This window comes from Nomascus leucogenys, chromosome 5 (genome assembly GCF_006542625.1).
Source record: "Nomascus leucogenys isolate Asia chromosome 5, Asia_NLE_v1, whole genome shotgun sequence".
Classification (NCBI taxonomy): domain Eukaryota; kingdom Metazoa; phylum Chordata; class Mammalia; order Primates; family Hylobatidae; genus Nomascus; species Nomascus leucogenys.
In genome coordinates, this window is record NC_044385.1 from 23514043 (window position 1) to 23618941 (window position 104899).

The 104899-nt window shown below is 41.4% G+C and overlaps 1 protein-coding gene and 2 pseudogenes across 1 annotated transcript; all 3 read left to right on the plus strand.

Moving 5' to 3' along the window:
- Positions 1 to 15261: 15261 nt before the first annotated feature.
- On the plus strand, positions 15262 to 16403 carry LOC100590128 (annotated as a pseudogene).
- A 6861-nt stretch (positions 16404 to 23264) lies between these two features.
- LOC100589781 lies at positions 23265 to 24074 on the plus strand (annotated as a pseudogene).
- A 10641-nt stretch (positions 24075 to 34715) lies between these two features.
- TP53BP2 (tumor protein p53 binding protein 2) lies at positions 34716 to 101469 on the plus strand. The gene is made up of 18 exons (XM_003275065.4): positions 34716 to 35026; positions 60332 to 60479; positions 65932 to 66045; positions 69791 to 69873; positions 73906 to 74007; positions 76505 to 76679; positions 77407 to 77588; positions 77962 to 78126; positions 78509 to 78737; positions 80053 to 80163; positions 80903 to 81051; positions 82273 to 82735; positions 84424 to 85199; positions 87867 to 88004; positions 88782 to 88915; positions 92127 to 92293; positions 96912 to 97111; positions 100651 to 101469. Exons 1-18 carry the CDS (start codon positions 35000 to 35002, stop codon positions 100690 to 100692), a joined length of 3405 nt encoding a protein of 1134 aa, XP_003275113.1. The 5' UTR covers positions 34716 to 34999; the 3' UTR covers positions 100693 to 101469.
- The last annotated feature ends 3430 nt before the right edge of the window (positions 101470 to 104899 follow it).

Sequence of the window (104899 nt, forward strand, 5' to 3'; positions counted from 1 at the left end):
ATCATGTTGCAGTCAGCAAGAAAATGGGGATGTTGGCTCTGCATCTACAAGGAATTGAATTCTGCCAGCAGCAAGGAAATGGATTCTCCCCTAGAACTTCCAGAAAAGGGTTTGGTGTGCTGACACCTTAATTTTAGTCCAGTGAAACCCATACTGGACTTCTGATCCACAAAACTGCAAAATAATAAGTTTGTGTTGTCTGAAGCCATTAAGTTTATGGATATTTGTTACAGCAGCAAACTAATATACTCAATAAAGCCATTTTTTTTACAATGAATCTATTTTTAAAATAGCACTTCATAGACTGTGTTGCATACTTCTGTCAGGAGGCTTATAAAGTCTGGTTACCTATCTGTGATGTTAGCTGCCATCAATTGCCTAGATTATTGCCTAGAACCGTTAAGTCATCATCACTTCCTAGTGATGACCTCTCAAGGCACGACATTTCCTTCTTGGTTAACTCAAACTTCCTCCTGAGATTTCTACTCATTGAATCTAAGCCCTTTGCTATGCTGTGGCTCCTTAAATATTTGAAGACATGTCCTTACTTTTAAAAATCATTTTATTATGAAAAAATGGAAACACTATATAAAATAGAATAATATAATGAACCCCTTTATGCCCATTTCTCATCTTCGACAATTATCAACTCCAGACCAATCTCATTTCATTTACACCCTCATCTACTTCTTCCATCCTTTGTTATTTTGAAGCAAATCCCAGATCTCATATAATTTTACCCATATATAGTTCTGTATGTATAACTAGAAGAGAACTTAAAAAATAACCACAATATTATTATTACTCTTACATTTACAATAATCTCATAATATCATTAACTATTCAATGACTTACTCCTATTGGTTAAGCATATAATCTTTATTTATTTATTTATTTTTGAGACAGAGTCTCAGGCGGGAGTGTAGTGGTGCCATCTCAGCCCACTGCAGCCTTGACCTCCCAGGCTCAAGTGATCCTCCCACTTCAGCTCCCTGAGTACCTGGGACTACAGGCACCCACCACCATGCCTGGCTAATTTTTGTATTTTTTGTAGAGACGAGGTTTTACCACGTTACCCAGGCTGGTCTCAAACTCCTGGACTCAAGCGATACACCCGCCGTGGCCTCCCAAAGTGCTGGGATTACAGGCTTGAGCTACCACACCCAGCCTCATATGATCTTTTTTTTTGAAACAATTTTCATGAAGAGATCTTTCTGACTTAAAAAAAAAAAAACAGACACTCAGAAGAGGGGTAAATAATTTCACCTCCAAGTTACACGTGGTGACAATTTTTTTTTTATTTTTTTTTATTAATTTTTTTGCACACAAAAACAATAAATATTTTCTAAGAATACATACAAACAAAAAGATGCATATCAAACATATTAGGAAGGTTACACATGGGAAGTCGGGGAATAGAAATGGGGGGTGGGAGTTAAAATAAAGTAGAGAGGGACTTTATGTGGATCAGTGATAATAACTCAATCCTCTATTTGATAAAGAAGAGGGAGAAGGAAGAGGAAGAAAAAGAAAGTGGGATAAAGGATCAGAAAGGGAGGAAAATAGAAAAAATTAGAGTATGACTCCAGGGTAGACCTGTTTTGTTGTCACTGAGTTGGTTGGTTGGTTTGTCTGTTGTATTTTTCATGTTTCGCCAAGTTGGCCAGACTGGTCTCGAACTCCTAGCCCGAAGTGATCAACCCGCCTCGCCCCCCAGAGTGCCGGGACCACAGGCGTGAGCCACCACGTCCATCCCCCACATTGCTTCTGGCCTCCATGGTAGACCTCCCAGACGGAGCGGCCGGGCAGAGGCGCTCCTCACTTCCCAGACGGGGCGGCCAGGCAGAGACGCTCCTCACTTCTTCCCAGACGATAGGTGGCCGGGCAGAGGCGCTCCTCACTTCCCAGACAGTGGGTGGCCGGGCAGAGGCGCTCCTCACTTCCCAGACGATGGGTGGCCAGGCAGAGGCGCTTCTCACTTCCCAGGCGGGGCGGCCGGGCAGAGGCGCTCCTCACTTCCCAGACGGTGGGTGGCCGGGCAGAGGCGCTCCTCACTTCCCCGACGGTGGGTGGCCGGGCAGAGGCGCTCCTCACTTCCCAGACGGTGGGTGGCCGGGCAGAGGCGCTCCTCACTTCCCAGACGGTGGGTGGCCGGGCAGAGGCGCTCCTCACTTCCCAGACGGTGGGTGGCCGGGCAGAGGCGCTCCTCACTTCCCAGACGGTGGGTGGCCGGGCAGAGGCGCTCCTCACTTCCCAGACGGTGGGTGGCCGGGCAGAGGCGTTCCTCACTTCCCAGACGGGGCGGCCGGGCAGAGGCGCTCCTCACTTCCCAGACGGTGGGTGGCCGGGCAGAGGCGCTCCTCACTTCTTCCCAGACAGGGCGGCCGGGCAGAGGCGCTCCTCACTTCCCAGACGGTGGGTGGCCGGGCAGAGGCGCTCCTCACTTCCCAGACGGTGGGTGGCCGGGCAGAGGCGCTCCTCACTTCTTCCCAGACAGGGCAGCCGGGCAGAGGCGCTCCTCACTTCCCAGACGGTGGGTGGCCGGGCAGAGGCGCTCCTCACTTCCCAGACGGTGGGTGGCCGGGCAGAGGCGCTCCTCACTTCCCAGACGGGGCGGCTGGGCAGAGGCGCTCCTCACTTCCCAGACGGTAGGTGGCCGGGCAGAGGCGCTCCTCACTTCCCAGACGGGGCGGCTGGGCAGAGGCGCTCCTCACTTCCCAGACGGGGCGGCCGGGCAGAGGCGCTCCTCACTTCCCAGACGGGGCGGCCGGGCAGAGGCGCTCCTCACCTCCCAGACGATGGGTGGCCGGGCAGAGGTTCTCCTCACCTCCCAGACGGGGCAGCCGGGCAGAGGTGCTCCTCACTTCTTCCCGGACGGGGTGGCCGGGCAGAGGCGCTCCTCACTTCCCAGATGGGACGGCCGGGCAGAGGCGCTCCTCACTTCTTCCCAGACGGGGCGGCCAGGCAGAGGCGCTCCTCACTTCCCAGACGATGGGTGGCCGGACAGAAGCGCTCCTCACCTCCCAGACGATGGGTGGCCGGGCAGAGGCGCTCCTCACCTCCCAGACGATGGGTGGCCGGGCAGAGGCGCTCCTCACCTCCCAGACGATGGGTGGCCGGGCAGAGACGCTCCCCACCTCCCAGACGGGGCGGCGGCCGGGCAGGGGCTGCAATCCCAGCACCCTGGTAGGCCAAGGCAGGCGGCTGGGAGGCGGAGGCTGCCGCGAGCCCAGACCACGCCACCGCACTCCAGCCCGGGCAACACCGAGCACCGGGTGAGCGAGACTCCGTCTGCAGTCCCAGTACCTCGGGAGGCTGAGGCGGGCAGAGCACTCGGCGTCAGGAGCTGGTGAGCAGCGTGGCCAACATGGCGACCGCGCGCCTGCAGCCAAACGAGAAAAAGCAGGTAGCGGTGGCGCGCCGCGGCAGTCCCAGGCAGTCCGCGGCGCGGGCAGCAGCGAGCTGAGTAGATTGCAGCCTGGGCCACAGAGGGAAAGAAAAAGAAAGAAAGAAAGAGAGAGAGAGAGAGAGAGAGAGAGAGAAGGAAGGAAGGAAGGAAGGAAGGACGTGGTGACAATTTTTGTGCACATGATAATGATAGAAACAGGCTCACTGGGAAAGTTGAGTAACCATGTATACTTTGTCATTGGCAAAAACCTTATTCAGATTTATAAAACAATGATGTTAAAATGTAAAAAGTAATGCCTTTATAGAATTCACAATTATAAAAAACATGTCATTTTTTAATCCACTGAAAGTTTATTTTTGCAAATGTTTTGTTATAACTTAATTGTTAATTCAATTTTTCATAACCTTATTGCAACTATATGTATCAATGTATACATTTTGCCGTGTTTGCATATTTGCATATGCAAAACATATCTGCATATGTAGCATATGCAAAAACATATACATATTTCACATATGTAATACCTGAGATGAAATAATAAGTCTGCTATTCCCTGGGGCTGTCTTACAAACTTCCAGTTCCTACACATCCTGACTTGCTTCTTAGCAGCCACTCCATGGGTGCCCTAGTTGCCCCTAGATTATTTCAGTACATCGTGCTGCTACTGCTGCTTGAGGCATCTGGGTGGCATTTTGTTTGCAGTTAGGACACCCACACCCAGAGATTCTACCTGCCCTCTTTGCAGCCCTTCTGTTGTAGAAAGCACCTCTTCTCTGAAGCACACTGAGTGAACAGCTGGATGATCTCATTTCCCAGCCTTCTAGTTAACTGCTTGGGTTCTAGATACAGAGTTGACCACTTGCTATGCACCCTATCTTGGTCTTGGACCATTTTGGTAGTTGGTAGCTAGGTTGTCTTTTCTTTTCCTCTTCCAGTGCTGTGGTGGGTGGCCTGAATTGTGCTCACTTGCTTGCTGTTTCCTGAAAGACACCCTTTTATTATTTTCCAAAATGGTTGACTCAACTCAAGAACCAGCATCTCCCTAGATTCAAAAGGGGTAAAGATTCTTAGTTTGTTTGTGCTGCTGTAACAAAATAGCTGAGACAGACTGAGGAGTTTACAAACAACAGAAATTTATTTCTTATAGTTCTAGAGGCCGGGAAGTCCAAGGTCAAGGCACCGGCATCTCTTCAGATGTTGTTTCTTGAGTTGAGTCAATGATTTTGACTTCAGTCTCCCATTTCTCTGTGAGGTTTCACTTCACCTATATAATAATATCTGATCCCCATAGCAATCCTGTGAAGTAGGAAAAATAGGCATTATTATCCCCACTTAAAGACAAAACTGAGGCTTAGAAAGAGTCATGTAGGGTTTTGAGAAGGCATAGACCTGTGAGGGAATGACTTGAATTAAAAATTCTGGCCAGGCGCTGTGGCTCATGCTTGTAATCCCAGCACTTTGGGAGGCTGAGGCAGGTGGATCACCTGAGGTCAGGGGTTCGAAAACCAGCCTGGCCAACATGATGAAACCCCATCTCTACTAAAAATACAAAAATTAGCTGGGCATGGTAGTGCGTGCCTGTAATCCCAGCTACTTGGAAGGCTGAGGCACAAGAATCACTTAAACCTGGGAAGCAGAGGTTGTGGTAAGTTGAGATTGCACCTCTGCACCCCAGCCTGGGCGACAGAGCGAGACTCCATCTCATAAAGAAAAAAAAAGATTCTTAGTCTGTGCTGCTATAACAAAATACCTGCGACTGAGACTGAGCCTGAGACTGAGTAGTTTATAAACAACAGAAATTTATTTCTCATAGTTCTAGAGGCTGGGAAGTCCAAGATCAAGGCACCGGCAGATTCACTGTTTGGTGAGGACCCAGTCTCTCTGCTTCCAAGATGCCATGTTGCTGCTGCATCCTCTGGAGAGGAGAATCACTGTGTCCTCACAGGGTAGAAAGTAGAAGGGCAAAAGGGGCAAATGCTAGTTCCCACTATCCCTTACATAAGGTCACTGATCCCATTCATGACTTAGTCACCTCTTACAGGCCTCACTTCTTTTCTTTCTTTCTTTTTTTCTTCTTTTTTTTTTTTTTTTTGAGATGGAATTTTGCTCTTGTTGCTGAGACTGGAGTGCAATGGCACCATCTCGGCTCACTGTAACCTCCGCCTCCTGGGTTCAAGCAATTCTCTGGCCTCAGCCTCCTGTGTAGCTGGGATTACAGGCACCCACCTCATGCCCAGATGATTTTTGTATTTTTGTAGAGATGAGGTTTCACCATGTTGGCCAGACTGGTCTTGAACTCCTGACCTCAGGTGATCTGCCTGCCTCAGGTTCCCAAAGTGCTGGGATTATAGGTGTGAGCCACCACACCCAGCCAGGGCCTCACTTAATAGTATCACATTGGCAATTAAGTTTCGACATATAAATTTTTGAGGAACATTCACACCATAGCAGACTGTTTGTGGTAAGACTGGACAGCTACTTTGCTTGGGGAATGAAGAATCTAAAGAATACCATGGAGACCTGGGCTTCACAGCCAAGGGAGATGAGGACTCTGGACAGAGAGATTCAGACTTTCCCAAAGACTTTGCTTTACTAATCAATACCAACAGCAAGTAGTCCTGAGTGGGGAGGGGTCTGACTCTAATACTGTGTAAAAATAGTTGCAGCTACCCCTTATGGAATGCTTACTATGGGCCAGGGTCTTGGCCAAATATTTTACATATACCATCTCCTTTAGTTCTCACAGTAAATGTTTTCCTCATTTTACAGATGAGGAAATAGAGGCTTCCAGAGATTAAATACATTGTCCAATACCACATGGCTATTAAGTGGCAGAGGTGGCTTCCAGTAGGGTTCTGTTTGACACTGCACCCATAATTTTAGCCACTCTATTTCTTTTCAGGGACTGACGTTCTTGAACACCAAGTGGGCTTTATTTCAGGGTCATAGCTAGGTGGACTTACGTTTTCCCTAAAGGAGCTAATTTTCCCCTGCTTGTGTCTAAGAAACATTTGTTAACAGAGACTCAGTAGGTCTTTGATATTTCTCTCTTTTTTTTTTTTTTTGAGACAGGGTCTTTCTCTGTCACCCAGGCTGGAGTGCAGTGGAATGATTATAGCTTACTGCAGCCTTGAACTCCTGGACTTGAGCGATCCTCTTGACTCAGCCTCTCAAGCAGCTGAGACAGTAGGCATGCACCACCATGCCTGGCTAAGTTTTAAAATTTTTTTGTAGAGATGGAGTCTTGCTGTATCGCCTGGTCTGGTCTTGAACTCCTGGCCTCAAGCGATACTCCTGCCTTGGCCCCCCAAAGTATTGGGATTATAGGCATGAACCACCATGCCCTCTTGATGGACCAATCTGTTGCTGTCCTGAAGGTCTTGCTGCCCAAGAACTAACATACTTGGTAGAGGTTTTATTCTAATCTGTTGAAAAATCCTTTTGTTTATTGCCCTGTACTTTCTTTGTTTTTGGAAACTTATTCTCAAGCTTAAATTAAAAAAAAAAAAGATTTAGGCTGCTGGAATTATCTGAAAGGGACCACTTACCTTACCATTGTCCACCAAGATCTGCAAAAACCGCTCACCATTTTTAGGTTCGATCAGTTTTGGGTTCATAGGCTAACTTACCCCCTGATTTAATGTGCAGCTTCAGCACATCTTTAACTCTATAGTCAACATTGTCTTATCTAAACCTACATATATACTCACCGGAAATGACTGTACCAGTTTGTAGCTATGAGGCCTCAGTTCATCTCAACCTTGCCTTCCAGGAGTAGCCAGCCTATTATCCGGTTCAATGAGTTCTGTCAGTTAACCTGAAGCCCAAGAAGATACTATGTATGGTTCCATGTTTGTCCTTGCTAGGATGTTTAGACCTGCGTCACGTATTTGGGCCCTACCTCAAAATCACAAGGGCTGTGATTTACAGCCCTTTTTATGGTTACCTAGAACTTTTGGTAGCCTTGAATTTGGGGAAGAAATCGGATAGTTAGCAAACACCTACGCATTTGTGTTCATATAAAGAAGCAGATAAGCTGACCAAAAGAAACCTCTCCCAGTCCTCATGGAATTCTAAGAGATGATTAAATCCTTCTTGAGAATTTTTAATGCATACCCTATCCCACTTCAGTTTTTGCAGCCTTGAGCATACTAAAAAAAGTGACATGCTTCAGCCTCTACCGGGGAACTCACAAGCTGTAGCTGCTGCTCTTGCTGCTGCTGCTGCTGCTCAGAGTTCCTGCAAGGTTTCATTCAGCTTTAGGAGGCAGTACAACTTATGGTTAGGAGCCAAAGCTGTAACTTCTAATTCTGGTCAAGATGCAATAACTGGCACTGGACTAGCCTTCCTGCCATAAACAAACATAAAACTAGATAAAACATATGAGGCAACTGTTTTCAGGCATTAAACAAGACAGTCCAGGATTGTGATCCTTGAGGAAAAGAAAATGCATGGGGTAAGCCCCATTTGCCCTGGCTCTCTATCTGGGAGCAATTACTAGACTATGACATCACTAGGTAGAGAAAAAAAGAGCATGAGGGGACTCCTCTGACCTGAGGAGGCGGAGATTAGAGATTAGTGCTGCTGATAAGGTTTAAACCTGTGGGACAGGGCACTGAAGAAGAGAGAACGCTTTGTAGGGGAAAGGGGGCATGGATATCGTGAGACATATAAATCAGTGGGACAGGATGGAGAGCCAAGGAACAAACCTGCATGTATACAGTCAATTGGTTTTTGACAAAAGGGCCAAGGATCATCTATGCCACAAATTGTCCTGGGAAAACTGATATCCATATAGAAAAAAAAAGAACTTTGGCTCTTACTTCACAACATTGTATTAGTCTGTTCTCACACTGCTAATAAAGATGTACCCAAGACTGGGTAATTTACAAAGGAAAGAAGTTTAATTGACTCACAGTTCCACATGACTAGGGAGGCCTCACAATCATGGCTGAAGGCGAATGAGGAGCAAAGTCATGGCGACAGGCAAGAGAGCATGTGCAGGGGAATTGCCCTTTACAAAACCATCAGATCTCATGAGACTTATTCACTATTATGAGAACAGCATTGGAAAAACCTGCCCCATGATTCAGTTATCTCCACCTGGTCCCTTCCACGACACCTGGGGATTACGGGAACTATAATTCAAGATGAGATTTGGTTGGGGACACAGTCAACCATACCAGACATACACAAAATAACTAAAAATGGATCATGGACCTAAAATTATAATATAAAAGTGCTAGAAGCAAACATGGGAGAAAATGAAACCTTGGGTTAAGCAAGATTTCTTAGGATGCGAAAAGCACAACACATAAAAGAAAAAATGGTAAATTTAACTTCATCAAAATTCGAATGTCTCCTCTTTGAATGACACTCTTAAGAAAATGAAGGGGAGGAGCCAAGAAGGCCAAACAGAAACAGTTCCAGTCTTCAGCTCCCAGTGAGACCAATGCAGAAGAGGGTGATTTCTGCATTTCCAACTGAGGTACCCAGTTCATCTCACTGGGACTGGTTAGGCAGTGGGTGCAACCCATGGAGAGCGAGCAGAAGCAGGGTGGGGTATTGCTTTACCCAGGAAGTGCAAGGAGCCAGGGGACCTCCCTCCCGCAGCCAAGGGAAGCCATGAGGGACTGTGCTACCCGCCCGGGTACTACACTTTTCTCATGGATTTTGCAATCAGCACATCAGGAGATTTCCTGGTGAGCCTACACCACCAGGGCCCTGGGTTTCAAGCACAAAACTAGGTGGCTGTTTGGGCAGGCACCCAGCTAGCTGCAGGAGTTTTTTCGTACCCTAGTGGCACCTGGAACCCCAGAGAGACAGAACTATTCACTCCCCTGGAAAGGGAGCTGAAGCCAGGGAGCCGAATGGTTTCACTCAGCAGGTCCCACTCCCACAGAGCCCAGCAAGCTAAGAACCACTGGCTTGAAACTCTTGCTGCCAGCGGAGCAGTCTGGTCAATCTAGGACGATTGAGCTTAGGGGGAGGAGGGGCATCGGCCATTACTGATGCTTTAGTAGGCAGTTCTCCCCTGACAGTGCTAAGGAGACTGAGAGGTATGGACTGGGCGGAATTCACCACAGTGCGGCAAAGCGGCTGTGGCCAGAGTGCTTATCTAGATTTCTCCTCACTGGGCAGGGCATCTCTGAAGGAAATGCAGCAGCCCTAGTCAGGGGCTTACAGATAAAATGCTCATCTCCCTGGGACAGAGCACCTGGGGGGAGGGGCTGCTGTGGGCACAGCTTCAGCAGACTTAATCTTTCCTGCCTGCTGGCTCTGAAGACAGCAGCTGATCCTGACAAGGGGGATTGTCCCAGCACAGCACACCGGCTCTGCTAAGGGACAGACTGACTCCTCAAGTGGGCCCCAACCCCAATGCTGACTAGAGAGTTAAAGATGTGCTGAAGCTACACATTAAATCTCCCAACAGGGGTCGACAGACACCTCATACAGGAGAGCTCTGGCTGGCATCAGGCTGGTGCCCCTCTGGGACAAAGCTTCCAGAGGAAGGAGCAGGCAGCAATCTTTGCTGTTCTGCAGCCTTCGCTGGTGATATCCAGGCAAACAGGGTCTGGAGTGGACCTCCAGCAAACTGCAGCAGACCTGCAGAAGGGGGACCTGACTGTTAGAAGAAAAGCTAACAAACAGAAAGCAACAACAACATTAACCAAAAGGACCCCCACACAAAAACCCCATCCAAAGGTCATCAGCCTCAAAGATCGAAGGTAGATAAATCCATGAAGATGAGGAAAAATCAGCACAAAAATGCTGAAAATTCCAAAAACCAGAATGCCTCTCCAGCAAGGGCACAAAACTGGATGGAGAATAAGATTAACAAACTGACAGAGGCAGGCTTCAGAAGGTGGGTGATAACAAACTCCTCTGAGCTAAAGGAGCATGTTCTAACCCAATGCAAGGAAGCTAAGAACCTTAATAAAATGTTACAGGAACTGCTAACTAGAATAACCAGTTTAGACAGGAACATAAATGACCTGATGGAGCTGAAAAAACAAAACAAAACAGCACAATAACTTCAGGAAGCATACAGAAGTATCAATAGCTGAATCAATCAAGTGGAAGAAACGATATCAGAGATTGAAGATCACCATGCTGAAAAAAAGTGTGAAGACAAGATTAGAGAATAAAGAATGAAAAGGAATGAACAAAGCTTTCAAGAAATATGGGACTATGTGAAAAGACCAAACCTACGATTGATTGGTGTACCTGAAAGCGACAGGGAGAATGGAATCAATCATGATATTATCCAGGAGAACTTCCCCAACCTAGTGAGATGTGCCAACATTCAAATTCAGGAAATACAGAGAACACCACTAAAGTACTCCTCGAGAAGATCAACTCCAAGGCACATAATCATCAGATTCTCCAAGGTTGAAATGAAGGAAAAAGTGTTAAGGGCAGCCGGAGAGAAAGGTCAGGTCACCTACAAAGGGAAGCCCATCAGACTAACAGTGGATCTCTCTGCAGAAACCCTACAAGCCAGAAGAGAGTAGGGGCCAAAATTCAATGTTCTTAAAGAATTTTTCAACCCAGAATTTCATATCCAGCCAAACTAAGCTTCAAAAGCAAAGGAGAAATAAAACCCTTTCCAGACAAGCAAATGCTGAGGGATTTTGTCACCACCAGGCCTGCCTTACAAGAGCTCCTGAAGGAAGCACTAAATATGGAAAGGAAAAACTGGTAACAGCCACTGCAAAAACACACCGAAATATAAAACTATTGACACCATGAAGGAACTGCATCTACTAATGTGCAAAATAACCAGTTAGCATCATGATGACAGCATCAAATTCACACATAACAATATTGACCTTAAATGTAAATGGGCTAAATGCCCCAATTAAAAGACACAGACTGGCAAATTGGATAAAAAGTCAACACCCGGCCGGGCGCGGTGGCTCACGCTTGTAATCCCAGCACTTTGGGAGGCCGAGGCGGGCGGATCACGAGGTCAGGAGATCGAGACCACAGTGAAACCCTGTCTCTACTAAAAATATAAAAAAATCAGCCGGGCGTGGTGGCGGGCGCCTGTAGTCCCAGCTACTCAGAGAGGCTGAGGCAGGAGGCGGAGCTTGCAGTGAGCCGAGATCGCACCACTGCACTCCAGCCTGGGCGGCAGAGCGAGACTCCGCCTCAAAAAAAAAAAAAAAAAAAAAAAAGTCAACACCCATCAGTGTGCTGTATTCAAGAGACCCATCTTATGTTCAAAGACACACATAGGCTCAAAATAAAGGGATGAAGGAATATTTACCAAGCAAATGGAAAGCAAAAAAAAGCATTTTTTTTTGGGGTAAATAAAAAAATGAAGGAAGAAAATAAAGAAATTCTTTGAGACCAATGAGAACAAAGGGACAATGTACCAGAATCTCTGGGACACAGCTAAAACAGAGTTTAGAGGGAAATTTATGGCATTAAATGCCCACATCGGGAAGCTGGAAAGATCTGAAATTGACACCCTAACATCACAATTAAAAGAACTAGAGAAGCGGCCAGGCACGGTGGCTCACACCTGTAATCCCAGCAATTTGGGAGGCTGAGGCGGGTGGATCATGAGGTCAGGAGTTCAAGGCCAGCCTGGCCAACATGGTGAAATCCCATCTCTACTAAAAATACAAAAATTAGTTGGGCGTGATGGCGGGTGACTGCAGTCCCAGCTATTCGGGAGGCTGATGCAGGAGAATAGCTTGAACCTGGGAGGCGGAGGTTGCAGTGAGCTGAGATCCCACCATTGCACTCCAGCCTGGGACAGAGTGATACTTTGTCTAAAAAAAAAAAAAGAACTAGAGAAGCAAGAGCAAACAAATTCAAAAGCTAGCAGGAGACAAGAAATAACTAAGATCAGAGCAGAACTGAAGGAGATAGAGACACGAAAAACCCTTCGAAAAATCAGTGAATCCAGGAGCTGGTTTTTTGAAAAAATTAACAAAATAGATAGACTGCTAGCTACACTAATAAAGAAGAAAAGAGAGAAGAATCAAATAGACACAATAAAAAATGATAAAGAGCATATCACCACTGATCCCACAGAAATACAAACCACCATCAGAGAATACTATAAACACCTCTATGCAAATAAACTAGAAAATCTAGAAGAAATAGATAAATTGCTGAACACATACACCCTCCCAAGATTAAACCAGGAAGAAGTTGAATCCCTGAATAGACCAATAACAAGTTCTGAAATTGAGAAAGACATTAATAGCCTACCAACCAAAAAAAGCCCAGGACCAGAAGGATTCATAGCCGAATTCTACCAGAGGTACAAAGAGGAGCTGGTACCATTCCTTCTGAAACTATTCCAAACAATAGAAAAAGAAGGACTTCTCCCTAATTCACTTTATGAGGCCAGCATCATCCTGATACCAAAACCTGGCAGAGACACACCAAAAAAAACTCCACAAAATTTCAGGCCAATATCCCTGATGAACATCGATGTGAAAATCCTCAATAAAATACTGGCAAACCAAATCCAGCAGCACATCCAAAGCTTATCCACCATGATCAAGTTGGCTTCATCCCTGGGATGCAAGGCTGGTTCAACATATGCAAATCAATAAACATAATCCATCACATAAACAGAACCAATGACAAAAACCACATGATTATCTCAATAGATGCAGAAAAGGCCTTCAATAAAATTCAACATGCCTTCATGCAAAAAACTCTCAATAAACTAGGTATTGATGGAACATATCTCAAAATAGTAAGAGCTATTTATAACAAACCCATAGCCAATATCATACCGAGTGGGCAAAAGCTGGAAGCTTTCCCTTTGAAAACTGGCACAAGACAAAGATGCCCTCTCTCACCACACCTATTCAGCATAGTATTAGAAGTTCTGTCCAGGGCAATCAGGCAAGATAAATAAATAAGGGGTATTCAAATAGGAAGAAAGGAAGTCAAATTGTCCCTGTTTGCAGATGGCATAATTGTATATTTAGAAACCCCACTGTCTCAGCCCAAAAACTCCTTAAGCTGATAAGCAACTTCGGCGAAGTCTTAGGATACAAAATCAATGTGCAAAAATCACAAGCATTCCTATACACTAATAATAGACAAGCAGAGAGCCAAATCATGAGTGAACTCCCATTCACAATTGCTACAAAGGAATAAAATACCTAGGAATACAACTTACAAGGGATGTGAAGGACCTCTTCAAGGAGAACTATAAAGCACTGCTCAAGGAAATAAGAGAGGACAAAAACAAATGGAAAAAAAATTCCATGCTCATGGATAGGAAGAATCAATATTGTGAAAATGGCCATACTACCCAAAGTAATTTATAGATTCAATGCTATTACCATCAAGCCACCATTGACTTTCTTCATAGAATTAGAAAAGAAACTACTTTAACTTTCATATGGAACAAAAAAAGAGCCCATATAGCCAAGACAATCCTAAGCAAAAAGAGCGAAGCTGGAGGCATCATGCTACCTGACTTCAAACTATACTACAAGGCTACAGTAACCAAAACAGCATGGTACTAGTACCAAAACAGATATATGGACTAATGGAACAGAATCAAGACCCCAGAAAAACACCACACATCTGTAACCATCTGCTCTTTGATAAACCTGACAAAAACAAGCAATGGGGAAAAGATTCGCTATTTCATAAATGGTGCTGGGAAAACTGGCTAGCCATATGCAGAAAACAGAAACTGGACCCCTTCCTTACACCTTATACAAAGATTAACTCAAGATGGATTAAAGACTTAAATCTAAAACCTGAAACCATAAAAAACCCTAGAAGAAAACCTAGGCAATACCATTTAGGACATAGGCACGGGCAAAGACTTCATGACTAAAACCAAAAAGCAATTGCAACAAAAGTCAAAATTGACAAATAGGATCTAATTGAACTAAAGAGCCTCTGGACAGCAAAAGAAACTATCATCAGAGTGAACAGGCAACCTACAGAATGGGAGAAAATTTTTGCAATCTGCCCATCTGACAAAGTTCTAATATCCAGAATCTACAAGGAACTTAAACAAATTTACAAGAAAAAAACAAACAACCGCATTGAAAAGTGGGCAAAGAATATGAACAGACACTTCTCAAAAGAAGACATTTATGCAGCCAACAAACATATGACAAAAAAAGCTCATCATCACTGATCATTAGAGAAATGCCAATCAAAACCACAATGAGATACCATCTCATGCCAGTTAGAATGGCGATTCTACGTCAGGAAAAAACAGATGTTGGCAAGGCTGTGGAGAAATAGGAACGCTTTTACACTGTTGGTGGGAGTGTAAATTAGTTCAACCATTGTGGAAGACAGTGTGGCAATTCCTCAAGGATCTAAAACCAGAAATACCATTTGACCCAGCAATCCCATTACTGGGCATATACCCAAAGCATTATAACATTCTACTGTAAAGTCACATGCACACGTATGTTTACTGCAGCACTATTTACTAAAGCAAAGACTTGGAACCAACCCAAATGCCCAGCAATGACAGACTGGATAAAGAAAATGTGGCACATATACACCACGGAATACTATGCAGCCTTAAAAAAGAATGAGTTCATGTCCTTTGCAGGGACATGGATGAAGCTGGAAACCATCATTCTCAGCAAACTAACACAGGAACAGAAAACTAAACACTATATGTTCTCACTCATAAGTGGGAGTTGAATAATGAGAACACACGGACACAGAGAGGGGAACATCACACACTGAGGCCTTTCCAGGGTGGGGGTGAAGGGGAGGGAGAGCATTAGGACAAATACCTAATGCATGCGGGGCTTAAAACCTAGATGATGGACCGCCAAGACCATGTCTGCCTGGTGAGCACAGAGCCTTGCCCTCGCTGCTCTGCTGCCTGTCCACACACCCGCCGCCAGCTCACTATGGATGATGATATCGCGGCGCTCGTCATCGACAACAGCTCCGGCATGTGCAAGGCTGGCTTCACGGGCGATGATGCCCCCCGGGCCATCTTCCCTTCTATGGTGGGGCGCCCCAGGCACCAGCGCGTGATGGTGAGCATGAGTCAGAAGGATTCCTATGTGGGTGACGAGGCCCAGAGCAAGAGAGGCATCCTGACCCTGAAGTACCCCATTGAGCACGGCATCGTCACCACCTGAGACGACATGGAGAAGATCTCGCACCACACATTCTACAATGAGCTGTGTGTGGCTCCCTGTGCTGCTGACCAAGGCCCCCTGAACCCCAAGGCCAACCTCAAGAAGATGACCCAGATCATGTTTGAGACCTTTAACACCCCAGCCATGTATGTGACCATCCATGCTGTGCTGCGCCTGTATGCCTCTGGCCGTACCACTGGCATCGTGATGGACTCTGGTGACGGGTCACCCACACTGTGCCCTTCTACGGGGGGTATGCCCTCCCCCACGCCATCCTGTGTCTAGACCTGGCTGACCAGTACCTGACTGACTACCTCATGAAGATCCTTACTGAACGTGGCTACAGCTCCACTACCACGGCTGAGCAGGAAATCGTGCGTGACATCAAGGAGAAGCTGTGCTACATCACCCTGGACTTCGAGCAGGAGATGGCCACAGCGGCCTCCAGCTCCTCCCTGGAGAAGAGCTATGAGCTGCCTGATGGCCAGGTCATCATCAACGGCAATGAGCGGTTCCGCTGCCCTGAGACAGTCTTCCAGCCTTCCTTCCTGGGCATGTAATCATGTGGCATCCATGAAACTACCTTCAACTCCATCATGAAGTGTGACGTGGACATCTGCAAAGACCTGTATGCCATCGCAGTACTGTCTGGCGGCACCACCATGTACCCTGGCCTGCATCGCAGACAGAATGCAGAAGAGATCACCGCCCTGGCCCCCAGCACGATGAAGATCAAGATCATTGCTCCTCCCGAGCGCAAGTACTCCGTGTGGATCTGCACCTCTGTCCTGGCCTCTCTGTCCACCTTCCAGCAGATATGGATCAGCAAGCAGGAGTGTGACGAGTCCAGCCCCTTCGTTGTCCACTGCAAATGCTTCTAGGCGGACTGTGACTTAGTTACATTACACCCTTTCTTGTCAAAACCTAACTTGAGCAGAAAACAATATGAGATTCACATGGCTTTATTTACTTTTTTGTTTCTTTTTTTTTTTGGCTGGACTCAGGATTTAAAAACTGGAACAGTGAAGGTGACAGCAGTCTGTCGGAGCGAGCATCCCCCAGAGTTCTACAATGTGGCCGAGGACATTGATTGTACGTTGTTCTTTTTTTAAAAATAGTCATTCCAAACTGAGATGCATTGTTACAGGAAGTTCCTTGCCCTCCTAAAAGCCACCCCACTTCTCTCTAAGAAGAATGGCCCAGTCCTCTCCCATATCCACACAAGGGAGGTGACAGCATTGCTCTCGTGTAAATTATGTAATGCAAATTTTTAAAAATCTTCGCCTTAACACTTTTTTATTTTGTTTTATTTTGAATGATCAGCCTTTGTGGCCCCCTTTTTTGTCCCCCAACTTGAGATGTATGAAGGCTTTTGGTCTCCCTGGGAGTGGGTGGAGGCAGACAGGGCTTACCTGTACACTGACTTGAGACCAGTTGAATAAAAGTGCACACCTTAAAAAAAAAAAACCTAGATAACGGGTTGATTGGTGCAGCAAACCACCATGGCAAATGTATACCTATGTAACAAACCTGCATGTTCTGCACATGTATCCAAAAACTTAAAGTAAAATTTAAAAAATTGAAAAATAAATAAATTAATTAAAAAAAAGAAAATGAAAGCAATGCACCTTTGGGAGAAAATGTTCTCAATACACGTCTGTTAAAGGACATTTTCCCAGAATCTATAAAAAATTCTTACAACTCAATAATAAATAATTCAATTAAAGATGGGCTTACACTTGAACAGATACTTCACAAAAAAAAAATACAGATGGCCAATAAGCATATGAAAAGATGCTTATCACAAGTTATCAGACAATAGCAAGTGTTCTCAAATATGTGGAGCACCAGAACTCTTTTGTACATTGCTGGTGGGAATGTGAAACAGTACAACTATCTTGGAAAAGTCTGCCAATTTTTAAAATAAAGGTAAACATGCACCCACCAATTCTATTACTAGATATGTATCAAAGAAAAGTGAAAACAGGTTGGGTGCAGTGGCTCCCAGCACTTTGGGAGGCCAAGGTGGGTGGATCAAACACCCGAGGTCAGGAGTTTGAAACCAGCCTGGCCAACATGGTGAAACCCCTGATTCTACCAAAAAATACAAAATTAGCTGGGCCCATACTGGTGGGTGCCTGTAGTCCCAGCTACTGGGGAGGCTGAGGTGGGAGAATAGCTTGAACCTGGGAGGCGGAGGTTGCAGTGAGCTGAGATCATGCCACTACACTCCAGCATGGGCGACAGAGTGAGACCCTGTCTCAAAAAAAAAAAAAAAAGTGAAAACGTGTTCACAGAAAGGCTTGTACATAAATGTTCATAGCAGGTTTATTTATTCACAATAGCCAGAGAAATAGGAAACAACCCAAATATCTCTCTGTAGGTGAATGAGTACAAAAATCGTGGTACATATAAATAGTGGAAAGTTATTTAGCAATAATAGAAATGAATTACTGATATATGCAATAATATGAATGAATCTCAAAAGATTATGCTGACTAGTGAAATTTGCTAAGAGAGTAAGTCTTAAATGTTCTCACCACACATACACAAATGGTAATTATGTGAGGTAATGGGTGTGTTAACTAACTTGATCATGGTAATCAGTTTACCATTTATATGTATGTCAAAGCATCATGTTGTATACCTTAAATATATGTAATTGTATTTGTCAGCTATTCCTCAATAAAGCTTGGGAAAACCCTTACACACTTAAAAAATATAACACAGTAAGAGGTAAACAGATGGCAATTCTGCTTTGTACAATACAAGCAAGGTTTAATCTTATTCATATGACTTTTTATTTTTTATTTATTTATTTATTTATTTTTCTGAGACGGAGTCTCGCTCTGTCACCCAGGCTGGAGTGCAGTGGCGCCATCTTTGCTCACTGCAAGCTCTGCCTCCCGGGTTCAGGCCATTCTCCTGCCTCAGCCTCCCGAGTAGCTGGGACTACAGGTGCCTGCCACAGCGCCTGGCTAATTTTTTGTATTTTTAGTAGAGATTGGGTTTCACCGTGTTAGCCAGGACGGTCTCGATCTCCTGACCTTGTGATCCGCCCTCCTCGGCCTCCCAAAGTGCTGGGATTACAGGCATGAGCCACCGTGCCTGGCCATGACTTTTTAAATGTATATAAAAACGAGACTGAGGCCAGGTGTGGTTGCTCATGCCTGTAATCCCAGCACTTTGGGAGGCTGAGGTGGGCGGATCACCTGAGGTCAGGAGTTCGAGACCAGCCTGGCCAACATGGAGAAACCCCATCTGTACTGAAAATACAAAATTAGCCGGGCGTGGTGGTGCACGCCTGTAATCCCAGCTACTCGGGAGGCTGAGGCAGGAGAATTGCTTCAACCCGGGAGGCGGAGGTTGTGGTGAGCCGAGATTGTGCCATTGCACTCCAGCCTGGGCAACAAGAGCGAAACTCCATCTCAAAAAAATAAAAAATAAAAAAATGAAGAGAGAGAGAGACTCAAAATTGAAATCTCTCTTTGAGAAACAGATACTTATCTGTGTAGGGTACAGGAATTTCAAATTATAATTCCCCCCAAAATACAACAACAACAACAAAAACGTTATGCTGAACAAAAGAAGAGCGACATGAAAGAGTACATATTATTTCATTTTATTCATATGACATTCTGGAACATGGAAAACTACTCTCTGGCATCAGAAAGCAGATCTATGGTTGCCAGTGTAGGGAAGACTAATACAAAGGGGTATAAGGATGAAGGAAATGTTATATAGCTTGATCTGTTTGTATTTGCAAGGGTGTACACATTTGTCAAAACTCAAATAACTATACATTTAAGATACGTGCATTACTTTGTATATAAATTATACCTCAATAAAGTTGATTTAAAAAATGAAGAGCACAGGCTTTTGCATTAGAGTGACCTGTTACTATTTCTCACTTGTACCTCTTGTATAAGTTACTTATCTAAGTTCAAATTTCTTTATCTGTAAACTAGGAATATGAATAGTATCAATTTCATAGGGTTGTTGTGAGATTTTATAAGATATTACATGTTGTATACTTCCAAGATCTGTCACGGAACTTAAAAATCAAAGGTAGTTCCTGTTACTACTACACATGGTTTTTTTCTAATCACATCATGAAAGGATGCGGTTGATAATTCAACCCATTTTTCAGAAGAGCTGCCTTTATAGATCTCAGAGTAGATGTGCACCTTTGCCTACCACCCACAGATCAGGCAGGCAGAACATACAGACCATACTCTGGAAAAACACCTTCTTTAATGCCAACTATCAGCAGGGAAATTGGGCTAAACTTCCTCTCCCAGCTGAGCTAGAGTATGACAATCTGTGTGCCTGGATACAGGGAGGGGCCCAGTCTTTTAATACGAATTGAGATTTCTTTGGAGCAGAGCTACCCAGTTAGCCTGGAGCTACTCCTTTGATTTTTAAGTTCCGTGACAGATCTTGGAAGTATACAACATGTAATATCTTATAAAATCTCACAACAACCCTATGAAATTGATACTATTCATATTCCTAGTTTACAGATAAAGAAATTTGAACTTAGATAAGTAACTTATACAAGAGGTACAAGTGAGAAATAGTAACAGGTCACTCTACAGGAGTAGCTCCAGGCTGACTGGAGTAAAAATGGGCTCATCTGACCCAGCTAGGTGTCAGAACAACAGGAATGTCTTAGATTCATCTGTGGTGTTATGTTTCGCTAAGGTTTTCTGCCCTCCTTGTCTATGACAGCTTGCTTGGCAACTTGAGCCTGCTCTGCCCACAATTTGGTTCTCTGCCACTTACTTTATGATTACTATCTCAGTAACAGCTCCTGTCTGAACTTACCACTCACACACCAGTTTAATCACAGCCTGACTAGCCAGCTCTGCACCACCTCCTGCAGAACTTCATGCCCAGATGGCTGCTGCCTTCTTGCCCAGATGGCTCTTCTCTTGGAGCCATGAGAAGAGTGAACCCTTCAGACTGAAAAACTCTCTGCTGGCACCTGGGAGAAGCAGGAAGAAATTTTTAGATTATGCTTATCTGAACTTCTAATCTGAAGTATCAAAGCTGCATTCCATCACCCCTGCAAGGGATTCCAGTCTAAGATAAGAATTGAGGATGCATAATGGGTAGAGATTAAGACCAGAGTTTAATGAAGTGGGGTTTGATACAGCTCTTGCATACAATGCCTTATTTGTCTTTGTATCTCCTGTTTTAGAGGAAGCCTTTCTGTTTGCAAGAGTTTCCTCTCTTTCGACTTTTGATTCCATATGTTCCCTTGCCTTTGGATATTGCTCAGGTTAACCTAAAAACACAACCAGTGATGACAATGCATAGAACATTCCATTTGTTTCTTTAGGCAATATTACATAGTGGTTTTCACCTTAGGCAGGCATAGATTTGAATCATCTCTGCTATTTATGAGTTGTGTGATTTGGGATGAGGCCCTCTGCTCTAGCCATTCTGGCCTTTCTTCTGCCTCTCCAGCATGCCAGCCTCACTTTTCCAGGGTGTTTGCATTTGCTCGTCTCTCCACCTGAGACCCTTTTCATCCAGGACTTCTGAGGATAGTTTCTTCTTGTCACTCAGATCTCTGTTCAAATGTCATCTCTTTGGATAGAACTTTCCTCATCATTATTTCTAAAATGCCCCACCTTGGTCACTATTGCACCATCTTATTTTAGTGTCTTCGTAGCATTTATCTTATTTGCTTGTTTATCATCTCTCTTCCCCAATTAGAATAAAAACTTCTAAGCTGGGCATGGTGGCCCACGCCTATAATCCTAGCACTTTGGGAGGCTGAGATAGGCGGATAGCTTGAGCTCTGGAGTTTGAGGCCCACCTGGGCAACGTTGCCAAATCCTATCTCTACAAAAAAATGCCAAAATATTAGCTGGGCACGGTACCATGCACTTGTAGTCCCAGCTACTCCGGAGGTTGAGGTGGGAGGATCAACTAAACCAGGGGAGGTTGAGGCTGCAGTGAACTGTGATCATGCCACTGCACTCCAGCCTGGGTGACAGAGCGAGAGCCCCTCTACAAAAAAAAAAAAAAAAGAATAAAAACATCTAGAGAGCAGGGCAGGGCAGGAGGAACTTATCTGTCTTTTTCACCATGGTATCCCTAAAGTTTAGAATTGTACCCAGCACATACATAGCAGGTTTTTAGAAAGTTATCTATTGAATCAGTCAGTAAGTTAGCATGTCTAAGCTTTAGTTTATCTGTAAAATAGAGATAATAGTACTTTCCTATAGGGTTAATGAAGATAATATGAGGAAATGTTTGTAAAGGGCTGAGCATGACTCCTGACATCTAGTAATTGTGCTATAAAGGGTAGGCAGAGTTATTATTATTTCTGCCTCCATTTCCCCTCTCCTGAGTATATAAGCTCCTCTAGAGCATATACAATGTCTTACTTGTATATTTCATATTGCTATGGATATAGTAGACAATAAAACTTAGTTTCAATGAAATAAACATTTTTCCTAGTAAATCAAGGCTTCAAATAAGTGAAATAGAAAATACACCAACTGAACCAACCAAAGACGGTGAGCTCATCTTTTGGACTCAGTTAATTAGCCCTCCTCCCAGTGAGGGCTTTCCTGACTGTCTCATCCTGGGAGGGTCAGGGTATAAGGTGACTACCCCTTGTGTGGACTTCAGCCAGAGCACCAGTGCATTTGATTTCACTCATGTGCTCGTAGGTACGTTTTCCTCTGCTAGACTGCATGTGCTTTGAATTACTTACCTTTGCATCCCCACTGGCTGGCCCCTTGCCTTCTCTCATACTCAGTATAGAAGTACTGAAGAATAGAACAGTGGTAAAGGGACAATAGCACAGGGATTAAGAATGTAGACTCTGAACTCAAAGCTTCTGGATTCAAATCCTAGCTTCTAGCTTCTGCCACTTACCAACTGGGAGGCTTCAGACAAGTTACTTAACTTCTCTGTGTGCCTCAAGTTCCTCATTCATAAAATGAGGAGAACAAAAGTACTAATTTCACGAATATGGCAATGAAAAGATTTCCTACCTGTAGGGTTCTTAAAATAATGCTTTTTTTTTTTTTTTTTTTTTTGAGACAGAATCTTGCCCTGTCGCCCAGGTGATCTCGGCTCACTGCAACCTCTGCCTCCCAGGTTCAAGCAACTCTCCTGCCTCAGCCTCCCAAGTAGCTGACACTACAGGTTTGCACCACCACACCTGGCTAATTTTTGTATTTTTAGTAGAGATGGGGTTTCACCATGTTGGCCAGGCTGGTCTTGAACTCCTGACCTCAGGTGATCCACCCACTGTGGCTTCACAAAGTACTGGGATTACAGGCGTGAGCCACCACGCCTGGCCAAATGCCTTCAATTTTATATGTACTTCATTTCACATAGATGTGCCCCAGACAGTGACTGGATCATAATAGACATTCAGTCATGTTTATTGAATTAAATTGAAAACTTTAATGTAAATTGATATTCAGGGGTAAAGAAAAGCATGTTTATTTATTTATTTTTGTAGCTGGGACTATAGGCGCATGCCGCCATGCTGGGCTAAATGCATATTTAAATGGACAGGGAGAACTTGCCATAGTCGGTTCTTTTGTATGAACATACTTTGATTACTTTTTTCAATTTCATATTTATTCTATTAGATGTAGTAAATGTGAGAAATGTAGTAAATGAAAATAGATTTCAGGGTATGTGTGGTTGGGGAATTCATGTGGAGGTCGGAGTGGAGGCAGGTGTGAGAGGGTCCAGCAGAAGAAAACATGGCTGCCAAAGTGTTTGAGTCCATCAGCAAGTTTGGCCTGGCCTTAGCTGTTGCAGGAGGCGTGGTGAACTCTGCTTTATATAATGTGGATGCTGGGCACAGGGCTGTCGTCTTTGACCGATTTCATGGAGTACAGGACATTGTGGTAGGGGAAGGGACTCACTGTCTCATCCCTTGGGTACGGAAACCAATTATCTTTGACTGCCGTTCTCTACCACGTAAAGTGCCAGTCACCACTGGTAGCAAAGATTTACAGAATGTCAACATCACGCTGCGCATCCTCTTCCGGCCCATTGCTAGCCAGCTTCCTCGCATCTTCACCAGCATCGGAGAGGACTATGATGAGCGTGTGCTTCTGTCCATCACGACCAACATCCTCAAGTCAGCGGTGGCTTGCTTTGATGCTGGAGAACTAATCACCCAGAGAGAGCTGGTCTCCAGGTAGGTAAGCAATGACCTTACGGAGCGAGCAGCCACCTTTGGGCTCATCCTGGACGACGTGTCCTTGACACATCTGACCTTCGGGAAGGAGTTCACAGAAGTGGTGGAAGCCAAACAGGTGGCTCAGCAGGAAGTAGAGAGGGCCAGATTTGTGGTGGAAAAGGCTGAGCAGCAGGAAAAGGTGGCCATCATCTCTGCTGAGGGCGACTCCAAGGCAGCTGAGCTGATTGCCAACTCACTGGCCACCGCAGGGGACGGTCTGATCGAGCAGGAAGCTGCGGAAGACATCACGTACCTCCTCTCACGCTCTTGGAACATCACCTATCTGCCGGTGGGGCAGTCCGTGCTCCTCCAGCTGCCCCAGTGAGGGCCCGCACTGCCTCCACCTCCGCGGGCTGATCGGGCCACAGCCCCGGTGATTCTTGACACAGCCTCCCTTCTGCCCCCATTCTGCCCCCACCCCAGAAATCACTGTGAAATTTCATGATTGACTTAAAGTGAAGGAAATAAAGGTAAAATCACTTCAGATTTCAAAAAAAAAGAAAGAAAATAGATTTCAGAAAACAATTACTTTAGGAAAAAAAATCTTCAATGGTTACAGTTTGAGGACTCATCAGTTTGAAGTGAAAATTCTCTCTAAGCAGCTACTACTCTCCTTTTTCAGTTTTGTAGTCTCCTAAATTTACCTTCTCTGCTGACCTTTTAAAAGCTCCCACTGAGCCTTAACTAGAGGAATAAAAATTGAGCTTGGCCAAGACTTTTACAAATGTTACTCTTGGGAGTCTCTCTGAACCTGTCCTGGGGTTCAGGGGCTGCCTAACAAAATACAAAAAAAGTTATTCTTTCTCAATTAATGTACATTGGGCAACAATACGGGGTGGGGTGAAATATTCTCAACTGTCGACAAACTTACATGTCATACATAACAGTTATTAGAAGTGAGTTATGGATTCCTCATAACTGGGATTTAAATGATGATATAAAATCATAGAGTTAGTTTTTCCTTTTCTCTCCTTTTTTTTTTTTTTTTTTTTTTTTGAGATGAGTGTCATTCTGTCGCCCAGGCTGGATACAGTGGCGTGATCTTGGCTCACTGCAACCTCCACCTCCCGGATTCAAGTGATTACCCTGCCTCAGCCTCCCAAATAGTCGGGATTACAGACGCACACCACCATGCCTGGCTAATTTTTTTTTTTTTTTTTTTTGTATTTTTAGTAGAGACGGGGTTTCACCATGTTGGCCAGACTGTTCTTGAACTCCTGACCTCAGGCAATCTGCCCACCTCAGCCTCCCAAAGTGCTTGGATTACAGGCGTGCGCCACCATGCCCGGCCTAGTTTTTCCTTTTCTAATTATTTATCTTTAGCTATTCAGAGAAAAACTTTTGTGGCAGCAACACAATTACATTCATTTAGTAATCAAGAGTCAAACATTGTGTGCTGGGCTAAAGGGAATATCAAGAACTTTAAGAACTGGTCCTTTCCTCAAAGGAACTTAGGCCACGTAGCTGTAAAATCAGTGTGCTTTTCATAGGTATTCTTGAAAAATACTTGAATAAATCCCAAGTTTAAAAATGATTTAAAAATGGTTAGGATGCAGTTCATTCAGTTCATTCTCATCTAACATTGTGTGTTTAAGAGATGACCAGGAAGAAATACATGTACATTCCTTATAGTAGAATAAAGCCCCTTTGCAAGGGGGAGAATGGAAGCTGCGACAGACATCATTGGTGGCCAATGGGCCTTTGTGAGTTCTTGGCACTTGGAACCCTATTTTCAGTATTTCAGGCTAAAATTCTCTTGCTTGTCAATAGAGAAGCCTTATTTTTTCTTTCTAAAGTCTCATCACATCGATTTTCTTTTTTTTTTTTCTCAAATGCTGCATGATAACATGGTAGTTATAAATATAGTTCTTTTTTTTTTTTTTTTTTTTTTTCTGGGACAGAGTCTCACTCTGTTGCCCAGGCTGGAGTACAGTGGCACCATCTCGGCTCACTGCAGTCTCCACCTTCTGGGTTTAAGTGATTCTCCTGTCTCAGCCACCCAAGTAGCTGAGTTAACAGGTGCTCACCACCACGCCCAGCTAATTTTTGTATTTGTATTTGTATTTTATTTATTTATTTTAAGACAGAGTCACACTTTGTTGCCCACACTGGAGTGCAGTGATGCGATCTCCACTCACTGCAACCTCTGCCTCCCAGGTTCAAGCAATTTCTCCTACCTCAGCCTCCTGAGTAGCTAGGATTATAGGCGGCCACTACCACGCCCGGCTAATTTTTGTATTTTTAGTAAAGACAAGGTTTTGCCATGTTGGCCACGCATGTCATGAACTCTTGATCTCAGGTGATGCACCCGCCTTGGTCTCCCAAAGTGCTGGGATTACAGGAGTGAGCCACCGTGCCCGGCCAGTGTATTTTTAGTAGATATGGGGTTTCGCTATGTTGGCCAGGCTGGTCTCGAACTCCTAACCTCAAGTAATCCACCTGCCTCAGCCTCCCAAAGTACTGGTATTATGAGCCACTGCCCGGCCTCATAAATATAGTTCTTTACAAAAGACACTACCATTGGCCAATCATCAGAAGGGCAAGCACTTTAGGTCTGTATTTCAGCAAGAGGTTTACGTTCCACAGATCCTTTCACTCTCATTCAATCAGAATTTTTGTAGGCATTTATGAGATGGCTATTTGGGGTGACAGATATAATCTATGGCCATAGAACTGGGAAATGTACAAAACACTGACTCGAATCATGTAAGCTACAGACAAATGAATAATTCATTGATTTAGTCACTCTGTAATTAATTAATTAATTAATTCTACTATTATAGACTGAGCACTGTTTTAAGTACTGAAGAATCCATGCTAAACAAGGATGAGTAGAGTCCCTACCTGTGGGTTACAGTATTGTGGGAGAGACTGACATTAATTGACTAACACAAACCAGTGTAATGAATACAATGAATACAGTGGTGACACATGGTGTGAAGGTGAGGTCCTTGGAGCTATGCTACAGCATGTGCTAGAGGAAGCATGAAGGGCAAAAGGGAAACTAAAAAAGATGGTGTGGCTGAGCCTTACAGAAGGAGAGGACCATGGTACCTAGTACCACTGAAGGATGGGCAGAGTCAGGCATTCAAGGGCTTGGAGGCAGGGTTAAGGAAGGACATCAAGCAATGCTATCTTGCTATCAGATTTATGAGAAATGATGGTAGCTTGAATAGCATGGCTGTAGTCAAGGAAGAAAGGGAGTTTGATGAGATATTTAGGAGACAGAATGAATAGAACTTGATGATTGAATAGATCTTAGAGATGAGGGAGAAATAAGGTCAAACATGATTCTCAGATTTGTGGCTTGAGAAAATGGAAGAACACTAGTGGCATACACTGAGACAGGAAGTACTAGATTAGAACCAGAATTGGGAATAAAAACTATCCCTTGGTTTTAGACATGCTGAGTTGAGACATGTTGATATGGAAATCCAGCACTATTCAATAGAGCTTTCTGTGATGATGGAAGTGTTCTGTATCTACACTGCTGAGTATTTTAGCCATTACTCACATGTGGCTATTTACATTTAAACTAAAATAAAAGATTTGGTTTCTCAGTTGCACTAGCCACATTTCAAGTGCCCAACAGCTATATATGGCTAGTGATTTTTGCATTTGACAGTGCAGTTCTAGAGCCTAGAGAAGCAGCCTAGGTTGAAAATATAAAAAATTATCCAGGCATGGTGGCTTATGCCTGTAATTTCAGCACTTTGAGAGGTCAAGCCAGGAGAATTGCTTGAGGCCAGGAATTTGAGACCAGCTTTAACAACACAGTGAGATCCTGCAGCTATGAAAAAAATATGAAAATAGTCTGGGTGCAGTGGCTCATGCCTGTAATCCCAGCACTTTGGGAGGCTGAGGCGGGCAGATCACCTGAGGTCAGGAGTTCGAGACCAGCCTGACCAGCATGGAGAAACCCCATCTCTACTAAAAATACAAAATTAGCCTGGCATAGTGGCGCATGCCTGTAATTCCAGCTACTCGGGAGGCTGAGACAGGAGAATTGCTTGAACCCGGGAGGCGGAGGTTGTGGTGAGCCGAGATCTTGCCATTGTACTTCAGCCTGGGCAACAAGAGTGAAACTCCATCTAAAAAAATAAATACATAACAATCAAAAAATTAAAAAAATTAAATTTAGCCATACATGATGGTGCGTACCTGTAGTTCCAGCTACTCAGGAGGCTGAGGTAGAAGTCTTGCTTGATTCCAGGAGTTTGGGGCTGCAGTGAACTATGATAGCACCACTGCACTCCAGCCCAGGAACAGAGCAAGACTCCCTCTCTTAAAAAAAAAAAAAGAGAGACAGAGATGTGTGTAGATGAGATTTAAGACTGTGAAGACAACTTTCTAAGGAAGAAGCGAAGGTAGTCAGTGAAAAGAGGAAATGACTAGGACTGAGACTAAAGGACCTTCAACTTGTAAAGGCTGGTGAAGAAAAATGAGCCTTCAAAGGATACCAAGAAGTAATCAGGGAGGTAGGAGAAAAACTGTAAGAGCTTTGTCATATAAGTCAAGAGAAAAGGGTGTTTTGAAAGGAATGAGCAACAGCTAAGTGGTTCTAGAAGGTTGAGGAAGACGAGACTGAAGATGTTTATTGGATCAGTGAAACAGAGGCCATTGGTGACTTTGGCAAGAGCTGTTTCAGAGGAGGGATGAGGCTGACAGGCAGACTAAATGAGTGAGGAGGGGGTGAGGTAATGGAGAGAGAACTGACAATAGAAGAAAAGAAATCATGAGCTCCTTGTTCCATGGGCTACCAATAAAACAGGGAATTACTTCAGCCAAATCAAGCTAGAGTCATATATCACAGATGTATGTCTTCAAACATTGAGTTTATCCTACAAAGTTGCCAATTTTGAATCTTTTGTCATGAATATGAGGAGATATACATCTGCTGGGCTTTCTTCCTACTCCAACTACCTTGGAGGGTAGGTATGAAATAGACCATGTGAAGGCTTAGAGGCCATGTTGAAGTATTCTTTATCCTAACAACAATAAAAAGCAACTGGAGGTTTTTCTTTTTTAAGCCATTTTATTATCTAAAATTTAGAGCATACAGAAGAAGAGAGAAAAATGTAACTCATCACTCCCAGGTATTATTCATCACCTGACCCCAGCACCCTTCAGCCTTTAGTCCTGGCCCATCCATACCCCATCTACTTAGACGAGAAGATTTAACCACGGGAGTGACATGATTATACTTGTGTTAAAAAGACCATTCTTGCTGCTGGGTAGGGCAAAAGTCAGCACATTTCCAGATAGTTAATATTTTAGGCTTTGCTGGCCATACAGGCTCTGTTGCAACTATTTAACTCTTGTTGTAGCTTGAAAGCCGCACTAGACAATATGTAAATAAGTAAGTGTGGCTGTGTTCCAATAAAACCTTATTTATGGACACTGAAATTTGAATTTCATATAGTTTTTCATGTCACAAAATATTCTTTATCTTGTTTTGATTTTCCCCCTCACAAGTTAAAAATGTAAAAATGATTTTTGCTCATAGGCAATACAAAAACAGGCAGAGGGCCAAATTTGGGCTGTAGTTTGCTAAGCCCTAGGGTAGAGAATGAATTGCAGCAGGCAAGAGAAGTTGTGGGAAGACTTGCTCAAGGCTATTGCAGGAATCAGGACAAAAATCTCGCTATTCCTGTACCTAGTAAAGAGAAAAGACAGCATAGTAAGCATTTATTAGGTACTATACCACTGAGTATCCATTATGCCCTAGGCACAATGTTAGGGCTAAAGGTATACAAATAAATGAATAAGAAATAGTTTTTGCCATTGCAGCTAGTTAGGGAGACAGATGTGGTTTTTTTCTGTCACGTTGTAAATACCACAACATGGTACTATGGAATATACATGAAATATTGATTAATTCTGTGTGAGAAACATCAAACATGGCCTTAAGAGTGACATTTAGCCAGTGTAGTGGCTCATGCCTGTAAGCCCAACACTTTGGGAGGCTGAGGCAGGAGGATTGCTTGAGGCCAGGAGTTCTAGACCAGCCTGGGCAACACAGTGAGACACTGTCTCTACAAAACATTTAAAAATTAGCCAGGCATGGTGATGCATGCTTGTAATCACAGCTACTTGGGAGGCTGAGGTGGGAAGATGGCTTGAGCTCAGCAGTTTGAGGTTACAGTGAGCTATAATCGTGCCACTGCACTCCAACCTCAGTAACAGTGTAAGACCTTGTTTCTTAAAAAAAAAAAAAAAAAAGACATTTAGACATTTAGGTAGGAACTTGAAAGATGAATAAAAGTTTACCATATAGGGTAAGGTGGAGGGAGGGGAAGGTTTTTAAGGCAGAGGGAAAAGTATAAATGGATGCAAAGAGGCTTGATACACAAGCTTCTGCCCCATTTTTCTTTCAGATTACTGCTAACTTGAGGCGAATGTAGGAGGTAACTGAATAAATCTGTAGGTTAAGGAAACTGTAAAAATGGAGTATCTCCGGTTTCAAGAGGGAGGATAATTGGTGGAATATTAAATGATCTTACATGACCTGGGCACTGGCTACATCTTCCACCTCTCTTACCACTCCTCTCCTTGTTCATTCTGCCTTGGGGACACTGATCTTTTTGACATGTCTTTGAGATGCCAAGCACAAGGTTGCCTCAAGCTCTTTGTCCTTGCTGTTCCCACTGCCTAGAGTCTGATTCCCTCCCTCTCCTCATTCCTCAGAGGCCTTCTCTGGCCAGCCTGTCTAAAACAGGTGCTATTCTCTCAGATTTATCTAGTTGCTTTTTTTTTTTTGTAGCATTTATTATTACCTTATTCATGTGTTTGTTGTCTAGCTCCTCCCAACTAGAATATAAGCTCCATGAAGGCAAGTCTCTTCTCTGTTACCTCTAGAGTCTAGAAGAGTGCCTGGCAAAATACAGCCACACGAGTATTAGTAAAATAGATAAACAAAAGGAGTGGGGAGAGGGTAGAGAAGAACCCAGATGAGTTGGAGGTGAAGGGAATAGGTATTGCAGGAGTGCAAGCTCAATAGTCTCTGTTTTGTTGGCTGAGTAAGATGGGAATTCATCTTCTGAGAGGAGAGAGGGACTCAAAGTTTGGAACATCTGTGGAAGATGAGAAAGAGTAACACAGGGAGAAAGTTGGGAACTTAAACATTTGAATTCAAGCCAAACAGATAATTAATTGTACTGTGCCAAGGGGTGGGGTGACAGCCAAAAGAGAAGACAGCTCCTCCCCACTCAGAATGTGGCAATTTGACTTATCTTTCTTGGAGTTGAATAGAGAATTATAGGGTGGGGAGAACCAAACAGAGGCTCTTGAAAGAATAAGCAGGTGAGGGTGGGAGCGGAGAGAAAGTGAAACTTGGTAGAAAACAACCCATCTGAGAGCCACGTTTGAGTGTCACAGAATCTGAGAGAATGAAACCAAAGCACAGACAAGGGTTCTTTGGTTTCATGCTTCTATGATTAAAAAAAAAAAAAAAGTCCTCAACATACCTGCTCTTTGGCAGCTGGGAATTCTCAATTGGCTAGAAGTGAGTTTCAGGACATATTGCCAATTGCTGTCCCTTTTCTCCTCCCTTCCCTTGGGCAGGGCATTTGTGTAAACAGTTAGTAAAGAAATAGAACTGGACTGTCTTATTCCAATTCTTCTCTCCTTGCTTCCATTTCTATTGTAATTATTTTATTAATAAGCTAGGGCTGCCAACGCTCATACTAAGTATAATTTACTATTGTGTACAACCAGTTTCAGGGTGGTAATGAGACACAGATTTTTGGTGAAAACTGGAAGGTTAGTGACCAATATCCAGAATTCTTTTTCTGGATGACTGTGGATCATAATATCTTCGGCTGTTTTGGGGGCTTGTCTGCAAAAAAATTAAAAAAAAACCAGTGGAATATGAAGGTTTTTTGGTGTAAAATAGTCCCTTTATGAACTGCAGTTTACCAAAAAAGAATTGTTGCTTCCCAGAACTACCATTCAACCCAGGAATCCCGTTATTGAGTGCATACCCAGAGGCATATAAATCATTCTACCGTAAAGACACATGCATGTGAATGTTCATCGCAGCACTATTCACAATAGCAAAGACATTGAGTCAACCTAAATATCCATCAATAACAGATTGGATAAAGAAAATGTGCTACATATACACCATGGAATACTACGCAGCCATAAAAAAATATCAAGATCATGTCTTTTGCGGGAACATGAGTGGAACTGGAGGCTATTATCCTTAGCAAGCTAACGTAGGAACAGACAACCGAATACTGCATGTTCTCACTTAGAAGAGGGAGCTAAATAATGAGAACTCATGAATGCAAAGAAGGGAACAACAGACACTAGGGCCTACTTGAGGGTAGAGGGTGAGAGGAAGGAGTGGAGCAGAAAAGATAACTATTGGGTACTGGGCTTAATACCTGGGTGATGAAATAATCTGTACAACAAACCCATGTGACACGAGTTTGCCTGTGTAACAAACCTGCACATATAGCCCCAAACCTAAAAGTTAAAAAAAAAAAAAATTATTGCTTCCCGCAGATGTGCTAAATTTCAGTATTAGGGTATCTTTTATTATTAAGATTCTGAAAATTAACATGTTCCCAATTGATCTCCTCTTTTCTGTAACTTGGTCCACTCATGGTTTTCTCCATTTTGGTTTGTGGCAACTTTCATCCTTTGGGACAAAAACTTTGGGCTTCTTTCTCTCATACTCCACATCTAATCTGTCAGGAAATTCTGTGGGTTTGGACTTGAAAATATATCCAAAACCTGACCACTATTTGCCATAGCCGCTGTTATCGCCCTTGCGCAAGCCACTTACATCTTTTGCTTGGCTTATTACAAGAGTTTCTTGCCGTTCTCTGTTGACTTTCAGTTTTCCACAGCAGCTCTTAAAATATGTCAGCTGACATCACTCTTTTGTTCAAAATCTTTCCATAACTCCCCATTTCACTCAGAGCAAAGGTAAAGTCCTTAGAATAGCCGACAAGGCCCTCCTTGTCTGGCCCTTCATATCACTCCATCTCATCTCCTCCTACTCTCCCCTCATTGTCTGCTCCAGCTATCTCAGCCTCCTTCATGGTCCCAGAATTTGCCAAGCAGGCTCCCATAACAGGCCTTAGCGTTGGTTGTTCCCTCTGCCTGGAAATCTTCCTTCACATTTGTGGAGTTCACACCCTCATTTCCTTCAAGACTGTGCTCACACACCGCCTTTTCAGGGAGGCCTACCTTGACCACCCTATTTAAAGTTGCACCTGTACACCTTATCCCCTTCCCTTACCTTATTCTACTTTTTTCACAATAACTACACTTGTCTTTTGAACTTTTTGTTCATTAATGTATCCCTAGGACTTAGAAGAATATCTATCATATGGTAGGTATTTAATAAATATTTACTGAATGAGGGATGAATTTATTTTGCTTAACTCAGTATAACCCTCTTAAGAAAACAAGACTATAAACCAGATTTTTTGAGAACGTTACATTCTTTTTTTTTTTTTTTTCAGTTGGAATTTCGCTCTCGTTGCCCAGGCTGAAGTGCAGTGGGGCAATCTCTGCTCACCGCAACCTCCGCTGCCCACGTTCAAGAGATTCTCCTGCCTCAGCCTCCTGAGTAGCTGGGATTACAGGCATGCGCCACCATGCCCGCTAATTTTTATATTTTTAGCAGAGACAAAGGTTTCACTACGTTGGCCAGGCTGGTCTCGAACTCCTGACCTCAGGTGATCTGCCTGCCTCGGCCTCCCAAAGTGCTGGGATTACAGGCGTGAGCCACTGCACCCGGCCGAGAACGTTAAATTCTAGTTGAATTAACCGTAATTTAGTATTTCCAGATACAGTAGCTGGGATGGTGCAATAGGGAGTTCGATGGAGATTCTGGTAAGGGATATGGTGGGCTAAGAAAGAATTGTCTGTTCTTGATACTAGATAAACCCAGGGGCTTTACCCCCCTTCAGGTTCTAGAATCATGTATAAAGGCAGAGAAAAGTGATTCTGAGTGAACTTGCATTGACAACTTACTAGAACAAAGCTTCCTGGAGTTAGGGTTCCCGGAGTCTGTGTCTCCCTGGAAGGTGGAGTAAGAGCCTGAACCTGCTCTGCTACTCTTTGGAAGGCAGCCCTGCCATTTCCCTAGGCCTTGGCCTCCCTCCCTGGAAAAGGATGGTATCCACCGGCTCCCCGTATCGGAGGCTGCTTGCAGGGTGTTCCCAGCACCCCCCAGGGAAGCTCCTTAGAATGCTGCCTGACACATTTTTACGCTTTTTTTAAAATTTATTTTTATTGTGGTAAAACATACACAACATAAAAGTTATCCCTTTATCCAGTTTGCGATGTACGTTAACCTCGCAGCAAGTAACACATGAGTTTTAAATTAGAATTTGGACAACGGCAAAAGAGATGAAAGGCGAACAATCCGAGAGCCGGGTCACCGAGGAGTTCTGGGAACGCGCCGTGAGCTGACCCCACACGGGGAACTCCATTTTGTCGGGACGGGGTCGGTCCTGGCCGCCTCCAGGGAGTCGGGTCCTTTCCGCGGCATGGCCCGGGCCTCCCCCGAAGTCCGCCTGCCTCTCTCCGCCTGGCCTAGCGGCGCGGCCGCTGGAGGACTCTGTCTACGCTCCCAACCTCGGGCGCCCGGTTCTGAAGGCAAGGGGTCCCCTGCCTCGCACGACTCGGAGCCGCCGAGGAGGTGACGGCAGCAGCCCTGGGGCGGCTCGGTGCCATTCACTACCATTCTGTTTTCCTGAGGCGTCGCCTTCCAATTGCCTCGGCTCCGCTAGGAGGCGCGCGCTCCAGCCGCTCCGCCGCGCGGCCCCGACCGCACTTCAGTCCGAGGCGAAGAAAGAAAAGGCGGCCCGCTCCCGCCGCTCTCCGTCCACCTCTCCGGGCCCGCGCAGGCGCGCGCGGCTCCCGTTCCCGCGGCCGCCCCTCCCCCAGGTCGCCAGGCGCGCCGCGGGCGGGGTCGGCGCGGGGGGCGGAGCCGGCGCGGGCTCGGCTGGGGCCCGGCCCGGGATTAGTTGGTTTCGGAGCAGAGGAGGGAACCCCGACCGTCGCGAGCGTCGAAGAGACAAAGCCGCGTCAGGGGGCCCGGCCGGGGCGGGTGGGCCCGGGGCTTGTTGGTGCCCCAGCCCGCGCGGAGGGCCCTTCGGACCCGCGCGCCGCCGCCGCCGCGTCGCAACAGGTCCGGGCGGCCTGGCTCTCCGCTCCCCTCCCCCGCATCCGCGACCCCCGGGGCGCCTCCGCTCGGCCGGGGCCGCAGTCTGGCCACCCGCTTCCATGCGGTTCGGGTCCAAGATGATGCCGGTAAGTGGGCGAGCGGCCGGGGCGTCGGGCCCGGAAGTGTGCGGGGTCGCGTGCCGGGGGCTGGTTCGCGCCCTCGGGCGCGTCGGGGAAGGAGCCCGGGGGCCGCAGCCCGCGCGGAGGGGCCGGGGCTTTCCGAGCTTCGAGCGGGTTTCAGAAGGGGAGGCTCCATTCTCAGGGCTCTGCGCCCACAGCCGTCTTGGGGGCGCGGCGAGACCCTGACCGCGACGTGGGTTCCCCCAGCTGCTCCGGAGTCAGGCGAGCCGCCCGCGAGCCCAGCAGCCACTCAAACTTTTCGTCTTTCACTGGGTCTTGACTTTTTTGCAGTTCTTGAAGGTCAAGAATACGGGAACCGGGGACCTTGTTCTTTGCTGTGTCTTTTTACTTTTTACTGGAGTGAAACATACGTTACTGGAACGGGTACCTTTGCTTTGTTTTTAATTGAATTTCGATCTTGATATCCGCAGTAGCAGCTAAGTCACCTTACCTCTTTGTGGAAACTGGTTTTGGTAAATGCAATCTCGGAAGTTTTAGATTGCAGGAAAGCGTACGTGCCTGGCTCCCTTCGTTTCCCACAGCTTATTTAGCAAAACCTCCGGAGAGGATTAGTGCGTTCTTTAGGAGCTCCGCAGGCTTTTGACACGGCCACCAGGCCACAGGTGAACAGCAGGTTTGAGACATTTCTGAAATGTCTCTGTCATTCAGCGATCGCGGAATGGAGGTTTGCGGTGGGTTGCGATGGCTTCTGCAGACTTCAGTAGCGTGGAAGTTGTACTTGCACCTCTCCCACTGAAGTGGGGACATATTGCAGGCATCCTATGCCTGTGGCTCCATTTGTTCAGACAAAGAAACAAAAAGCTTTTACTTTTATGAAGTCTGTGGAATGGAGTGATGATAAAGTTTGCAGTCACACATACAGAGTATAATATGCTGTTTCCTGGCCCCCCTACTTGTGTCGTGGAGGGCATCCTAAACTCTCACTGGGCCGACTTAACAATTCACTAGAATTAGTAATTGAGTTTAGATGGTTTGGGATATTTTGTCCTGCCAGGATTCAAGGAATTTGAAAGTATTAATAGCATTATGCATCTCATTTTAGTTTAATACCTGGTTATGAAATCAGGTTTGTAGTGTGAATACCCAATATTGAAATCATGGACCATAGATAAGGGTGATGGATTTTGCTGTTAAGATTTTTATTTCCTGGATTTACATTTCTTTGTGTTGAAATAACTTGTACGGATTGTCTGTGAATTTTTTCCTAACAGTAGGAGCAAGAGAAACACGGATCAGTTGCTATATGGTTTCTTCCTTGTTTTTTGTCAAGGTATCCTTTGGAGATACCCTACCAAGGTATCCGTTGTGTAGCCGAATTCATAAAACGTTATGTGGCTCTTGAGACTACATTCAATTTAGCAATATGGTTCTTCTGATTGCCTTTCTGATGTCAGAATAGAATCCTAACACAGACTCAGTGTGATATGATGGCACTTACACCAGCTTTGAAGTCAGACTAACACTTCAGTATTGCTCAGCTACTACCTTTAGTGACGGTAGCCACTTAAAAAAAACTTGTCCCTCAGTTTCATCATCTGTAAAATGGGGATAATAGTACTCAGCTCTTAGGGTGGTTTGAGGATTAGAGTTATGTTTATGAAGGAAGTGTGATTAGTACAGTGTCTAGCTTGCAATAGGCGGTAGATAAAAGCCTCTGAATTTCCAATGTTGGTTAAAGTGGAGATTCTCAGATTTGTGATATATAAAAATAGGAAATAATTTTTCATTTAGTAGACATGTTATATGTGTCTTTATATTGTAATATTTTTGATATTTGAAAATAAAACTATTTTATTAAGTATATTTCTCATCTTTGGCTTTTAATATTCTTGGATTTTTATTCCAACATAAATGTAATTTTGTTACATTACTTTGAAAAATTCTAACCAATTTATCAGGAAAAGCCATTTAATGTAAAAAAATGGATAGTCTCAGAATGTAGACAATTGCCTTGATGTACTTTTATTGTGGTAAAATATACACAAAATAAAATTTATCATTTTAACTATATTTAAGTGTACAGTTCTGTGGCATTAGGTACAACCCTTGATTTGCTTTTAAAGGCATTCTGAAGATAATGGTTTACTATTTAGACTGCATTACATTAAAAATGTGCAAATAGGCCAGGTGCGGTGGCTCATGCCTGTAATCTCAGCACTTTGGGAGGCCGAGGCGGGCGGATCACGAGGTCAAGAGATCGAGACCCTCCTGGCCAACGTGGTGAAACCTTGTCTCTACTAAAAACACAAAAATTAGCTGGGCGTGGTGGCGTGCGCCTGTAGTCCCAGCTACTCGGGAGGCTGAGGCAGAATTGCTTGAACCCCGGAGGTGGAGGTTGCAGTGAGCCGAGATGATGCCACTGTACTCCAGCCTGGTAACTAAGAGTGACTCCATTAAAAAAAAAAAAAAAGTGCAAATAAATTGTGTTCATGTATTTTCTCACCAAATGGTACAGGATCAAGTGGTTTTCTTTTATGTGGGACATGAAGTGATAATTGGATCCAAAACCAAAAGTGGAAGATGTATTTTAGAAGGCTAACTAAAAATAAATAGCGAGCTCTGCAAATCACAGTAGAGAGAACGATAGGGTGCTGCAGAAATGGGAGTGATAATTACTCTCACTTTCAGATACCTGCCATTGTTAGTATCTCTAGTTCTATGATATTTCCACAACTTGCTAAGGAGAAACTGATTATACTTTCATACTTGACATCGTCTTTTTCCTGATGAAAGAAGAGATTATTTGCACTTTGAGAGTTTGACTTTTTAGTGATCCGCATGTTGTATTTGATTTTCAAATAAAGGGAGGCAGTTATCAAAAGCAAAAATTCTTAGTCATTTGAAAATTACATTATATATCTTTTATTCACTACTTTGATTTTGTGAAGTGTTATGCTCAAAACAAAAATGTGTTCTTAAGCAAGAGCTTGGCTAACTCTAAAAGCTACTCTCTGCTCTTTTCAGGTAATAGTTTCATAAAAATTTTTGTTTGTATCTGCTGTTGAAATAATAAATTTTAAAAAATTATTTACAAAACTACACAGTATTTGGTAGTGCCACCTGGAAGACCAGAAGGCTTGAATTTGCCTGTCATTTGGTCGTTGGAGATGCTGTATATTTGGCATGAATGTCCAGCTGTAATGGAAATGCTCTGTATCTGTGCTGTCCAGCATGGCAGTCACCAGCCACATGTGGCTACTGCAGTTCAGATGTGGCCAAGGGAACTGAAGAACTGAACTTCAGAGTTAATTTTAATTATATTTAAATAGCCACATGCCTGGTGGCTACTGTATGACAATGCAGTCAAACGGATGTCATCATATAGCCCTTATACAGATATTTTTAAGAAAATAATAGCTGGGCTGGGCGCGGTGGCTATGCCTGTAATCCCAGCACTTTGGGAGGCCGAGGTGGGTGGATCACGAGGTCAGGAGTTCGAGACCAGCCTGACCAACATGGTGAAAACCCATCTCTACCAAAAACACAAAAATTAGCTGGGCGTGGTGGCGTGTGCCCGTAATCCCAGCTACTCAGGAGGCTGAGGCAGGAGAATTGCTTGAACCCTTGAGGCGGAGGTTGCAGAGCTGAGATTGCGCCGTTGCATTCCAGCCTGGGGGACAGAGCGAGACTGTCTCAAAAAAAAAAAAAAAAAAAGAAAATAATAGCTTATTTTAAAAAGTTCAGTTGAAGTGATCATAGTTTAATTTCTAGGTTTATGGCATTTTATCTTTCAGTGCTGCAGAGGCATAATTATTTCTAGTTGTTTTGTGATGCTGCAAAATAAAATTTGGGCTTCTAATTTTGAGGGTCTAGGAAAAAAATGGGATATTACAGTATCTCCTATAGCAGTTGGACCACCTGATCAGTAGGATTTGTATATTTCTGAGCATAACTGCAAAGTGTGCAGCTCCACAGACCAGTAGCTTAACTTTTGCTTAAATACTTGTATTATTATTTACAAAGGTCTGGTTTTATTTGCACAGATTTGCACAAAACACAACCGAAATTGTGTTTTGAAACTAAAAATCTTTCACGTTATGTATTTGGAACATTATATTTGTATGACTTCAAGTTATGTATTTGGAACATTTTATTTGTATGATTATATCATGTTCTGAAAGAATTCTTTTTGCTTGAGTAATAGTGTAGCAAATTAGCTTAGATCAGGCTTTATTCCAGAATAAAGTTTAGATTAGGTCCCTAAAGAGAGGTTCCTATCTTTATAGAATTACAGTTATCAAAGGCTGTTAAACAAATAATCTATTTTTAGAAATGTGCAAAACATTTCACATTTTATTTATTTATTTATTGAGACGGAGTCTCACCACACTGTAGTCCAGGCTGGAGTGCAGTGGCGCAGTCTCGGCTCACTGCAGCCTCCGCCTCCCGGGTTCAAGCAGTTCTCTGCCTCAGCCTCCCGAGTAGCTGGGATTACAGGCCATGCTCGGCTAATTTTTGTATTTTTTAGTAGAGACGGGGTTTCCCCATATTGGCCAGGCTGGTCTTGAACTCCTGACCTTGTGATCCACTAGCCTTGGCCTCCCAACGTGCTGGGATTACAGGCATGAGCCACCGCACCCAGCAGTATCTCACATTTCATGTGCATTAGTTTTGTTGCCTTGTGACTTCAGCTCTTAAAAGCTGGAAGATGTTTGAAAATTTCTGTTTTTACCTGTTTCAGAGAAACCGGATTTAGACTTTTTTAAAGAAATGTACACAAGCATACACCTGCTTATATTTAACAATTAAGGAGAATGTATTTATCTGGAAGACACATGGAGGGTCATTTATTCGCATACACTACTTCTAGGAAGAACTGTGTTCCCTCCGTCTTTATCCCCACTGCCCCAGCAGACAATAAAACAAAACTTTCTTTTCTGGAGCTTTTAAAGAATACTGTAGACCTTTATCTCTTTTGGTGATCTACCATAGTGTGTGGCACTCTTTAAAAAGTCTTTCTGAAGTTAACACTGAGTATTCTTGAAGCTCATGTTATCTAGCCTCTCCTTAGCTTAAATGGGATGACTGCATACCATACCTCTCACCAGCCTTCTCCACAAGGATCTCACAGAATAGGAAGAATAGGAATTAAGAGTTTAGGAATCCAGAGTGTTCATTTCAGCTCATGCCACTTAAGCCACACATTATTTAAATACTTGTTTTTGATGGTGTGCTGGGTACTGAACAGAACATTCTGTTTAATCAGATGTAATTGAAAAAAGAAAACACAGATGATGTGACTATGTATGAAATGTATAGTTATATTGCAGTGGTAGGTGAGACATTAAAATTCTATGTCTCACTGGGGCAAGCCAAGAAGTTTGGTCATTCGGGGATCCTTTAGGAGCATTAAGTTTTAATAGTCAGTGATTTCTTAAAACACTTTGCATACCATCTTACCAAAATAAATGTGTCTTATTAAAGAAATGCAAATTTTAAACATTATTAGATAATGGGCAGGAAAAGTAGTTTTACAGATTTAGAAACTTTTTTTTCTGCATAAAATATACTCGAAAACAAATTATTTATTTGAATGATAATCGAACCAGATTTTCGATGAATATGTTCATTTGACCAGTAAGTACTGAACTTTAACTTGTTGTTGTTTTTTTTTTAGACAGAGTCTTACTCTATCACCCAGGCTGGAGTGCAGTGGCATGGCGCCATCTCAGCTCACTGCAGCCTCCGCCTCCTGGGCTCAAGTGATTCTCTAGCAGCAGCTTCCCAAGAAGTTGGGATTACAGGAGTGCGCCACCACACTCAGCTAAGTTTTTTTTTTTTGTGTATTTTCAGTAGAGACGGGGTTTCACCATGTTGGCCAGGCTGGTCTCAAACTCCTGACCCCAAGTGATCTGCCTCCCAAAGTGCTGGGATTACAGGCGTGAGCCACCGCACTTGGCCGAACTTTTTCAATTGTTTTTCTGGATACAGATTTATAACTTAATACCACTCTATTTAAATTTCAAATGTATCAACCCAAAATTCCTTAAGGCACAAGCATGGAAAAGTGGTAGAAAATCATAATGAATAAACTATTATAGATTACCAGTTTAAACTACTTGTGGTAACAAAAAATGATTAAGGCAATTTATTGTTCTTCCACAGGGGAGTGAACAATTTATATGTAAAAGCAGGGGGAGTGGAAGCTTCACTCTAACTTCCCTCCCACGGATGAAAAGGAACCCTCTTTCTGTGCCTCACACTGCCTGGTGATTTAGGTTGGTCGTCCCTTCTAATCCCCTTATTACACTCTGAAGTTGATCTTCCCACTCTCCTTCAACAGATCAGGAATTTGAAGCTCAAAGGGCTTAAGTAATTTGTTTCTGGTCACTAGTAGAAATGAGATTTGAACTGTCTGCCTGCAAACATGCTCTGTTGAAGATGGCAAATGCTTGGGTTAGAATATTTTTATATGTTCGACAGGACAAACAATGGTAATGATGTTCTTTTGGCTAATGGTAACTTCAAAAATTGCTTTTCAAAGCATAACCTTACTGTAGTTTTAAAGTAGAAAAGGAAAAATGAAAAAAAAAAGAAAAAAATGGAGACATCTTCCCTTATTTAAATCCATACTGATGAGAAGATTGGCAGATAGTTCTCTTACCAACTTTCAAATGATGTGGAGGTGGTTACCTTCCCCTGGGCATAGGAAACATCTCAATAGCGATTTCTTCCTACCTCTATCTAATACTACCATGGAGATCTCACATCTTCCACATCTGCAGGGAAAGAGAAGGGGTGTGATAATTAGCTTTTGTATGAGGGCTGTTGAATAGTCTTTCTTGAGATGATATCTGTAAATATGGCTTGAAGGTGATGATGTATTAGGTTGGTGCAAAAGTAATTGCGGTTCTTACCATCACCTTTAATGGCAAAACCACAATTACTTTTGGATCACCCTAATAGGAAAGGAGCAGTGTAGGATAGGCATGTTGGGAGAAGTGGAGGACAGGGACATATAGAATGTCTGCTGTGAGATGACCAGTGTCATTCAGCCATTTCCAATTGCTCGAATGGTGCAGCAATGACTTTGAAGTGTCCAGATGGGAGTGGAGTGAGTGTCTCCACGTGCAGCTTCAGGGCTGTCCGTGTAGTAGGGAGCAGTAATTCAATGTAGTCAGATACCTTTGTTGGAAATAGATTAGGGGCTGATTTTGAATGAAATCACATTAAATCATTGCTTTTTGTTCTCCCTCATTAACTATTTAATTGTTTTTGGATGGCCTTTTGGGGATACAATCTGCTCAACAGATATTTAGTTAACATCTTCTGTATTCCAGGCACTGTTGTAAATGCCATGGAGATAGGAAAGGAAGTTTTCAGGGAGCTTAGCTTTCTTTCATAGTGCTTAATGGGAGATTTGGGTGGGAGAGAGAGAAAATAAACAAAAAAGAAAAACATGAGAGTTAAATGGGATTTAAGAAGGGTAATGTGACTGCGATGGCTACTTTAGATTGGATGGTCAGGAAGTGACATTTCAGCTGAGACCTGAATGACAAGAAGGAGCTGGTCCTGTGAAGATTTGCAGGTGGAGCATTTCAAGTGGGCACGATTCCTAGGGACTGGTGCAGAGGCCGGGAGGAGGCACTGGAGGCTGGGGCAGGGGGAGAGGGGGCGGCGGGGGCAGGGCAGGGCTTCGTGGGCAGAGGGCAGAGTGACAAGAGCCGAAGCAAAAGACCTGTCAGCATATAGGTTTTCGTGGGCCAGAGGGAAGGGTGGAGGTGGCATGGGAAGGGACGTGGGAGCCACAGAAGAGGTTTAGTTAGCAAAAGTGACAACCTGATTGATTAGGAAAGCTCACTCTGTTGCTGTGTGGACAGTGGATCTTAGAGGTGCCAGAGTGTAAGACTTGGGCAAGGTTGGAAGAGTAGGAAAGTCTACAGAAAGCTGCCAAAAATAAAGGGTTTTAATTTTATTTATTTTTTATTTTTTACCACACCTAAGGCCCAGCTGACAGTAAGAATTGATTGTGAAGGCACTCAAGAGTTTGTAACTTGCTCTAATAAATTGTTTTAGTGACCCTCAGAAGCCCCAGGGGTGAGAGGAGAAACAGTAGCACTTACCCAGGGTTGGAAGTAAGACAAGACAGGAATGGTGGAAGATCACTTCTGTATCCACAAGCTCCTTCCTGTGGGACTAAAGAGAAACCATACTTTTTATATCACCAGAGAGCTCTGACAGCTACACAGAGCAGTTTAAATTTAGGCTTCAGAAAAAGCCTTCTGTCACCATATTTCTTTACAACTGAGTAGGGTGTATCAGGTTTGTCAGGGAAGCCATAGTCTGTCCTAAAATGCTTTAGGACAACTTTACTTTTGACCACATGACCAGAGTGCTCTGGAAGCTTCTGATGCTTCAACCTAAAAGTTCCTTGACCCCCCCCACCCCCCCCTTTTAAAAAAAATTTTAAAACAATAGTATCTTCATTTTCCTGACATAAAGTAGCGAGTGACCTAGGAAAATCAAGTCAGAGTTAACTTTAATTCTAGAACGGTCTCTTTGTGGCAGTGTTTTCTGCATCACAACAAAATCTAGATAATAACTGCTTAGTTTGTGATATGTGGGTAATTTTCAAAAATTTTGTTAATTTCCTGAAGAGTTTGGGGGGCATCTATTTTGGATAATGCATTTATTTTAAAGGTAGATAGGATCTTTCTCTGGTAGATTTTGCTTGTTGCTTTTAGTAGCCAGGGACCTGGGCTTTCATCCTGCTTCCTTTCCTCTCTTCTGTCTTCTCCTGGAGCTATTGAGTCACCAGGGCACAGAGATCCCTCTTCTCCATTTCCTGGGGCACCTGTTTGGCCTCACCCCTCTCCTGCCTGGACTGTTGTAATGCTCTCCTTATCTGTTTTCTTACCTTTTCTGTTCTCTGCCCCATCAGGCCATTTAACGCACTGCTTCCCTGGTGGTCTTTTGAAACAGCAGTGTGTCTCTTCCCTCTCCAGAATTCAAGTCTGACCTCTGTTCCTTACAGCATAAAATATATAAACTCTTTAGTGAGATAGAAAGTTTTTTTATTGTGTAGCCCAGTGGATTTCAGCCTTTTTGTGTCATTGGTAGATTTCCATTTCAGAATTTTTAGCTGCATAATGGAAATGATTGAAAAACTGAAAACACCAAGTCAGCTGTTAAAACATAGGATCAGCTATGGCACAGTAGTGGGAATGCCTTGTGCTGTGCAGAAGAGCATCCGGTCACCTCCTGGTTCATTCGGCCTTCCTTCGGAATTGTGTTTCCTCTTGCTCACAGCAAGTTGTACTCTTGCAAATTGCTCACCACTCTTGCATATTGCCCTCCATGACTTGCTCCACTCCATCGGACTTTGCCATAACAGCATGTGTATAAAACAAATTTTGTGCATTGAAAGTTTTTGCAGCACATTTGTGGCTTGTGGGTTGAGAATTGACCCATCTCTTCTTATTTGTCCTGCCTTGCCTCCCACCTCTATGCTTCAACAGTTCCAGGACTACAGTTGTGAGGGCATGCCACAGTTTCCTGTGTCTTTATGCACAATGTTTCTCTCCCTAGATGGTCCTCTTCCTGCTTGTCTTATTCATCCTACAGTTCCAGCTTAATAGTACTTCTTTTATGTTAAGCCTTCTTCCACTGCTTGGAGGGGATTGTTTTTTTCTGTTCTCACTGGACTTCAAACGCTTTAAATGTACTTTCACCAGGAAGTTCTCATTTCTCAACATTGCACCCTTTTCATGGTTTGCAGTGCTTCTTCGTTGTTCCATAAGCTCTGTGAGGACGTGGACCATGCCTTTTCATCTTTGTGTTTCTAGCACTTAGCACAGTGTTTGGCACACTGTAGGGATTTAATAAATATTGTTTGAGTTAATGGATGAATGAATATTCTTATTTTGGATTTTCTTTGGTGAGTGTAGTTCTTGCCTCTACTTCCATAGCAAAGTGGGAGGTAGGAAGGAAATAACTAGAAGCAATGGATCGGTTGTAGTTAGATCATCACGGATAGATCTTAAAAATGTAGTGCTTAGTGAGTAAAAGTAAAAAATAGAATGAAATCTGTAACAGTACCTTTACATAAAATAAGACGAATGCCTGGCAAACAACAAGGCTCAGCTTAGAAGGAAGCACACCAACACTAAACTTATCAATAGTTGGAGCAGGGGGCAATTAACTAAATGTATTTGTTCTTTTGCTTTATACGTTGATTGTTTATGACAGATACTGAAGCAGAGTAACCTAAGATGAGTTGCTTTAGAGGATACGTTCAGAATTTGAAACCTATCTAAATTCAGCTTCAGGCATAGTTCAAAGAAAATAAAAGCTTTCTTAATTTTACTTAAAGCAGAATTCTTTGAGACATTGTCTGGCTTTGAAAACATTCACTGTGAAGTAGTAACATTTATAGATAAACATTTCTTGATGTTTCAGTATGTGAACATCCTCTTTGTCATGTTCTGGTTGCCTGTTAACTTTCTCGTCTTCGTGGGACCTTGAATCCCTGCGTCACAGTTTCAGTTCAGTCCAACAAACATGTATTGCATATTTGCTTTGTGTGAGATCTGACAGAGTTTTTTGGGGAGTGAGTTATAATGCAGGAGGAGAAAAACCAGGGAGGAAGCATTTAAGAACCAAAACCTGTGTCCTAAAGAATGTATAGACCAGTAGGACAGGTATAAGACAGGGATACAAACAACCACAGGGTGAATGGTTGTCAGAGAAGCAAAGAGAACATTTACTTCTGGCTGGAGGTGGGTGTATGGGTAGGGATGGATGGATTGGAGGAAATTTTATGGTCTTTGAGTTATTCTGGAAGGGTGGGGATGAACTGACACTACAGGACAGTGTAGGAATCAGGTGAGCTACTCTGGGAAGAGAAGTGAGGAAAAGTGGCAATTTTTAGATTTTTCATTTGGTGACTCGAGGCTGTAACTGTGGAGTAGATAATTTAAAATAAGTTTTAGGTCTTAATATTTCTCGTAATTGAAATGGAATTCCCTGAAATTCAAAATATGCAAATATAAGTACCAGTGTATATGGGTCATAATGTATTGCTATTGTTGCTGGGTTAACTACTGGTATTATAATTAATATATACTACATAGATTAACATACACTGTTGTTATCTGCTAGTGAAACTAATACTCTACATTATTTACGGCAAATTACTCAGAAACCTAGCTTCATGTTACTTCCTGCTCAAAACCCTCTAATGCAGTGGTTCTTAAACTTAAGTGTGAGTACTGGGCCTCTCCTCTGGGGTTTCTGAATCAGGAGATGTGGAGCGGGGCCTGGAACTTTATATTTCTGACAAGTTCCCAGGTGATGCTGATGCTGTTTGTCTGAGAATTGCATGTTGCAAATCACTACTCTAGTGACTCTTCCCTTGCAATAAAGTCCATAGTCCTTATTCTTGACCTACAAGGCCCTGCCTGAGCTAGCCCCTGTTCTCCCTCTGCCCTCATTGGCACAAGTCTGTATTCCTGATGTGGAGTTTTTTTCTGGTCGTGGAATAGTACAAGTTCATTACCACCTCTGGGCCTTTGATGAAATGTCTTCCTTTAGATGTTTCAAGTGGCTGTGGCTTCTTCAGTCTCAGCTCAAAAGTCTCCTTCACCCTGAGGTGTCTTTCCTAATCATGATCAGCCATCCTCCCCTCATCACTTCCATAATTCTTTATCATATCACTTTATATACCATGCTCATTTGAGTACTACCAGCCTCTCTTCTCTGCCCTAAAGAAGGCAAGCTTTTTCATCACTGTGTTCCTTTTGCTTTAACTGTCCTTTCTTAGTAGGTATTTAGTAAGTACTAATGGGTGAATGAGTGAAACTTCTTGTTGAAGTCAGCAAGAAGTTAGGATTGAGGGGAAGGCATAGAACCAGGAGCTTCTTTGGCATGGCTGGCTTTGATAGGATATGACTCCTATAAGTTTCTATGTAGAGGTCCCTGTTACCTGTTTATGTATATGAAGTGGTTCTTTTACCAGACATCTATGACCAGCAGGCTACTTTATGAATTTTTCCTTAATTAAAGTAACCACTTCATATTTGCTGTATCATTTCTTCCAGAATGTTGACTATTTCAGAATATGATTGTGTGCTCCAGATGATATTGAATGGATGGTCAGGATAGTCCATGCATGATTAACGTTTTTAACAGAATATTGTTCAAATTGATATTGAGACTTCACGTTATTGATTTCTGAATTCTACTAACTTGCTGTAAGTGAGCAAAGGAATAGTTTATGAAGTAAAAAAAATCCTTTGAATATGATTTTATGATTTTGCTTTAAATAAACTCAGATGTAACTGATAGGAACTGATGGGTTAATGTAAAAATATGCCATCATAAAAAGTGGTACAGTTAGTGTAGAAGTAGGTTTAATATCATTGAGCCTTAATAGAACATTGGTAGGACATAACTCATGGTAATTGGTGAATATTTTTAAAAGTAGTTTAATGGCTCCAAGAGTAAACTCTAGAGAAACAGCTAAGAAATCATGATAGGCCTTTGTAAGCAGTGATTGTCTGATAACTTTAATAAGGTTGGGACCCATTGTCACGGAGGTAGAGAGTGTCTCTTTGAGGGAAAGGACTCAAATACGTAGTGTCTCTGTGGCTCCTGAGGAAGGTACCACAGAGACCCCTGTAGATTGTCTACCCAGATATTGGGGAGATGAGGAAGGACAGCTCAGGCTGGGGTAGTTGAGCAGCACACTTCTTGCAGAAGACTGGAAGTCTAGCTCACAGCTAGGGTGCAGCATGTCTGAATTAGGGAGCCAAGCTCGAGTGCCCTTGGTGTGCAGTCCCAGCTGGCAGAGTGAGCACTGGAGCAGAGCTCCAGGTCTGTGCTGACAGGCAGAGTACTCTTGAGGACTGGTATGGTCTGCATCTCCTTCCTAAACCCCGCCCAGTGTTAGAAGCCATGGTTGGGCTAAATGGCTGTGTCTGAGTTTGAAAGAAACTTTGGTTATGTCTTAATTTAATCCCCACTCTGTATCACAGGGTTGGGAGAGGTGTTTTTGCTTGACTGGGTTATAGGAAGCCTAGTGGCATCCTCCTTTTACAAGAAATATTTTCGGGCCTGCCTCCATAAGGGGTACAACAAAATATAGAAACTGAAGTAATAGTTTTACATTTGTCTTTCTACAGAGGAATTGTGAAACACAGAAACCATTCAGATTTTCCCCTAATCTCTCTACAAGCATAATTGCCTGGCTGTTCCTGTGGTATTTCTTGTGAGTTGCAAAATTTGGGGAGGATTTGTGTCACTCTTTTAATAGATTGTTCATTTCATAATTTTCTCTTTCTTCCTCTTAGGTAAACTTGAAGGATTTGAGTTTTTATAAATGAAAGCTCTGAAGGTGCTGTTGTAGAGCTTGATTTCCCTTTGGTGACAGGGAACATCTTATACTCTTGGTTCCTTTCTTCTTTCTGTAGAACTTCACATGATTTTCTGAATCAAATGAATAAACGTTAGCCTCTGACTCATCTTGTAAATGCCCTAATCAGTTTTTTTTGTATTTCCTCTTAGAAGTCTTTCAGATTTTGATCTGAAATAATTCTTCTTTAAAATGAGTCATTCTTATGTTGATAGCATAACATCATAGTTACAGTACATACATGCTCTATAAACACAGGACTCTTAAAATAAATCTATGACCCATTGTTTTTAAATGCAAATTATCTGTGACTTTGAATTTTTGGAAGGGCAAATCTTCATTTGGATATGACTGACATGAATTACTATGCAGTGTGCCTGTAGGTGGCCCGGCACAATTTAACAAAGTGTGTTTTTTTTTTACCTTTCCTTCAACTTTCCTTCTCTTGAGATAGATGACTATAGGAGGTAGAAACAAGTTGTAATCACATTTACCATTTTAAATGAAATATTTTCATGTTCTTTTATCCCAGTTTGTATTAAATATACTTTTACATTGTAAATTATTATAAAAATATTGTACTTTTGAGATTTTAAAAATTTAAAAGTGATAGCTGTACTTGCCCCTGGTGTCGCTGATTTTCTGTGTGTTTCATACAGGTCAGTATATATATATATATATATATATATATATTTTAGATGGTACATATATGTGTGCACGTGTACACACAGACACACACACATATTTTTACTTTTTTTTTTTTTTTTTTTGGGAGACAGTGTCTTGCTCTGTTGCCCAAGCTGGAGTGCAGTGGCACGATCATAGCTCACTATAACCTTGAATTCCTGGGGTCAAACGATCCTCTCACCTCAGCCTCTTGAGTAGCTAGGACGGACTACAGGTACATGCTACCACACCCAGCTATTTTTTTTCTTTTAATATAAATGGGGAAATGGGGTCTTACTGTGTTGCCCAGGCTGGCCTCTAGCTCCTGGCCTGAAGTGATCCTCCTGCCTTAGCCTCCCAAAGTTCTGAAATTACAGGCAAGAGCCACCCTGCCTGGCCAAGATGGTGTGTGTATATATATATATATTTTTTTTTTTTTTTTTTTTTTTTTGAGATGGTGTCTCACTCTCTCCCCCCAGGCTGGAGTGCAGTGGCGTGATCTCAGCTCACTGCAAGCTCCACCTCCTGGGTTCCTGCCATTCTCCTGCCCCAGCCTCCCGAGTAGCTGGGACTACAGGCGCCCGCCACCACGCCCGGCTGATTTTTTTGTATTTTTAGTAGAGATGGACTTTCACTGTGTTAGCCAAGATGGTCTGCATCTCCTGACCTTGTGATCCTCCTGCCTCGGCCTCCCAAAGTGCTGGGATTACAGGCGTGAGCCACTGCGCCCAGCTGATGGTACATATATTTTTAAAGTTAAATTTAGTATTGCTCTGTTTTATAACTTTTTCTTAACATTTTCCTAACACTCTATACTTACAGGAGTTGGTGGCTGGACATAGTCCTTCTGTCAAATGATTTTAATTTACTTAACTTTTTCCCTGTTTAAAGACTTTTCCATGTTTTTGGATATTTAGTTTTCCATCTTACTATATGTAGACCTCACACTGTAGTGAAAATCTTCAGGCATTTAGAGTTTTTCTTCATTTCAATTTTTTTTTTTAGGATAAATTTCCAGAAGTAAGGTCATGAGATATACATAATTCTGTGGCTTTTGATACATGGTTTATTTTACTTTCCAAATAGGATTTTTAGTAATTTATAGTACTACCATCGTATCTTTGAGTAAATAACTTTTGTGCAACCTCATCTATGTTGGATCTTGTCTTTAATTGAAGACAATTTAGTACAGGTTGAGCATCCTTAATCCAAAAATCTGAAATCTGAAATGCTCCAAAATTGAAAACTTTCTGAGTACCTACGTGATGCTCAAAGGAAATGCATATTGGTGCATTTTGGATTTTGGATATTTGGATTAGGGGTGCTCAACTGGTTATTCATATATTCTAAAATCTGAAAAAATTCTGAAATACGAGACACTTCTGGTCCCAAGTGTTTCAGATAGGGGATACTCAACCTGTAGCTGTTAAGTGGTACCTCATTGTTTTAATTAATATTTATTTCCCTGCATGTCTTCATATTTGTATTGTCTTGTGGGATCTGTCATTTATATCTTCTGCTCTTAAATATGCTTTAGAGTTTATTGTTTATTGATTAATGTCTTCTCTTTGTGGTTCCTACTATAAAAAATGATGTTCCTGATTTCTAAGTTAAAAGGAAGTTAACATTTTAATGTGTATGTGGTCACCAAGAAGGGCTGATCTAATACACACTTTTTCTACCTGGGGAAGAAAAACTGTACTCTGTTACCAAGTAAGCAAGATGTCACGAGCCTTTTCAGATGTCCCAGCAATTTGCTGTTCTTGTAGTATGGGTAAATCTGTAACAGCTGTTTTTTTTTTTTTTTTTTTTGACCTGATTATTGCTGCACTCTTTATGATGAAAACAATTTACCTCAAAAGTTGGCAGGAACACATTTATAACTTGATTCAATGAGAATAGTCAGATTTCTCACAACAGCTTCCCAGAGGCTTTAACTCTAGGGAACCCTATTTTGCTTGGTGCCTTATGGGAAAGGAGCTAATGAAGTCATCTTACATTCTTGAGAATATGGTATTTAAAGAACATATAGTGTCAGGAGAAGGCATTTTGGAAGTAAAGTTATGAAAGATAATTTAAAAACATTATTTCTTTATGCTTACTGTTAATTTATGCCTGTTTGCTGAAACCTCATCTACCTCAGTTCATAATCATCCTTTTCATTTCTGAATTTCCATTTTACCCACATTCTCATTCATGTAATAGAGTACTAAATTGTTCTCTTTTATATATATATATAGCTTTTGAGACAGGGTCTCACTCTGATGCCCAGACTGGCATGCAGTGATCTCCTGGACTCAGGTGATCCTCCCACCTCAGCTTCCTGGGTAGCTTGGACTATAGGTGTACGCTACCACTCTTGGCTAATTTTTTGTATTTTTTGTAGAGACAGGGTTTTGCCATGTTGCCGCGGATGGTCTGCTCCCAAATTCCTGGGCTCAAGTGATTCCCCTGCCTCTGCCTGCCAAAGTGCTGGGATTATAGGTGTGAGCCACCATGCCCGGCCTGAGATTTTTGTATCTCTCACATACTAAGTATACAGTGGGCTCTTTTTTTTTTTTTTTTAAAGTGATGTATTCACATACCATAAAATTCACCCATATAAAATATACAATTCAGTGGTTTTTAGTATATTCACAAGGTTGTGCTGCTATCACCACTAATTACAGAACATTTTCATCACCCGAGAAAGAAACCCCAGGCCTCTATCAGTCACTCCCTATTCCCCCTTCCTCAGCCCGTGGCAATTATTCATCAACTTTTTGTCTGTGTGGATTTGCATATTCTAGACATTTCATGTAAATGGAATTATATGCTATGTGTCTTTCATGTCTGGCTCCTATCACTTAGCATAATATTTTCAAGATTTATCTGTGTGGTAGAATGTATCAGTACCTCATTCCTTTTGATGGCTGAATAATATTCCATTCTAATATAGTGGACTTTTAAGATGTGCTTCTTAATTGCTTGTTTTTAATCATTCCTGACTAAATTTGAGGCAAGATAGTGACCCAAGAAAAACACTCTGAACAGATATTCGCCTTCCATATCTCACAGTAAGGATCCAGGGAAGGCACAATGTGTATGAATAAAAATGGTATATAGTTATTTTCATTGATTGCTTAAAAAATCAATTTTATTGTGCACGTGGTACATTCTGGCAAATTTAAATGTAGATAAGTTCCTAAAAATTCACTTAGTCATCCCACCACTAGGGCATAACTACTATTAATTTGGTGAATATAGTTTCAGGCTTTTTTCTGTGCCTGTAGATGTGTATGCATAATAGGGTACAGTGAGCACTGTTTTATAACAAAACAAACATGTATAACTGAAATATTTTTAATACAAAGTTTCATTTTTTGTTCATTGCCTTCAAAAATATTTTGGTATCAGATGCAGGAAACTTCTTAGATTTAACAGTTTTATTTTTTATCTTTAAAAATGGTGGATTCTAGGCCAGAATTGTTTTCTGAAGACTTAGTTGATAGAGTAGCCTAAAATTTCTTTTCTAAGTAAAATTTTCAACATGCTGATGAAAACTGCTTCACCAAAATGAAACAGAAGTGAATTCATTTTTTTATTAGACAGAAAATGCAATTACTTTTTGAATAATTCTTTTATCATTTTGTAATACAGTAAATTTGTACAACAAAAATAAAAGGATGGTAGCAATAAAAAGAACACATGTGCCTGCCTGCATTTTCTCATGTTAACATGATAGGTTAGTGAAACCAGCCTCTCTTTCGATTATTTTTCTTATTTTTTTATTCCTCTTCCAGGTAAATGAAGGAAAAGGGAGTTGATACATATTGGAAAAAACAACCTTTATAACTTGAGGATATACTTAGGTCTATAGTTAGTTTCGTATCAACACCATTTTCCCTCTCAACTAGGTCATTCCCATCAATTAAAATGATCTGTAAAAACTCTCATCTTGAGATAAAAACAAAACACTCCTTTTACCCTATGTCTCCTTCCCTAGATGGCTCCATTTTCTCTGCCTTGGGTCAGGGCACAACACACTGGAAGAACTAGTTGTCTGTACTGCGCCTTTGCTTCCTTCCCTCAGGTTCTCTAGCCTGTTCCAGCCAGGCCCTTATCCCCATGACTCAGTGCTGTTCAAGGCAGTCAGCAGCCTCCATCTTGCCAAATCTGATTGTACACTTTTGCATCTTCCTCCCTCACACACTTTCTTTGCTTGGTTTCTGGTGTCCCGCACTCTTCTGAACTTCTTCCTGTCTTTTTTTGGTGGCTCTTTCTCAGGCTTCTCTGCTGGATCCTTGTCCTCCGTGGGACCTCTGGAGGTTGCTTGATTAGCTTAGGACACAGTCCTCAGCGTTGTTTCCTGTCTCTAGCTGGCCCTAGCTGCTCTCATCCAGGCTTAGGCTTTAAATGCCTCTGCATGCTCATCTCTTGCTTTCTCATCTCAGTCAAACTTGCATATTAGATGGCCTCCTCATGCCTCCGTTTGAATGTTCCATAAGTGTCTCATATTTAACATAGAGACCTTATCCCGCGGGCCCTTCCCAACCTGTTCCTCCTTCCTCACTTTGTACCTAGTGCTTAGGTAGCAGATCCAGAGTCACTCTTAATTTCTCTCTACTTTCAAATCCCACATTCTGTCCACCAAGCGAGTCTTACTGGCTCTATCTTCAACTAATAACCCAAATCCAGCCATTTTCACCACCTTTGCTATTAATTTGCAGTCTGTGCTACCATCGTATCTCATTTCGTGTGTAGCATTTACCTCTTAATTGGACTTTCATGCCTGTCCTCCTGTAGTTTGTTCACATAGTGATTTTTTTAAGGGCATAAATAGCTACCCCGTTCAAAATCCTCCAGTAACCTCTTACTTTTAAAAATTGAGGTATGCTTCACATACCATAAAACTAATGATTTTGAAATACGCAATTCAGTGGTATTTAATGTATTCACAATGTTGTGTAACTATCACCACTAATTCCAGAATATTTTCATCACCCCAAAAAGTAGCCCTGTACCTATTAGCAGTCACTTCCCATTTCCCCTTCCTGCAGCTCCTGACACCCACTGATCTACTTTCTGACTTTAACGATTTGCCTCCAGTGGGCTTTTAGATTAAAATCCACAGTCCTTGCCCTCACCTTACACAGTGGTTCTCAGGTCGTGGTTTCTAGACCAGCAGTATCAACATCACCTGAGGGCTTGTTAGAAATGCAGAATTTTCAGTCTCCAACCCAGATCTATTGATTTAGGAATTCGTGGGGTGGAGCCCAGCAATCTGTGTTTAATAACAACCCTCTGTCCACACCAAAGTTTGGGAACCTCCAGCCCGTAAAGACATGCATGATCTGGCTTTTGCTTGCCTCCTTGAATTAACCCTTTCCTCTTGCTCCCTCTGCAGTGACCTTCCTCTTGTGCAAATGTGACAAACTTGTTTCCTTCTCAAGGGCTTTAAATGTGTTGCCTCTGGTTGGCACATTGTTCTCCCAGACCTTAGCTGGGCTGTGTCCTCACTTCCTTTAGATAGTTGCTCGGTTGCCCAAGAGTCCGCTGACTGCATAGTACGGAGAGGAGGGCTCCTGTGCTGAGTGTCTATATTTTTTGCCCCTCTCCATTCACTTTTCACTTTCCTCCACCCTGCTTTGTGCCTTAGGAGGTTGACTTCTTTAAACTGCATCAACCGCTTCCCTTGCCAGCTGGTAGGTAGTTGGGTTTGTCCAGTGGGGAGTAGTGGGTGGACATGAGAGGTAAGGAGCCAGGTTGTGGTGTTTATTTTTTTGACTTCCTCCCAATGGGCTGGCTGTGTCCTTCTCACAGCTTTCTTTCTCTCTCTTTGAATTTTGTACTGTCTGTAGTATTAGCTGTTCAGTAAAGATTATTTCTACATTAGAACAGAGACCATATAGCAGATGATCTGTAAATACTGAATGAATGAAAATAATGTTGAAACAGAAGTAGAATGATGGTAGCAGGATGTAAGCTGAAGATAGGAGAGGACAACACACTCTCTCATTTGAGAGTATATAGCTGTGCTACACGTTACATGCCATACTGTTTAGCAGTACCTGAAACAAAACTGACTGTGAAAATAAATCAGAGGTGAGATGATGGATTGTGGGCAAAATGTTGCTCTAAAAGACGGAACTAGAGAGGTAGTGACACACTTGGCACCGTGTGGTCCAGATTCAGGAGAGTCTTTACCTGTATGCTCTTGAGGAAGGGGCTCAATCTTGGTTTTGCCATTTAATAGCTGTGTGACCTGGGGTGAGTTACTTAAATCCCTGTGTGCTTCAGTGTTTTCATCTGTAAAATGCAATCACATTTGCAGGATTTAATACTTAGTGTGTACTTGTTACATACCAGGCACAGTCCTAGGTGCTGAGTATACAACACTGAACAAAGACAAGACCTTTGACTATGGAGCTTACTTTCTAGTAGGAAAGGCAGATAATAAAAATGAGTTAAATAAATATAACATATGACATGTTAGTGACTGTGCTAAGGAGGGAAATAAAGCAGAAGAATGGGCTAGGGTGTGTGTGTGTGTGTGTGTGTGTGTGTGTGTGTGTGTGTTTGGTGTTGGAATTCTAGGTAGGGTTCCTAGGTAAGGCTTCACTGAGAGGGTGACATCTGAGTAAAGGCGTGACGGAGATGAGGAAGGGAGAGTTACGCTGGCATACAAAGAAGGGCATTCCAAATAGAGGAACAGCAAGTACAGAGCTCCCACGTGGGAACATGCCTGGTGTGTTTGATGAACAGCAAAGAAGACGCTGATAGAGCACAGAGTGAGGGGGGATTAGAAGGAAATGGGGGCCAGATCATGACTACAGCAGACCTTGTAGGCTGCTGTAAAAATGTTGACTTTTACTCTGGTACCTAGTAAAACATAAATAGTAGCTCTTAGGGAACTTTTTTTTAAAAAAATTAATTTTAAGTTCCAGGATACAGGTGCAGGATGTGCAGGTTTGTTACATAGGTAAACGTGTAGCTACTGGGGAACTTAAAGACTCATTTTGAAGATGAGGATGCTGAGTTTCAGAGAGGTGACATTACTTGCCTAAGGTAGTCTAACTAATTATGAAGAAATCTGGAGTTTGAACCAGATCTTCTGCCTGGGAATCGACAAAAATAGCGTGTTGCTGGCCCAGCATCGCGGACTGCAGTACAATTACTAAAATCACAACAGAGCTAATCTCCATACATGACAGGTAGCAATGGGGTCAACTCGTACACTTACTGTTCATACCAGTGTTAAACCTGTGGGAAGAGTAACCATAAATAGAACACATCTGTCATCATTCTTATTTTTAATTATACTTTTAAATAAATGAAGCTGTTGGCTTTCCAGAAAGTAAAAGATCAGATCTCTGTTAAAGTGTGGGTAACTGTGGTTAAATGGAGCATTTCCTAATATTTTCTTTCTATAAAGGACAGCTTAAAGAATAGAGGATAGATCAGAAGAACAGAATTGTATCCTTCTCATTTCAGTAGGCAAATAGATCACTTATCTGAGTCTTTTTCTTCATTTATAAAGAGAAAATAACACCTGCTGTTTATTTGAGAGTTGATGTAAGTTTCTGAGATAATGTGTCTGAAAGATGAGGTTTACAGAGGTAAGGTGCTGTCTCACATAATAGGCTTTTATTTGTTGATAAGGTGTGTGTTTAGCGTATACTCTGTATTTCCAGTATTTCTGTAACTTAACACACCTAAGTCTCATATTTACAATGAAAAGTTACTATTTTTGAAGTGATAAACTTCAAAGCAAGTTTTTGCATCGGCAGGGAGTATGGAGGAGTATTTAATGCTAAAGTGTACATTATTTGTCTTTATCACTGAATATGCTGTATACTTTGGGAGCAGCAGACGAGTGTAATTCTGTGCTTTGTTAATCTTTGTTATTTTTTCAATGATTTAGTCAAGCCTTTATGATTTTTGTGTAATAATTTTGAATGCTGCCTTGTTGGCTAAGTTGAACTCTAGAACTATGTATCTTTATGTAGTCAAAATGTGAAAAACCTGAGATAATTAGCTTGAAAGCTTCTGAGCTCATACTGGGAAAGTCTGCAGTGTTGTTTTTTTTTTTCCATTAAAAAATTGTTTCAACAGTGTTCACTATTTTAATTTTTCTGGATCACCCTCTGTTATACCTGTTCATGTGAGTTAACAGCTTTGGTTGCAGAATGTGGAGGCTTGGACTGGCTTCAGTGCAAGGGTCCACTCTTTCTCTCATGTATATCTCCTCTTTCTCTGACCAAATCTTGAGGCACCGAGTCTGATGTCTTAGTTTCCATCATCATCCCTAATCAGGTGCTGCCTTTTCGCAAACAACATCTTGATGCAGCTTTCTCCATTTGGGGATAATGGGCAGAGACATTTAAGCTGGAAGGGGAGTTGTGTGGCTGTTGGTAGGCCCTCTGATTGCTGTGTGATGTCCTCATGTCATTGCGGTCGTAGGGTATATCCTACTTATCCTGCTTTTTTGCAGTCGTAAAACCCAAACTTCCCAGTGCTTAGCATAGTTTCATTAATGATTTTAAAATTAAAAGACTAAACTTGTCCCTCAAGTTTATGTTCTGTAGGTTATGCATTCTTTCTTTGATTGGAATTATTTTCACAGGATGTATTCTCACTGTGAGGTAACACTTTCAAATTACTGTTTTTTAATCCTGATACATACTGACTTGCATGGAGTTACTCATTGAATTGAATAAACATAGGGCCTTACTAATTTGCATCACCGTCAAAAACTTGTTTCCTGTTTCACTTAGTTTCTTCGGCATTAGAAATTAACAAGATTTTTTTTTGTAATTTAATAGGTGTGAAAACTTTAATTCCTTAGTAGCGGTGTTTCTAAGACACAGTGTCTTTTTTTACTAGGAGAAAGATTGTTAAGATTGTTAGTAAGGTTTTTTTTTTTGAGTCAGGGTCTCACCCAGGCTGGAATGCAGTGGTGCAGTCACTTCTCATTATAGCTCGACCTCCTGGGCTCAAGCAGTCTTCCCCACTCAGCCTTCCAAGTAGCAGGGACCACAGGCATGTGCCACCGTGTCTGGCTGATTTTCTTTTAATTTTTGGTAGAAATGGAGTGTTGCTTTGTTGCCCAGACTGGTCTTAAACTCCTGGACTTTCATGATCTTCCTGCCTTGGCCTCCCAAAGTGTTGGGATTACAGGTGTAGGCCACTACACCCAGCCTATTAGTGAGTTTTAAATGTAAACCTTCTGTTGGTCTCAGTGTTTATATACGAGGTCAGGTAGGTGTTAACATAACAGCTACTCATTTCTACTTATACTTTGTTAATGAAATCTTATACTTCAAAGTAGGTATTTAATTTGCTTAAAACATTTTAGAAGTACAATTTTTTGGCTGGGTGCAGTGGCTCACACCTGTAATCCCAGCACTTTGGGAGGCCGAGGTGGGTGGATCACCTGAAGTCAGGAGTTTGAAACCAGCCTGGCCAACATAATGAAACCCCGTCTCTACTAAAAATACAAAAATTAGCCAGACGTGGCATGGCGTGGCATGGTGTGGCATAGCATGCGCCTGTAATCCCAGCTACTCGGGAGGCTGAGACAGGAGAATCACTTGAACTCGGGAGGTGGATGTTGCAGTGAGCCGAGATCATGCCACTGCACTCCAGCCTGGGAGACGGAGTGAGACTCTGTCTCAAAAAAAAAAAAAAACAGAAGTACAATTTTTTGAATAGGTAATATATGTATATTATATAAAGATTTAAAGATTAGGTTTATACAGAGCTGCCCCACAAGCTCTTTTCCCATCCCCCTCCCACTTCAGAAGCAGCATGTTACGTTCTTATGTGTCCTTCCAAAAAAGAGACTGTGCATACAGCAAAAGAAACTACCATCAGAGTGAACAGGCAACCTACAGAATGGGAGAAAATTTTTGCAACCTACTCATCTGACAAAGGGCTAATATCCAGAATCTACAATGAACTCAAACAAATTTACAAGAAAAAAACAAACAACCCCATCAAAAAGTGGGCAAAGGACATGAACAGACACTTCTCAAAAGAAGACATTTATGCAGCCAAAAAACACATGAAGAAATGCTCATCATCACTGGCCATCAGAGAAATGCAAATCAAAACCACAGTGAGATACCATCTCACACCAGTTAGAATGGCCATCATTAAAAAATCAGGAAACAACAGGTGCTGGAGAGGATGTGGAGAAATAGGAACACTTTTACACTGTTGGTGGGACTGTAAACTAGTTCAACCATTGTGGAAGTCAGTGTGGCGATTCCTCAGGGATCTAGAACTAGAAATACCATTTGACCCAGCCATCCCATTACTGGGTATATACCCAAAGGACTATAAATCATGCTGCTGTAAAGACACATGCACACGTATGTTTATTGCGGCACTATTCACAATAGCAAAGACTTGGAACCAACCCAAATGTCCAACAACGATAGACTGGATTAAGAAAATGTGGCACATATACACCATGGAATACTATGCAGCCATAAAAAATGATGAGTTCATGTCCTTTGTAGGGACATGGATGAAACTGGAAATCATCATTCTCAGTAAACTATCGCAAAGACAAAAAACCAAACACTGCATGTTCTCACTCAGAGATGGGAATTGAACAATGAGAACTCATGGACACAGGAAGGGGAACATCACACTCCGGGGACTGTTGTGGGGTTGGGGGATGGGGGAGGGACAGCATTAGGAGATATACCTAATGCTAAATGACGAGTTAATGGGTGCAGGAAATCAACATGGTACATGGATACATATGTAACAAACCTGCACATTGTGCACATGTACCCTAAAACCTAAAGTATAATAAAAAAAAAAAGTGATGAAAACAAAACAAACAAAAAAAGAGACTGTGCATAAATAAGTATATATGGATGAGGTTGTTGCATCAACCTTTATAGGACTGACAGGAAGATATATTTGTAGTATGGGTCCAGCATATATAAGTATTTGGTAAACAACATGAATAAAACTGGCAAAAACAGATTTAATTTGAACTGATGTGACTGTATTCCAGGGTCACCAAGGGTTCTAGAGCTACTGCCCACGGTAGAGGCTGGGCTCCAGGTCTCCCTCAACCCCCAGTCCACACCTCACCTTTGGCCGGGTGACAGCCAGACTGTTCTGTTGTACATTTGCACTTCCAACTGAGATTTTGTTTGGAGAAAGGAATTTAAGGTGAATACCACATTAGGCAGACAGTACCAGTAACTGTGTGTTTCTCTCTTAATTTTTAGATGTTTCTCACCGTGTATCTCAGTAACAATGAGCAGCACTTCACAGAAGTTCCAGTTACTCCAGAAACAATATGCAGAGACGTGGTGGATCTGTGCAAAGAACCCGGCGAGAGTGATTGTCATTTGGCTGAAGTGTGGTGTGGCTCTGGTGAGAGATGCTGACAGCCTTGTGCTTTAGTTCTTCTGTCTTCTATTAATGTTGGTTTGTAGATGTGGCACTGTGTGAATGCTCATGTTTCTCCAGGGAGAAACTGGAGAATAGCACATCCAGCAGAACATAGTGTTCCTGATCCAGCTTTGGTATGATACATGAAGTCTTTTTGCTGTTTTCTTTTTCTGCAATAAAATGGAGACACCACAATATAAAATATAAAAGGTCATCTGGGATGTTGTGGTCCAGTGGATGGTGCTCAACAGTGTCTTTGTATGTGTAAGCTTTACTTAATTAGAAATTTGAGGCATCCTAATTGGTTTGCCCTCTCTCAATTTCTGTAGGTTTTTAGAGGAAGCTACTCAGTGTTGAGGAACTGTAGTGGCAGACAGCAGTGGTGAATTCGTGGGCATTATTGTAAGCCTTGAAATCAATCCCTCTGTATGGTTCTTTGGAGGTCTAAAATGGCATAGCCTGATTTCTTTTTGGCTCCACAGGAGTTGGTAGATGTGGGGAGTAATTTTTTCATCATTTCTGCCTTGTTCCTACACAGGCTGGGTGAACTCCTGCTGGTTTCCTTTTTCACCTCTGGGGATGCCAGATGTCCCCAGAGCAAGTCACACACTGTGTTAATTGAGTTCATGCCATTCATGATAGCTAACTTCAGCTGAGCCCCCACTTCTTTTCAGGCAAGTCCTTTTATTCATCTTTGGTTGACTTTTCTACAGTTGGATGTTCTAGAAGGTCTTCTGCAGTCTCTCCGAATTACTTTCTTTTCTCTTTACATAGGAACCAGATTAGAACAATCACATGAAGAAGCCCAAGGGATCTTCTGAAAATGAAAATTAGATAATTTCACTTTCCTGCCTAAAACTAGCAACTTCTCCTCCACTTAGAATAAAATCCAAACTTTTAATATTAGATTGTGAAGTTCTGTAGATTATTTGTCTTTGCTCTTATCTGGTACCATTTTCTTCTCTGCTTCTTCCTGCAGCTTTTAAAATATTTCTTGAATATGCTAAGCTCATTCCCACCTTAGAGTCATTGGTGATAGCCATTCCCACTGTTTGTATTGCTCTGTCTCCAGATACTGTCATTGCTGGTTCCTTCTGGATTGCAGCTAAAATGTTAACCTCCTTGGAGAGGCTTTTCCTGAGCACGCTGCCAAAAGTAGCTATGTAGTTCTCAGTTATATCATCCTGATGTAATCCTCTGCAGAAGGCCCGTCACTCTGACTTTGTGTGTGTTTGTTAGTTTATTGCTCCTTTTATCCTGAGAGCCCCAAACATATGCACTAGAATGTAAACTATTTAAGGGTAGAGACCTTGTTTATCTTGTTCACTGCTGTATCCCCAGCTCAAGGGGAGTGCATTGTACCTAGTAGATGCTGTAGAAATATTTACAGAATGAGGAAATGAACTTCTAGCTGCTCCTGGTAACCTCCTTGCATTCAGCAAATTACCTTGCTTTATTCTTTATGGAGATAATTGAAACCATCCATTGTGTGCTTCCTCAGTTTTCTTTTTTTTTTTGAGATTGAGTCTCGCTGTGTCGCCCAGGCTGGAATGCAGTGGCACGATCTTGGCTCACTGAAAGCTCTGCCTCCCAGGTTCACGCCATTCTCCTGCCTCAGCCTCCCGAGTAGCTGGGACTACAGGCACCCACCACCACGCCCGGCTAATTTTTTGTATTTTTAGTAGAGACGGGGTTTCACTGTGTTAGCCAGGATGGTCTCGATCTCCTGACCTCGTGATCCATCCGCCTTAGCCGCCCAAAGTGCTGGGATTACAGCTGTGAGCCACCGCGCCCAGCCCCTCAGTTTTCTTACTCTGTACCTCAGATTCCCTCTGTGTGTCTCCATTTTCTTCTCATTTTCATAGAGGAAGAAGTGTTCTATCTTTGCCAGAGCTGTACTCTGTTCCTTGACACTTTTGATCCCACTTATTCCTCTTGCTCACTTGAATTTAATAACCTTTACTATGTGATGAAGAGATGTAAAGGATTTTCTTTCTTACAACTTTTTTTTTTTTTGAGATGGAGTTTTGCTCTTGTTGCCCAGACTGGAGTGCAATGGAACAATCTCGGCTCACTGCAACCTCCGCCTCCCGGGTTCAAGCAATTCTCCTGCCTCAGCCTCCCGAGTAGCTGGGGATTATAGGCATGCGCCACCACGCCCAGCTAATTTTGTATTTTTAGTAGAGATGGGCTTTCTCCATGTTGGTCAGGCTGGTCTTGAACTCCGTACCTCAGGTGATCCGCCATCTCGGCCTCCCAAAGTGCTGGTATTACAGACATGAGCCACCACGTTATTTTTAAATTATCACATAATTTCCCCCAGTATGCATAAACTATAGTTGAGCTAACAATTGCTTTATTTACAAACATTTAAATAAACAATCTTGTTTTAATAAGGCTGCAGTAAAAATCCTTTTAGGAACCTCTTCTGATCCTATGCAAGCATTTCTCTAGGGGGTGGATGCCAAAAATGGAATTCTTTGGTTAAAAGTTCATACATTTTTTAAATTTTCAAAAAAAATTTTGTTTTTCTTCTTCTTTCCTTCCCTCCCCCTCCTCCTCATGCAGTAATTGACGTGAAATATTTTATTTTTTTATTGAGACAAGGTCTTGCTGTGTCGCCCAGGCCGGAGTGCAGTGTGATGCAGTCTTGGCTTGCTGCAGCCTTGACCTTCTAGGCTCAAGTGATCCTCCCACCTCAGCCTCCTGAGTAGTTGGGACTACAGGAATGTGCCATCACACCCAGCTAATTTTTGTATTTTTTGTAAAGATGGGGTTTTGCTATGTTGCCTAGGCTGGTCTTGAACTCCTGGGCTTAAGTGATCCTCCAGCCTCAGCCTTCCAAAGTGTTGGGATTACAGGCATGAGCCACTGTGCCTGGCCAGGTCACACATTTTTTTTTTTTTTTTTTTTTTTTTATTGTGTATATTTAAGGTATACAACATGATGTTATGGGATACCAATAGGTAGTAAAATGTTACTATCATGAACCACATTAACATAAAGGTTCACACATTTGAAAATGTACTATATGTTGTCAGAGTTTCTTCTGCAAAGGTTATATCAGTTCATACCCTTTCCAGTTATTTCTAGATGTATTCCTCATCAAGTTATAATATTTTAACTTTTACTGAACTGATAGCTGAAAACCTGACTTTTGTTTAAATTTGCATATTTCTGATTTCAAATGTGGTTGCCTGTTTTTTCATTTGTTCATTGGCCATTTGGCTTTTTGGTTTTTGAAATTGTTTCTTTATATCCTTTGCTCGTGTTTACTCTGGCTTTTTCCCTTCCCTCTTGATTTGTAGGCATTTAAAAACCATTCAGGATCTCAGGCCTATTTGTGTGTTCCTAAAAAAAAAAATTCCTTATTCCAGAGGTGTAAATGTATTCCCCTATTACTTAATTCTCTAAGTGTTAAGCCTTTCTTCTCCTCTCCTGTCTTCTCTTCTTTCCTTTTCCATTTCCTCACTACCCACTCGTGTATTTGCTTAGTGAATATTTCTCGGATGCCTGTTATGTGCTAGGGACTGCACTTGATTGAGAGGGATACAGAGATGAAAGTTGCCTCCGGGTGTCTTACGGGGCACAAAGAGAAACAAGTATCCACAGACATTTATAATACAATGTGATAGTTGCAGTAATACATGTGTTTCATCTGCAGGAGAAAAGGGTGCTGGGGGGGGATGATGAATGATAGAAATGGCATGTTCAGAGTCACATAGGCAGGAATGCCCTGTCAAGGAGATACAGTCATGTGTCAATAATGGTGATATGTGCTGAGAAATTTGTCATTAGGTGATTTCGTTGTTGTGTGAGCATCATAGAGTGTACTTACACAAATCTAGATGGTATAGCCTACTACACACCTGGGCTATATGGTATACAGCCTTTTGCTCCTAGGCTACAAACCTGTACAGTATGTTACTGTATTGAATACTGTAGGCAATTGTAACACAGTGGTATGTATTTGTGTATCTGAACATATTTAAACATAGGAAAAGGTACGGTAAAAATATGGCCTTACAATCTTATGGGACTGTCAACATGCAGTGCATGACCGTAGGTGTGGTTGGCACATGAGTGTTAGTAGGGAGCTTTGAGTGCCTTTGAAGTGTCTATTTCAGCTTATGCAGGCCTATGCGTGATCTTTTGCCATCACAGGGCCATCGGGATGTTAGCCTAGAGCTTGTGAGGAAGTCCATATCCTTCTGGGGCAGTCCAGCGTGGACAGCAAGCTACTTTACTTCCTTTGAGTTCTCTCTTTGCTCCTGGAACCTGGAGATTTTACTTGTTTTGAGTACAGCTTGTGTGTGTGTATTTTGTAGGGGTGGGTGGAAGGGCTACTCAGAATTTCTTTTGGAGCGTTTCTCTCTAACTATGGTGTATCTTTTTTTGGGGGGGTCTTAGAATATGTGTGATTTATAAAAGGGGATTATCTGTGTCAACTCAGTATGTTATGTTACTGGAAGTAGAACCAGAACTGCATTTTGTTGCAGCCAAGCAGATTAAGTTCAGGGTTGGTTCACCAAATTGGCTGGTGAATGCCTGCCTGCTCTGTTCTCTGCCCATGTTTATTTAAGGTGTTGAGATAGTGTCCTTGATTACTGATAAATGTGTTGAGTTTTCTTAGGGTATTTCAACATTCTTATATTTAAAAATTATGTTGACATTACTGGAGTTTCATTGATTTTAAGCAATTGCCTCCTCAAACAGTGTGTCTCGTTTTTATATCCAGATCCCCTGAGATTGGAAGATTTTTTTAGGACAGCTTGAGATATATTGTTTCTCCTGAAGCTTCTATTTTTACTGGGTATTTAGGTGTGCCCTTCTTTTTGTTTCCAGAAAAATTCTGACACTGGTATTCTCACTGGAAGAGGGGCAAATATAGATACATTTTACAGCAGTAAATAGACTTTTATTTGGAAATGCATAGGTCTGATTTTTTTAAACACTGTTTGTAAAATTATAATTTAAAAATAGCCTGTATTGAAAACTACGATTTAAAAAAAAGACTAGGCTATTTAGAAAGTTGCTTTTTAATTTTTTCTTTGTATATTCAGAGAATCATGAACATTAGTGTTAGAAGGGACTGTCTGATCTAATATAGATTTTACAGAAACTTATGGAACCAGCGAAGTTAAATGGAGCGCCTGTGGCCAGCGCGGAGCCCACTGGATTTAGACTGCTGAGCTCCCGACAGCTGGCCGAGATGCATTGCCCTTTCTAGTATTCCACCCTGGCTTGACTCTGTGTGTGTGGAAAATCTGTGTTACTTCATTTTCTAAGACGTGTTTTAATGAAAAAAATTTACCTGAGATACTAAGCATTTGCTGTATCCATAATGTATAATTTGCATGAAGGATAGATGATAAATGATATGTTTATCTTTCTTTTACCTGAAAATAATGTGGTTTCTACTCATTTGCTTTAGAACGTCCAGTTGCGGATAATGAGCGAATGTTTGATGTTCTTCAACGATTTGGAAGTCAGAGGAACGAAGTTCGCTTCTTCCTTCGTCATGAACGCCCCCCTGGCAGGGACATTGGTAGGTAGTGCTCTGTGAATTGTGACAGATATTTAAGCTTTTATTTTGTGCTGGAAGTAGTAGGTGGCACATGATGAGAAGCCAGGTAATTTGAGAGGTGAAGGAGAGGTTAGGAAGTGGAAACAGTGGAGATAGGCTGTCGAGGGGAGAAGTTTGACTATAGTTGTTTCATGCAGGTGGGAAGGAGTCATTAGAGCAGGGGGTTGGAACTCTAAGAAAGGAAATACTCGTTAGGGTTAGGGTCCCTGATTAGGTCCTTCCACAGCCCTGAGGCAGAAAGTCCTCTTAGACAAGAGGAAGGATCCCTCTTCCATAATAACAGGACAGAAATAAAACTGTGGCAGATGTGGCTAAATTTGTGCATTTTGTGGGAGTAAGTTGAGGGATTTCTCATCTAAAAACATTTGTTTTCTCTGAGGTAGGAGCGATGATGGAGGTGGGTGGGAAGCTGGAGCTGTTTTGGAGATTAGGAGAGAGGGCTTACTAGGGAAGCCAGACTGCTGGGAACCATTGAGGCCAGTTGAGATTAGAGACCATGAAACCATACATGATTTTTCTCCAGTGGTGGTCTACAGCCCAGGTGGGTTGTAAGAAGAGAAGAAAACAAACGTGTCTAGACACATTCTTTCTAGGCAATTGTCTAGAAAACCCAAGGTTTCTAGACAAATTCAATGGGAGGTCAGTGGGACAGGGGAGAAAAGGGTATTGGCAAGGTGATACCTCAGCTGGGTGGGGAAGAAGTGAAGACAGGAGGGGCTGTGGGGAAAGAGTAGACAGAGTTAAGAGGCTGTGAGTCTCAGTTAGATGAAAGAACAGGTATGAGAGGAAATGACTGAGATGCCTGAGATTGAAAGGAAATAGTGGTCAAAAAACAGAAGGTTTGAATTGAAAATTTCGGAGGTAGAGGGCTTCTAGTGTTGTGGTCCCAGGTGGGGCCCTGAAATGAGGCTGAATTAGAGTGGAGACGAGAAAGCTAGAACTGAGAGGTTAGCATTTGGGCGATAATGTCATCCAGAATGAAGGCAGGACTTGGAGGTAGAGAGAACAAGGGAGTCAATTGGTCACATCGTTAGTGACCAGGGATTGTGACCAGAGTTTATAGATGACTGTAGGGGGAGGGTGGAGAGAGAGTGTGGGTGGGAAGCAGCAGTAGACACTGGGGACACAGCCATCCCTGTGACCCAGCAGTCTTGTAGGATGTGGGAGAACGAGCAGGGTTATTGGACGTTATAAAAGCTCAATTTTGGCTGAGCGTGGTGGCTCATGCCTGTAATCCCAGCACTTTAGGAGGCTGAGGTGGGTGGATCACCTTAGATCAGGAGTTTGAGACCAGCCTGGCCAACATGATGAAACTCTGTCTCTACTAAAAATACAAAAATTAAGCCGGGTACGGTGGCTCATGCCTGTAATCCCAGCACTTTGGGAGGCCGAGGCGGGAGGATCATGAGGTCAGGAGATCGAGACAGACCATCCTGGCCAACATGGTGAAACCCCATCTCTACTAAAAATACAAAAATTAGCTGGGCATGGTGGCACGTGCCTGTGATCCCAGCTACTCGGGAGGCTGAGGCGGGAGAATCGCTTGAATCAGGGAGTTGGAGGTTGCAGTGAGCCGAGATGGCGCCACTGCACTCCAGCCTGGCGACAGAGCAAGACTCATCTGAAAAAATGAAAACACCAACAACAAAAAAAACCAAAAATTAGCTGGGCGTCTGTAATCCCAGCTACTTGGGAGGCTGAAGTGGAGGAATCGCTTGAACCCGGGAGGCGGATATTGCAGTGAACCGAGATCACACCATTTGCACTCCAGCCTGGGCGACAGAGTGAGACTCCGTCTCCAAAAAAAAAGTTCAGTTTTATTAACTAACTGTTGCATTAACACAAGTGTCTATATGGTACCTGACCATTAGGAATGATTACATTTAGAGTATGGGTTAGCTGAGGGGCAGAATCGACTTAGTTTGGCCCCTTCTACCCTACAGATGAGAAATGCTGATACTTAGGGGTTAAGTGACTTGTCAGAGGCCAGACACCTAGAGGCAGAGCCAGGAGTGGAACCTGAATCACCTCAGCCAAGCTACCTGGTTGCCTTTCAGTATCACTGGTGTCTGTAATTTTATTTTAAGTAAACATGTATTTTTTTCCGTAGGCTTTTTTTTTTTTTTTTTTTTTTTTTTTGTAGTTTTATATTGGCATTTACATCTTATTTTGTTTTTTTTTTTGTTCTCTATTTACATCACTTGCACTCTTTTCTAATTAGTTAAATTTTACCCTTTCATCTACCTGTTCAAATATCTTGCTGTATAGTACTGGATAAATTATTAAATAGTCTCTCAATAGTGCAATATGCAGTTTCAGTGTCAGTAATGTGAGAAATATAATCTGAAGATAAAGGAGCTGTTTTCACATTGTCACAAAACACCAGTGCCACATAGTGTTGAAATTGGGATAAAACAGGATTGTTTTTCAGTCCCCTTTATTAAGGTGTTAACTTACTGTTTTTGGTCTAGACCTCTCGATTAAGGATTACGAGACTGTGACCATATTCTTTTTCCAATTCATTTAGGACCTGTGACCCTGAATGTATATGAAATTATGTTTAAGGCTCTTGCTTCTTACTTTAATTAGGTAACTGATTATACAAAGGAGAAACTAGTTAAGTGCTGTCTCTTTGAAACAGCAAAGAAAGCAATTATTCTGAAATTATAGAAGTTTTTTTTCTTACAGAAATATTGTGGCAGATTACCTGAGCTATTTTGTCAGATAATTGAGCTGCATTTTAAAAATAAAAGCTGATTGTATTAGAATTAGGTGTAAGTGTGATACTTGGCTCTGAGTAGACGTGTTTATATATTTGTTTATTAGCAGTGGGAATTTGTGCTAAGATTCCTGACAGTTATAACAGACATTTTACTTAAGTTTCTTGTGAGGTAATTTGATAATTTTTTTAATTTCTGGGAAGTACAGGTATGAGCTTAATTTAATGTATTTTTTAAATTCTCCGTTGGTATTATTTGTTTCTTATAACGTATTAGTTTAAATTAAGACATTTCCTTTTATGATACATTAAGTGGTACTGGAAGACCCATGTATTTTGGCTTTAAAAATTCTTTTTAGCCAGAAAAGCAGAATATATAGTGTTTCTGGATAGTACCTTCACAAAGTTAAACAAATGTTTTGCTTAAATAAATGTGGAAGTACTTCATAGTACTTACAAATTACCACAAAATGTTTGCAATAAATCAAATAATTAAGATACTACTTGTTCCTTTTTTAAGTGCGTTATTCTCATAATAAGTTAAAAATATTGTTAGTGAGTACACGGATGCATTGATGTAATTTTCAACTATTTCAGTGAAGCTTTTCTTGATTTAACTACTGAGTAGCTAAATAGATGACTAGGAAGAGCAACTATAAGCAAATGGTATGAATTACTCATAGTCAGAAGTATATTAAGTTTGTTAATTTTTCCTCCTTTGGTATGTGAATCAGACAGCTTTCCTAATGAATAGGTGGCATGTGATATTTAGTAGTGCTGAGTATTCACTGTTCCATGAAATTAATTTTGCAAAACACACTGAGTAATGAGACCTTAAGTCCATTGCTATTAGAAAATATTTTGTTTTAAGAATACATTCAACTTAAAATATCAAACAACAGTAATGACAGAACTCAGAAATGAACTGGTTCTTAAAATATCTGTCAACTCTAGTGTTAATGCATAGTTTTTGAATTTTGTCCTTAGTGAGTGGACCAAGATCTCAGGATCCAAGTTTAAAAAGAAATGGTGTAAAAGTTCCTGGTGAATATCGAAGAAAGGAGAACGGTGTAAGTTGTTCTTTTTATCCATACTACATATACCACAGTGATACATATTTTTTAACTTTAAATCTTATTCATTATTACTTTGTTATTAAATGGGCTAAGGATGGCCACTTTTTAAAGGTTATTTTAAATTTGTTTCATAGAAACTATTAATTTTAATGATCTCTATATGGCTGACTATTGGGAGAAGTTGTATGTTTAATGTGACACAAATTCAGACAAAATAAATGCTGAGCAAGTTTGAAGAAGTATTTCTTATTTGGTGATTTTATTTGTTACAATCATCACTTTATTAAAAATGCAAAATTGGCCGGGTGTGGTGGCTCACGCCTGTAATCCCAGCACTTTGGGAGGCTGAGGTGGGTGAATCACCTGAGGTCAGGAGTTCAAGACCAGCCTGACCAACGTGGAGAAACCCCATCTCTACTAAAAATACAGAATTAGCCAGGCGTAGTGGTACATGCCTGTAATCCCAGCTACTCAGGAGGCTGAGGCAGGAGAATCTCTTGAACCCAGGAGGCAGAGATTGCGGTGAGCCTAGGTCATGCCATCGCACTCCAGCCTGGGCAACAAGAGTGAAACTCTGTCTCAAAAAAAAAGAAAATTATGTCTTTATACTCTTGCTATTTCATGTGAATTTGAGCATGCATCTTTGGTATATTTTGAAGACATTTCTTTTCAGAGGTCCCTATTTTTAGTGCCATTAGGGATTAGCTAAATTACCTTTTTCCAATCATCAGTACATTTATAGTAGAATTCAGATGATCTTAAGTACCATTTTCTCCTACGGTGTCTTTCTTCAGATTCTTCTTTTCTTTTCTTTGATTTACTTATTTTTATTTTTATTTTATTTTATTGTTTTCTGGGATGAAGTTACATTCTGTTGCCCAGGCTGAAGTGCAGTGGCGTGATCTCAGCTCACTGCAACCTCCACCTCCTGGGTTCAAGCGATTCTCTTGCCTCAGCCTCCCGAGTAGCTGGGATTACAGCTGCTTGCGACCACACCCAGCTAATTTTTGTATTTTTAGTAGAGTCGGGGTTTCACCATGTTGGCCAGGCTGGTTTTGAACTCCTGACCTCAAGTGATTCACCCACCTCTGCCTCCCAAAGTGCTGGGATTACAGACGTGAGCCATGGCGCCTGGGCTTTTCTTTGATTTAATAATTATCTTATAATGATGAAAGGATGATATGCAGATGATAAAAATGATCTTAGCCATTGTTTTAGTGCATATGGACACAATGTATCTCCTCCTCCACCAACTAGAGGCTGAGGCACCCGGATGACTTGAAGCCAGAAATTTGAGACTAGCCTGGGCAACAAAGCGAGACTGTGTCTCTATTAAAGAGATATATTATATCTTTATATATATATATTTAAAGCTGCCAAGTGTTTTCAAAGCGATATTATTTTACATGCCTACCCGAGTTTTATTGTTTCCACATCCTTGCCAAAGTTTGGTATGGTCAGTCTTTTTAATTTTAGCCATTAAAATATATGTGTAGTGGTATCGCATTGTGGTTTTAATTTGTATTTTTCTAATGACTAATGATTTTGGACATCTTTTCATGTGCTTATTTGCTCTCTGTGTTGCTTCTTTGGTGAAATTATTGGTTCAAATCTTTTGCCCAGTTTTTTGCTCTCCTACTGAGTTTGAAAGTTCTAATAGTCTGGATCCAATTTTTTTTTTTTTTAATGGAGCATACTTTTAGTGTTGTATCTAAGAACTCTTTGCCCAACCCAGGGTCATAGAGATTTTTTTTTCCTTTGTTTTCTTTTGGAAGTTTTGTAGTTTTCAGTTTTAACCTCTAAATCTATGATCCCTATTTTTTTTTTTTTTTGAGACAGAGTCTCGCTGTCACCCAGGCTGGAGTGCAGTGGCGCGATCTCGGCTCACTGCAGGCTCCGCCCCCTGGGGTTCACGCCATTCTCCTGCCTCAGCCTCCTGAGTAGCTGGGACTAGAGGCGCCCGCCACCTCGCCCGGCTAATTTTTTGTATTTTTAGTAGAGATGGGGTTTCACTGTGTTAGCCAGGTTGGTCTCGATCTCCTGACCTCGTGATCCGCCCGCCTCGGCCTCCCAAAGTGCTGGGATTACAGGCGTGAGCCACCGCACCCGGCCTATGATCCCTATTGAGTTAATATTTGCATATGGTGTGAGAATCAAAGTTCTTTTTTTTTGAGACAGTGTCTCACTCTGTCGCCTAGGCTGGAGTGCAATGGTGCGATTTCGGCTCATTGCAACCTCCACCTCCTAGATTCAAGTGATTCTCCTGCTTCAGCCTCCCAAGTAGCTGGGATTATGGGCACCCGCCGCCATGCCCAGCTAGTTTTTGTATTTTTAGTAGAGACGGGGTTTCACCATATTGGTCAGACTGGTCTCGAACTCCTGACCTCAGGTGATCCACCCGCCTCGGCCTCCCAAAGTGCTGGGATTACAGGTGTGAGCCACTGTTCCCGGCCCTAAAGTTTATCTTTTTAATATGAGTATCTAATTGTATAAGTGGTATTTATTGGAAAGATTATTCTTTTTCCACTCAGTTGCTTTTGCACCTTTGTCTAAAATCAGTTGCCTCATGTATGTTGGGCTATTTTTGTACTCTCTATTCTGTTTGATTGATCTACTTGTCTATTTTGACGTCAATACCACATGCATTGGTCACTGGAACTTTTATAAGTCTTGAAGTCAGGTAGTGTAGGTTTTCCAGCTTGATTCTTCTCAGAGTTGTTTTGGCTATTCTAGATGCTTTGTACTTCCATATGAATTTTAGAATCAACATCAATTTTTACAAAAATACCTGTTTGGATTTCAGTTGAGATTTTGTTGAATCAATTTGAGAAGAATTGCTGTCTTGACAGTATTGAGCCTCCAATTCATGAACACGGTGTAACTCTCCATTTATTTGGATTTTCTTTCAGCAGTTTTTGAGATTTTAGTATATACATCTTACCTATTTATTAAATTTATCCCTAAGGATTTCGTATTTTTGATACTATAAATGATATTTAAATTTAAAAATTTTAAATTTCTAATTGTTTCTAATTTTTTTTTTTTTTTTTTTTTTTGAGACGGAGTCTCGCTCTGTCGCCCAGGCTGGAGTGCGGTGGCGCAATCTCGGCTCACTGCAAGCTCCGCCTCCCAGGTTCATGCCATTCTCCTGCCTCAGCCTCTCCGAGTAGCTGGGACTACAGGCGCCCGCCACCACGCCCGGCTAATTTTTTTGTATTTTTAGTAGAGACGGGTTTTCACTGTGGTCTCGATCTCCTGACCTCGTGATCCACCAGCCTCGGCCTCCCAAAGTGCTGGGATTACAAGCGTGAGCCACCGCGCCCAGCCTGTTTCTAATATATTGAAATGCACTTGACTTTTGCATATTGATTTTTTTTTTATCCTGCAGTCTTGCTGTGTAACCTATTTATCTGGTAGCTTTTTTGTAGATTCCATAGCATTTTCTTCATAGATGATTATATTGTCTGTGAAGGCAGTTGAACTTCTTTCTTACCAATCTGGATGCTGTTTATTTCTCTTTCTTGTTTTATTGCATTGGCTAGAACCTCTAGGACAATGTTGAATAGATGTTGTGAGAGTGGATGCCCTTGCTTTGTTTCTGATTGTCTTGAATTTTTTAGTGCTAATGTATTTTTAAATGATATTCCAATGACTAAATTCTAGGTTTGCTGCCAGTGCCTCAATACCATGTTTAATATGATCAAACACTTCTGTTGTGATATAAATTACAGAACAAGGTAATTCTGAATTGTTCCATTTATATCCCTGACTGTCGAAACTATTTAATTTTAAACTTACAAATTAAAATAAAAGATTATTGTGTATTAGTATGTTTTACATCTTAAAAAGTCAATGTGGTGAGTATTAATATAAAAATTAATGGTCTGCTTAATATTATGAAAGAAAAATCGCTAAATAATTTTGTCACAGTTGGTTCAGATGAAGCTTTTACATAGACCTTTGAGGGTGGAATCTCTGTGGTAGTTATATAGTAAGCTGGGATTGTGTTTGTGTTTTTACTTGTAGGTTAATAGTCCTAGGATGGATCTGACTCTTGCTGAACTTCAGGAAATGGCATCTCGCCAGCAGCAACAGATTGAAGCCCAGCAACAATTGCTGGCAACTAAGGTAGTATCGTCTTTTTTTTTTGGAGATGAAGTCTCACTCTGTCGCCTAGGCTGGAGTGCAGTGGCACGATGTTGGCTCACTGCAACCTTCGCCTCCTGAGTTCAAGTGATTCTCCTGTCTCAGCCTCCCAAGTAGCTGGGATTACAGGCAAACGCCACCACACCTGGCTAAATTTTGTATGTTTTGTAGAGATGGGGTTTCACCATGTTGGTTAGGCTGGTCTCAAACTCCTGACTTCAGGTGATCCGCCCACTTCGGCCTCCCAAAGTGCTAGGATTACAGGCGTGAGCCCCCGTGCCCAGCTGGTAGTATCTTCTTTTAAAAGACCTAACAGGCCACTATTGTTAATGTATGTTTAAGGCTATTTACATTCTACCCCCATTAAGCCAATTACCTCACAGATATGAGGTGACATTATCAACCCAAAAGCCACCTGCTGTTTGATGCTTTCTTTGTGCTCTCTTTAAGTCCTTACTACAGCATTTTGTAGAAATCTTTATATCATCCTAATTGTTCAAGATCTTTCTGACTCCTGATTCTGATCAAGATTAACCATGCTATGTTGGGTATCAGTCAGACAGGAAAGGCGGAAAGAGCCCTCCATCTTTGCTCCTAGGAACTACTCTGGGCCACAGCAAGAGGAATATTAAAGTTCTAACATGGTATGGTTAATCTTGGATCAGATTAATCTAATACTGTCCCCTTCTGGAGCTTGGCACCAATAATGGGCTGCTTGCCTTTATTTGGGGAACATTCTTTATCTACAAACTAACCGTAGTCCTGGCCTTGAACAAGGAAAATATAAGAAGCCACTCCGTTACCATCAGAACTGCTGCTTCTCCTGCCAGCCATAGGCTTCCAATCTGATCCAAAAGCCAACAGACCTTTCTCTGTAAAGGGCTGCATAGTAAATATTTTGGGCTTTGCAAACTTTGCTGCATCTGTTGCAACTACTCAACTCTGCTGTTATAAGCAGTCATGGATAATAAGTAAACAGATGGTGTGGCTGTGTCCCAGTAAATCTTTGCCTACAAAAACAAGACAGCAAGCTGGATTTGGCCTGCAGGCTATAGTTTGTCAACCCCTGGTCTAAACACCCAGAATCCACAACTAACAGTCCTTTAGTGATTATCAGGTCACTGAAGCAGGGGTAGACAATTGTTGGTTTGTCATGGGCAAAGTTACCCAATAGGGCTTTGAAATAATGGCCAGGAATTCTTCAAGGCAGTTCTCAAACATGCAGTGTGGACTTCCATGTCATACTTCCTAGGGTTCCTGTGCATCCATTTCTGTTTGTAATACCAGACCCCAGTTTTTCCAAAATCATATATGTCATTGCTTCTCAAACTTTAAGATACATACGAATCACCTAGGGATCGTGTTGAAAATGCGTATTCTGATTCAGTAGGTATGAGTTGAGGTTTGAGCTTCTGCATTTCTCACAAGCTTCCAGGTGATGCTGATGGACATTACATTGAGTAGCAAGGATATATAGTCAAATAAAAAGGCTGGTTGTTGAAGAACAAATCTCTAACCTTTTTAGTCTTCACGGACTTAAAAACAAGTCCTTGTGGGTTTTTTTTTTTCTTTTGAGATGAGTTCTCACTGTGTTGCCCAGGCTGGACTTGAATTCCTGGGTTCAAGTGATCCTTCTGCCTTAGCCAGGGTTTTTGTTTTGATTGTTTCCATGTTACTTATATGTTCTAGGCATACTAATCTAAGAAATAGTTTACTTGTGACTACAAATTGTGTGGCTCCGTTACTCAGTTTTAGTTAAAAATTTTAATGTAATAAAAACAAAATTTCTGCTATAACAAAAGTACCTTGGGGCAGGGGAAAGAAACATTTTCAGATTCCATGATTGCAGCTTTCTAAAGGTGTTAAATATATCTTTAGCTCTTTTCAGTGACCATTTATTGAGTATATACTATGTAAAATATCATTCAAAGACATTTACATTTCACATTTCATTTAATCTTCACTGTAGTAACATTGGTAGTTACTATTGATCATCCCTGTTTTATAGATGAAGAAACATAGACTTGCATACTTGGTGAGGTTATGCAATTTGTTCAGGGTCTCATAGCTAATAAGTGGCAGAGCTTGGGTTTGAATCTAAATGTACTCCAAATCTTGTGCATTTAAATACTTTCTTATAATGCTTCCCATTTCTACATGAGCTGCTTTTTAAAATTGTTGCAATAGTTTATGAAAACTAGTTCAAGAATTGCTGCATCCTTGCTGCATAAGAACCACTTGGGTTAAAAATACTGATTCCTGGATCTTATCCCCAGAAGATTCTAGCATGGGCTCAGGAGTATCTGTTTTGAACAGACTTCCAGTGTGATTCTGATGGCAGTGTTTAGGAAGGTGAGACCAGACCAGGGTTACAAGTGTACCTCAATCTCAACATCTTTAAGTGTTGCGGTTAGGCTATTTTGAGCTTACTGGTGTACCTGCCTAAAATGACATACCTAATGATTACTTTTATTTTTAGGAACAGCGCTTAAAGTTTTTGAAACAACAAGATCAGCGACAACAGCAACAAGTTGCTGAGCAGGAGAAGCTTAAAAGGCTAAAAGAAATAGCTGAGAATCAGGAAGCTAAGCTAAAAAAAGTGAGAGCACTTAAAGGCCACGTGGAACAGAAGAGACTAAGCAATGGGAAACTTGGTGAGTTGTTCCTCATAGATTTACTTTTTTATACATTTATTTGTCTGGTTTTTTTTGAGACAGGGTCTTACTATGTTGCCCAGGCTGGTCTTTTGAACCGTGGCCTCAAGTGATCCTCCCACCTCAGCCTCCTGAGTAGCTGGGGTTACAGGTGCAAGCCACTATGGTTGATCTGTAGATAACTTTAAAGGGAATCTTTTGAAAAAATATAATTTACTGCAGTTTTGATGCTGCATCTTCCTCTGAATTGAATTCAGCTGTTGAATGTTTTATACAGGATTTCTAAGATACCTTTGGCAAATGTAGCATTTTTTCCCCTCTTAATATTTTTTGACTGAGAATTTGATGAAGGCGAGGATTTTTATTCATATAATAGCTCCATCTATTACAATACCATTTTAATCAGAATGTTAGTGATTTAATAGATCCACCTAATCTTATAAAATTGAAAGTTCTAAAGAAATTTTCATTGTTTTTAAAATTTGGAGTTTAATGATATTTTTAACGCAAATTCCGATGAAGATACATTGAGATTGAAGCACAGAGATTTAGAGATGTCTCTGTTGATTTCAGTTGCTTCTAAAAGAAGTTGGTTGCTTCTAGGACATTCTGAAAATTTTTTCTACTGTTTATTAGAAAGTTTATTGTAAAGCCCGGTTGCCTGGGAAGTAGTCCATTCTTATTTTTCTTTTCAACTGTTGTTGTTGTTGTTCTCTCTCTCATCTAGTGGAGGAAATTGAACAGATGAATAATTTGTTCCAGCAAAAACAGAGGGAGCTCGTCCTGGCTGTGTCAAAAGTAGAAGAACTGACCAGGCAGCTAGAGATGCTCAAGAACGGCAGGATCGACGGCCACCATGACAATCAGTCTGCAGTGGCTGAGCTTGATCGCCTCTATAAAGAGCTGCAGGTAGACTGTAGCTGTTTGCTAAATGCTGTACAATCTCCTTTCCAGAAACAGAGTTGCTCATATAAGTAGCAAGAGGTGCTAGATTTCAGTTGCCTTTCCTTAAACAGAAGGCAGGTTGTGGGGGGAACCCAAACTCCAGAGAATCCGGAGTAAACTTTATAGTACCCCAGACAGGAAATTTGAGACATTCCTCATAACCACAGCTGGTGGTCTTGCACAGGTGTCACTTAATTTTAAACCATGAGATGATAAATGTGGAGGGGTGGAGGGACCTCATATTTTTAGAAATTATATAATAGTTAACCATGTGATTAACTGTTTGAGACATTTTCTTCCTACTCCTTGGCTACCTTTTTTCCCCTCTTTTATTCAGCTAAGAAACAAATTGAATCAAGAGCAGAATGCCAAGCTACAACAACAGAGGGAGTGTTTGAATAAGCGTAATTCAGAAGTGGCAGTCATGGATAAGCGTGTTAATGAGCTGAGGGACCGGCTGTGGAAGAAGAAGGCAGCTCTACAGCAAAAAGAAAATCTACCAGTAAGTGGGCCGTTTTGTAATGGTTTGGGGGAGGAGGGAAAAAGATGACCAGCCCAGTGAGGTTACTCATAGGCACCTTCTTCAGTATCATTACTCAGTGTGCCCTCAGAAAACAGACGCTGTTTATGGATCCTCAAAAGACAATCCGCCGCTTTTTTACTTTTTAATGTTATTACCTGTGTAGCTCTGTTTGTCTTTCTAATACAATAAAGTGTGGGTGAGAGTTCATTGGGGAGTGTTTATTTTGGAATGTTTTTTGTAGACTCTGTGGCTAGATTCTGAAAGTGCTCATTTTAAAAAGTCAGAAAATGTCACATCTTAGTTTGTAAGTCTGATCACCTGAGATGATTTTTAATACTAAAGGACCTGTGCTTCTTTCCAGGTTTCATCTGATGGAAATCTTCCCCAGCAAGCCGCGTCAGCCCCAAGCCGTGTGGCTGCAGTGGGTCCCTATATCCAGTCGTCTACTATGCCTCGGATGCCCTCAAGGCCTGAATTGCTGGTGAAGCCAGCCCTGCCGGATGGTTCCTTGGTCATGCAGGCTTCAGAGGGGCCGATGAAAATACAGACACTGCCCAACATGAGATCTGGGGCTGCTTCACAAACTAAAGGTAAAAAGTCCTGCACAGCCTAGTTCTTCCCTGTCCCCACTATTCTTTCTCCCAAGTTTGAGTTTAAAAAAAATCTCTCTTTGTATTCATTATTCATGTTTGAATTCTAAAAATCCTTTTGTATTCTTTGCTAGTGTAATGATAAGTTTAAAAAATTAAAATTGATACCATGGTTGTACAAGGATGATTTTTCTTAACCCTAAATAATACAATTCTATTCAGGAAATGAAATAAAATATAATATCTTTATAAACCTGAAAATTGTTTTAAAAAGTTCCTTCTTGTTACTCAGGAAATTTTGATCTGATATTAATAACTTGAGAACTTTTCTTTTTGGGTAAAAACATACGTAAGTGTTGGTGGTGTCATCTGTATAGAATGTGAGGTTCTGAATCTATTATGTTGATGAGTGGTGTTAAATATTCATACCTGCTTACATGTGAGAATTTGCTGATAATTTTTAGAATAACATTAAACATACCAGGAGATTAAAAGTGAAAATAGCAGAGGCTCCTTGTGTTAGTGATCTTTGCATTCTGTGTACTTCTCAGATACATGGAGAGGTACAAGCCATAGTTTCGTAGTGGGAGGAGAAAGTGTGGGGAGAACTGTAGAAAAATTGGGGTAAAGTATCCTTTAATGACCTTACCATTCAGACCCCTGGACAGAAGAAGTAATAGCCAGTATTGTCTCTGTTCTCTAACAATTATCATATGCAAAAAAATAGCTGATTTTCAAATTATTTGTTATTTTACCATAACTACTACTGTGAAGCAATAGTACCATGCAGTCTGGATTTTATTGTGGAAAGAGTTATATTTGCTTTGTTTCTGTAAGGAAAAATGAAAGCAGTGGCTTTTGAAATTTAAGTGTCAGTGTAGAAAAAAACCTGAATATACTGATTTGGGAAAGACTGCAGTTGAAGTCCTGGACTAAGAATCCACATATTTACTTTTGTGTTGTGCATGTATCACTTAAAATATCATTTATAAAATACACCTTAGACCCTTAGGTCTCTTGAATTGGAAATTGTTTTCTGGGTGTGATGGTGATGTTTTCTAATACAGTGAAGAATAATGTGTCTTTGCTGGTTCAAGCAGACTTGCTGTGACTAATTTTAAATTGCTTGAATAAAGTGGAAGAATCTTAAATTAGAAATATAAAATATAATACAGTATTTTCTAAGTAAATTTATTGGGGTATTGTGAGTCTGGAATTTAAAGCTGTTTTTAGAGATTAAAAGTCTTAGCAGTAAAAATCATTAAAAATCTCTTTAGAATGCTGAGTTATTTGTAGCTGCCTTTCTGTATTTTAGGCTCTAAAATCCATCCAATTGGCCCTGATTGGAGTCCTTCAAATGCAGATCTTTTCCCGAGCCAAGGCTCTGCTTCTGCACCTCAAAGCACTGGGAATGCTCTGGATCAAGGTGAGATTTATTTGTGCTACTCCTGAACATTAAATTTTGGTCATCTGAAAGGTGCTGTGTATTCTTTTTGGATAGTCTGTTTTCTCTTTTCTTCTTTCTTTCTTTCTTTCTTTCTTTCTTTCTTTCTTTCTTTCTTTCTTTCTTTCTTTCCTTTCTTTCCTTTCTTTCCTTTCTTTCTTTTCTTTCTTTTTTTTTTATTTTTTAAAGTCAGGATCTCACTCTTGTCACCCAGGCTGGAGTGCAGTGATGCGCTTATGGCTCACTGATGAAGCCTCCACCTCCTGGGCTCAGGTGATCCTCCTACCTCAGCCTCCCTAGTAGCTGGTACTACAGGTGCATGCCACCATGCCTGGCTAATTTCTGTATTTTTTGTAGAGATGGGGTTTCACCACGTTGCCCAGACTGGACTCCTGGGCTCAAGTGATCTACCCGCTTCCACTTCCCAAAGTGCTTGGATTACAGGTGTGAGCCACTGCACCCGGCTGATAAACCATTTTCTAGTGTGTTAACACTAGAAATATTTAACAGTATTTATTTCCAGAACACCTTAATTTAGCTGGAGAACTCAGGTACGATCATTATAGTGCTTGGGTTATCCTTTTATTAATTTAATTAAAAAAATAGGAACGTGCTTTGTGGACACAGATTTTCAGGGAGATTTAGGGGAGAGAAACTTACGAGTGAATGAGATACTTTATTCTAAACAGTTTGAATGTCACTGTGATTTTTTTGTCTTTAGTTGATGATGGAGAGGTTCCGCTGAGGGAGAAAGAGAAGAAAGTGCGTCCGTTCTCAATGTTTGACGCAGTAGACCAGTCCACTGCCCCACCTTCCTTTGGTACTCTGAGGAAGAACCAGAGCAGTGAAGATATCTTGCGGGATGCTCAGGTACCTACGAATATCCTGGTTTTTAAAATTTAATAGTAATTCTATAATGCAGTTTTTAGAAGGGATAAAGTATTATGTGAGGGAGAGCAGAAGACACAGGATGTACCTAGGAGATTAGAAAATACATTAGCATTCTGTTATTTTAATTTCTCTTGCGTGAGTCTGTTTGTGGTCTCACACCCGGTGGGAGAATGGCTGACATGCTTGTTCTGGGTCATATTTCATGTGATTCTCTAAAAAATATAAGTGCATTGAAGAACACTGTATTTGTATTGTTCAGGTATCTTATTTCTTCAAAGTTACAAAATGCTTGTGTGGTGAATTTTCTGTAACTGTTACAGTCTTAATCCTTGATAACCAGGTTATGTGTGAGTGCTCCAAGTTAGGTGTGTTTTATTACAGTTGTCTAGATTGCATGAAATTCCAGTGAACAAGAATGGTTTCCCATTATTGATGCCATCTGAATATGAAAGATGACATTAAAAGTTTTCAAGTGGGCACTTTAAATGTATTAAAATTGCCCAGATAGGAAGTGGAAACAAGGAGGAAGTCATAAAGGAGAGAGATTGTATTGCATTAATGAAGTCCATTATTAAATGTGAGTAAATACAGAAATTTAAAACTAGTTAACAGCCAGGCGTGGTGGCTCACACCTGTAATCCCAGCACTTTGGGAAGCTGAGGTGGGAGGATCACTTGAGACTAGGAGTTCGAGACCAGCCTGGGCAACAAAACGAGACCCTGTCTATATAAAAATAAATAAGTACATAAAACAAAACAAAAGCTAATTAAGAATTAAAAAATATGAGCTTATATGGATATATTTTCCGAGATGGAGTCTTGCTCTGTCGCCCAGGCTGGAATGCAGTGGTGCAATCTTAGCTCACTGCAACCTCCACCTCCCAGTTTCAAGAGATTCTTCTATCTCAGCCTCCCGAGTAGTTGGGACTACAGGCGCCTGCCACCATGCCTGGCTGATTTTTGTATTTTTTAGTAGAGACGGGGTTTCACCATAGTGGCCAGGCTGGTCTCGAACTCCTGACCTCGTGATCCGCCTGCTTCGGCCTCCCAAAATGCTGGGATTACAGATGTGAGCCACTGCACCCGGCCAGAGCTAATATTTTTATAGTGTATACTTACATTTGTGAAATTAGGTTATCTAGAACATCCTATGTACCCAGTTATATAGTATTTTAACTGGCTTTTTATGTGTGTGTTATAGGCTGCAAATAAAAATGTGGCTAAAGTACCACCTCCTGTTCCTACAAAACCAAAACAGATTAATTTGCCTTATTTTGGACAAACTAATCAGCCACCTTCAGACATTAAGCCAGACGGAAGTTCTCAGCAGTTGTCAACAGTTGTTCCGTCCATGGGAACTAAACCAAAACCAGCAGGGCAGCAGCCAAGAGTGCTGCTGTCTCCCAGCGTACCTTCAGTTGGCCAAGACCAGACCCTTTCTCCAGGTTCTAAGCAAGAAAGTCCACCTGCTGCTGCCGTCCGGCCCTTTACTCCCCAGCCTTCCAAAGACACCTTACTTCCACCCTTCAGAAAACCCCAGACAGTGGCAGCAAGTTCAATATATTCTATGTATACACAACAGCAGGCTCCAGGAAAAAACTTCCAGCAGGCTGTGCAGAGCGCGTTGACCAAGACTCATACCAGAGGGCCACACTTTTCAAGTGGTAAGGTTCTTCACGTTCGTAGGTGACGTGCTTAAGTTCTATACCAGAACTTAAGCCATCCCTCAGCAGACAGCAAAATAACTAATCCCTATTTTGACTGACGCTAAGGGTTTTTAACTGTGGCTTCTGTTCTTTACTGGGAGTTTGAAAGAGTGCTTGCTAAAAGTCTGTTCCTACAGTAGTAGGCACTAAAGATAATAGATGAATAAAGTGTGGTCTCAAGTCTGGAGGGGCTTATTGGTGAGGGGGAACCAAATATACATGGGTCATTACAGTGCAGAAGGAAGGTGTGCGTCTTCACTGTAGGTTGACCAGATGTTCTTGTCACATAGAGGACTGGACCACTGCCCGTGTGTGTGTGTGTGTGTGTGTGTGTGTGTGTGTGTGTGTATGTATATATATATATAGAGAGAGAGACATGTACATAGACATGTATATAGAGATACATATATACACACATCACACACATATATGTGTGTGTCTCTGTATATGTATGTCTGTGTCTCTGTATATGTATGTCTGTGTCTATATGTCTTTATATATATTATTATCATTAAAAATATTCTGTACTGTGGACGGGCACAGTGGCTCACGCCTGTAATACCAGCACTTTGGGAGGCAAAGGCAGGTGGGTCACCTGAGGTTGGGAGTTCGAGACCAGCCTGACCAACATGGAGAAACCCCGTCTCTACTAAAAATACAAAATTAGCTGGGCGTGGTGGTACATGCCTGTAATCCCAGCTACTCAGGAGGTTGAGGCAGGAGAATTGCTTGAACCTGGGAGGCGGAGGTTGCAGTGAGCCGAGATGGTGCCATCGCATTCCAGGCTGGGCAACAAGAGTGAAACTCCATCTAAAAAAAAAAAGATACATACATACATATATATGTATATATATTCTCTACTGTATTTTAAGTCATTGTAATGGGGACATAGCCACTAGCTAAATGTAAAAACATAAGGTTAGTTTGTGTTAAACATACAGTTTGGAAATTTGTTGGGTTCTTTCTAAATTATTACATGTTTTAATTGAATGAAAATAGCTTTGTAGTCATGAAATAACCATGTAATTGTGACCTAAGATGCCACAATTAAAATTAGCAAAGAATCAGTATATCTGCTACCTCTTACCCTTTTCTTTTCATGGGTCTTTAGTGAAAATGGAATAATTTGGGAATTAGATAATTTTAATATAATCAGAATGTTAACAGGGAATATCTTTGGTCAAGCTATAAGTGGTTCTTAATAATTTTATAAGCCAAATAGAAGTTCTCACGTTGATTCACTTTTGAAAAGTGAAAGATGGGATAGTACATGTTTAGTTTTAATCTGGACACATGAGGATTATCTGTTTTCATTGATTCTTAACGTTTTTCACATTTTGTTATTTTAAATTTGGATGCTACAGTCAGTGATTTCTTAAAATTGGCAACATTTTCTTATTGTTTCATGAGATATGGTGCATGTTACAATCAGTGGGGATTTTGATTCTGTAATAAGTTTATTATGCAAAGATGGATTCCCTCCTTTGTCATTTGTTATTTTTAAAAATTAATTATATTTGAAGGGGATTATGTAGTAACAACTATGAAATTAAAAGAGGCTTTAGTTATTGTTAGCTGTTTCTGTTTCTTGCCAGTTTTGTTTAATTAATGCTAATCAGGGCTTTTTTTTTTCCTTTTCCAATTAGTATATGGTAAGCCTGTAATTGCTGCTGCCCAGAATCAACAGCAGCACCCAGAGAACATTTATTCCAATAGCCAGGGCAAGCCTGGCAGTCCAGAACCTGAAACAGAGCCTGTTTCTTCAGTTCAGGAGAATCATGAAAACGAAAGAATTCCTCGGCCACTCAGCCCAACTAAATTACTGCCTTTCTTATCTAATCCTTACCGAAACCAGAGTGATGCTGACCTAGAAGCCCTACGAAAGAAACTGTCTAATGCACCAAGGCCACTAAAGAAACGTAGTTCTATTACAGAGCCAGAGGGTCCTAATGGGCCAAATATTCAGAAGCTTTTGTATCAGAGGACCACCATAGCCGCCATGGAGACCATCTCTGTACCATCATACCCATCCAAGTCAGCTTCTGTGACTGCCAGTTCAGAAAGCCCAGTAGAAATCCAGAATCCATATTTACACGTGGAGCCTGAGAAGGAGGTGGTCTCTCTGGTTCCTGAATCATTGTCCCCAGAGGATGTGGGGAGTGCCAGTACAGAGAACAGTGACATGCCAGCTCCTTCTCCAGGCCTTGATTATGAGCCTGAGGGAGTCGCAGACAACATCCCAAATCTCCAGAATAACCCGGAAGAACCAAATCCAGAGGCTCCCCATCTGCTTGATGTGTACCTGGAGGAGTACCCTCCATACCCACCCCCACCATACCCATCTGGGGAGCCTGAAGGGCCCGGAGAAGACTCGGTGAGCATGCGCCCGCCTGAAATCACCGGGCAGGTCTCTCTGCCTCCCGTAAGTAATGTACTATCTCATAGCCTTTTCCGGAGTCCTTTACTTTGTTATGATCTTCTTGGTGGTCACATTCATCTTCTCCAGTTTGCATTTTTATTTTACGATTCCCTTGGCACAGAGTGGATCTTATAAATGTTTTCATAATGCAGTTTATTCAATATAAAGAACATTTTTCAGTTTTAGAGAGAACCCATTTATTTGTGAAAGAAACAGAGTTTTGTTCTTATCCCTATAAACACTGCATTTGCTGCTTCTTCTCTAGCTGATGTCACATATTAGGGAAGCAGCACCCGACTGGGACTCAAAAGACCTGGGTTTGAAACTTTTGATTACTAGCTTAGCTGTGTGAAATCAGGCAGATGGTATAACTTCTCTCACTGATGATGTCAATCTTTTTCAAAATTTTCTAGCAGTGAAATTTTAAAAAATGAAATGTTAGGTGAAACCTCAAACTTAAAACAGTGGTAAAATTGGAAGGGTTCTGGATGAAGTGAGGGCAGGGAGGGGTAACTGGGCTGAGGGGGCCCCTCTTCAGCCTCTTCCTCCCCTTCAACGAAGTCTGAAAATCTCTGGCTAACATGGTGATCCCTAAGATTTGTTTGTACTTTAACATACGAAAGTTATTCTAAAATTTTGTATGTTTTGACTTGAGTGCACCTTCTACACTCCTTCCAAATAGTAAGCTTTTGTTTGAAATTTAAGTTTCCATCCTCTCACTTTGAAATAGGTGAGAGAAAATAAAAATCCCAGAATGTCTGAATGAAGTCTGCTTTTTCTTTTTTTTTTTTTGGAGACAAGAGTCTCGCTCTGTCGCCCAGGCTGGAGTGCAGTGGCGCAATCTCGGCTCACTGTAAGCTCCGCCTCCCGGGTTCACGCCATTCTCCTGCCTCAGCCTCTCCGAGTAGCTGGGACTACAGGCGCCCGCCACCACGCCCGGCTAATTTTTTGTATTTTTTAGTAGAGACGGGGTTTCACCGTGGTCTTGATCTCCTGACCTCGTGATCCGCCCGCCTCGGCCTCCCAAAGTGCTGGGATTACAAGCGTGAGCCACCGCGCCCGGCCTGAAGTCTGCTTTTTCATAGTTTAATTTGAAGCCACTTTGCTTCAGTAAGCACGGAAGGAAGTAGGATGCTGAATGATGAATTTAAATCCTGGTGAAAAGCAAAATAGCATTAAAAGAATTTTTTAAATGTACTTTGCATGTTTGATTCCTTATTATCTTTTAGATATGATAGTATTCAAAGATAATGATTGTCCAGAGTTATTTTTAACAATTGGTTACAGTAAATGTTTGCTTAAAAGTTTTATGTGCTAAATATTTGAAGCTAGAAAAAAAAGTTTTAAAATAGAGGTTAACAGTTTAACAACCCTGTGCCTCCTAAGTTCTGAGGCTTGACTCTCTTTGAGTTTTAAACATAAGAAAAGAAGGAAGTTTTATGCCACATTGGGCAAAACCAATCCATGTTACAGCCACTTGTTATTTTCTGGCCTTTTTGTTGCTGTGTCAAAATAATCCACATTTTCAAGGAGAAAAAAGGAAAACTAGAATTGGTAAAAGTATTATACTTTCTTTTTAAGATTCTGCTGTTCTCTTCCTAGAAAGGTGTCTTACCTTTTCCTTCTGGTTTTAAGTAAAATAGAAGCAACTATCTCGTACATTCTTTAACAGTGGGATTGGCAAGTGTCATTACACTGTACTGCTTATGACTTGTATTAACCACAGTCAGCTAACATTCAAAGAGCAACATTTTAGCCATTGCACGTTGTGAAATATATTGTCACTTAATGTTTTTTAAAACTTGGCAATTTTCCACATCTGAGATAAAAATAAAGTATGTGGAGTACATATATCACACCTCACAACAGTAAACGTCTCTACTTCGTTGGGTGTGTTTAAGAAACCTGTTTTACAGGATACTGGATCTAGTCTTTAAAATTTTGCCTTTTTTTTTTTTAAGCCCGATTCATTAAAAGTTTAAGCTGGTAGGATTTCTCCTTGTTATACCTAAGACAGACTAATAATCTGTATTATTTACCTTAATTATATGCTTTCCCCCGAGGAGGCATTCTGGTGTGAAATGGTTAAGATGGCAGAATTTAAAGAAGCCAGCTTACCTGGATTTGCGTCTCAGCTCTGCCATTTGCCAGCTGTGTGCCTTGGTTTCCTTATCTGTAAATTAGGGATCATAGGGTTTTTGTGAGGGTTAATGAATAATCATTCAATATAGGTTAGCTGTTGTAGTTGTGGGCTGTGCTGTTGCCCACTTTAAGAGAGTGGAGTTTGCTGTAATCTATTAGATAGGCAATCTAAAGACCAGTCTTGGCTAATTCTGATACTTGACAGAACGCTAGCCTATTTGCCACTTCTGATTATACTCTTAGTTTAATTCATACTATAACATATAACCCAAATGTCATTACGTTAGATTTTATAAAGTTATGTTCCTCCAACTTTGCTCCGTGGTATTTACTTTGTAAAAATTCATTATGCTGCATATCAGATTTGTATACTTTTCTGAATAATGTTATACTTCAATAAAATGTGCCAAATCTATATTGTTAAAGTTCCTTTCACTAATTTAGCTGAGAAGTCATTCCTTCCCATTTGCTGCTGCTGTTCTCTTGCATAGACCAGGATCCTAAATTTTCCACCCATTTTCTTTGCAGGGTAAAAGGACAAACTTGCGTAAAACTGGCTCAGAGCGTATTGCTCATGGAATGAGGGTGAAATTCAACCCCCTTGCTTTACTGCTAGATTCGTCTTTGGAGGGAGAATTTGACCTTGTACAGAGAATTATTTATGAGGTATGATTATAATTAGTAAATTTTTTTTTTTTTGAGACAGAGTCTCGCTCTGTCACCCAGCTGGAGTATAATTGATAAATTTTTAAAATATGACCTTGTATTCTGTTTTAAAGCTCTAATTAGAAAGCTACTGTAGAGAAATTGTATTTTAAAATTGTTTTCCTTTTAGGCATTGTGGGGTTGTGTTCAGGAACTCTTGGCCTCGCTTTAGAATAGGCTATGCTATTTTAAAGGTATGACCATAGAATTGTCATCATTTGGAAGTTCAGTTTTCACTTGGAGTCCTCTAGAGTACTTTTCTTTCTTAAGAGAGATCATTACTCCCCTTTAGAAATTGTTCATGTATGGATTTGTACTATACTGTATTAGGTTAGAGATGCAGTCTCTACTTTTAGAAGCCTACTATTTAAAATATTTTTAGTTGACCTTTTTTTTTTGCTTTCCATAGCAAATGCAACTTCTACTTAGAAACTAATTTGTGGTGAGAAGTTGGGAGGATAAATAAACAAAAATGACTATAAGGGTATAGTTTCTGGTACTTCTTTTTTTAAAAAAAACCTTTTTATAGTGACCGCCTACTTAATGTGGTTATTCTGTCTGTCTTATTTCTAGAATTGTTCTTGGTACAATTTTCTTGGCTCCTATAGGTTTTAATTATGATTTTTAAAAGTGTCACAAGAGTCCATTTCTGTCCTCTTGACCCTAAAGGAGCCAATTAGTAGTGACAGTTCAGGTGACAAGAAACTAGAGTGATGCTCACCCTTCTTATTGATATAGGTTGATGACCCAAGCCTGCCCAATGATGAAGGCATCACGGCTCTTCACAATGCTGTGTGTGCAGGCCACACAGAAATCGTTAAGTTCCTGGTACAGTTTGGTGTAAATGTAAATGCTGCTGATAGTGATGGATGGTAAGATTTTCTTTTAAACTCCAGTCAAGCTTCATTTGTGGGAATCGGTTTATAAGCAGTGTCATAGTGCTGTTGGAAGACAAAGAAGTATGTCAGTGTATGTCCTCGAGCTGCTTGTAATCTAGCTGGAGAAATGTGGTATCTATTTTTGAGGAATTAACATGTGTTCATGTAACAGTCATCTCATTCCCATCCTGGAAGTAGGTGGAGTTTTAAAAAGTTTAGTAGTTAATGATAAAAATAAGTGTAACAAAGTAGTACACAGTTCATTAGCATCCTTAAGCAAAGCTTAAGAGAGAAGTGCTGATTTAGGCAAGGTATCCCTAAGCCCCTGAAATGGTTCAGAGTCTTCAATATATTAATGTCCATTCTGTATATCCAAGAGGGGATTATAACTTGCAACATATCCCAAATATATTTGACCATGGAATCCATTTTTCGTGGAACCAGGGTGTACTTAAAACACAAGTGGTACTGCATGTGATGAGTATTGTTTGCAGGATAGGGGAAATGTTAGTCAACATTAAATAATAATAATAAAGGTCCTAATAAGGTCCTGTCACCCCCTAAACTAACAGAATAGATAGCAAGTTTTGTATTTTATTTTTAAAAAAGAAAGTTTTAAGTTATAATATGTTACTTTTGTGGAAGAATACGAACAGTTGACTTTTTTCTTCATAGGATTTTAAAAAGTTGTAATCACACTATATTTACTCCAGTGTTTTAGTTTCACAACTTGTTTTTCTCATAATATGGAAAGTAGTTACGATATAAAATTCTCATGTATGCATATATAAATTGCATACACACATACATACATTTCAGTTAGCTTCATATTACTGTACCACACGACTGTGTACTCATTTATTGTGACGGTCTCCCTTTTATTAGACATTGAGATTGTTTTCCAATTTTTGTTTTAATGCTTGGAGAAGCACTTTGGTTACAATTTTTAAACATTTATATTTTAATGTGTGTGTACTGTGGGAAACATGCAAAATAGAAATAAGAGGAAAACAAGCCATCTGTATCCCCACAGTGTACAGGTAAACACCATTCATATTTTAATGTATTTTCTTTGGGCTCTTTTTTAAAAAAATTTATTTTTTTATTTTTATTTTTGTAGAGACAGGGGCTCACTATGTTGCCCAGGTTGGTCTTGAACTCCTGGACTCAAGTGATCCTCCTGCCCGAGCCTTTCAAAGTGCTGGGTTTATAGGTATGAGCCACCGTACTTGGCCCAAGCTCTTTTTCATATGCTTTTCACAAATGTAGTTAAGCTCCTAATATATATGTAATGTTTTAAGCCTATATTTTTAGTTTAACATTATAGCATAAACAAAACAAATTCTTACTGTGTCGTAATGCCTTTGTTTTCCTAATGTTGGGAGTTTATGTTGTATATAATTTTTCATTATTAAAAAGCATGCAATGAAAAAATCTATAGTAATATTTGCCAAACTATTAATAATAGTGTTCTGGCCAGGCATGGTGGCTAATACCTGTAATCCTAGCACTTTGGGATGCTGAAGCGGAAGATCACTTGAGCCCAGGAGTTTGAGATCAGCCTGGGCAACGTAGAGAGACCCTGTCTCTACAAAAAATTTTTAAAAATTAGCTAGGTGTGCTGGTGTGTGCCTGTAGTCCCAGCTACTGGGGAGGCTGAGGTGGGAGGATCGCTGGAGCCTGGAGGTCAAGACTGCAGTGAGCCAAGATTGCATTGCTGTACTCCAGTCTGGGTGACAGAGCAAGATCCTCAAAAAAAAAAAAAAAAAAAAAGTGATTGGAATGGGGAATTAAAAAAATTTTTTTTTTTTTTTTTTTTTTTGAGTCAGGGTCTTATTCTGTCACCCAGGCTGGAATGCAGTGGCACAATCTTGGCTCACTGTAACTTCTGCCCTCTGGGCTGAAGCAACCTCCCATCTGAGCCTCCCAAGTAGCTAGAACCACAGGTGTGTGCCACCACACCTGGCTATTTTTTTGTATTTTTAGTAGAGACGGGGTTTTGCTGTGTTGCCCAGGCTGGTCTTGAACCCTTGAACTCAAGTGGTCCGCCCTCCGTGGCCTCTCAGAGTGCCAGGATTACAGGTGTGAGTCACTGTGCCTGGCCAAAAAAAAAAAAAATAAAAATTTTTTTGAGACTGTGTCACCCTGGAGTGCACTGGTGTGATCTTGGCTCACTGCAACCTCTGCCTCCTGTTCAGGTGATTCTCATGCCTCAGCCTCCGCAGTAGCTGGGATTACACGCCCGGCTAATTTTTGTATTTTTAGTAGAGTTGGAGTTTTACCATGTTGGCCAGGCTGGTCTCAAACTCCTGACTTCAGGTGATCTGCCCGCCTCGGCCTCCCAAAGTACTGGGAGCCACTGTGCCTGGTCTATGTATTTTTTTTTTTTTTCAAGTCTGTTCTCCAAGGAGAATAAAGAGGAGAGGAAAGAGTAAAGAAACTAAATCTTATGTACTTTAGAGCCTGATTAACATTTTCACACTCAACTTCTGAGTTTGGACCGTGGTACTGGCTCTTCTTATACCTTTACTATTAGTCTAGGGTCATTTATAATCTATTATAAAACATTTGAGATGCTGGAGAGGGTTCTCTTTCATGGTATTAATAAATTCCTGCTGACCAGTTACCTGTAGTAGATTGAAATGTGTGTATTTTACAGTCACTTTTCTGGTCTCAATTGATTTGACAAATTTTTTCAATTAAAATTTATTTTAACTTGGGATTTAAAAAATATAAAAATAGTTCATATATGCAACTTAATTCCTTCAAAATTGATGACGATAAATAGATATTTAAAGGCCAGTGTTTTGAGTGAAAGTGTATAACTTAAGGACTGTTAGGCCTACTACTCTGACAGAAAGAATTAGGCTGGGTACTCCAGGACATAGAACTAAATCCATTTTAATATTGTTTTTCTTAAATGTTTATACACATTTCATTTCTGCTTATTCACATCCTTGATTCTTCTCACCCTTTGCCAAGCTCCCAGCCCCAGTGTGGTCCATGACTCTCTGAAATTTTCATTTGTGGCTGTAATTCTTTGATAGGTTCAATAATCTGTGTTGAACTGGTTTTTAAAAAACTGTTTAAGAGGTTTTCAGAAGAAAACTTGGTAGATGAGAGACTCAAGAACTTTCTTTCCAGATATCAGCAGGTGTCATTCAGTTTAGGAAAACAGTTCTAGCCCTTGTATCTTGCTTCACAGGACTCCATTACATTGTGCTGCCTCATGTAACAACGTCCAAGTGTGTAAGTTTTTGGTGGAGTCGGGAGCCGCTGTGTTTGCCATGACCTACAGTGACATGCAGACTGCTGCAGATAAGTGCGAGGAAATGGAGGAAGGCTACACTCAGTGCTCCCAATTTCTTTATGGTATGTGACAAGTAGAACTAAATGTATTGATTACTGCATTCATTTATTCTGTATCTCCAGGGTATAATTCAATAATTACTTTTGTTTGGAAAAAATCTTGTGTTATCCATAGTCTTGGGCCTTGAAAATACAACAGCCTTGGTCACAGATAATACAGCTTCTGTTTGTATGCTTAGAAACAGCTATTGTCAGGGACTTCTTCAATTACAAAAGACAGTGCTGCAGCATCTGACCTAGTGGTGTTAATGACTTTGACCATCAAAAGATCCTCTATTAAGGCTTTAGTACTTATAGATTGATGGTGTATCCTTGCAAATAAGTAAACAGACCCCCCTCTCCTAACAACATGATCAAGGGAGTGAAGGATCAGTTTAAGAACCCAAATGGTCCAAGTTTTCCTAAAAATCAAACTTGTCGTAAAGTGAAATAAAGGCAACATATACTTTGGAGCTGTCTTTTATTTTTTTCTCTTTTGTTTTCTTGATTTTGAGTTTATGATTCTGGTTGCTAACATCCGATCTGTACCTAGAGGAAAATGGACTTGAAGTTTTAGATAGATATATGTTGATTGGCATTTGTATTTACAAGGAAAATTTTTTTTGTTTACAAGGCTTAGAAGTTGAGGTAAGTTTTCCTCTTTAGTTGGGCTTGAGAGGAATTAAAGAAGGAGGGAAGACAGAGACAAATAAGGAGGTCCCAGAACTCCATACTGCTCAAGTTTTCAGTAACTCCTTTCCCAGTTGATTGGAAGACCCCTAAGGTGCCCTCTCTGCTGAACACTTTTCCCTGTGTCTCTAGGTCTTTTTTCAGGCCCTAGATACGAAGAGAGAGGGGTCAGAGAACCACAAACCTCAAATTCCCTTCTTCATCTCTCTCAGCTGGTAGCTTTTATTGTTGATATTTGTGATTATTTTATTTTTTAGAGGCAAGGTCTCACTCTGTCACCCAGTCTGGAGTGCAGTGGCATGGTCATCACCCACTGTAGCCCCAAACTCCCAGGCTCAGATGACCCTTCTGCCTCAGGCTTTCAAATACCTGGGACCACAGGCACCTGCCATCACACCTGGCTAATTTTTTATTATATTTATTTATTTATTTTTGAGGTAGGATCTTGCTCTGTCACTCAGGTTGGAGTGCAGTGGCACAATCACAACTCACTGCAGCCTTGACTGCCAGGGCTCAGGTGATCCTTCCACCTCAGCCTCCAGAGTAACTGGGACTACAGACATGTACCACCACACCCAGCTAGTTTTTGCATTTTTAGTAGAGATGGATGGGATTTTGCCATGTTGTCCAGGCTGGTCTCAAACTCCTGAGCTTAGCCAGTCTGCCTGTCTTGGCCTCCCAAAGTGCTGGCATTACAGGTGTGAGCCACCATGCCTGACCTTTTAAATTTCGTTTGGAGATGGGGCCTCACTCTGTTGCCCAGGCTAGTCTCAAACTCCTGGCCTCAAAGAATCCTCTTGTCTCAGCCTCCCAGAGCTGAGATTACAGGTATGAGCCACCATGCCCAACCTTTGTTTATGTTTTGAACTCTGGACCATAGAATATTTTGATATAGTAACATGTTTAAAAATTTATATATATAATTATAAATTTTATATATTTATATATGTATTTTGTTTTTGAGACAATCTTGCCCTGTTACTTAGGTTGGAATGCAGTGGTGTGATCATCGCTCACTACAACCCTGAACTCCTAGGCTCAAGCAATCCTCCCACCTTGGCCTTCCAGAGTGCTGAAGTTATGGGCGTTAGTATAATGTGTTGGCCGGGTGTGGTGGCTCATGCCTGTAATCCCAGCACTTTGGGAGGCCGAGGCAGGTGGATCTCTTGAGGTCGAAGTTCGAGATCAGCCTGGCCAACATGGTGGAACTCCATCTGTACTAAAAATACAAAAATTAGCCAGCTGCGGTGGCGGGCATCTGTAGCTACTTGGGAGGTTGAGGCAGGAGAACTGTTTGAACCCGGAGGTGGAGGTTGCAGTGAGCTGAGACCATGCCATTGCACTCCAGCCTGGGCAACAAGAGTGAAACTTTGTCACACAAAAAAAGCCGGGCGCGGCGGCTCACGCTTATAATCCCAGCACTTTGGGAGGCCGAGGCAGGCAGATCACGAGGTCAGGAGATGAGACCATCCTGGCTAACACGGTGAAACTCCGCCTCTACTAAAAATACAAAAAAATTAGACAGGCGTGGTGGCAGGCGCCTGTAGTCCCAGCTACTCGGGAGGCTGAGGCAGGAGAATGGCATGAACCCTGGAGGAGGAACTTGCAGTGAGCTGAGGTTGCGCCACTGCACTCCAGCCTGGGCGACAGAGCGAGACTCCATCTCGGGAGGAAAAAAAAAATACACACACACACACACACACATATATATAAAATGTGTTAATAGGTATTTTGCTGTATTAAATTTATTGACCATCTGACCTATATTTAGATATGGAATATGATTTTTTTTAAACATTAGGGATATTTGGTCAGATTCTTAAAATTTACGAAGTATATCATAGATACCAGGATGTGCTGTTTAAGTAGTAATGATAGTAGATTACACACAGTGAGTAATTGTGTACCCACCTTAGGAAACAGAACATAACCACTGTCTCTGACATCGTTTGGACTCCCCTCCCTGATGTGGCCCCTTCTCACATCTGTAGTGACCACTGCTTTCACGTTTAGCATTCCTTGTTTTGTAAAATAATTACGTCATTTGTATATGAATCCTATAACTAATATTTTCAGTTTTGCTTGTTTTTGCCCTTCATATAAAATCATACTGGTGATTCTGTGGCCTACTTTTCTGATTCAACATTGTTTTTGAGATTCACTCGTGTTGCCTGTAGCTATAGTTTATTTTCACTGTACAACTTATCTTTTTATTCTACTTTCGAAGGACATGTGTGCTGTTTCCCTCCTTCCCTCCTTCCCTCCCTCCTTCCTTTCCTTCCACTATAAACATCCCCGTGAACATTTTGGTACTTGTCTTCTGGTGTTTATCTACAAGTGGACTTGCCAGGTCACAGTGATACACATCTAGCAGAGGGTTCCTTTTACTCCACATTCTCTTTGACTCTTGGATTTGGAGTGATACCTCATTGTAGCTTTAGTTTGCATTTCCCAAGTTACTGGTAACACAGCATGTTTTTAGTCCCCTCAAAAAATTTTTTACAAAGTAATTTACAACTCTTAATCTGATAAATAGCAAAGTAATGAGAATTTTTCTCCATTCCTAATGATTTATTGGAGGCTGGGTGCAGTGGCTCACGCCTGTAATCCCAGCACTTTGGATGCTGAAGTGGGAGGATCTCCTTGAGCCCAGGAATTCTAGACCAGCCTGGGCAAGACCCTGGTCCCTAATTTATTACAAATTGGGACTTGAGCTATTACTTTGAGTATACTAAAATATCCAGAATCTCCTACGTCTTTCTTCATTCCCATCTCAGACACTGTGGCCATTTAAAAAACTTTGTGAAATTACAGTTGTATAAAGTTTGATCACCATGGGAGTGTCATGCTTTGCATGCCATCTTTAAACAAGAAAAGTTGGAAGTTGTCTCTTTAGATTGGCAGAGCCTTCTTTTAGAAAAGAACAATTTCTTGTTTCAGTTTTTCTCAGTGAGAGAAATATACTGTGTGCTATATCATTAGTTGATATAGGAATAATTTCATAATCAATAGTGTAGTGCTCACATAAGCTGAAAAAGCTAACTATTCAAAAGCTAGCAAGTATTTTCCTGGTTTTTAAAAAATTATAAAAGTGAAAATAATAATTCTGAATTGCTGAGAACTTTATTACCTTAATTATTTTCCATCTCCTCTGCTTTTTTCCTATTGCCTGCCAGTTGATGATTGTTATTTCTTACTAGCATTGCCCTTTAGGATAGGAAGGTATAAGTGAAGAAGGGCAAAACTTAAATGTGTAGTTAATTTGCAAATCTGTTACTAACTCTGGTGAAAGGTGGACTTCTGAGGATTTTTCCCTTCCTAGTTTAAGGATTTCGACATCTTTTAAGATTCGGATTCTTACTATATTAGAGTTGATTATATGAAGACTTTGATCATGTCTAAAATGCCATATTTTTGCATTCTAACATATTCTCTCTATATTTTTTCCTCTGTCTTTCCCATTCAGAAATTCATAGAGACCATTGTGCCTCCATCTTTTTTTCTCTGTCTGCTCTGAATTTTGGGTAAAGAATGAAGTAATGTTTCTAGAGTTCCTTAGTCATTACATTTGGGAGTAGGCTGAAATTGGACAGGCATATCGTTCCCTTTTTTAATATCCTAGACTTGAACAGTTCTTTTTTTAGTTCCTAAGCTTGCAAAAGTTTTTGTACTCTGAGTAGCTCCTTTAAGAGATGCTTATAAAGTGCTAGGTTTTAGAGCTGTTTTAGAGATGATAGCATATAGTAATGTGTCCTTCATATGTTCCCTATACACTGTTGCCTTCCACTGCACCCTACCCCCTACCTCAGGACATTTTATTGTATATTTAATGTAGTACTAACATTCCAGCCTGTACCTGTTTCTTCCCATTTTGTTTCATTTAGCTAAAAGTTATAGAGTGGTATACTCCAAGTTGTATATTCTGTGCTTTATCTGACTGTCATGATTTTAGGAGTTCAGGAGAAGATGGGCATAATGAATAAAGGAGTCATTTATGCACTTTGGGATTATGAACCTCAGAATGATGATGAGCTGCCCATGAAAGAAGGAGACTGCATGACAATCATCCACAGGGAAGACGAAGATGAAATCGAATGGTGGTGGGCGCGCCTTAATGATAAGGAGGGATATGTTCCACGCAACTTGCTGGGAGTAAGTTAGTCTGATGGTTACGGTGTTTTCATATGTGCCAGAGAGGGGCTCTGTAAAAACTGCTGTATGTTTTGGATACAGTGCACCCAACTGCCCTTTGTTAATAAGACATGGAATTTAAACATTTTGATAGTCTTAGACTTAAAGCCACATTTTCAGTGATTCTTATTATGATCAATAACATATGTTTGCCAGCCCTGGAGGTCAGGGGTCCTCCCTACATTTATAAACAGACTAAAGATAACTAGATAATATGATTGGAATTGAGCCTGTGACATCTGAAATCAATTTTTAATCTGTCTAAATCAGGATTTGAAAATCTGGTAGAGAGCTTCAGCAGGACATTAAGGACAAGATTCTTTGTTTTTCTGTACTATTTGATTTATATTTCATAAAAAGCCAGAAAATAATATCATGCCAGCACATATGTACCACTTCTATAGTGTAGTACAATGGGACTGCTGTCATCATGTAAAGATTCTCCTGGAGTATTTTCAGGGGAAGGCTGGCGTATGGTCAGACAGAGGAGAGAAAGCGGGATAACAGATTCCAGGGCTTTGCATTAAGCTCTTTGTAGATTCAGCTGTTCTCTTATAGCAGTTGTGTGTGTGTGCAAGGGGCATGGAGGATGTATGAAAGAGTGAGAGAAATAATCAGGGTAATTGAGAGATTGAGATAAAAGTTTAAAGTGCTTGCAAAATCTGCTCTTGGTGAGGAAGGAAGGAAAGGGTTGAGGAAAGGAAGAGCCAGTTGTGATACACAGAAGATGGTGTGTAGGTTGTGAGCACTGGCCTCCATGTTGCTTCAGCTCCATCTGCAGCACCTGTTATCTGGATATCCAGGCTGCAGAAGGAACGTGGGGAGGGCTGGAGAATCCTGCCTCCCAAGATTGGTGTGGGGATAACTCAGAGGTCTAACAGAGAGCAAATGGTAGATGCTGTTCTTGGTCTTTTCATCAAATGTTGGATGGACATGGCCTCCACCCACATGGAGCTTCTACTCTGGCATCTAGGCAATGAACAGGATTGTGTCTGTGAATGATCCACTGCCTAGGCATTACTTTCAATGGGATTCCTTGAAATGACTTCAGTGTTGGGACCTGACTGCCTGGATTCTGACCAGCATCTCTCCCTGACTCTCCCTTCCACATTGTTGTTTGTCTAACGTGCAGTGTAAATAACTTATACACCTTGACTGCTGCTGTCCTGACAGCAAAATTTATTATGAAATAAACATTTCGTAATAAGTTTTGAATAGATGATTAGACAGTATTCATTTGGGTGATCATAATGTAACTTTAAAGAATAATGAAAGTGAAAAACAAATAAAATTAGACTATGCAGCCCTTAAAAAAACTTTGAGGGGCCCGGCATAGTGGCTCATGCCTGTAATCCCAGCACTTTGGGAGGCTGAGGCAGGAGAATCACTTGAGGTCAGGAGTTTGAGACCAGCCTGGCCAACATGGTGAAACCCTGTCTCTACTAAAAATACTGTAATCACAGCTACTCGGGAGGTTGAGGCAGGAGAATCGGTTGAGCCTGGGAGGCAGAGGTTGTGGTGAGCCGAGATCGTGCCACTGCACTCCAGCCTGGGTGACGGAGTGGACCCTGTCTTAAAAAAATAAGCTTTCAGATTACCAGAGGAAAGTAGAAATATAAAGGTTGTTCTCTTTCAAGCACCCTCAGTTGCTTCTCCAGAGTCTCTAGCACTGGAGAAGTACAGTCTCTTGGCTACAGTAACTTTCCTTCTCTGATAAACATCAACGGTAAATAAGCCCTTTTGTTTTGTATAGTTTCTTATCTGGGAAAGACTACCTTCTTAGAACTAGTTGCTTACTTGAGTCTTTTATTTTCTTTTTTTAAATTGGCAAAAATTGTATATATTTATGGTGTATAACATGATTTGAAATATGTGTATTTGTAGAATGGCTAAATCAAGCTAAATAATACATGCATCATCTCACATGGTCATCTTTTTTTGGTGAGAACATCTATTAGTGATTTTCAAGTATATAATACATTATTAATTATAGTCACCAAGTTGTACAATAGATCTTTTTTTTTTTTTTTTGAGACGGAGTCTTGCTCTGTCGCCCAGGCTGGAGTGCAGTGGCGCAATCTCGGCTCACTGCAAGCTCCGCCTCCCAGGTTCACGCCATTCTCCTGCCTCAGCCTCTCCGAGTAGCTGGGACTACAGGCACCTGCCACCACGCCCGGCTAATTTTTTTTGTATTTTTAGTAGAGACGGGGTTTCGCTGTGGTCTCGATCTCCTGACCTCGTGATCCGCCCACCTCGGCCTCCCAAAGTGCTGGGATTACAAGTGTGAGCCACCGCTCCCGGCCACAATAGATCTTTTGAATTATTTAAATTTTCTAACACAGAGGTCCTGTGGTTAATGACACGGGGAACATTGCATGTTCCCAAGTGTGGGAGCAGTGGGTCAAAGAGTGAGTTCTCTCTCGTGTGTGTGGTGCTTAGAAGATTCTGAAATTAACAGACTGGACTGAAGATTTTCATTTTAGTCCTAAATTTAGATTTTCTTAGTACTTTGGAAATCTTTTCTTGTTAGAAGTATCCTCTACACCACTTTATTGGTGTTTTTTTTTTTTTTTCCCTGATTTTTTTGTTTTTAAAGGAGAGTGCATATATGTAGTTAGGACTCAGATAGAAGTCTAGAAAATTGTATTAGCTAAATGTCTTTTTTTCAGTTAGAAAAATAATATTTTCTTTAACATGGATCCACCAGTTTTTTAGTTTTAACTGGAAGTCTGACTCTTTTTCTTTTTTAAATTATTTATTTATCACTTTTAAATTTTTTAATTGGGATGTAATTAAAGTCTATGCTTCTACTTTCTTTGAGTAATCCTTTTTCTTCCTCTTCTTTTGTCAAGAGGGGCTGCTTTTGTTTGGTGTGTCAGTTGAATTTACCAGTTTGACTTGGTCCTGGCTCAGGCCTAGAGGCCTTGCAACCTTCACTAGGACTCACCTTTACAGCTCTTGTGGAAACACAAAACCACAGAATTCTAAAGCAAAAAACTCCACCCAATCTTCCTTAAATTTATAGACTTTTAATCTGTGGCATTTCATTTCTGACAGTCTGAAGTCCCATGGCACAATGTCATATCCATTGTGAATAAAGGTAAAAGAATTCAGTCTCTTTCTTCTTTCCTAATAGAAGCTCCAAATGCTGGAGTGTAGAACATACAGCAGTTTGCCTTCCTTGTTAGAGCCGATTTACAGCTCAACAAGCTGTGCAGATTGAGTTAATACCTAGAACTGTCATGGGTTTTTATATTGCTGCTTTGTAGAGTTGTCACAGTTGACGGGCCCTTGTGATCTTTGAACGTCCTGTGCAGTCTAGTTGATGAGCACGTTGCTAAACGTAAAGCTCTAGGTGCCACACACACCACAAAGAGTGCTTTTCTCACTTTGATTTCCTTCCCATGACATCTGTCCCCTAACCTCATTATTTCTTGAAATTTTGTTATATTCTCACACATCTATTATAGTATGTAAATATTTTTTAAACTCTCTTGCAGCTGTACCCAAGAATTAAACCAAGACAAAGGAGCTTGGCCTGAAACTTCACACAGAATTTTAGTCAATGAAGAATTAATCTCTGTTAAGCAGAAGTAATACGATTATTTTTGGCAAAAATTTCACAAGACTTATTTTAATGACAATGTAGCTTGAAAGCGATGAAGAATGTCTCTAGAAGAAAATGAAGGATTGAAGAATTCACCATTAGAGGACATTTAGCATGATGAAATAAAGCATCTACGTCAGCAGGCCATACCGTGTTGGGGCAGAGTTGTCCCGTGTAGCGCTCAGAGAAGTACACAGTGACAATCCTGTTTTCTACAAGAATCCTGTCTAGTAAATAGGACCATTTATTGGGCAGTTGGGAAATCAGCTCTCTGTCCTGTTTAGTGAGTGTTTTCAGCAGCTGCTCCTAAACCAATCCTCCTGCCAGAAAGGACCAGTGCCATCACATCGCTGTCTCTGATTGTCCCCGGCACCAGCAGGCCCTTGGGGGGCTCACCTGAAGGCTCAAAGGCACTGCACACTTGTATATTGTCAGTGAAGAACTGTTAGTTGGTCGTCAGTGAACAATAACTTTATTATATGAGTTCTTGTAGCATCTTAAGAATTATACATATGTTTGAAATATTGAAACTAAGCTACAGTACCAGTAATTAGATGTAGAATCTTGTTGGTAGGCTGAATTTTAATCTGTATTTATTGTCTTTTGTATCTCAGAAATTAGAAACTTGCTACAGACTTACCCGTAATATTTGTCAAGATCATAGCTGACTTTAAAATCAGTTGTAATAAACTTTTTGATGCTAAGCTGTTTACTGGTTTTTGTTTTTGATGTCATAAATAGACCTTGTTTAATAGTCACAAGCCATTGGGATATCATACCCAGCTGAAAAAGAACAAACTGCTTAACATAAGTATATGTATTGTAATAAGAGTTTTTTTTACCAGCCAAGTGATTCAATGTAAGTGGTTTTTAAAATAAAATACTGTAGAGATCATGGTGATAGAAGCCTACTTTACATTTTACCTAGAGCCTCTAATAGACTGTTTTAGTGTCCTCATTGATTTGTGGGGTGAAAACTTAAATAGGCAAAATCTCCACATCATTTTATTAATATGTTAATAGGTTTGTGAATTGTTTCCAAACCCATTTGCTTAGTGGAACTACTTTAGTAGAAGATACAAATGAAAAACCATGGTCACTCTTCCTTACACATTTTTATGAGTAGCTAAATTCTAGCAAGAAAAGTAGATGAAAGAACATAACTTTGAGAATAACACTTTCGAGAGTAACGGAGAAGGAGTGACAACATAAACTAAACATCAGAAGACGTGTGGTAGGCAGAATTCTAAAGATTCCTCGCTCCCCCATCCCTATCTCGTGGTTATTCCTTGTATCACTAATCTAGGTACAATAAGTCCTTACTTAACATCATCATTAGGTTCTTAGAAACTGTGACTTTATTTATTTTTTTCTTTTCTTTTTTTTTTTTTTTTTTTTGGGAGACAGGAGACAGGGTCTCGCCATGCTGCCCGGGGCTGATCTCTGATGCCTGGCCTCCAGCGGTCCTCCTACCTAGGCCTCCAGAGCGTTGGGATTACAGGTGTGAGCCACCGCACCTGGCCAAAACTCACTTAAAGTGAAAAGGTATGTAACAAAACCATTTCTTTTTCTCATCAGTGTTCTAATGGTACAACATGAAGTGATGTTATTCGAGTGCCTCCTGTTTCTTGTTGGTTTGTTTTACATAATTTTGCTCTAATTTGCAGTTACCAAGAACCTATCCATGATGCTAGGTTTTGACGACTTACTGAACTGCTTTGAAGGACTTTTAAGATTTAATTAAGTTTACGAATCAGTTGACCTTAAAATAGGGTGTTTAGCCTAGATTGTCCTGGTGGGCCACCGTAATCACAAGATCCCTTCACAGCGGGAGAGGAAGGCAGGAGGGCTGAGGCAGGAGGGCAGGTGGGGCAAGACTTGGAGTGTGAAGACTTGACCTGCTGTCATTGGCTTTAAAGATGAAGGGGGTCATGGAATGTGTGGGTCAGGGAACATGAAAGCTGAGAAAGACCCGCGGCTGGCCCAGCCAGGAGATGGGGACTTCAGTCCTTATGGCCACATGGAACTGAACTCTGCTAACATGAGTGGGCCTGGCTGGAAATGAATCCTCCCCAGGTCTCCAGAAGGAATGCATTAGTCCAATGAGACCAGCGTTGGACTTCTCATCTACAGAATTGTGAGATAATGGCTATTTTTTTAGGCCACTAAGTTTGTGTTAATATGTTACAACTACAGGAAACAACATGGATTCTAGTCCTGGGCTGTGGTACTTACCCGTCAGGTGACCTTGCCAAGGACACTTGACCTCCCTGAGCCTTATTCCCTCATCTGTGGAGTTTAATGCCATTGCCTTGGCATGCTTCCGAGTTGTTGAGGAAAACCTATGTTCTGTGCATGAAGGTACTTGGCAAACTAAAGAATTACACAGATGTATGAACAGAGATGATGTGAAAATTAGGAAACTGTGATCCCAGTTTTATATTCCTTAATTCTAAACTGAGAACATCATTGTTAGTCTTTCTGTTCTTTAATTTGTTTTATTATTAAAGTAAGTATCCTTATATCAAAGCTCCTTATAGAAATAGTACAGAAAAAGATTATGAAGGAGGGAGGGAAAAAGACCACTCTGGAGGTACCATTCACACTTGGGCCTATTTCTTTGTAGTCTTATCTATGATTTTTTCTCTATATATAGTTGAGAGCTTATTGTTTAAGCAATTCTGCATTCTCCTATATTATACTTGATATTGTATCATAAATATTAACATGAATTTTTTTTTTTTTTTTTTTTGAGCCAGAGTCTCATTCTGTCACCTAGGCTGGAGTGTAGTGGCGCGATGTTGGCTCATGGCAACCTCCACCTCCCGGGTTCAAGTGATTCTCATCTTAGCCTCCTGAGTAGCTGGGATTACAGGCCTGCGCCACCACACCTGGCTAATTTTTGTATTTTTATTAGAGACGGGGTTTTGCCATGTTGGCCAGGCTGGCCTTGAACTTCTGACCTCAAGTGATTCACTTGCCTCAGCCTCCCAAAGTGCTGGGATTACAGGCGTGACCCACCATGCCTGGCCTATTAACATGAATTTTAATGGCTTCCTAATATTCCATCATGTCATTGGATCATTTGTCTAATGTTGAACAATTCTTGTGTATTGATGCTATAGTCATGTTTTTATGGTAGCACAGTTTTTAGGTCTTTACAAAATAAAAGGGAATAAAGCAGGTGGGGAACAGACCGTGCTAAAGGGGAGAGTATGCAAACCAGCTGTGCACATTCTAACGGCAGTGGAGCCACTGGGGATGTGGGGAGTGTCACATGAAAGGAGACGGGAGTTAGCCAGAGAAGCAGACCTGAAGGAAACCAAAGGAATGTGGGTTCTCAGGAGAATCGTAAATGGTGTTAAAGGCAGCAGAAAGGTCCAGGGAGATAATGGCTGGTAGATGTTTATAGGATTTGGCATTAGGAGGTAACTGGTGATCATAAAAAGCAGCAGCAAAGAGAGGTAGGTGACTAGCCAGACTGTAGTGGGTGGAAAATGAATTGAGATCCAGTGTGGACAGCTTCTCCAGAGGCAGAGGCTTGGCTCTGGAGGAAGGAGAGGCTACAGCAGGGAGGTAAGAGTATTAAGTGTACTTTAGGATGTGGTAGGCATTTATATATGTTTACATGCTGTGAGGGAAGAGCTGTGGAAAGAAAAACAGGAGAGGGAAAGAGAGAGAGAGAGAGAGGAACTAATTGATAGAGGGCTGGCTGACCGATGGGCCCAAGACTGCAATTCAGAGCAGAGACCCAGGAGGGAAGTAGTGAGGGTTGGTGGCGGGGGTGCCGGGGGTTGGTGAGTTCATACAGGCTCAGAAAGTTGAGGTTTACTTTGCTTATCATCTATTTGCTTAACTATTTTTGCCCCCTGTAAAACAGGCATTAGCAAACGTTATACTAGGTGGGAAAACTCAGGATACTTGGTAATCTCTATTCCCTTTTCTTTTTCAGTCTTTTCTAAATTTGCTCTGATAAACATATACCTTATTTATTTAATGTTATCTCAGAGACTAGGTCAGTCCCACAGATGAAAGTGCACCAGGAGACGCAGGGCCCCCAGCACAGTAGTCCAGGTTTGGAATGGCCTCTGCGGATGGGAGGGGCCTCCTTCCTGCTCCACTGTGCACCTAGTCTCTGGAGA

Coding starts and splice junctions, on each gene's coding strand:
- TP53BP2 (XM_003275065.4), top strand. CDS start 35,000: ATGCGGTTCGGGTCCAAGATGATGCCG. Junction 74,008..76,504: donor AACAATTGCTGGCAACTAAG/GTAGTATCGTCT, acceptor TTTTATTTTTAG/GAACAGCGCTTAAAGTTTTT. Junction 80,164..80,902: donor TGGGAATGCTCTGGATCAAG/GTGAGATTTATT, acceptor TTTTGTCTTTAG/TTGATGATGGAGAGGTTCCG.